This window comes from Ochotona curzoniae, unplaced genomic scaffold, assembly GCF_017591425.1.
Source record: "Ochotona curzoniae isolate NIBS_2020 unplaced genomic scaffold, NIBS_Ocur_1.0 contig_2210, whole genome shotgun sequence".
Classification (NCBI taxonomy): Eukaryota; Metazoa; Chordata; class Mammalia; order Lagomorpha; family Ochotonidae; genus Ochotona; species Ochotona curzoniae.
Genome location: NW_024465369.1, coordinates 40697367 through 40841545, shown reverse-complemented (window position 1 = coordinate 40841545; position 144179 = coordinate 40697367). Strand labels below are relative to the sequence as shown.

The 144179-nt window shown below is 40.3% G+C and overlaps 1 protein-coding gene across 1 annotated transcript; it reads right to left on the bottom strand.

The window, feature by feature from the left end:
- Positions 1 to 29811: 29811 nt before the first annotated feature.
- UBE2E3 (ubiquitin conjugating enzyme E2 E3) lies at positions 29812 to 104939 on the bottom strand. Its single transcript, XM_040971811.1, has 6 exons — positions 104771 to 104939; positions 103416 to 103634; positions 101573 to 101623; positions 36334 to 36466; positions 32178 to 32325; positions 29812 to 30443 (listed from the first exon to the last, which is right to left on the bottom strand). The coding sequence occupies exons 2-6, from the start codon at positions 103607 to 103609 to the stop codon at positions 30346 to 30348; spliced, it is 624 nt and encodes a 207-aa protein (XP_040827745.1). The 5' UTR covers positions 103610 to 103634; positions 104771 to 104939; the 3' UTR covers positions 29812 to 30345.
- Positions 104940 to 144179: the final 39240 nt, after the last annotated feature.

Sequence of the window (144179 nt, the reverse complement as noted above, 5' to 3'; positions counted from 1 at the left end):
TTGTGCAACTCTGTCTTCCAAGTAAAAACTAAAGTAAACTAAAGAAAAATTACAAATCAAAGGATTAGAAGTAGAAATCTCATATTAGAAATGTAGTGTAAAATCAGAAAGTCATAGCAAGCGAGCCTGTAGGGTCAGACAGGCCTGTGAAACTTCTTTCAAGCAGTGAAGGGCTGTTTTTCTTTAACTGAATGCTTGTGTCGATGTTATCTAAAAACAAATTTGAATATCTAAATAAAAACCCTGACAAGACATGCTGTTGACATTGGAACAATATGGAGTGAGACTAGTGAAAGATTAATTGCTCCCTTTCCTGCAGCCTAACAGGACACCCCCTTCCCAGTTATAAAGATTCTGGGGTATACACTTCAGGAATTATTCTTGAATTTCACAAGGGGGTGAGTGGGAGGGATTGAGGGTGGCAGTCAAGGAGAGAGGGAAGGAGAGAGAGCAAGAGAGAGAGAGAGAGAGAGAACACCAACCATCTGCTGGTTCCCTCTCCAGAAGCTTGTAGCAGCCAGGACTGGGTAAAGCTGAAGGCAAGATGAGACCAAGGAACTCAATGCAGGCCTTCCCCCAGCAGGTAGCAACACAAACACTGAGCCCTCCCCATGGCCTGCCAAGACCTTCACAGCAGGAAGCTACAATCTGGAGCCAGGAATTAAGACCAGGCTAACTTATGTGGGGTGCAGCAATTTTAATCACTGGCAAAACCCTTTCTCCCATCCCAGACAGTTCTCTCTGCACACACACGCACATTTAAGTAAAGCCACAGCTTAGTAGCATATTTGAGCCATTTACCCATGTTGATTTGATTAGACCATGATTTCCAGAAATTTGGTCAATCACTAAACATTTCTGTGGATATAGTTTTGGCTGGGAGTTTAACTCTGTAGACTTCGAGGAAAGTAGAGAATCCTGTAAAATCCAGATGAGCCTTATCCAAAGATTTGAAAATGTTTAAGAGAAAACCATCTGAAAATTCCCACAGTAGTGGAAATTTTGCCCCTAGAATGGATTTTCCAAGTTTTCCCAGATCTCTAATCCATTAGTACACTAAGCAAATTTTGGGTGTGGCAGCCCCCATAATCATGACAGTAAACCTTCCCATTTCCCAGTTTCTTCCCCCTTCTAAACACACACACACAAACACAGACACACACACACACACACACACACACAAGAACTTTTAAAAACATCGAAAGAGTGGGCATAAAGACCAAAGGGACTGATTCAGAACCAAATAATATAGAACATGCTCTAAGGAAAATCTTTATGACAAAGTACAGAAATCAACTAGTTAGGTGTTTTCCATGATTGGAAAAAGAGAAATGCAAACCTAAGCCAATTTTTAGGCATGCCTATGAAAGATTTAATTTAATAGAAATTTAAGAGACGGCTCATTGGTGGTCATCCTCACAGTAGTGTGGTTGCATGATTTCTCATTCAACCCAAAGATATTTTAGTGAGAAGCTGAAACAGTAGAAAACAGAAAGAAATAAAACTGTCTCTCAAATCCCTGGAGACAGAACTGGTTTTTGTCTTGAATTCTTGCATTGTCTTGAAGAGGCTATCACGTTGAGATTATATATATATATAATTTATATGTATATTATATATATATATAATCACTTTCATAATGGTCATCTAGAAGAGAATGTGTGTGAACGTAAAAGCCATGTCGTGGTTGGCTAGAAGCAACTGAACAGTAATGGGTATTAGTTGGTTGCTTCCGGGCAGCAGTGTAAAGGACACCATGTGACCCTGACAGGGGGCGTTTAGGATCATTCTCCTCACTACAGGAGAGGTAGAGGGAAGGCAAGTGGGGTGCAAAAGCCCTAAGCACCAATAAACACACCACTGTCACGTACAATGAGAATGTGAATGGAGCTTTCAAGCAGGTGAGACGGACGATTCCAGCTGCAGGAATTAAGAGAGATGAAACTGGGTAGCACTTTTTTCTTATTTAGTCACATGTCATTGTTTGCCTCATGAAGCTGCATCTTTAAGAGAAGTGCTAGCTGCCAGAACTTTTCAGAGGACCCTTAATTGGTGCAGGGAAAGGGAGTTCCTAGGAAACCCCAGAGAAAGGGAACCCATCCTTTTTCTTTGTCTGCTGCCCTTTTCTCTCTGCATCTAAGGGGCAAAATGAGCATATGTCAGAGAAAAGGGGAGAAGAGAGAGAAGCCAGCAAAATCTGGAAAAAACAGATAAACCAGAAATTTGGGGAGACCTGAAGAGTCAGTGAGCATTCCAGCGGTCGAGTAGCCAAGGAACCTAACTGTTGTTACAGATGATGGGGCTCTCTTGTTCTCAAATGTTCTCTGAAGACTCAGGAGAGCAACCTGAGCCAAGAACCCTGTTAGACGCCCTCTCCCTCAAAAAAAATTGCAGTTTTCAATGAAGTCACTTTTCTTAGCTTATTTTTATGCCTAGTCTCAGCCCTCCTCCACAGACAACTAGTTTGAGGTCTATCATCTACTAACTATACTTTTTTATTATATTAGAAATATTCCTATTGTACTATTATCTTCTCGATAACCTTCAAAATTAAGCCCAATGGTCCTCTTATGATTATTTTATTACCTAGACAGCCCTTTCCTCCCCCTACCACATGTTTAATTTCAAAAGACTTTCTGAAGCCTACTTGTAAATACGTCATTCACCCTGATGGTCTATCCTGATCTTTTCAGACATATGTATTTTATCTCCCAAAGGAACTCTACGCTACTTCAGGCAAGGACTTTCAGTAAAAGGAGTTGGTGACGTCAGAGTCATTGCTTGAAGAACAAACAAGAGTGTTGAGATGTCCAACTTTTCCACTGGACCTTTTAAGGAGAAACATTCATGACAATGTAAAGTCTGATTAATTCCAAATCCTCTGTGAGTTTATGCTAATTTCATGTGGTAATGCTCTGGCTAATGCTCACAGATTAATCTGTTTCCTAATTATGAGCAACAAACCATTTAATCTGTGGAAGATAAGGCTCCATCAGCAACTAAGCTTTGTTTATCATGCCTATGAAGAGATCAATCAAATATCTCCACAGAAAGCTTCCTTATTAGTTTCCTGGGCACAACATTATTTTGGATGAGGGTCTTCAATTAACATCACACACTTTAAAGACATATGACAAATCAAATTACTTTACTCATCTCTTTAGAAATACACAAAGGTAGGCCCTGGTATGGTGGCATAACAAGCTAATTTCCTAGCTGGGGCACCAGCATCCCATGTGGGCTCCATTTCATGAGCTCCACTTTCAATTCCTTTCCTTGCTAAAAGCCTTAGAAAGCAGAGGAAGAGAGCCTTAGCCTTGAGCCCCTGCAACCAAATGAGAGACCCAAAAGAAGCTCTTGCTTCTGGCTTCAGATCAGCTCAGCTCAAGCTGTTGCAGCCATTTGGGGAGAGAACCAGCGAATGGCAGATCTCTGCCTCTGCTTTTTCCTCTGTAAATTCTGCCTTTAAAATACAAGCAAATGAATCTTAAATAAAAGAAATGTGTAAGGAACAGAATTCCAGAGGCACAAGGTAGCAGCCAAAAACATTTTGATTTTTCTTAATCACTTCTTGTTTCCTATGATTAAGAACTCAGAAGACCATGACATGCCTTGATCCTTTTGGGATTTATTTTTGTTTCTGTTAGCATCAATTGAGCTTCGTGTTGAGGTGGCACTACACCGTACTGTAACACTGTACTACTTAGGAGAAAAATATTCTTAGCTAACTCCAGAGTTCACTGAATATTACCAGCACAGAAATTTGGTTTTAATGACTTCACTCTCCTCAAACACCAGAGTTCTCTGGCATACGGCATCCTCCTCTCATCAAAGCAAATGAATATTCAGGAAGCAGGAGGCATCTTTTTGAAAGAGTGACACCATAACATAGATATTGTTGTCTGCAACAATTACTATTAGCAAATGTGATTTTTTAGAAGGAAAATTAACAACAAACTGGCATAGAAAAACTATTAAGAGGCTGCACTTGCCTGCTGACCTGGAAGGGATAATCCTATGTTGACTCATTTTCAAATATGCTTGGATAAAATTACATTGGACGTTTATAAAAAATTAAGCTTCCTGGGCCACAGTGTAATAAGTTGTGTTAGAGTGGATTTGGAGTAGGGTCCAGATAGATGTGTATCAAACATGGACTCAAATGATGAGTAACAGACATACTGTAAGAACCACTGCTTTGGCTCCTGTACACACTGGTCCATCTGACAGAAAATGGGTACAATGTCTATGAGTCACCTCCCTACACTCTTGAATCTGAGCATCTCAGGGCTCCCAGGCCACCAGCCATGTCTGAAGCAGCATGTTGAGCCAGGTTAAGAAAGCTTCCCCTACAGAACTTTCCAGTAAGGAAGGTTTAATTTATGATGGACTGGCAACCGATGGCAGCAGGTTCAGCATAGCAAAGTTTGAGCTCTGGTGTCAAGGCTTGTAGACAAATGTATAATGATCAGCAAAATAGTGCAGTGTCCCGTTTTCAGTGATCTGCCTGTGTATCTGAACTGCTCTTACATATACAGTATTTGATAAAAATAGAAGAAGGATGACTGGACAGGTTGTTGCAGACATTAAGTCCCTACAACCATTTTTAATCTTTGTTGTAGAATTCTATTGAATAGACATGGTCGTATTTTAGAACTGTACAGGACCAACTTATTCATCAAGGAAGTGAGGCTCATGTCCCTTTTCACCATGACATTGCAACAAAAACACCCTTTGCTGTCAGTGTCTGCAGCCTGGATGCTGCATCTGTCATTTCAGCTTTGTAACCATGGCTAACCTAGTGTCAATAGCCTCTCTATTGGAGTTTCTAAAGGAACAAAGAAAATCATAAATGTAAAAGACCAGGTTCAGCAAAGTTAAGTTCTCTCCCTCTTCTGCTCTGCTCTGACAAATATTCCCTTTTTTGGTTGATTTAGGGATTCACTCAAACTAGTATGGTAAATGCTATTGAAAAAAAAAAATTCCTCTGCAAGCATGTTTCTTCCCCTCAGTGACCAAGTCTATCTAATGTGCTTCAAAACCACCTACTGACTGCCATCTGCCCGATCAGACCTGTATAGATTTTTAAAAGATATTTATTTATATGAAAGGCAAAGTAGTGGGGGGGGGAGGTAGAGGAGAAAGAATCTTTGATCTGATTCACTCACCCCATGGCAATACCCTCCAGGTGGAAGCCAGACTACAGAAGGACCTTGCAGCCCCATGCCAGACTCCCACATGAGTAGCAGGGTGCAAACTACTTACTTAAGCCATCTTTTGCAGTCTTTTGGGTGCATTACCAGGGAGCTGGACCAGGAATGGAATAGCCAGGCTCTAAGCAGCACTGATACGGAATGCTGATGTTACAAACAGTAGTTTAACTCACAGTGACGCAAGCCAAGCCCCCTGGGTCTATTTGATGCTTCCTTCAGCTTCACTGCCACTCCCTGTCCCCTGTCACCTCCTCTGTAGGTGGCAGTCATGTCTCCTGCCTTCACAGTTCATTGGTCAGCCTGCATGTACAGGTTTCCCTGAGATCACAGGGAGCGGAGAGCCACACAGCACTCTGCTCAGAGCATGACTGTGTGCATCCTAGTTACTCTCCATGGCCGTCTTCCTTCCTCAGCTGGACTCCAGCTACAGGAGTTAAGGAGACACCTTTCAAGAAGAGCAACAAGGGCCCGGCGCGGTGGCGCAGTGGTTAAGTTCCTCGCCTTGCACACCCAGGATCCCATATGGACGCCGGTTCTATCCTGGCAGCCCCGCTTCCCATCCAGCTCCCTGCCTGTGGCCTGGGAAAGCAGTCGAAGACAGCCCAAAGCTTTGGGACCCTGCATCTGCGTGGGAGACCCGGAAGAAGCTCCTGGCTTCGGATTGGCATAGCATCGGCCGTTGCGCTCACTTGGGGAGTGAATCGTCGGAGGGAAGATCTTCCTCTCTGTCTCCCCTCTCTGTATATCCACCTTTCCAATAAAAAAAAAAAAAATCTTTAAAAAAAAAAGAAGAGCAATAAGGCAAGCTCCAAAAGAGTTGCCACACTTGCTGTTACACAACCAACCCCTGCTCCTGGCCTCTCACACACACCTCGAAACCATGCCATACACTAAGACCATCTCTGCCCAATTAAAATTCTGAAAAGGCCCCTGGTAGCATAATCCTCAGGAAACATAATTGGGCCGGCATTGTGGCACAGTGAATTAAGTTGCTGTTCTATCAGAATCTTGTCTGAGCACTGTTTTGAGTCTCAGTTGCTCCATTTCAATCTACCTCCCATGTAATTCCCTTGGGAACATGGTAGACGATGTCCCACTTACTGGGGCCCCTCCCATAAGAGACATCTGGGTAGAATTTTTGGCTTTCTGTCCTGGCCCAGCTCTGGCTGCTGCCATTATTTGGTGAGTCAATCAGGGCACAGAAGATTCTCTTGCTCTCTCTGTAACACTGCCTTTCAAAAATTTTTAATCATCTTTTACAAATATTATAGGGCAGAAAAAGAAGGCATTGTTTCCACTTAACTAAAATGATTTTTCTATAAATGCAGGTTAACTAAGGGAATCAAGATACACAGATTATCTGAGGAAAAACTTTTCTGTAGAAGTGGAATTGAATGATGTACAAGCATTTAAGATTGTCAACATTTGAAATGAGTTATTTCATGCACACCCACCCTTGGCTTCTGATCCTGACTCCTCTAAATCGCATCTGAAAGATAAACAAGGATTACGTATTGGGAAACCAAGAAACATTTATGTCATGATTTGAAAAGTCCATGTAGGTTGCAAGTGACACACCTAGACATTAAAGAGTACAGTTACTCAAAGTAGAAACTGAGGATGAACAAGGAGAATTCTGATGCCCTCTCCTACTCACTGCCAATATCAAGGATTAGGTTTTGCAGGTTTAGCATCAATCACCGAAGCCAGCTGTGTCAACCCTAGAACTCACAAGAAAAGGAAACACACATCCATTTGCTTAGGATTCAAAAGTCTGTTCTCAGAAGCATTGACCACCTTGAAGACTTAATGGTGATCAACAAATTTACTCCAACATTTGCTAAATACAAGTAAGGTTCATGAGGTCATTATTTCAACATGTCTTGAGATTCAGAGACAAGACCCTTCTACCCCATGACTGGCTTCTCGTGAGTTACCTGCTTGAAATTTGCATCTTCCATGGAATCTCTTATGAATTTGATTTACGTTTGCAAATGCATGTCAAATAGAGACATAACTCAGATGTGATAAAGTGGAATAAAGAAAAAAAAATGAGATCAGCTAGGGAATTGTGATCCTTCCTGAGGATAAAGATGCCAAGTAGCTAAGACTGTACATGCTGTTTTTACAATCGTTATCTCACGTGATCCTAAGAGCAACTCTAACCAACACTATATTGCTACTTGCATTTGGCAGCTGAACATTTGAAGCCGCAGAGAGTCTAAGCAGTTTACCCAAGGTTAAACTGCTTGTTCAGCTTGCAGAGGTCAAGTTATTAACAGCCACCCTTTATAGCCAAGATTACTACCATCAGTTTAGCCTACTGTTTCTCATTAATTGGGAAAAAAACCCTGCATTTTCTCTCTTCTAGACATAAACATTTAACAAGTGGACTATATTGTAATACATATGCATATTATTTATAAACTATTTATTTTTGACAATGATGCCAAGAACACATTGGGTAAAGTACAATCTTTTCACTAAATGCTGCTGACAAACTGGATATACATATATAATGAAGTTAAATCTTTTATCTCCTTCCATACAAAAAAAAATCAACTCAAGATGGACCAATGACATAATTGTGAGACACAAAATTGTGAAATTATCAGAAAAAAAACCATAACAAATACTTCAAGAAATTGGTATAGACAATGACTTTTTTATTTGAAAGGCAGATTTATACAGAGAGAACCAGGTGTCCCCAAATGGCCACAATGGCCAGAGCTGAACTAACCTGAACCCAAGAGCCAAGAGTCTGGATCTCTCACGTGGGTGCAAGAGACCCAAGGACCTGATCCATTCTCTGCTGCTTTCCCAGGCCATAAGCAGGGAGCTGGATTGGAAGTGGAGCAACCAGCACACAAACTAGTGCCCATATGGAAATGCCAGTGCTGCATGGTAGAACATTAGCCTGTTGACCGACCATGCATATGGTCACTGGTTTGTGTTCTAGCTGCTCCACTTCTGATGCGGCACCCTGAAAAAGGCCTGAGGAAGCAATGCTTTGGCTCCTGCCACTAATAGGGGAGACCTGGATGATGCTCCTGCTTTTTGGCCTAGTCCACTCCTGGCCCTGTAGTCATTTGGGGAATGAACCAGCAGACAGAATCAGTATCTCTTTACCTCTCCCCTTTCCTCTCTCCCTTTCAACTAAATTAAAAGATCTTTTAAAAATAAGCAAATTCTTAACAAACAACTATCAAAAGAAGAAATACGAAAGGCAGGAAAATACAAACCAAAACCACAATGAAATGCCACCTCACCCCATCAGAATGGCTGTTATCCAAAGAGGAGTAGCACATCCAAAAGATATGAAATACATCATAGCTCTATCATGTTTATCACAATAAAACTCACAGTTGCCGGAACACAAGATCTACTGAGATGTTCACCATGAGTGGATAAATAAAATGTGCCATGTGCGTTTATAGACAACGGAATATTATTCATCCACAAAGAGTGAAATTCGATCATTGCAGTGAAATAAGCCAGACACAGAAAGATAAACCATGTTTGTTCCTCATCTACAGCAGCTGGCAACAAAGAGAACACAAATCAAACACAACTGACACAACAGAATGCTGATTGCTAGAGGCTGGTGGGGAGAGAAATTCAGACAAAATAAAGAGGGGCAGCTCAGTATGGTTCATTAATTTGACAAATATACTAATATGCAATGTTAATATGGGAAGTAGGATGAGGAGTATATGGGAACTATTTGCAAAACAAATATTGTGAAGTTATACAAACTATTTGAAATAAAATGCTTAAAAATCGTAAGAAATCCAACTTAAACTGTGGATAGAAATAAATTGTTACATTGTTCCAAACCTTAAGAACACTTAGTCACACATTTGGCTCAAGATATTATGAATGTAAAAACCGGTTAGCCTATCTTCTTTCAAACTCACAAAACTTTCAATGTCTCTTATGATCTTAAATACATACCACTAAATGTGGACTTAATTTTGATGTGTAACATCTGTTTCTATGTATTTCCTGATATCACATTTTAAGAAATGAGTGGGTACCTTGGAGCAAAACAACACCCTCTCGCAGAAAACCTTACCATGGGAAACACATGGCTGGTTTGACACAGCATCCAGAACAGCAGAAGAAGTAGTCCTTAGGCTGGGCCAAGTTGACTGCAGTGGAAACAACCCAAAGGACATCGTCAAGGACTCAGGACACAGTGTCACCTAGCAGCCCCTTTGGAGATGGGTTTTCAGGGGTTCAAGTCTCCCAAGAAAATGGACGAAATTCTAAGCCCAGAGTTCCTTGAGCAGAATTTGAAATATATCCCCCAGCTATGCTTTGTCAGTGAAAAATTTTAAGGACACACAAATGTGCCTGTCCTCATTAGCTATTGTAGACTGAAAACTGCAACCAAGGAGACTATTTCTGTTGAAAATCTTACAGATTCAAACAGTTCCTAGCCACCGTCACGGGAAACAGAGGCAATAGGTATGCCACGAAAAAGAAACCTGATGTTGCAAGTGTCTGACAGCTCTCAACTTGTGCAACATGAGAGCACCCAGGCTCCGGGTGGGAGGCCCAAAGCTACAGCAGCCCCAGCCACATGTCCCTAAGCTTGTGCCAGGAAGGAAGAGAAAGCCAGATCAGCCGTGCTATCAAGGAAGGGAGCAGCAGTTGGGCAATTTCTTAGTTATCATTTCTATACTACTGGACTAAGCAGGAGAAATGCTGAGTGAAGCACAACACAAAATTATGTAATGCACGCTCTCATTTATTTTTAATTAAGAGCCAGGCAGGATGGGAAGAGAAACATGGAATCAAGACAGAATTGTCACTATCTAGTGCATGTCCCAAGTACCTACCAGGAAGCCAGGAACACTCCAGCCTTCTGCATGATTGGCAGGAACAAGATCACCCAAGCCATCACTACCACTGCAGAGGGCATGCAGAAGGGGCTGCAGCCTGGAGCTAGAGCCAGCACTCAGCTGCAGGCACTTGAATGTGGGACACAGGTGCTTTGCTGGTACTCCTAGCCATATTAGCCATACACTCTGATCAGCTGGTGGCCTAGGGAAATAACCTTTCAGACATGCATATAATGGCTACTAAGAAACAGGTATTTACTAGGCTACTACCAAGCTGGACTCTGTGCCAGGCCCTGTGAGACTTCACCCTGTGCTCACCTGAGGGTTCAGACAAGGAAAATAAACAGCATCAGGAAGCCAGGCCCTGATAACAGAGTGATTTCAAGGGCCTTGTTACAACATACAATACAGGAGAAAGGCCAGAGAACTGGTGGGCTAGAGGAGGTTACCTATTTAAAACTCTGATTTAAAAAAAGATCTACTTATTTGAGAGGCAGACTTACTAGTAAGAGGTGAGAAAGAGAATCTTCCAACTGCTGCTTCACAAACCAAACGACCAGCACAGGGCTCAAACTCTAGCTTCATCTCCCACGTGGCGGGGACTTACGCACTTTGGCCACTTTCCCAGGTGTATTAACAGGGAGCTGGATCCAAAGTGAAGCAGCGGGGACTTGAACCAATACTCATAAGGGGTGCCAGCATCACAGGCAGGGGCTCGACCCAAAGCACCACTACAGCAATCCCTACAATCCTTTTATAATGACAGAACAGTAAGTAATGTGACTGAACTATTTATGAAAGCTATGAAATCCATCTACTATGTTAGATAACCTGGAGCTTTCCACAGTGTGAAAAGAAAGAAGCAATGGGCTTAGATCCGTTCAGAATAGCACTGCTAAGTAGGCCAGCCTCTGGTAAGCACTCTTTGGTGAATCCTATTATTGCTGTTTTCATAGGGGACATGTTACAAAACCCAGGCTGCTTAGCGATTCTGGTTTATAATACCCAGCTGAGGCATGGGGTGTTTTATACACTTACCAGTTCCCTCACAAGCCTCTCACAAGGGAAGCCAATGTTCTTAACTGCACTGAGACAAAGTTTACAAATCACAGTACACTAGAGCTCAACTAGGATGGCTACATAATCATGGGAGAAGGAAAACACACTTTAACACATTTTAAATGTATTTTGAAATGTAATAACTACTATTTAACCTATGAGGCAAATAAGATTTTGTTAATTCTTACAGTTTATCAAACATTGCTATGTGACAGTCAAGGAACTGTAACAGTATTTTATTATCATCTTAACAGCACAAAGAGATGGAACAAAAGAACTGATTGACAGAAATGGAATTGTGAGACAGAAACATCTGAGGACATTTTGTCTTCAAATATTACATAAAGACTGGAAGTTTCTTTTGAATTATCTTACAGTCAAAACACTTTGTTTAATTTCATTCTATCTTTTAACCAGAATAAACACTGATTTAAGGAGAAAAAAAAACCTTTTCTAACAGTTTCTAAAGTTTCTGGCAGTTGCTTACAGATATATTTTCAATACATTCACAAATTCTTAACCATACATCTAGAAAAGCTTTGAAAAGATTTTGCCAAGCATAGCCTGCAACATTTAAATCGTCAGAGAGCAGGCGTTAGAACTAGCAGTTGGATCGCTATTTCTTATTTTTCTAGGTCTGATTCCACCTCTAGCTTCTGACTTCAACTTTCTAATGCAGACCCTGGGAGCCCACAGCAGTAACTCAGGTACTTGGCTTCTGGTCACTCACATGGCAGACCTGCACTGAGTTCCTAGCTGCGACATGTCTCTCTCTCTCTCTGAAGTGAGAGCCCAGCGTCTCTCTCTCTCTCTCTCTCTCTCTCTCTCTGAGAGCCCAGTCTCTCTCTCACTCTCTCTGAAGAGCCCAGTCTCTCTCTCTCTCTCTCTGAAGTGAGAGCCCAGTGTCTCTCTCTCTCTAAAGTGAGAGCCCAGTGTCTCTCTCTCTCTAAAGTGAGAGCCCAGTCTCTCTCTCTCTAAAGTGAGAGCCCAGTCTCTCTCTCTCTCTCTCTCTCTGAAGTGAGAGCCCAGTGTCTCTCTGAAGTGAGAGCCTAGTGTCTCTCTCTCTCTCTGAAGTGAGAGCCCAGTGTGGTGTCTCTCTCTCACTCCCTGTCTAATAAAACAGTATCATTGTTACCATTTGCTCAATGTCTTTAACAAACTGAAGGCAATTCAACCCAACCCAACCCAAGCTATGACATAGATGATATTGGAGTTCAGCACCTACAAAATTTTTTTTCTGATATTAAGCATGACATCTGTACAAGATCTTGACCTTCCTCTGTGCGGTTACAATTAGAAACATAAAACTGAGTGTGAGTGCAAATAAAGAGTTCTACTGGCTGATTTTTTTTTTAAAGCAAAAAGGAAGAAGTTGTGCTCACCTTTGCAGTTTGTCAGGAGGCACCCACAATCTAAGTCGAGATACCAGTTGTTCCCCAGCGCTGGAGATAGGGCAGAGGACGTGTTACCTAAAGCAACACCCTAGCACAGCAGTTAGAAATACATTTTCACGGCCCCCACCTGCAAATCCGAATCTGAGCTGGGGCTTAATCATCCCTGCTTTAACACGCTCTCCACGTGATTCTGAGCCTCACCCAATTCTAGAACGTCTGATCTAAAGGACTCCCAGGTGCTGAGTTTACGACTTGCCGTAGACACGTTAGCAAAGATTAACTGTTTCTCCATTTGGCCTTATGGACTTCACCTGGGAGTTGGCTAGACATGCAGAGTCTCCTACCCCAGCCCTACAGAATTAGCTTCTACAGTTTCGAAAGACTTTTACGAAAATCCTTCACCTTCACATTGGACACTCGAAGACGCAGATCTCCTCTGTTCTGTGGTGGGGCAGAGGGATTATGGGGGACAGTGCGCCTGTCCTTTCAAACACTTCTCTGGTGCCCTGGGCAGCTCTTTTTTTCTCTATAAAAAACATTCACCCAGTAACTTCAGGCTGGTGATGGAAGGGAGAGTAATTTTGATGAGCTAATGAACTTTAGTAACTAGGCAATAACAATGCAAACCGAGATTTCAGGAGATGGCTGTGATTTTAACTAGAACAGACCTCGAATGGTGAATTCTAGGCATAGTGCAAAACTGTCAGAACAAATCAACATTTTGTGGAGGCTACCGTTTTTTACTTTTTATTATCATTATATGATACAGTTCCATAGGCCCTGGGATTTCTCTTATCCCCTCCCCAATTCCCTCCTCCCTCACTGAGCTCCGTTATTACTGTAGTATAGTTCTTTGTACACAGTCATGTCCATCACTGTGGGCATGGACAATGACAGAGTCCAGCACCCTATTGTCAAGATATAGTAAACAGTTCCACTGGGAGTCCATCTTTAAGTAGAGATAATACTGTATTGTATCCTCACATCTGGATATGATAATCTCCATTACACCATTACTATACATCCCCAAGGCTAACATTTTCAATATTCTACAATCAGGTCATGAAGTAGCTGTTCTGTTCTTGGGTCTTCCACCTGGATTTCTTTCATTTATATTTAAGTTAACTGAATCAAGAATTAAGCTCCACTGACTTATTACCCAGACTTGGTAACTTCAAAACCACCAGTGTGAGCCCAGTATGAAATAACTTCTAGCAAGTAAGTTTAGTGGCTCTAAGAGTAGAACACTTGATTCAGAAAAACACAAATGTAGTGTGTCTGTAAGGTTCTATGTTCATTAGAACTTTAAAGGATGCTAGAAAATTCTGGAATTGTACACTTATACTCATGGGTCAGAAAACCCACATTTACTTAGAGCATGAGAATGGTGGCAAGATAGCACACATAATTTTAGAAAGGTTTCCTTGTGAGTTTTAACAGACATACCCAGCTTCCCTAACTGATAATCACTGATGAGTTATGCATATTCTATTGGCTATGAAATTTTCACACTCACTTCAATGCTGGTCACACACACAATGTTGTATCTGACACATGCATAATTTGCTATATACAAGGTGTTAGTCAAAACCAACCAGGTTCAAGCATGCAAAATTAATTTTAGTTTTTTTTTAACGTTGAAACTGTTGAAATTAACTGGTAATTCTCCTTACCTTATATCCCATATAAGTAAAAAACATGAGTTAGAGCTACATTTTAAAACTTATTCACTAATATTCATTTAACACCAATATGCACTAAATACTACAGCGAATAGCCTGATAGGATTCAGGTAACCAATTGTCTTCACTTAAAATTTACACAAAATCTTTATCGTTTGCTTTTGCCAGTTTAACCACGATTTAACGGAACCACTGGTAAACAAACCAAATATTAAACCCATCTTGAATTACAATTGTTTCCATTGATGTTAATAAGCCCTTCTTAAGTTCGTGGCAAACTTTTACAACAATAAAGGAGGAAACATTCTTTTTATTATTAAACATCATTACCACATAAAGGGTGAATTAAGTTTATCCATAATCCCTCCATTCTAAGCTGTTTTCACTTTTACCCACAAATATAATTTTGACAGTTATAGTCTGTGCATATAATATACACAAAATCACTATTTTTAAGTCCTATTACACAGGATTAAATGTAGAACTGTCCTTAAGAAAACTGTGAAACCTACATCATGTACCACAATCCTCAAATATCATAAGTTTTCATTTTTCATACCAAAAAACTTCTTCCTTTCCTTTTTGCCTTTGAAAATGAACGTGAAACTCATGCTAGTCTGAGGTCACCATTCCAAAAATAGCATACATAAAAAATGAGACTTCAAAAACTTGTAAGAAATTGAATTAAGATAATGGATGGCTTTGCCATAAACTTTTTGAAGATCCTTGGTTTGTTTCCCCTCAATTGTTAAACATCTGCGCAATAATGTAGGTTTTTCTGGTACCAATAGCCCATACTAACTTAATTATCTTAATGGCTTTTAATTATTTCCTTCTGGTTGAGCTTGTTTTATAGGAAAGGGTGTTAACACACACGGGCGACTTTACCAAAGGGATTCTGCACCTAAATGCTGAAGCAGCAGCAGCGGCGTGGTGCAGGCGAGGATACCTGCCCAGCCTCCTCAGTGACCACTGAGACTCTGCCATAGCTGAAGACCATATTTGCATTCCTTTTAGCTATAATGGCAATGAGAATACAGGAGAAATTCTGATAAAAGTTCATGGGAAATGCATGTTATCTCCCAATTCCATTTAACCATAAACTTGTAGATAAACACTTTGTGAAAGCCTCAAAGAAATTTAATTCATAAAACAGACTGTTATCAGTTTTTGCTAGGAAAAATACCACTTCATTACTATCCATGTATCACAAAAACACCTCTAGAGCCATCATTATGATTGGAAATCACCAACAAGTTTAACATTGCCAACAGGTTGCAAGTAGTTTCATTTAGTGACACACTGACATCTAGTGGAGATTTACGCTCCGGGTTCTCTTAGACCCGGACAGCCACAAGAAGTGAAAGATTAAACAAACAAGAAAAGTATATTTCCTGCATATTGCTTTGCTTGTCCAGTTAGGCATACTGGCCAATTCAAAAGACATATGATGAAAAGCTGTGGCGTGGTGGTGGTGGTAACAGTGAGCTCCTTGATGCTGAGATCTGAGAGCCACAAATCTTCCTTTCATACACAACCCAAGGGAACACCTACATGTCAGTGCTCGCCGGCCTTTATTTCAACAGAGCATGCAAACAGGGTGCACGGAGGAGGAGATGGGACAGGCGTGCAGGGAGATAAAAGGGATGGGACAGTGTCTTCATGCTTTCCAACAGAGCTCTTGAATGAATTTCTTAGTATCTCATCATGGTTGGCATTTTATTAATTCCCAGAAGTAAAGCTCTGTCAAATACACATATAAGCTTTTAGGTATGTCACTAGGCATTTATCTAAACTTGCTCATTTAACACAATTACTGGTAATAAAAAATAGAAAACAAAATATTTTCCACTTCCTGTAACTTTCCAGAATGCCTAGCACAGTCAGCAAAAAAAAAAAAAAGCCTATTTCTGTCCCTTCCTCAGGCTGCAGAAAGAAATGCTGAGTGGCCCCAGGAGGAAGCTAATTTGATGCCTCCATGTTTTATTTAACATGTAATTATTTAAATTCAGTTACATGCCCAATCGATTGTTACAAGCCAACGTCGAGGTTGTGCCCCGTTCCCCATTAGGGAGCCTGGGAAGGGTGCAGAGTATGATGGTCTCTGTGAACCACACCAGCCTATTTCCTGGACTTCCACTGTGCTTCAACCACTGCACAGACCTTTACACCACTGTTTAATAGCTTCATTATTCCAACGAACAGGGAAGGCTGAGGAAAAGGAGGAACTCTGGAAGCTGGCATAAATAAGGTTTTTTTATACTGTTGTGTGCTTAGCCTCTGGTTCTGGCAGACCCTTCTACCACACCTCTTCTGGAAAAACTAAAAAAGAAAAATGAAAACATCTTACTGTTGGTCTACAGGAAATATGGAACTAAAAGAAATACTTAAAAACCAGAAAACGTGCGACTTTTCTCTTGAGAAGAATGTGCATTATTCCTATCATACCCAGAATGCTGTATAATTCATTAGTTCTTTCATTCTTGATGTTTGAGAATGTTCTAGAAAAGATTATGTCAAACTAGCTCTTAAGTGTAAAATACTAGAAGAATCTTAATGTACCTACAGTTTAATTATAACATCCTTACATAAATGTGTATCTATTGTTGGCACTGTTAAATTTTAACGAAAAAATACTCACTTATGTCCTTCTCAGCAATTAACAGTAAACTTCAATCTTCAGAGCCCAGAGACAAAAACAAACCAAAAACAAAGATGAAATACAACCTATTACTACAAGCAAAACAACATTCTAACAGTGACGCTTCATGCTGCCCTCAAACCTATAATTATCCATACTATTTAAAGTCATGGTACATTTTCCTGCGTTAAAAAAAACAAATAAACAAAACAAGATTGTTTGCACTGCTCAATGTTTCCAAACTATTTAGTTCTTCTCACTACATTTCTGCACGGTTGCTCATTGTTTTTAGTCCAATTATATAATTGAGTAAAATCAGGCCCAGAGATGTAAAGAAAAAAAAATTGTAGTGGCAACACATGATAGCGAATAAAACAGATTTGAAGGCTTTGTTACCAAATTATGGCCGTTCGTTAATTAAAGTATCTTCCCTCGAGTTCAGTATCCTAAAGACCCAAAAGTCAGAACTAAAGTATCTATTATTATTGGAGTGCTTTACCCACAAAGAAACCACTGTCATACATCAATGGGCCCTAACATTGTTGCGTAGGAAAATGGCTAAATTTTACAAGTTGTGATCCCCATTTCTTTCCAAAGTGTCAAACACAGGCTACACCATGGGTAGTTAGTCTTCACGGATGTATATTTTATTGGCATATGTTTTCATGTGACTTTAGAAGATTCCTGTGCAGGACTGTGGCTCTGGAAGTTCTTCCTCCGCGCAGTGCAAGCAGGTGCCACTGATGCTCAGCCAAGTCGCCTGTCATTTCAGGTGTGTGTACACGCCCCCATAAACTGATCTTGTATTTCATTCTCACAGGGTACATTACTTGGTTGTAAAAAGGAACTAGGTTTCCCAGGCATGTTCAGAGATTTAGGGTAAAGAAGTAGCTATGTAAAGATCAGGTATAATCATATGAAATGAACTTAGGAATGTGGTCAGATTGTCTATGTACAGTGTACTCAATCTCAGAGAGAAAAAAAACGGACATTCTAGAACCAGTACTAACAGTTTCACCACCAGAATCCACTGCTGTTTGTGATCTTGGCTCATCCTGAAGATGCTGAGAAAATGGAGTCAAGCAGGACTTGAAGAATTCAAGGAAGCTTTACTGATTCCTTTATCCTGCATCATGAAGACGGCAAACAGCATTTTCAACCCAAGTTAGAGCCTGTCCAAAGCTGCAGCAGGCCTGATGTTTCACAAACAGTACAGTATCCATCACTACACCAATGATCCCTCTCCATTTCCATCACACCCCACAGTGCAGAATTTCGCTGTTTCTCCTTGGAAGCACCTGCTTGACGGCTCTGTCTTCTTGTGGCTTTTGGCATTCCATGACATTTAACACCCACGCTCTTTTAACTAGACTTACATTAAACTTACTTTGAAAACACAAGTAGAGGAAAAAAATGAAATTCTTGCTAATCAATCATGCAGTTTCTAACAAGACACAAAAGGAACACAAAACAATTTCTATTTTTAGTTAATAAAATAGAGCATTCTAGATCGGCTAGTCTGTACACACTTTAGACACAGTCCTCAATGCAATCCTCCAGCCAGGCCTTGGAAAACAAAATCAATCCTATTTTAGCAAAGTGCCTAAGGAGAGGTCTTAACCAGGAAAATTAAAATGGAACATTTAAAGTGATCTGCTAGGGGCGGATGGTTGGCTTAGCTGTTATGATGCCAGTTAGGACTCCCACATCCCACAAACAAGTGCCTGGACAGAGGCCGGGCTCTGTTCCTGATTCCTGCTGCCTGCTAACGCACACCAGGGACACAGCAGGGGACAGCCCAGTCACTCAGCTCTCTGTAGGACACCTGGATCGAGTTTGGTCCCTAGCTTCAACTGGTCCAGCACGAGCCACTGTAGGCATCTACGGAATCAACCAGGAGCTGGAAGCTCTTGCTAGCTCTTTGTCTCCCAAATAATACACAGAAAGCCTGTATTTTAATTTAACCTTAATAGTGTTAGAAAACCCTCCCCTTTGAGTTTAGTAATAGCCTTACTAACAATTAACTTCAGAAATGGAAACTTTTGGACCTGGTGCAATTAGTGTCTAAATCCTTCTCTCGCGGGCACGGGGATCCCATATGGGTGCAGGTTAATGTCCTGGCTGCTCCCATCCAACTCCCTGTTTATGGAATGAAAAGGCAGTAGAGGACGTCCCAACAACTTGGGGCCTTGCACCCATGTGGGAGACCCAGAAGTAGCTCCTGGCTCCCAGCTTCAGGCCTGCTCAGCTTCAGCTGTTGTGATCACCTGGGGAATGAACCAGCAGATAAAATGTCTTTCTCTGTCTCCTTCTCTCTGTAAATCTGTTTCCAATAAAAATAAATAAATCTTTTTTAAAAATGGAAACTGGAAACTTTTGTACTGAGGTCTGTGTGGCTGCATATCTTTAAATCTCACTAGATATGTATCACTACAATGAAATCAAAACACGTGGTTCTATATACTAAAGTGACACTCAGACTATATGCTTGCCAATGCCTATAGTGTCATTTTATAAAGATACACAGATACAGTTAATGTGTGAATGAAAAGACTTTCAAAAACTCAAATTCAGCAAGGGGGAAAAAAAAGATAAAATTCTCAAAGTTGCCCACTCATCACATTATTTTGGACTGAACAGAAGGCTCAATTTCAGCACTACCAAATGCTCTTAGCAGACGCAAGGTACCATCTGCCTTGAAGCACGAGGAATATCAACGCACCTCTCCAACACTGGAGCACCTAGCAAACCATCGTCAGCAATTCATCCTCTGATGTTTGAAGCCTATCATGGCCAGCCACAAGGCTGCATGCATCAATACTCTGAACTGCTAGTGGTAAATCATTAAAATGTCAATGCACGCAGGTAGTCTTATGAGCAGAAGGCCTTGAAGAATCAGTGGATTCAACAGGTGTTCTCAGCAAGTCACAACTGCTACTTGGGAGGAAATCTGTCGGTGAAAAGTGCATTTTCTGCCACTGGCAAGAGTGACTGCAGTACCGCCCTGCAAGGCTTGGTCACCTGCAGCTGCTCCTGGCAGCAGGCCACAGCTGGCCTCCACAGGGTAAGCAATGCACACAGCAGTCTAAGGAGCAGGGAATGTGCTAGAAAAGTGCACACTTTGGAAAGATTAATGTGACAGTGGTGTGCAGAACGAATCAGTGTCTTTCATATGGACAGAAGGGCAACTTCTAAAAGGTTCCTGTAGATAAGACACAAATGGGATAGAGTAAGACAGCAGAAATGGAAAGGGAAAAATCTAGAATAAACAAGACACTGTCAGCCTCACACTACGTAAAATATTCTAAACAAAACTGCTATGACGGCTTTAACTTACAAAGTCACCCCATTTCTACTAGATGTTCAGTCAGGTCTAAATTTTGCAATAATCACCACAAAATGACCGTTCAGAAAGACACACTCGGGGGGGGGAAAAAAAAACATGCTTTGTTGACTTTCACAAGCAAAATTAAGTAACTGAGTCAACTAGAATTCAAGACTGTGTCCAGATTTTTGGAAAACAAGCCTGCTGCACTAGCTTTCACTGGAAGCAGGGAGTCTGGACAGAGGCAAGCAGGCAAAAACAGCAGAAATCATGAAACTTGATCATAAGCTTAGACTGTTCTATAGGTTTTCAAGAAATGAAACTCGATACTCAAATTCCTTACTTTCTGAATGAGAAACCATCCAAAGGAGAGAAGTCTCGGAAACAAAGTTCTATCATAGAGCCAGGGATGGGCGGTTGAATAAAAAGTTGGTGTTATTGTGTCTTCTGACTGATACATCCACAAAATAAGCCAGCAGTAAAGAATTCCTAAGTCTTTAGACTCATTTCTTCTAACTAGCTCCAAGAAGTCATCTGCCACATAATCCACCGAGACCTAACCCTAGCCCTCTCTGTATGTGAGCCAGACATCCTGCTTCCTGACTGATGGTCTCACTGGGAAACACAACAGAGCTGTCTTCCAGTTGGAGCATTTAAAGTACCATGAACTTTGAGCAAACACTCAGTTATCTACTTAAATCTATTATCAATGATTCAAGGAAAATACCTATGCACTTGAGGGTTCAACCAAGTAACAACTGCTAGCCACACTTGATGAAAACAAAGAGCCTTTCTGCTGTAGAAATTGCAAGTACTTGCTGATCATTAATGTTTAACTATGACAGAAAGGCTCATCCGGCTAAGACAACCCAATCCATTGATAAGCAACAAATAACTAGTTCCTCTGCAGGACACACAGGAATCATACAGACCCACAGGCTTCAGCCAGCAAAGTGTGGAAGCAATCTGCTTCCAACCCATCCCTCTCCTCTCCACTCAGGACCTAGGCCCTTCATTCAGCCTGCTTTCTTGCTAAATAAGGAAATAGCGTGAAACACCCAAGTTCCGCTTAGAAGCCAACCACTGTCTGATGCTAGCTCCTACTCCCTCTTGCCTACATGGGGAGATTCAAGAATCAGGTGAACATCAATACTGTTTCAAGTGGTGGATATCACATTTCCCAAAGAACTTTGGTCTGCTCAGGAAATGTTCAAAGCAGTCCCGAGAGCTCTGTGAACACCCTCAGTCTACAGTGTTGAGCTGTTTATCTAGAGGACAACTCTCTAAAGTTATTCATTCTCCTATTATGTTTTACATTAACACAATATAATTTTGCTACCTTTAAAAAGAAGAACTCCTGCCTAATCCTTATTTTTACATTGTGCTGCAACACGGTCAGGAGTCTCCAATTTCTCACTTAGCACCTTTTCCAATCAACTGTGAATCTGACTGCTCCAAGAAAACTGTGCTTCTAGAAGTCACCAAGGACTAGCTTTTATTAAGATGCAAAATAAAAACACATTCCAGCTCCATCCTCATTCCTCAGTAGCATCTGATGCAATCACCTCTACCTCCTAGACATTCTCATGTCCTCTTCTGGCCCATGCATTCCTGTATTTCCTTTCATCCTTCCTCGGTTCTTTCACTATTTCTCATCTGCGCAGCTTCCTAATACTGTACTGCCCATATTCCAAAAGGTTAGGGGTTTGGTGTGTATTTTTCCCTATTGCTGTTAAGCATTCAAAATGGTAATTGTCAGTGCTCATAACCAGCAACCCAATGAGTAAATGAAGTGAATAACTTATTTCTAGGGGATTCCTGGATAGAAGAAATTTTTTCATAAATGTTTCATTTTTAAAACTTGTAGAAGGCAATGTCTCATATCTCTGTTTAAAATAGCCTTTGTCATCAGAGAATCGTGTGGCTGGGGGATATGTCTAGAAGGGGATACAGTGTTCCCTAAGAGAGCTGGTGCTGTGGCATAGTGGGCAGTGGTTTTGAGTTCCAGTTGTTCCACTTTCAATGTAGCTCCTTACTAATGGCTGGGGAAAGCAGCTGAGAATGGTCCACGTCCTTGGGGCCCTGTGTGGGACCCACAGGAAGCCCCTGCCTTCTGGCTGTGGACTGGCGCAGCTATGGCTTTTGTGGCCACTTGGGCAAAGGACAGGCAAATGGAAATACCATCTCTCTTCCCCCTGTGTCTCTATGTAACTCCACCTCTCAAATCAGAAAACCTTTTTTAAAAATGGTCTCTAAAACTTAATAAAAAATTCAGAAAAGGGGAGCCAATGATACTCTTACCACCTAGCTCCTCAACTTTGTGTTTCCTACACGAGACTTCCTTTCATTCACTTTCTGGATGAAAGCATGGGACCTGACACTCACTCACCAAAGAATCCTTAACCTTCCTTACACACTCCTGTAATCGTTGGGACCTAGAGACCAACCCCTCTCAGCAAACCAGATATACTTCTCCACAGGCTTACTTTTCCCCTCTATGTGCTGAAGAGGACCTGCGAGCAGCCGACATGTGAGTTCGCCCATGTAACTTAAGAAATAGTCATGATGTGAGATACGGAATTAGGAAGTTCCGATCCAACCTCCTTTCACTTAAGATCTACTGAGGGAAAAAAGGTAGACAATTTTCCTTCTGCTGTTCTATTTCCCTTTCTCTCAGAAGCAAGAAGTTAGGAGTGGATCCAAAAAAAAAAAAAAAGAGCGAGAGAGAGAAAGACACTCGGACATTTCAACAATCAGCTTTCAACACGGAAGGATACCTTGCAAGCCACCATGCGACTTTCCTAAAAGAACACTCTAAGCAGACAGGCATGCATCACTTCAGCAAGGCTGGAACGATACACATTGCGAGGTCATTTTATCATTACATGAACACCAAAGCATGCACCCCCACAATTAAGATAACTGCAGGACCACTAGACAATATAATCTCATGGGATCACTGTGGTATATGTGGCCTACTCTGGATTAAAACGTTACGATGTGACAAGAAATATACATATACTGCTCCAAGTGATTTTTTTTTGACTAATAAAAGTAATAGTAATGAGAAAATACATACATTTCATAGGACAGAAAACACTGTGCAAAATTTCCCTTTAATTTAGGATTTATTCTTCCTTCTTAAACAATAATAGGTGGTTTATACAAATAATCTACTGTTTTATTCCCTTATTGGAGAGAAACAGGAATACAAATAGTACCTCTCGTGCTACAATAAAGAATTAAAAGCCCTGATGTGTTTACTATAATTTCTATATAACCTTAAGATGACTCATACTGATGATGCAAAGATCATCCATTCAGCAAACATATGTTAGAAACGGGACTCGGAAATAAGAATAGACAAGGAACCTCCCAAATTTGTCTTACAAGACGTATGAGGTATTAGGCTAAGTATAATTAAACACCAAAAATGCATGCTAGAAACAGTAAACTAAGAGTACTTTAAAAGACAGTAATACAGTATGCATTTGAAAAGCATCAGATAATATTAAACATGTTTAAAATACCTAGATTAGTCATAACTCAAACATTATACTAATATTTTCATTGATAATTCAGCAAGAACATCTGCACAATTTCTCAACAGGAAATAGCTACACATCAAGAAAGGTATGTTTCTCTTTTACATCTTGTATCTCCACTGTGATATATTCCTTAAATTCCTTGAATTCTTGTCTCTGCTTCTTTCCCTGGCCATAAGCAGGGAGCTTGATTGGAAATGGAACAGCTGCGACACAAACAAGGGTCCATATGGAATGTTGGCACCTCAGGCAGAGGTTTAGGTTACTATGCCATGGCACCAGTCCCACAAGTTTTTTGTCATTATATATGTATGTATGTATGTATGTATGTATGTATGTATTTGAAAGGCAGAGCCACAGACCAATAGGAGAGAATGAGGAAGAAAAATTTAAAAAGTATGTTCTCTTCCACAAGGGACAAATTTATCTGGAAATGAAAATCAACAACTATTTAAGGATGTGAAAATGTATTCATCTTTGTCTTTATTAGAGTGCCTAAATAAAAATTGTTCAGTTAGTAAGCAACTTGAAATTGTAAGACAAATAAATTCATAATGGAGATCAGTTAAGTGGTTATTTGGCATAAGCACTTTCCATCCCCTCTTCCAAAAGGGGGTGAGGGAGACGAAGGGCCAGGTGGTGGGGACGAGAGAAGGAAGGCTTCCTGGTTTCGGAGAGACAAGCTGAGTGGGCAGCCAGCCTGTTGCTGATGTGGCAAATAAGCATGCTTGGTTTTCTTCCCTCATTCTGATGTCCGTGCACGTGACATCAGAGAAGCTGACTGACAGGTTTGTCAAAGCAACAGAAAAGTTCTATCAAAGGAAATTAAGTTTGACTAATGGAATCATGACTCCTTCAGAAGGACTATACTATTGTAATAATATGGGGAAAATCAGTCAGGAGGGGGGAGCTGGGGAGGAGGGTGAGAATCCCAGACCCTATGGAATTGTACCATAAAATTCAAAATAAATTAAAAAAAAATTTTTTAATACGTTAAAAAAAAAAAAGCCTTGGGGATTCAAATGGCAAGTAAACTGCTTTTAGTAACCTAAGTACGGCTTCTTGATTGGCCTGAGCCTTGTCAGGTTTCAACAAGGTAACCTGAAGATACAAATTTTTTTAATTTCGTGGATAACACTTGTCAAACAATTTCTTTTCCACAAGGGACAAATGTATTTGGATATGAAAGTCAACAACTATTTCAGGATGTGAAAGCGCTTTCCTCTTTGTGTTTATTATCCCTTGAACAACTGGCACACGAAGCTGAGAGCACAGCCAGGGGCACACAGGAACCAGAAGGTGTGGAGTCCCAGGTCCCGCCCTGCACGAGTGCCCAGCTTCAACAGCGCAAGAGAACAGGAAGGCAAGGCCAGACATACACACACCTGAGGCACACACACAGTGTACAGAATCCCTCCCCAACAAGGCTTACTGCGACAATGACCAAGGCCTTCACACCAACCATGACTAATGAAGACACAGTTAAGAAACCACTCCCAGCAATTGCTATCAAAAACCGCTTTGACAGAATTAACGGCTTGCTGTACAAGTATCTCATTGCATACCTGGAAGACACACATTCAATCACTGAAGACTTTCATGATAAAAACCTTGACAAGCTAGTTTTTTAAAAATGCATTTTAAATAATGTATATCCACTGGACTGTAATTACAAATTATTTTTATTTTTTGGGCACTGCTTGAAGAAACAAAATAATGCATTTAAAAATTAAACAAAGGGATTTATTGGTATAATTTATTTATGTGAAATACAGACTACTACTGAAATAGAAGTAGGTTAATACAGTGTCATAGAAATACCATCTCAACTCTCGTAAGGCCACTTATAATGATTTGGGAAAGCATAAATCATGTCACAAGTACAATCAGAGACCACAATGTAAATGCTGACATGTTCATGCCCTGCACTGCCATGATCATATCTAAGGTTAGTATATGAAGTAAAAGAAGTGAAAAACTCCACCATATATACTTGAATGAATTGTAAGAATACTCTTGGTAAATTAGTAGGTTGAATCCAAGTGCTTAAGTACACATCATAACACATTTTAGGTATTAAGAGGGTGCTATATACCGAAGTCAAAATGCAAACATCAACTGAATTCTGTTTATCATTAAATAAATTTCCTCACTAAAAAGCAAAAGCAGCATCCTTTGTTTTCAGGTATTGAGACTTCATTTCGAAAAAGATATTCACCAAATGCTTCATTATGTAACATTATGATTATAACTTTATATAATGTATGATTAAATAAATTTACTTTTTAACTTTCATTGGAAAGTCAGATCTACAGAAGGAAGGAGAGGCAGAAAGAAAGATCTTCCATCTGCTGGGTTCACTCTCCCAGTGGCTGTAAAGGCCAGAGCTGAGCTGTTCTGAAGCCAGGAGCCCGGAGCTTCCCAATGGGTGCAGGTCATCCTCAACTGCCCTCCCAGCCACAGCAAGGAGCTGGATGGGAAGCAGAGCAACTGGGACGTGAACTAGCGCCCACACAGAATCATGGTGCATACAAGGCAAGCAACCCATCCACTAGGCGACCACACCAGGCCCAAAATTTATTTTAAAGGCAGAATTACAGGGTTGGGGATGGGGGCAGCAGTATTCCATCCACTTAGATATTGGAACTCAATCAGATCTCCCATGTGGGTGGCAGAAGCCCAAGCACTTGGGCCATTTTCTACTGCTTTTCCAGACACATCAGCAGGGAGCTACTTCCGAAGTGGAATAGTCAGGACACAAACCAGTGCCTGTATGAGATACTGACACCACAGGCTGTGGCTTCATCTGTGGCATCATTTCACTGGGCTCTTGGTAAATTTAACACAGCACCAATTATTTCTCAAGTTAAAACTAAGGAACAACAAACAGTATGGCATGGTGGGCAACTGCAGTGTGTGCTGGTTTGTGTCCTGGCTGCTCCACTTTTGATGTAACTGCCTGCTGATGGCCTGAGAAAAGTAGCAAAACATGGTACTAGTGTTAGGGCCCCTGCAATGCACATAGGAACCCAGAAAACTTTCCTGGTTCCTGGCTTCCGCCTGGCTCAGCCGGTTTCATAGGGAGCAATTATAACGTATATGTATGTCTTTGTTTTTAATATTAATTCTGGTTGATATTTATATAATTTTCCTCCATATTATAAACAATCCTAGCCTAGGGCATAGGGGCTGTTCCTCTACATTGTCCATGCAATATATAGCAAGTTAACTATCTGTTTATAGTTTAGTTTCAACTCTACATTCTGCATCCTCCTACAATTCTGTGAAGGTATTAAACGAGATGAAGCACACAGCCTACATGGTGCTTGGCATTTACTGGGGCACTACCCAACTCAGACACGACCCTAACGAGAGTACACCAAGCTCACTGAGCTGAATGATGCCACGGCCATTCTTATACATTTATAAAACTACATTTGGATCTGCGACTTGTACAATCTGCTTTTAATGGATGAGAAACAGGTTTTGTTTAAATATCATAATTTGCACCTAGAAGCAGTTTCTTGCGGGGAAAAATGAATCCCTAATGACAGGCCAACGGTACTTAAAAAGTTCTCAGAAAATGGAATTAAGATATGAAGGGTCTTGGAATACACGTCCTATAAAAACAAAACAAACAACAAAAAAAAACCTATACATGGTCAAATTTCTTTACATCAAAATAAATTCACTAGCGTGTGCATTTAACTTGGTGGCTAAGACACATGTTAGACACTCACATTTCATTATCGGAGGGCCTGGATTTGTTACCTGGCTCCATCTTCTGACGCCACCTTCCCACTCGTATAGACCCTAGGAGACGATGCTGACATGCCCCGGCTGGGCTTCTGCCATCCACACAGGAACCTGGACTGAGTTCCCCGCTCCTGGCTCGGGCCTGGCTCAGACCCAGCCACTAGGGGAGTGGACCAGTACGTGCAATCTTTCTGCCTCTCTCTTACAAAATTTGATTCAAAAATTATCTTTTAATTTTACTTTCCGCAAAACTTTCGAAGTATTTCAGTACATATGGGTGCAAAAAAATTCTGAAATCCATAGCTTTTTCATAAACCACTTTTTCGTAATTTTTAATACCCTTCATAGACATGGTTTTCAATTTTCTGCAACACAATAAACTTAATTTATAATTGTTTTCAATGCAACTTCTGAAGTAAACTGACCAACACCCATATTATTGTGAAGAGGACTGATAGTTTTTTCAGAAATAACAGAATGACATTCCAACTCCCTCTTCACGTTAACAAAAGTCTTAAGTTTAAGAGAACCAAAGAAAGGATTCCAAATTACTGCTACTTTTTAGAGCAAACCAGTTGAGTCTCTCCTCTAAAATTTTAACAGAGTGTAGCTTTCACTTTATGTGGATCCGTATGAGAACAGCAAGCTATTACTAGCTTATTTGAAAGTAAAGGCTGTTCCCTGCAAAGAAAGCAGTGCAAGCAGAACGAGGACGGACAAGGCTAGAGTCCCGGCGTTGGTTGACAAATAGAAAACACAGAAATACGCAAATTCCACTCTGGTGGTTCCCGTCTGACTGATTTGGAGACAATTCATTTATCTCATTTTGAGGTTACAGGGGTGATGTGCAGAAGAGTTCTAAGTATTTCAGGTAACCATCTCCTCTTCCGTTACTTGGACCCAGATCAATACAGAGCGCAGTGTCCACACTGGCAAAATCAGACGCAGGTAACAGTAACTTGAAGCAAGTCTATGTCCCCGAACATTGTGCCAGTCCCAAGAGAGAAGTTCATCACACAGGACGTGAAGGGTACAATCTCAGAAATGAAGCAAAGATCCTTCCTACAGCTAACAGCTCAAAAATGTCCTATCACTTCCATGAAAGGTGTATACTCCTAACACACTGACCTGGATTGATTACAGATTATTAGTTACTACTTAAAATAGTCACAACTCAGAGCGTCACAAACGCAAGCCAACAGCACTCTTGGACGTTCCTCGAAGAAGGATTCAGGGTAGGTGGGTGAAGATACTAAGTGCAAAATAAGCACTCACAATTATTAGTGCCACTAAATGCAACTACACTACTCTATTACTTGAAGCATGTTCATAATTTCACTCTATAGATTTGTAAAGATTTATTTTGTTTTTATTAGAAAATCTGATACACAGAGAGGAGGAGAGACAGGGAGGAAGATCTTCGGTCCAATGATTGACTCCTCAAGCAGCTTCATTGGCTGGAGCTGAGCCAATCTGAAGCCAGGAGCGAGGAGCCTCTGCCGGGTCTCCCAGGTGGGTGCAGGGTCCCAAGGCTTTGAGCTGTCTTTGACTGCTTTCCCAGGACACAAGCAGGGAGCTGGACAGGAAACAGGGCTGCAGGGATTAGAACCAGCAGCCATATGGGATCCTGGGTGCAAGGGTGAGAACTTTGGCCACTAGGCTACTGCACCAGGCCCCACTCTATAAATTTTAAGAGTATTCCGTTCTCATATTCAAGAGTAAAAAAGACAATGACACTTGCCCTGTAAACCACCTTGTTGGCCACTTGATCAGAGACAATGACCCAAAGTCACAAGTAATACATTCCATAACTCTAACAGCAAATCTAATAATAAACAGAATTTGACCCATAAAATCATTAGAGTTTCTGCATTCAACTCTGTCTCTAGTTGAATGACCAAGGGCCATACTAGGAATAACACATAACAAAAAAGTTCAAGACCAGGATTAACAGGAGACTGCACCACATAACTACCACCAGATCAAAGGGATAATCCAGTGCCAGACAGAAATCACCCAAGTTTTCCATAAGGTATTACCAACTCCTGTCCAAGTCCCAATTTTGTTTTCTTTTTTCCTCAAATATTATCACCAAATTAAAGCTTTATGTGTTTCTGAAACCAATTATTTAAGATCCAATTTCCATACTTAAGCTCATTGTATTCTCTAAGACTTAAAGGAAAAACTATGTAACACATTTAATACTTCTCAATGTTTTTAATTTAACAGTTTATTTTTACTAGTTCTTAGTAGTAAATCTTCATACCCACATTTTTATTTCAGCAACAATCGTCTCAGACACACCTTCTGACAAGGCTAACTAAACACATTACGACAGGAAGCCATGCCTTCAGGAGCATGTTTATTGTGTTGGAGATGATACATCAGGTGCTCTCTGAGCTACAAAGGGTCAAAGGAAATCCTCTCATTACAAACGGACAAAGGTCAAAGGTAAAACATTTTTTCACAACAGCATGAACCACATACTCAGAAATAGATCTGGGTTTAATACAAATGACATAATTTCTAGTCATCTACAGCTACTTTTTATAACTTCATACAGATAATGTATTAGGCTAAAATGCACTATAATATTTGGTAGACTTCAGGACCAATATCCTTAGTACATCACAAAATACATTTTGATATCCCAAAGAAGCAAGACTTGCAAGTAGGCATTTTAAACATAACTAATCTACAGCTACAAAGTTCTACTCTTGGTAGCATTTACCTTTTCGGGAGTCTCCCAGTCTCCAAGGATAAAAGCAGAGAGTAGAATCAGTATAACATATACACAGAAGTCCGTATCGTAAAGGCTATAAAGATTTGCAGCGCAGTGAGAAGATGCCTTCCGCTCCTTCACACTGCATACAAATATGTCAATTATGTGGCGTATCTCTTGGTCCACTGTCTGGCTATCCTGTCATGTTCTGCTCTGTTGGTCAAATACTGAGTGGCTATGCTTCCAACCAGAGGATCCGCTGGAAAAGTGGAAACAACATTAAAAAATATTATGTGATATCTTTAAGGTACAGTAATACTTCAATATTCTATTATCTAATATTTCAGCAGCACCTTGCATATAGTGCTTAAAGGAACATAACTTAGATAGTCTGTTACTCAAATTAGGAAGACTTCTTTGGTTAAAAGTTAGAAAGGTGTAAATCTTTAAAATACCCCAATTTCTTTGTAATCCTGGTATTTTATTCAACACAGTGTGCAGGATGATTGTAATTCTGTCTATATTTTAGAAATTAAAAATGATTTTAAAATGAAACAAGCCTCACAATGCTAAAGGTGCAGTGATATCACTGTCCACATCTCAACTTGAAAGCTCATTGTTTCATACAGACTTCTGAACCAGGCATTGAATTTGAAAAGTTTTATTTTGAACTTACTCTTCAAAAAGATAAAATATATACATGTAGTACAATATCTGAAATATACCATACATTAACCAATGAAAGTATGGTTCTCTTCCCTCCAAATTCCCTGGCAAATAAGTATCACTCATTCAATACACTTCCTTCACATATGCTATATGCATTAAAAGGCATTCAGAACTTTATATATGCTTTCTTCAGTATCTTGCTTTTATACTTCAAATATCTTAAGATCATTCCTATCATTTCACATAGAGCTGTTTCCTTTTTTGAATAGCTATATCTTCTTCTTACAGATATTTAGGTTATTTTCAATATTTTATTGAATAAATTAGTCACAATGAGTACCTATTGTATATGAGAACTGCTAAGCCTTAACAAACTTTACTATTAATTATTTTGATAAATCAATTTGTATAAAAAGGACCACATACTAAGATAACTTATGTGAAACCTCAGGTCTAAACATTAGTTTATGAAGTTAGCTACCTATGTTAAAGCTCTTATGTGGTTCTTAGCAATTTCTAAAGATTATAGACTGACATTTTATCTGAATTCATATAACCATAATCTGGTACAACCCTCATCAGCCATACGTTGAACAAACATTACTACTACATCTAATACACTCAGTTTTAATTAATAAAAAAAAAAAGCAAGGGAGAACAAGAAATTCTTCATTACATTTTGTCTTAAAGTGCATGGCTGCATGCAAGGAGCAAGAAACGGAGGCCCTGGAGCCAATGTTACGCTGCACAAGCTGGGACCAATGACCGGGATGCTGGTACCCCACAGGAACACGGGCTAAGACGGCCCACGTGCCTGGGCTGTGCTGTGCACGTGGAGATCCAGACGGAGCGCCAGGCTAATGGCTCCTGGCTTCAGCCTGGCATACCACCAACCCCTTCCACCATGTGCGGGTTCACTTAGCAGGTGAAAGTTCATCCCGTTTCTCTTCTCTCTGTAATTCTTTCAAATAATCAATCTTAAGAAGCAAAGAAAAAGGGTCAAAAATACTGTCTTACTCCTATCAAAAATGCAGATACATAATTCAAACAACAGAGTCCATGACTGGTGGTAAAAAAAAAAAAAAAAAAATTGCAGAGCAGCATGCTATTAATGAGCTAAATAAAGTTGCTGAAAAACTTATGGGCTAGCCTAACCAAAATGGGTTTAGTTAAGTCCTCACAAAATGTTTTATTCTGGTTTTTCCAGTAAGAGAATTTACTTTTCTATCCACATTTTTAGCTAACCAAGAATATATATTGGGAAAAAAAAAAAGAATATATATTGGCTTCTGCAGCCTTACTGTGTATGTTTACAGTTGCTTACCAGGGTTGCAGTCTGTCAAAAGGGAACAAATAGACAGCAAAACCTTTGAGATAGTCAAAGCAGGACTCCAGTTGTCCTTAAGGATGTCCAAACAGATGACGCCCTGACTGTTGATGTTGCAGTGATAGATTCTGGTTCGGAAAGTAACCTAAGTGCAATCACATTAAAAACAGAAGAAAGAAAATGAATGCTGCAGTACCAATCATAATGCTCACTAGGGAAGAAAAAGGAGTTGTACAATATCATGCACGATACTGAATAGCAACCAATTTAACTGAAGCTCATATTAAAAACAAGGATAAATGAGCCTATTTCAATTAGCTGAAAGAAAACTTTGTTTTTACCCACTAAAGAGAACCAGAAGGGAGAAGAAACTGTTTTAATTTTCAAGGTAAGAGAAACTGATAAAGAATTTAAACACAGAAGTTATACTGGGGGCATGCTGCAGTAACTTAGTGGCTGAAGTCCTTGCCTTGCATGTACCCAGGATCTCATATGAGCGCCGGTTCATGTACCAGCTGCCCTATTTTCCTTCTAGCTCCCTGCTTGCCACCTGGGGAAGCAGTAGAGGATGACCCAAAGACTTGGGACCCTGCACCAATGTGGGAAACCCAGACGAAGCTCCTGGCTCTTGGCTTCGGAAGAGCTCAGCCTCAGCCATCGCAACCACTTGGGCAGTGAACCAGTGGATGAAACAGTGGATGGAAAATCTTTCTGTATGTCTTCTCTCTCTAAAGCTTTCCAGTAAATAAATAAATAAATAAATCTAAAGAAAGGTTACACTGGTTTTTCAATAAAAAGGAATGGTTTCAACTGCACTAACTTTCTGGCACGGGTGAGAAAGTACTGGGCGAAGATTAGAGGAAAGGTTGGTGAAATTATCTATACCACCTGCCTTTCCTGTTCTCAGCTCCTCATCCCCACGGTAGGTACACTTTTAAGAGTAAAACATGAAAATAAGAAAAGTACGCAATACAAACCTGACATATGCATGTGAGAAAAGACAAATCATAGCAAAAAATACTAGTAAATTCCAAAACAAAGAAACACTGACGAGTTAATTCATAACTTGGAATTGCAGAGGGCAAAAAGTGCCATTCCTGAGTTCTGGGAATATGAACTAAGAGCTCCAAAATGGAATCTGACAAGAAAATACTAAAATATCTAAAAAGTGCCTGTCTGGAAAGGATGCAGGCGCTGAAAGGTGCGGACAGAAAGAAAAAGCCTACAGTTAAGCCGAGTGTGGGAAGACAAGGAGGTGAGACTGCTCTGTCCAACTCAAAACAATCTAACTACACCTCGTGAATTTAGAACTCTTGAACTGGAGATCAAAATATAAAATCAGGTTTCAAAAATTTTGCTCCAAACAGGATTTAAAGGTATGATTAATAACACCATATTTTATTATAGTAAAAACATCTTGACATATTAGGTTAAATACAACACATTACTAAATTGACTAGAGGGTGGTTCTTCAGCTTAGCAGTGAAAGCCCCACTCGGGAAACCTACAGCCAGTGTCACACTGCCTCGTCTGGAGTCCCAGCCCCTTCCCAGGTTCTAGTTTCTGCCATAGCATGCTCCAGGAGGCTGTACGCCATGGCATGGGTAGCTGTGTCCCTACCATCCACAGGGAGCCTCAGGTCTGAGTTCTCGGTTCCCAGGTTCAGTGTGGCCCAGCCCTGGTTATGGGCATTTGAGAGGGTCAGTTAGCAGATGGAAGCTTAACTTTATTATTTGGGTTTTTTTTTTTATTTTTTGCTGTGTTATCTTAACATTAAAATCTTTATCTACAGTCTACATTACAATTCTGCAAGTGCTGCTCTATAAAATGTAGCAGTATATATGCTCAGATAATTAACAATTCAGTAGAGATACAAATGATTTACAAATATGATTAATAGTAATACCTAGAACAGAAACAGTATTCTTAAACAGAAGAGGATTAAAGTTTTTATTATTCTTTACAAAGTAATAACATAAATTTCATTTGTTTCAATTGTCCAGTATTTTTATTTCACTACTGCTTATTAGTATATAAGATACTTTAGCAAGAGTAAACAAACACTAAATGATTAGAAAATAAAAATATCATAATTTCAAAAATCAATAATCTAGATTTGAAAATAACAATATTAAACAAAATTAACACACACAGAACCATCCATAACCATTCTTAGTACATTAATAGAGAATAGAGTGACTAAGAAAACTTAAATCTTTTATAATTTTGTACAAAATAAATCTTGCTTTTTCACCCCAGTTTTACTAGCATGTTGAAAACAATTACATGGAATACCAAGCAGACAAGAGTCACTATTTGCAAACATAACCATAAGGCATAAATTTTTCCATGTTTTTTTTTCCTGCAACACAGAAAATTGGGGCCGGCATGAAGGCTCAATTAACCAATCTTCTGACCAGCATCCTACATGTGCACTGCTTCTGTCCCGGTGGCTCCACCTGCCAACCAGCTCCCTGCTTGTGGCCTGGAAAAGCAGTCAAAGATGGCCCAAAGCCTTGAGACCCTGCACCCACGTGGGAGACCTGGAAGAAGCTCCTGGCTTTGGATCAGCTCAGCTTTGGCCATCTGAAGTCATTGGAGGAGTGAACCTGCTGATGGAAGTTCTGTCTCTGTAAACCTTCCTTTCCGATAAAATTAAATAAATCTCATAAAAAGACAAAAGAAATCTAATGTAAATCAAGCAGTTACCATTATAATAGCATTTAATTTATTCTACTTGAAATGTGAATATTAACTGAATTAACAATATTGGGGTTTTATCTTTTTATTTAATTCACAAAGACAATAAGCCTGTGAACAATAAAAAAAGCTATTAATTTCAAGATTCTTATGGACTACGAACAAAACACTCCAAAAATCACCTCTTAATTGTAGTTAACAGTAAATGTTTTTTTTCCAGGGAATTCAGGACTGTTGGCATCTGTAACTTAAGGTAAGTACCAGTAGGTGGCACTGTTGTTACCTTGTTAAAAAAAAGCTTTCTTCAAAGAGAGGACCAATTTTTCCTTAAGAAAATCTTTACACACACATACACTGCAATGAGATCCTTAAAAAAATGCATTCACATGAACGGCACAGATACACACACATATAGGTACAGAAAGATCTTCCATCCATTGGCTCACTGTCCAAATGCCTGGAACATCAGAGCTCGGTCAGTCTTACATCAGGAGTCCAGAACTCAGTCCACCCATCACCTGGGCCATCACCACCTTCTCTTTCCAAGGGTGTATGTCATCAGCAAAGCGGTGCTGGGACTCAAACCAGACACTCCTCTACAGATGGGAGCACACCAAGCTGTGCCAAATGCTGCTCCCCTTCATACAAATTTCAAATTGTACAGGGTACAAAAAACAACAACGCTAGAAAGAAGAGCAATTTATTGCAGGTTAAGGACCTTAAGTGTGCCAACATTACTGTCCACTTTTGCCCCTTGGAATTCTGAAAATCACTGTAATAAAATTACAATTATTTTTTTGGCTTTAGTTCTAGTGGGCTTTTGTTTCTTAAGTTTTTTGTTTTTTAATGTCTTGACAGATAAAAGGAAGGAAGCCATTTAAATTAAATGCTAAAGTTCTGTAAACCAAAAATGCTAAGTTTTGTAAACTAATGCAGTTACTATAAGGCACAACTTAATCCTACTTTCAGCCACGCAATCCATGCTTTAAGTGAACTAAGAATCTCACAGAGGCAGAAGTTACCTAGTCATCCTCAGTACCCAAACTATGCCACACCCACAGTGACATTACTAGTTTCCTGAATCTTTGTTATAGTTTCCCAAGTTTTTGCTTATCTATAAAGTATTGAGCATACAATTCACATTAAACCATCATCTCTGCAAGCTGTCAATCAAGTTTACTTCTTATCCCAGTGTGTTTCTTAAAGTTTACAGGGTATTTTCTGCAGGTTTAAGATCTGCCTCATTGATGTGCAAAGTAGTTTTTCCTTACAATTAACAATTCAACCCTCCTTCAGGAAGTCACAGAATTGTCTGCAAAAGAGTCAATTATTTCCAGTTTTAAATAAGTCTACATAAATTCATGAAAAACAATAAAACATACCATGAATACACGTAAGCTCTAGAATTAATGATTTTACAGAAAGATTAAAGAATGCACTTATAGCTTCTTACCTTTGGTGGTTTAAATGGATAATCTGATGAAAATGTGATATCCAGGAAAAACACACCACCTTCATATACAGAACCTGGTGGACCAAGTATAGTCGATCTCCACTCATAAATGTTATCTCCTTTAGGCCCAGCACTATTTAAAAGAAAGTAAAAAATCAATATACTCATCTGCAAATATACATGTTAACATCTTAAAATCAGTAAAGTATTAAAGGTAAATCAGTAACCTAGAACAACAAGCAACGAAATAAGTATAAACGAAATAATGTGCTCAGGCATGTGTATGAAAATTTGTTTTAATATATTTTAAATTCACATAACAATTACAAGGAAAATACAGAGAACACCTGGATAACTTGATCTGGAATCTCCTTCTGTTAGCACGTGGCCCCACCTGTTCGTCTTTCTTTGCCTTTCTCACACATGGGCACACACAGATGCACACACACGTGCATTTCTCAATCCTTCATGAGTATGTATGCATACATCCTGGCCCTTTCCTCATGAATACGTCAATGTTTATTTCCTAAGAACCGTCTCCAGCATTCACAATATACTTAGAATCTCAAGAAATGTGTTAATGTAATACTATCTGCCTAATATAACTGACTCAGGATCCAGTCTCAAGATCATATATCTCCTCTGCCTGTGGTCTCAATCGACAGGGTTCTGTCACCCGTCGCTGACATGTGCAACATTAGCATTTTTGCAGGACACAATCCTTTAAAATAAAAACATGTGCTCACCATTTTAAGCTGTTACACATAAGCAGTTTCAAGTCATACATTCCTAGCTGAAACAGCACAAAAAGGATGTGTCCTCTGAAGGGCGGCACATCCAGAAGCCCAAGGTGTCCACTTTCTTAGAAGTCATGTTAGCTTTCATCAACTAGACAAGAACTCTCTAATTTTCCTGCCACTTGGTTCTCCTTTGCTTGCAACCAATAAGCAATCTCAGTGTAAACACATAAAAAAGTATTATTCAAAACTTCTTCTTATCTAACACCTATTAGCAATTATATAACTTATTATGGTAGCACAATCATGATTTTCCAACTCCAGTGCCTCAAAACACAACACAACACAACACACACACCCAAGCTGCCCTTTGAGACATCTTTTCTCACTTAAGATGTGCACACATTTCTCCATCTTTTATGTGTTACTAATTTGCCTCATGAGTTCCTATTTTTTCCCCCAATGATTTAAATAATTCATTACAGCTTTCGGCCATTCCGATGCTCAAATTATCTGATGCTGGCCAACCGGAGCCCATCGAAAATGGCTCCAATCCTTGGGCTCTATCAACATCGCTTAAGCACCACCCTTTCTGGCACAACTGAAACGGTGGGCTTTTAGTGTGGTTTTCAGTTTTCTCTACGGAGCCCCAATTTATTTCAGTGATAACGTTACTAAAAACTAAGACCTGGGCACTAGATGCTAACAGGCTCCAGTTATATTCTGATAAGCTGTGCTAAGCATCTTACCTCATTTATAAAATTTAAGCAAATGATATAGTGTAAGAAAAATTTGAACTCCAATTACTTAGTGAGAAGACTAATATTCTTTAAACCCTTCTCAAATAAATCTGACAGACTTCTTTTTTTTTAACCTTTACATAAAACTTTCTAGTTTTCTGGAGACACATATCTACAAAGGTTTACTTCTGTTAAAATGAGCATCAGTTTAGAAATTCTCCCAGGGTCCTTTCTGAAACAGATGCAAACTAGTATGGATAAATAATTAACCAGCACTAATTAACAAAATTACACTAGTTAAAATAATTTAAGCATTTTTAATTCTTTATTTGTGAAAAAATTAATATTTCATGAAAGTATTAATAGCACTATCAATAACCAAATATATTCTGAAAAATAATTTATATACACAAGATACACAAAATTTGATGCTGTCTTTAAGGGAAATGCATCTGCACAATTACATTACAGTTAACTGTTAACATTTTAATGTTTAGGAAAAGCGATTTTTAGAGAAACAGTATTTCTTAAAATTTAAATATACTTAACAATTAAAGCCTATTATAATAAGGGCTTATTTTTCTGTCACCCTTTGAGAATTGGCTGAATATTACTATTCACTAAAACATATAAAATTAAGTTTCAATTGTATAAAACAAAGACCCTTAAATGTTTTTGGACCACACATTAAACACAGGAGTAATAGCAATAATCAAGCTGGCTACAATTTCCTCCAATTTGTACTATAAACCAGGAATTGTTTAAGGGACTATGATGCATTATAATTCATTTAATTTCAACCAACCAAGGAAGAGGAACAGTCCTATTTTTAGACATACATTTTCTAATGTATGTCTCAGAGCTGCAAAATGAGACAGATTTTGAATAAAGCATTGAAACTGGTATTTTCTCAGTGGTTTTACTCCTCTTAATTTCAGGACTGTTCCTTCTGATCTCCAAATTGGGCAAACATTTACTTGTAAATGAGCCCAAAAGGAGCTGTTCTTCAGACAAACCACACTGCCTCAAAGATTTTATTGCCTCTCCTGGATGAGTGGCTGTACAGAAGGTTAACTGTGGGGATTACTGTATCTTAATGGACATGAGGCCGGTGTCAACTCCCCACCCCCTTACAGTTGAAGACCAAGGCTCAGGAAGTTTGTCTCCAGGCTACATCTCTGAATGCCAGAAGTAGCTCAACGGCAAGCTTTTATTTTGAAATCTGATGTTCAACAGTATTCAACAGTATTCAACAGTAATTTTGTGAAGTGTCTCAAATTAAATTATTGAAATCAAGTCATCCTTCCTTTTTTAGCCAATGGCAACTTTTTCTAATTTCTCACAGCCAAAAGTCTCACCCCTGAACACCTTCTTTGTGTTCCATCCAGCAGAGAAGAAAATTATGTTGTTTATACCTTGAAAACATATTTAAAGTACTATTTCTCCCCACTGGCATTGGCCCAATCTTGATTCAAAACACCATCCTCTTTTACGTGGTTAATTACAACAGCCCCCTTGCTTCCACCTCTGACCAATGCCCTGAACACAACAGTCTGCTCTCAGTATGACAATCGGGAATAATGACAGCTAAAAAAGTAAAGACAGCACGCAACCGGTCAAAACCTTTCTATTTGTATTTTAGTCAATTTTATAACCTAAAAGACTCTCGAACTTCCCAGCTGGCTCTCCTCCTCTCTGCTGGACTGGCTGCAGCAATTCTCCCTAACAGACCATGTTCATTCGGACCTCAGTGCATCTACACACATTATCTGTGTGTCTCCAGGAAAACAACCACCTGTGGTTGATTTGTTGTTGTTGTTGTAGCAATATTTCCATAGATCCTAACTAAGTCACCTTCTCAGTAAGGCCTTTCCTAAAACATCACACATGATCTCCATTTATTTCATATTCTTCTATTTTCTTTCTCCATAGCATTTACCATTCTCTTATCTTGGAGCTCCTTATTTTACTTATTATCTGTAGTAACTCATGATGAATTTAAGCTCCGTGAAGATGCAAGATGGGCCTTTTATGACCAGAAAGTGAAGTGCACTTTTTGGCATTAATATTTTTCTTCTTGGCATAAAGTAACTGTATATATGCTTATGGAATACGGGGTTATAATGCATGCACACTGTGTAATGATCAAGTTGGAATATCAGCATTTCTATCTCATATCTTTGTACTTGATTCTTACTTCTTCATAAAATATCCAAAAAGCTATTTTAAACTAGCCACTCGACTGTGCTGTACAATACTACCTGTTATTTCTCTCATACAACTGTTTTACCTTCATATCCAACCTCTCAATCTTTCCCAGCCTTCACTAATTACTATTTTAGCCCCTTATTTATAATCCATTCTTTTAACTGTCCAAATGACAGAGAACAGGCAATGTTCATTTCTGGCTTATTTCACTTAACATAATGTCCTCTGGTTCCAACCACACTGCCATGACTGACACGATTTCTTTCTTTTATGGCTGGTAACTCCAAAGCATACACATAGCACATTTTCTTTGGCAATTCACCAGTTGGCGGGCACTTGTGTTGTTTCTATTGCTCAGCCACTGTTAAGAGTGCTGCACAAGGGATTTTATTAGACAGACACTTCCTTGGAATACACTCGCAAGGCCATACAGCAGACCCATTTGTGACTTGTGGGGAATCTCCATATCACTCTTCATGACTGCATTAATTTACATTCCCACCCAAAGCTTGTAAAAACTCACTTGTCTTTAACTCCTTATCAATGCTGTTTTCCTCTTCATTTTTCTGATTACAATCAGGACTGCAGTCAGATGATATATATCACTGTGGTTATAACTTGCATTTCACTGACTACCTATCTTCAACATCTTTCCTAATTTTTTTTACCTATTCAGACTGTTTCACTTTAAAAAAAAAAAAGGATTTTCTGAAAGGCAGAATGAGAGAGGGAGAAAGAGAATCTTCCATTCACTGGTTCACTTCCCAAATGGTTACAACAGCTGGGGCTGGGTCAGGCCAAAGCCAGGAGCCAGGAACTCCACGCAGTTCTCCCAAGTGGGCAGCAGAGGCCCAAGTATGCCACTTTCCTCTAATTTTCCAGATGCACAGCCAGGCTCAAATGAAATTCTGGTGTTACAGCTTGAGGTTTAACTCAAATACTGGCAACACAACCATTCACTTGCTGAACGGTTCATACGCAAAACAGTGACAATATCAAACGTTAGAAATCACCAGTTCAGGTCTTAATTCCTAAACTTTCTATCCGGATTCCTGTTTATATGCATGGGAAGGCACTAGGAGACCATCCAAGTACCTGGGGCATTGCCTCCCTTGTTGGGAATGGGGATAGAGTTCCTGGCTTCAGCTTGGTCTAGCCCAAACCTTTGACAATCATTTGGGAGCTGAACTAAGGAATAAAAGACTTTTTCCACCAACTCCTATCTTTTCTTCTCTCTGTTCTATATTAAAAAATCTTTTTAAAAAATAATTTTAAGAAGCAAAGTTTAGAATAAGTAAATACTTGTATATTAAACAAAAAGTAAATGTTTCTCTAAGTGTTAGCTTACAAAAATAGCTTTCAACTTAGAGAGGGATGTGCTCTAAAATCAGCTATTTCAGACTTGGAACACACTTTAACCACAGTAATACTTGTATAAATATTGGTTTCAATGCAGCACACAAAAGTTAATCTAAACCATTTTATCCATAACATTAAATACCAAGTAAGTAACCACACTACCCTCAGACTGACCAGCCTGGCCTCAAGTTCATTATTGGCAGCAAAGGTATACACTCTGGTCTTTGGCCTTTCTCTACTCTTGCAAACAGACCCTTACAATACCAAAGGAAAAAAGAAAATTCTGTCAGAGAAAATTAATGGCAGAGAAAAAAATGCTATTCACAAACAATTATGGTGTTGAAACCACTGAAAATGTGGAGGGCAGAAGGATTAAGACTGGGATTTGACGGAGAGGAGTGCTATGCCATGACAGGAGGAAAATAAGGGTAAAGGGGCAAAGCAAGGTATGAAAAGGACCAACAGACACAGAAGGGGCCAGCACAGAGAACAAAGAAAGGAATCTACACCTGGTCCTAACAGCAAGCAGGCTCTTCAGCAACAACAACAGGAACACATCTTCTGGAAACGAATGAAGCAAGACAGGAAATTTTTCCGACTATCAGATTAGCAGACCAAAAACCAGGACAAACCAATGTGGTGACTGTTAAAATAAAACTCCCTAAGTTTCTAAAAGCAACTAGGGTATATCCCAAACATTTAAAAGACTGAGAAGTATTCTAACTAGTTACTGGTTTTACGAAGACCAGCACTAATTAGGTGTTATGTTAAAAAAAATCAATGAGGCAACTACCCTTTGGCCTACTCTAAGATGAAGACTGGGAAACTGGGACACCTGTAGCAGATACCAGAGGAGCTCTGGGTAAGTCCCTGCTCAGCTCCCAATATTAACGCACATTTTTGGAGGCAGCAAAGCATGGTTCTAATAACTGGGTTCCTACCACCTGTATGAGACAACTGGATTAGTCAGTAGCCAGGACAAAAACTGAGGCCAAATGGGATGCTAGAATCACAGGAGGAGGCCTAACCTACTATACCACTGTGCCAGTCAGTCACCCAGTCCTTTTCGAAAATATGAGGAAAGAAAACATGATTTTTGAGACCTGGTCTCCTTTTTTACACATTGAGAGTATGGCAAATCAACAGATATCCTGTTTCCCGTACAACCTTAGCACATAAACTACTATTGGCTTTTATCATTCTTTTTTTTTTTTGGTGAGTGTAAGTAGATTAATGAATGCATGTTCGAAATAAGGCACATAAGTAAACTCATGGTGTGCAAAATCATACTGATGAAAAGTTATTTATAAAAATAATAATGAACTCTGAAATTCATCATCCAAATACAGTCAGGTCTGGGACCAGTGATATGGTGGCCGGAGCCACAACCTGCAAGGCTTATGAGTGCAAGTTCCAGTCCTGGGTGGTCTACTTCCCATCCAGCTCCCTGCTAATGTGCCTTGAAAAGGAGAGGAATGCAGACCACATACATGGGGCCCTGCACCCATGTGGGAGACAGGATGGAGTTTCCGGGTTGCTGGCTTCCGCCTGGCCTAGCCCTAGCTGTTGCAGGAACCTAACGAATAAACCAGTGGATGGAAAATTTCGCTTTCTCTCACTGCCTCCCCCTGTAACTCTTTAAAAAATAATAATAAAGAGACATCTAAAAAAGATTTTGACTCAAAAACAAAAACAAGTATATCAACTAGACTGGAAACCTAAGCAGACTTTGTTAACATATTTTTTTCTAAAAAAGAAAAACCATCTCTAATTCTTAACACATTTAAAGCACCGTTTATACATAAGCACCTGGAATTCCTAAGTATTCTCAAAAAAGTCATAGTTGTCTAGGTTGAAAATAATCAGGAGTTCATGATTTATTAAAGATAATCAAAGGGAGGGAGATGAATAAGCAAACAATGTAAGAAAATAATGTCAGTAGAGCTATAGAGTAGTTGTAATTCCCAATTGGTTTTATCTTCCTACTTCCTCCCTCAGAATGACTTCTGATAAACCTGAGAACTCTGATGAACAATAAGTTAACCTGTACTACAACTAAGCAGGAAACTGTATTGCTAATGAACTTAAATCATATTTTCAGAACATACAAATTTACCTTGAATGGAAAAATGTACTTGAGTATTTACAATATGCAAAGTAAATAGATTCAATGGAGAAAACAGAAATTAATTCACTCATTATAACCTTCCTGAGGGGCAGGTGCTCTGGAGTAGCAGTAAAGGTGAGATGAGGGAACTGGCTTGTATCCTGCAAGTCTCACCTCTGACCCCACTCCCTGTTGGTGGACACGGCTGGCTCAAATGCTCAGGCCCTGGGGATCTGGATGAAGCTCCTGGCTTTGGCCTGGCTCAGCCCTGATCACTGTGGACACCTGAGAAACGAAAGACCCAATCAATGGAAAACTTCTGTCTTCTTAAACTTTTTAAAAATGTATTCATTTTAAAAAACTGACTCATTTGAAAAAGATTTGTGAAGCATCTATTATTTTGTAATGAGGACCTGTGCAAGAAACTATTGACACCATAGCCACTGCCTTCAGCGAGATTACAGCCTAAACAGGGATAAAGATGTTAATTAAACCAAAAGAATTTATAAAACAGAAAATGCGGGGCCTGGTGTGATAGTGTAATGGTAAGGCCCTCGCCTTGAACACCAGGCCTCCCATATGGGCGCCAGTTCTAATTCCGGCAGCTCCACTTCCCATCCAGCTCCCTCCTTGTGGCCTGGGAAAGCAGCTGAGGACGGCCCAAAGCTTTGGGACCCTGCACCCACGTGGAAGACCCGAAAGAGTTTCCTGGTGTCCAGCTTCGGATCGGCCCATCACCGGCCACTGCACTCACTTGCGGAGTGAGTCATCAGATGGAATATCTTCCTCTGTGTTTCTCCTCCTCTCTGTATATTTGACTTCGTAATGAAAATAAAATAAATCTTTTAAAAAAAAAAAAGTGTTTAAGGTACCAACAGATAGATTGGTCAAAGAGGCACCCACATATATATAGCTATGATTAGGTATGTGTATCTGGGTATAGATTTGAGACTTTGGTAATAGGTGATAATTAAAGTCCTGCTGATGCATATGTTAGGCTAAGCAGGGTGTATAGAATGAGAAGGGAATACCTAAAATGAGAGATCCACACATCATATAAACCATACCAACACGACACATCTCTGACAGATGTGTTACAGAAAAAACAACCAGCACATGAAAACAAAGCAGGGAGAGATGAGTTACATCAAGAGATGCTGGAAGACACTGGGTGTGAACAGAGTATCAGAACTAAGGAAGACTTCATTTGGTAATACCGAGAGCATGCCAACTCACAGGACAAGAAAACAGTACTGGGCAACCATATGAAATTACTCTGAAGACATACTAAATGGGTGGGGGAAGTACAGAGCAGGGGACAGAAATGCTCCCATTATCAGAGGTATCATCGTTGAGAGTCATCTGTAAATAAATCCTGGAAACAGAAGCTCTTTCTAGCAACAAACACAGGGAAATGCTACTGGCAGGATACGAAGCTCTACAATAGAAAGGCCATCTGTCTTTTATAGTATATTCTTTCTGCTCTGAATTGCTTTCTGTGACACAGACACAACACACACACACACACACACACACACACACACACACACACACACACTGCAATTTAAAAAAATAAAAGTTGTGGAGCTAACATACTAAGTAAAAACTGTAAAGGGACTGACTGACTGCAGAGACCACCTAAATCCTAAAAAATTTTACATAGGGTTAGTGGATTCCCATAATTTGCTTTCTTACTATTAATCCTAAACTGGCAAAGTAGAGACAGTACAGATTACCCTAATTATAGAAAGATACAGACTGGTAAAATTCAGATATCTTGGATAAAACTACTTATATCTTCACAAGCAACTTTCTTTCCCCTCTCTTTTGCCTACTACAAAATTTTAAAGGTGCACTCAAGATGTAAGCCACTTTGCCATATTTTGAATCTAAAGTACAAATCAACAACAAATCATAAATATTCTCATTTTCATTGTTACCTCTTCTATGTCAACATGGGCCATATCAGGTAAAATACAACTTTAAAAGTTGATAAACATGACAATTTTTTATCCAACTTGTCACGAACCTTAAACTAAACAAATTATAACTTATCTATTTAATCTATTATATTTATTGTTATGTTTTGTCTTGGAGTTTGATGATCTAGGCCAGGTATGGAAATGTAGTTTCTACAAGAAATGTTCATTTTTTTTGCTCAAAATTTAATGTCTATATAACCTCTTACATGCACATAGGATTTTCAAAATTCAATAAACTGAGCATAGCTTGATGGCTCAGTGGCTAAATCCTCACTTTGCATGTGCCAAAATCTCATATGGGTACCAGTATCTGCTGTACAAATACAAAATTTAGTTACTTCAAAACTCATTTCCATTTTTGGGTTACAATAAGTTAATTAACATAATACTGTTCCACCTATTAGCCTGAAATACATCACCTTCCTTGGAAAACTTCCCTATTATAGCGTCAAAAAGTTTGGAAAAAGAAAAAACAGTGAATATGTTTCTTGAAATTCATCAATTGGGAAAATGTCAACAATATTCTTACTCATAGAACACGTAAGTAATTTGTCTTTATATTTGTCTTTTAAACTAAATGCTACAACACCAAGATCTTGTTCTTCCTGCTACAAGCTTTCTTGTCATTTCTTTCAGCTTATCACGCAGAAGCAGGCAGCTATTAGAGATAGGTAAGATTTTACCTTAGAATACTACTGAATGTTAACACTTACAAAGTTTCACATAAGGAGAAATGTAAGTGTAATTACATATAATTATTAATTCAAAGAAATAACCAATATTGGGCATGGGCTTAACAGTCATATCATACAGTGGGTGTAACTGCTTGAGACTTGTAACTCTGAGCGAGTCCAGCAAAATTAACCAGACACAAGTAGGTAACAACCTTTTAATCATGATAGTTAAAAATAATTTAGGGACATTAACGGTGTGCTATCAGCTATAAGTACCAAATATAAAATAGCAAAGTGTTTACTAAGATCAAGAAATTTCTATAACATAAAGCAAGCCTCAGTCTTATTTGTATAATAGATTCGTTAGAAATTTTGATATTGTGACAGGTAAAACTTGCATATTCTTTAGGTTAAGGCTTCACAGAAAACACAATCCCGTATTAGTTTAAATTTCAGTGTCGTCACCTCCAGTATTCTCTACCACAACTCAAGACTACTTTTATTTCACACTAGCCCTTTAAAGCTGTGGTGCCTTCAAATCAATCTTGACCATTCTGATTCTGGTTATACAGAAGTATCAGGACATACATACCTTTAAATACATTATATATAGCTACTGCGTAAAGATTTCATTCTCTTTTGGGGAAACTACACAGCACAGCAGACTTCTAAGTCTTCAGCTGTGGCACTGTGCATTTTCCATTATTCACATTTCTTTCATTAGTTCTTTGCTGCCGTTTATACCTATCTGACCAACTATTGCTCAAAATCAAAATAACCTTTAAAACAAAACTTGGTCCTGCCAAAGATTAAAACTTGAGGGACTTCATAGTCAATGAAAAGGCAGTCGTGCTCAAACACTGCTAGTGGTAAGAGAAAGGAGCACAGCTTCTTAAAGATTCCTGCTTGCATGCATCAAGGTCTTCTTGATTAACAAATCCAACTTGCAATGGCCTATCCAAGAATGCACAAAGACACGCACAAAGGTTTTGTATAGGGAAGCTCAAAGCAATGTAGCGATAAAAAAAAAAATCAAAATAACTTAAACATGCAGAAAATTACCCTCAAAAATCAACATTTTTGTGGACTATTTAGTGAGATGGGGAAAAACAGGTCACAAAATTGTATGCCGTAGTAAATAAGATGTACAATGTATATTGCAAACAGGATATACAGCAATATCAAGTTATACCTACCCTGATGTGCTGTTTCTATGTCTTACCAATATCCTACAATAATTATACTTTTATAAGAATATTATTTTAAAAATAAGACTTTGGTTTACTGTTCTAGTCATGTAGGCACAAAGCCTGAGTTTTCAGCCTCCTTTCTCATCAGTTCCTGTATTTAACCATCCTGCAAGTCCTTACGAACGCTTCTTAGTAGTGAAAAAATAAAAGTAATAAACCATGGGAAAGGCTTAGAAATCACACAAAATGTAAAATCTGGTTGCCTTTACCAGATGTGTGATATCAGGCAATAATCACTTTTTTTTTTCCCTGTATCTTATGGCTCCTATCTTTGGGATTATGGTGATGAAGAGACAGCTGTTACAGTGTTCTTTAACACTATTTCAAACCCAAGTACTTCGGGTGAAAGCACCTGCCAGAATCAAAAGATGCAAGGTTGGGAATACACCCTGTAGGGAAACTTCGGGAACTTCCCGGATAGGCTGCAGCTCCTACTGGCGAGCTTGAAAGCCAGTGCTGGGGGTAGAACAGACTGGGTAAGGCTGTAGCACCTGTGGGCAAGCATGTGGGCTGGGTCTGGAAGCAGGCCAGACTGTGCTGGCTGTGCAACCAGCCAGACTAGGTAGGCCACAGTATCCAGTGAGTACCAGGACTGGGAGCAGACAATGTCAGACTGGGCCACAGCACCCAAAGGCACACACGATCCAAAGCTGAAAGTAGGTCTGGTAGGTGAACTTCGTGAACTTCCTTGCTGAGCTGCTGCTTCCAGGAGAGTCGGAACTGTGCCAGCCCAGGCAGGGGTGCCACACCCACTGGCATGCAACAGAGCCAAAATGGGTGCAGCTCAGCCAGATTAGGTCACAACACCCACTGGCAAGTGCCAGGACTAGGTGAAAGCCACTTCAGGCTGGACTGCAATACTTCTGGGCTTGGGAATGGGCCTACTATGAAAACTGTGGGCACTTCCCTGCTTTGTGCAGCTCCTGAGCTGCACAAGAGCTGCACAAGAGCTAGGGCTAAGGGTGGGCCTGAATGGACAAGGTCGCAGCACCCATCAGCAATGTGCGGGCTGGGTCAGAAGGCAGGTTTGGCTGAGCCAAACTGCAGCATCCACAGGTATCCAAAAGAGCTGGATGGGATGAAGAATGTGCTGGGTTAAGCTGAAACATTTGCTGGACACATACAAAACCCAGGGCTGGGAGTGGGTCTGATTGTTGGGTGTTGTCCCAAATAGGCCAGGGAATCTGCTGGTGGGCTTGGCTGGAATGGGCTAGGCCACAGAACCCTTAGGTTTGCCTGAGAGATGGGGCTAGTGGCAGAACTGACCAGGTAGCTATATCCAACAGTATGTGCATTGCTGTTGCAGGTGATGGATCAAACCTGACCCCACTCTAGCTGTCACACACAGTCAAGTCTGGGGTCACCTCAGATGAGGTTTCTTCGGGGACTGCTCAACTAGATCACTGGACTCAAGAGGAAATTACAATATAAGTAGTGCACAAATTAGGCCTATGCTGCCGATACCTGTGCAGTAGACAGCATGCCCTGATGCACAGAAGGAACATGACAGACAGCCCCTCTAGTCTAGAGGTGATGTCCACTGCCTCGTCAGAGGATGGAAATTAGAACAGGTTGGACCAACAGTTTGGACCTGGCCAAACTTCACAGCATGTCCCTGGGCCTGTGGATGCACTAAGGTGGATTTGGTCAGCCAAGAGACCTGGGAAAGAGATTTTTGACCCTGGTGCAATAAGACAACATCTCAAAACTATCAAAGCCACTCAGGTAACACCCATCCACATTATCAGCGTCTCTAAGGTGTCAACACATGATTGATCCTTCCATACTTCAAGCTCTCTACAGCATCATCTAATGACCATCGCTTCCACATGTCAGAGTCCCTAGGGCGTCATCAAATGACTCCCTCATCCTTGGGTGCTAATGTAGTTTGACAACATCCGCTCCCTCCCGCCCCCTACCCTTCCCCCCTTCCCCAAGAATACAGGAAGGGGGAAAAAAAGAAACATCTGTCCCACCCACCATCCTCCAAACCCTTGACCCTCCCCATCCTAAGTGGACACCCAATGTACATGCATCCTCCTCTTCAACTATGCAAACAATATTAAAATAAATTTTTTAAAAAACTTTAAAATTTCTCCAAAAAAATGTACTTGGCACCTGCAACTGCAAGTTGAATGTGGATGAATAGAATCAAAAAGCTTTGACATACTTCAGCATGAGTTCCTTATTTAACAAAAGAGGAAAGAGAGGTTAGGTACCTCCTTAAAGTTACAAAATTACCATATGGCAGAACCTGAACACCAGCCTATTTCTTGATTCCAGGGTCATGACAGTTTTGGCAACATCCTTGGAATACTCCTTATGTCTCTGATCACACTTCCTTCCTCCCTCATCACCCCAGCCTGTTAGAATTTTTTTCACTTGAATTCAACTAATTAAATAGGACCTCTCCCCAAACCCAACGTCAAAACTGACCTTACCCCTGTTCTTGAGTTTATCCACATTGGTTTGGCTTTTTGCTTACACTACTTTGTTGCAGGGCCAACCAGAGAGGACAATAGCTACAGCTCAGGTCAGAAAACATGAAACACATGGACAGCTCTGAAGGACAAGACAGTGACATGTTTCATAACTGGTTTGAGTTAACAAGACTGTGTAATACATATTGTTTCCAAAGTCAAGCAAGCAGATTGATTTTGAAATATCTGGACAGCTTAAAATGAAACTGAAAAATGGTACATCAGACTAAAGACGTGTGACAACTAAATGCAATGTGGTGTCCTGTAATAAGGTATTAGCAAAAAATTGGTAAAATCTGGTCAAAGTTCAGAGTTTATTTAGTGGCAATTTACCAACATTATTTTCTAATTTTGACAAATGTGGCAGAAGGCTCTTTTGCACTTGCATTCTGTAGTATAAGTACTGAAACCTGGATCTGAGAGTAGATTCCACAGTCTGTACAACAGATCCCATAGCTGTGCAATAAATGGGGTAGTGGGAATAAGGTTTTCTAAAATTCCAATGCTTGGGCCCGGCGCGGTGGCGCAACTGGTTAAAGGTCCTCGCCTTGCACGCCCGGGATCCCATATGGGCGCCGGTTCTAATCCAGGCAGCCCCGCTTCCCTTCCAGCTCCCTGCCTGTGGCCTGGGAAAGCAGTCGAGGACGGCCCAAAGCTTTGGGACCCTGCACCCGCGTGGGAGACCCGGAAGAGGCTCCTGGCTTCAGATCGACCCATCACCGGCCACTATACTCACTTGGGGAGTGAATCATCGGACGGAAGATCTTCCTCTCTGTCTCTCCTCTCTGTATATCCGCCTTTCCAATGAAAAAATAATAAAAATAAATCTCTAAAAAAAAAAAAAAATTCCAATGCTCTCCCAAATCACAGTGCTCTTGCCAGAGCCTTGGCTGTCATTCAGTTCACCAAGGGAAAGCATCAGTCACAGATTACAACCTAGTTGACAGACTCTTACTGTAAGCTATGCTGTTCACAATCCTCATGTTGCACAGCACTCAAAGAAAAGTCCTGACACCCATCTTAAGCATTACCACAGAGCTACACTGATCATCTACATCAACTGTTCAACTTGCCCATGAGGACAGCTAAAGCATTATCTGCCACTCTGTGAGGGCTAAAATGTGCCTTAAAGAGAGGGGAAAAAAGCCAGTGAATCTTTGAAGTATTACTCTTCACTGTGAAAAGGAAAATGTGCTCAAGGAACCTCTCAGAGCCTATTTATGAAAATTCAAGTCTGCTCTTTTAAGGCAGAGTGCCTCATTTACTGCAGTCTCTTTTGTTCAATCTAAAAATATGACAAGAGCAATGATTTTACAAATGACCCCCAAAAACTTTTATTAGAAGACATTTTAAACGATGACGGTTTTGAATGGCACTAAAAAGTGAGTTTCTTTTGCCATCATACTAACTGCTTTTCCAATACTATTAACCTACACTCCACCTGAAGGCTCTAGTGAGTATGCACATTCACCCTTTATATTACGCTTTACACTAAATAGAAATCGCATTTTGCTCTAAACTTAGTTTAGATGTCAGAGCAGTTTTATATATCCCAAAGCAGCCAGTATAACATTTTCCACATAACAGGAACTCAATCAATGTTTGCTGAATAAATGTCAAGCATGATAAAAATGCATCATGGCAAAATCTGATAATTTAAAAAATCTTTCCTTTCTATCTCAGGTACATCATAAGTCAGTCATTGTAGCCACAGAAGGATAAAAGAAATAAAAATATGCCATCTCACTGAATTTTAACATGTAAAAAAAATGGCTAACACCTACAGTATTAACAAGCACAAGCATGCTATATGAAAGGATAAAGGAGACATCCTTGCTTAACTGAGCATATCAGAAAGCTCTAAAAATACCCAAGTGTAAGGCCATTCTCCAGTTGAGCATATAAATTGTTAGAGATAACAAGGAAATGGTGCAATAACCTTTTGAAATTCTTATTAGTTTATAGGTGTGGCTGGGCTGTAGCAGCCAATAGTAAGAACTTGCTGGCTGGGCAAGGCCACTGTTGCTGTCAGGACAGAATGTGGACTAAGTAGGCCCAGGCCAAGAACCACCAGTGTGCATGAGACCACCACTGCAAAGAGACCCAAAAAGGAACTTGCAGAACTCCTTTGTCAGGATACAGTCCCTGCAGGTAAGCACAAAAACCAAAGCAAGGAGCAGCCCAGACTAGATCAGACCAGGTTATAGTACCTGCTGGCAAATGTACAGCTCAGGTCTGGGGGCGTGCCAGGGTGTACCAGCTCATAACACCCACTAACAGATTTGAAAACCAGGATGGGGTGCAGGGAAAGCTGGGTATGTCCACATCACCAGTCAGTTCACATTAGGGCCGGGACTGAAGGCTGAATGTGCTGGGTTAGGTGGCAGCACGGGCCAGCACAAGCTGGAACAGGGACAGACTGCCAGGCTACAGCACCCGCCAACAAATGCTGAAGTGAGACGGGCCATATCAGACAGGCCATGCCAGACTGGGCTACAGTACCCACCAGCAGACGCGAGACGTAGGCAGATGTGCAAGTAGAGGAGCAGTGAGGACTCCAATGCTGGGCCACTGCTGCTACTGGTGAGCGTGAGAGCTGGCAGACCAGACTGGGCAGGGCTACAATACCTTTTAGCTTACATGTAAACTAAGGTAAGGGGAGAGCCAGGCTGGGCTAACCAATTGTATCCACTAAGGCAGGCATGGCAAATTTAAGTCCCGTGGAGCTAGACTACAAAACCATTTTGAGTGTGCAAGATTCAGACAGGGAGGGACCCATTGGGGGAACTGTGGGCACCTCCCTGAGGGGCTGCAACTCTCACTGGTCAGCCGGAGAACCTGGACTGGGGCAGGCCTAGCTAGGCAGGAGGTGGTACCTACTAGTACAAGTTGGGCTAAAGGAAGGAGTCAGTTTGGTTGAATCAGGCTTCAACGCCCACTTGATGTGTACAAGAGCTGAATAGGATGTGAGACAGACCAGCCAGTACACTGCACATGCTAGCAGGCACAGGAAGCAGGACAGAGTGCTGATCCGGTGGGAGTTATTGGGGGTCACTGTGACTGGGCTGTAGTTCCCACTGATACGCGTGAGGGCCGAGCATGAGGTGGGCAGGGTTGAGCTGGACTACAACACCTACTGATTTGCAGAGGAAGAAGAGCATAACAAATCCATCAACCACCCCAGTGAAACTCGACAGCAAACTTTTGGGCAAATGGAGACTCTAAGGTGAACTTTGTCAGCCAATTAACCTTGAAAGGATTTTCTCATCCCTGGAACAGCAATATATCAACAGCATCTCAGAGCTACTGGAACTCTCAGAACATGTTCCATAACGGGGACACTGGGATGCCACTGGGTACTGGGGAGGCTAGACATGGTCTCTCCCGTTGTATCCTCCCCTCCCCCAGACACAGGAAGAAGAAAAAGAACACGTGTAAATAATGGTCTTGCCCACTTTCCCCTGATCTTTGACCCTTCCCACCCTGATCAATAATGTAAACATCATCGAAAATAAAATAATACTAAAAAAATTCTTATTAGTTAAGTTAGACCTTTAAAATCATTCCATAAGATACTAACTTGTATTTACTTTCTATACACTTAAATTTCACTAAAATTTTATTCAACTCTGATATCAGTGTCTTTTTTTTTTTTTACCATTACTGTAACTGATATGCTGCATTACTGACACTCCATGTAGCAGGCACTGAAAATTTTCTAACCATCCTTTTACTTCATCTAAAAATTCATTTCTTTTATCTTCAAGGTAAACATTTATTGCACTGACAGAGTAATCTGGCAGCCACTGTTTTCTCTTCAGATTGTTGCAACATCAGAGTTGGACCAAGCCCAAAGCCAAGAGCTTCAACTTGGTTTCCCACGTGGGTGGCAGGCACCCAAACACTTGACCATCATCTGCTGCTTTCCCCCAGGCAGTAGCAGAATTCTAGATTGGAAATGGAGCAGCCAGGACACAAAGTGGAGCACAAAGAGAATACCTGTTGCCTGCACAACAGGTGCTAGCTTTACTAGCTATAATGCTGGTGCACTGGTCCCATTCTTAGTTATTTAAGTTGTTCCTAATCCTTGGCAGTCCTTGACATGCAGCTGCATAATTCCCATCTCATCTTTCATTACTTGGTGACATTCTCCTTTTAAGTCTCTGTCTTCCTAAGACAATCTCCGCCTCTTTGACTCTTCTTGAGAAAACACAAGTCAGACTGGATTAAAAACTCTCTACTCCAACATGTCCTCTATACTAATTGTAAATGCAATGTGGCCATATTCTAATAATGAGTTACAAAATGGTTATCTTGGGACTTGGGCCTGGGGGGCTGGACTTCCAGCCGCCACATGGCAGCTGGGGGGCCCCCCTGGGACGGTGGCGTCTCATGCCTGGATCTCACATGGCAGCTACCATGCGCATGTGGGGAGCTGCCACAGGGCCTGCCAGAGCCCCGTGGACTACCCTTCTTTGGGGTGGGTCTCGGAGCTTTGTTAAGCGGGTCTGGGCCGTCCCACTGCTCGCATAGGGGCTTGAGCTGGGGACAGGACTAGGAAGGGGCGGGACTTGGGCCTGAGAGTTGGACTTTCAGCTGCCGCATGGCAGCTGGGGGGCCCCAGGATGGTGGAGTCTCATGCTTGGATCTCACACGGCAGCTACCACATGCCCAGCCAGGGAGCTCTGGGATTTTGGTTCTTTGATTGCTTAGATAGCTACATGCTGAACCCTCAGTGCTTTGGGGACGTGACTCAATCCTGAAGATTCCCAATGACAGTAAATCTTCCTCAGATGAACCTGTAATTAATACGGTCTCAACCCATGTATTTTGAAAAATTGTAAAACCTAATATACTTTTAAAACCTTGTCCTACTTAGAAATGGGGCGGGAGAGCAAAGAAATCTTCCATTTCCTTTGAATGTGTGAGGTAGCCATGCAGTGTAACTTATCAGGAACATAATAGGTAACTTATAGACAATAGATTAAAAACAGCATTAGACAATAGTTAAACTACAAAGACATACAGGGGGAATCAAGAGCGATCCTAACAACCTATCAACAGGAGGTCATATGCACAGAGCAGGGGGGCCCCCAGAGTAGAGCAGGGGGTACCCCCAGAGTGGAGCAGGGGGACAGGAGGAGGCTTGTATCCCAACCCTGGAGACTCCCGGATCCTCACCAAGAACTATCAGTACGGGCACCAAAAACTACATCCCAACTGCCAAAGAGACCACAGGGAACTGGAATGCCTTCAGAGGCTGATAACTCAAAGGACATTCCCCCCACCCCCTTTGGACCTACCACACGGGATGAAAGAAGCCCAAATCCTTCCTAGTAGGATCCAAGGTCATCGGAACAACAGCCAGGAACCCTGAGCGGTCCTCAGAAACAGAAGAACAGTAAACTTCCTTTGGGACAAGGGAGAGGAGCTTTCTCTGGTCCTTACTTAGTTCCAACTTTGGCACCTTACCCTCTCTGCAATGACCATCAGGGTAGCTCCAGAGCCCCCTGCCCCCAAACACACACACTCACAAATTAGAATAGATAGGCAGAGAACAACAAGGAAAGCATGGTCAGCATGGACTCACACACATACGTTACTAGGTAGGACACAAAGATTAAGTACTCCTCACCAAGGCATTGAAGAATTCTTTGCATACCCCTCCCTCTTAAAACTGTTTTGCACCTCAATTGTTGAAATGTCATTGAAGTAGTCACAGGACGTTGTTAAGAAGTTGCACTTAATTTTAACATATTGTTTACTCAATACTATGTCAAGTAATTCCATAACGTTATATATAGTTGCTGATGTTATGTTGGGGCTTTGGCTCTACCTTCAGACCAGAGAAGGTCTCCCCAAGAAGCCATTCAACTTATCTGGACAATAAAATGCTCTACTCTATGCTTGGTATATGCTTGCAATGAAGGAATCTCAACTGAACTTGAACTTTGGTTACACAACAAGGGGGAGGAATCCACCATGGGGGGGAGGGTTAGGAGAGGGGTGGGAGGAATCCCATTACCTATAAAACTGTGTCACATAATACAATGTAATTAATAATAAAAAAAAAAAATGGTTATCTTCTTCATGGTAACCATGTTTCAATTGTTCTATGTCTTCCCCGATACTTAGTACGATCTAGGTTTGGGATGTTTTGCTGTTGTTGTTGCTTCCTTGCTCGTTTTGTTTTCAACTCTTCTGGTCAGTATGTAGCTGTTTTTCATTGCATTTGTAAAGCTGCATTTCCCAAGGGACTAATGATGCTAAGCCTTGTTGCCCTTCACAAACTCTAGTTAACGTGACTATCTAAATCTCTCATCCATTTGGAAGTGTTTTCCTTACTACTATTATGAAAGAGTGCTTTGTATGTTCTATATACAAGTCTTACATCAGACATAGCTTTTACAAGCTGCTTCTGTGTTTTGTCTTCTCATTTTTTTCAAGTGTTTTTTGCTTAGAATTCAATTTGTTTTGTCTTTTACTTTTTTTTGTACTAAGAAATCTATTTAATCCTAGAGCACAAAAACTTGTTTTATTCTATAAACTGCATAGCTTTATCTCTTACATTTCAACTTAAGCTAATTTGTATATATGACATGATGTAATAACTAAGGTTTACTATTTTACGTATCAATATTCGGTCATTCTAGCATCTTGTTTTAAGTCCTTCCCCTCCTGAAATTACCTTGGCACTGCTGTCAGAAACCAGTTGATAATTTACATGTAGGTCTATCTGTGGGCTCTCTGGTATGTTTCATTGAACTACATGGCCATGCTTATGCTAATACTAGTCTGTTTCAATTATTGCTATCTTAGGAACAGGTAGTTTGAGCCTTCCTATTTTGTTGCTTTTTTTAATATCCAAAATTGTTCATTTCAACGAGATATCTTGAATTTCAAAGATAACAACCCAGAAAGTCAGAATTACAGCTCTACTGTCTGAAGAATGGTCTAACACGTTGGAGGCTTACATTTACCTACTTACATTCAAAATCACGTAAAATCAACTTCAACCTCAAGACAGCTAGCTGCTGAGGATGAGAAGAATTTCATCACATGCTTTTATCACTTATAATGTGACCCTCCTGCTGTCTCCATGGCAAAACCCTGGAGACATATAAAGTAACACTCATCACTACTACAAACAGTGATAGAAACCCATACATATTGTCGCTGACCTGCAGCAACACTACCTTCGAGGCACACTCCTGAAGGTCTGGGAAAACAAGAAGCACAACCGGATCCCTTATTGCCAAAAGCAGCTGCATTTATACCCTTCTCTCCACTGCCTTTTTCCCATTGGTCTTAGCATTTCTCCCTGCTTTTCTAGCCCTCTCTCCACTACTTTTTTCCCGTTCTTCTCGTAAGTCTATATTGCTTTTGTACCCCTCTTTGCTGCCCGGTTCTTCTTCCCATAGGTCTTATTGCTTTTGTACCCATCTCTTTCTTCCCATACACCTTAGCTTTTCTCCCCGCCGATCTGAGATTTTCTAGCCCTCTCTGCTGCCCCGTTTTTCTCATTCTGTCTTATTGCTTTTAGCAGCTGATTTTATACCACTCTCCACCAATCACTTCTCCCCATGGGTCCACTTGGTGCTACCTGATAGGCCAGTAGCAATGACATAATCGCAGCGAGGGCATCAGCCTATCCCCGTGACTTCCTGTTTCCCTGCTGGCAAGACCAACCCCGCCCCCCGCCTCTTGGCCCTGGGCCAGCTGCTATCCTGGGACGGCCTTTCCTATTCCTAGGAGTGGCTTCAGCACCCTGCTCCCCACAACATATTATCTAATTTAAGTTAACACATTAGCATATCATATTTAAATAAAAACATTTTTGAAAAATACTAATAATTAGCAATCATTTGGGGAGTGGTATCATAGTACAGGAGTTTAACCCACCACCGGTGATATGTGCATCCCATTTGTGTTTAGGTCTGTGTACAGTTTCCTGCTAATGCACATCAGAAAGCAGCGGAACATGGCCCAAATGCTTGAGCTCTTGGAACCATGTGGGAGACCTAAAGGAAGCTCCCAGCTTCTGGTTTGGGCCTGGCCAACCCAACTTTCACAGTCATTTGAGGAGTCAATCATTGACTGGAAGATCTTTCTCTAAATTTAAACACTGGAGAAACACTTCAGCCACCAACAATTGAGTGCAGCAAGACGAATTATGTAATGCAACTGTATCACATACATCAGTATAATGATCAGAAAACACTGTATTGCTAGGTTTTACTTTTTACCATGTAAAATGTTTTTATTCCTTAAATAGAATGAATACAAATACAGATAAGTTCTTCTGCTATAATAAATATTAATTCAAAACTATGAATGCTAACCATAAAACAATTAAATGACACGAAACAAGAGTTATGTATCATGTATGTTATGAAGCTTTTTTAGAAAGATGATTTAGCCATTTATCTAAAATGCATAATCTAACACACCAATTGTCTAGCTTTTCTCCCACCTTCAACCTTTTCTACATTACAAATCTCAACCCAAATCCTCCTCAGAAATACAAATCTATGTGCTTTTCTAACTTGCTAAGTTTAAGATTTTTCCATGACAATGATAAAGGTGTGGCTAACTTCAAATTGAACACTTCTGTAGTACCCAAACCACTCACGTACTGAAAGGTAAATTTTATTATCTTAACTTCTCTTTTGAAACTTCAAGATAAATAGTAATTAAGCAAAATTTAACGCACAAACTGAATTGAGTTGGGGACAGGACAGTAATATGGCACACATATTACCGGAAATAATTACAGGAAATTTCACAGTATTTGATAATCCTAAAATTAAATCAAATAATTGCCCATAAACTTCAATGGTTCTGAACAAATTGGGAGTAATTAGGCACTAGCTAAAATTGTATTTTCTAACCTCAATGTCTCTGACTTTCCAAACTGCACTAAACTTTTCAATTTTCATTTTACAAAGAGACTATAAATTTTTCGTAAATAGAAAAACAAAGAGCAGAATGAGTTAACAATATAAAAGGCACAAATGTGAAATTCCTAAGATATAAAGATATTCAAAACCAAATAATGACTCATTTCATCCAAATTTTATTTTCTTATCCAACCTATTTATTGTGGCGGCTCCCTTCAAAAGCAGTCATTTGAATAAGTCAAATAATTTTTCTTTGGTCATATGCATGAAATTATATTTTTTTAATCTTAAAGGTGACACTCCAGAGAAATGTCACACTCAAGAATTAATGATGACTATATATTATTTCATACAATTACTACCAGATGAATAAGGTCATACTCTATTTTCACTTTCCTTTGAAATAATGATATTCACTTCAGCTGCTTAAGATACTGCTTCAACTCAACAGGTGGTCTTGTCAGAACCATCTCCTGGAACTGAAATTCATTTTGCAGGAAATAATTTTTGAGCAATCAGAACAGGCTACATAACTTTTCCAAAAATGTCATTTGCAAGTTTGGCTAACAGTGAGTTAAACAGAAACAACAGCTTTTTTTTTTAATATGAATAATATGGAAACATTTCCAATCAGGAAAGTAACTATTATAACTTGTTATAAGAAATGGAGTTAGAAGTTACTGATTCGAGGCGTCTCTGAGGCACTGTAAAATCCCAAGGGAATTACAAACAAGTACACATGCATGCAGCAAAACTGGCTGAAGAGGAAGAACGGGATTTTTAAGACACCAACACTAACACAAAAAAAACATAGACCTATCAAGAAAAAAAAATAGGTATTAACGATAGTAAAAAATAATCTATTAAAATATAAATAATCCAAAAGCCTTCAGAGATCATCAATTATCAAAATGAATAAACACAACACAGTAAATGATATTTTTTAAAAAGCAGTTACAGTGAATATTTCAACTTATTCTAAACATGTTAAGCTTCCTTTAACTAACAAAATAGCCCACAGACACACTGCTGCAGCCAAAAGCAGACACATGAACACAATTCTACACCGCTTTTTTTCCCAGTAAGGATAGAGGGGCAGCAAGGAGGAGGAACAGATAAAGATATGAAGTCTCTGAACCACAAACTTGAATTAATGAAGATTTTTTAAATGAAGACATTTGTAGAATCCTGTAACCAAGCACACTAGAAATGTTTACAAACCCTAATATCACACCAGGTAAGAAAGAAGTCCTAACAATTTTTTTTTTTCTTTCGTTACTACCAGAGAAACCACAAAGAGAGTTGTGTCGAGTTTAGAAGTCAAAACTAATAATACACAATCTCAAAACCTCTGACAAAACTGAGAAGGCACAAAAAATAGACAAAAAAAGTCCTATTACTCAAACACATGCCAAAAGAACAGACTAACCAAATACTCCTATCACCATTGAATAAATATATTAGAAAATAATTTTTACCTTTTCCCCACCCATCCCAAATCAGGTCCAGATAGTTCTGCAAGAATTACATCAAACTTCAAGTTTGACCCATGAATTCTTAAACCTCTTCTGAGAGCTAAACAGGTTTTTCTGAGGCCCATATAATCTTAACGTTACCAACATGCTGGGGCAGGCATTTGGCAGAGTCCCAAGCCCCAGTTCCAGCATCCCGAGAACGCACCTTCTAGGAGGGGCAGGTGATGGCTCAAGTATGTGAGTCTGCCACCAGTGTGGGAAACCTCCAGAGTTCCAGCTTACTGGCTTCAACCTGGTCCAGCCCTGGCCACTGTGGGTTTTGGGGGAGTGGAACCAGAAGATGATGAAATCTCTTTCTCTCTCACACACACAGAGAAATGTTTAGAGCAAACAAAAATAAGCACTTAGCATCCATATTTTTACTTACTAAAGCAGTGTAAACTATAAAAATTAAAGTTAAAATATTTTTCACAGCTATCTGCACAAGTCTTTTCATTTATAAATAACTAGTTTCATGGGGGATATTTCTGACTGTTCAGTAAAATCCCAATCAAAAACCCTAAAATGCAGACTGCCAGAATAATTACTCATATCTTACATTAGCCATCAGAACTACCAAAAATGAAAACCTTAAAAACCAACCTCCCTGTGTGTTTTGTATCCCTTCTTTTTTCTGCAACAGTTAGTTGGTGAGTCTTCAGAATTATTAAAAGTTGCTGATAATTCTGACAGAAAATGCACACAGCACACAGAGGAATTTCCACTCCAGACAGAGCAGCCTGGAGGAATCAAAATGCCAGTGAGGGGAAGGTGTTTCCACACAGCACACCAAGCTCTCCTTGTGAAGTAAGAACCCCACAGCAGAGTTCAGCTGCTTTGCTTCAGATCCAACTCCCTGCTAACACACCTGTGGGGCAGCAAAGAGAAAACAGTGCTTGGGTCCCTACCATGCTCCTAGGAGACCAGGATGGCCTAGGCCCAGCAGCTGCAGCCCTTTAGAGAGTGAATTTGTTTCTCTACCCACGCCCAACCCCATTTTTGCAATAAGTAAGCAAAACATCACAACAGAACACCACAAATTGGTTAGTGACAGACTGGCAGTTGTCTTCTACGGTAGCAAACCCGAGGGGTTACCTAGGATTTGCTCTGTTCTTTTTTAAGATTACTTTTAATTATTTTTTAATTCACTGCTTCTTAAATATAAAAGAGCTAATAGAGTAAATATCCTAATAATACACAGAATGTATTATCTATATTTGCTATACTAAAAAGCCTATCTGTCTTTTTCTATGAAGATGTCTAAAGTATTAGTCTGAGTCTTCTAAATTTCGACTAAATCTCTTGAACAGTTTGCAAATGGTCTGTCCGTATTTCTTGCTATTTTACCAACATATTTGCTTCTATAATGAAAGTCTCTCAGTTCTATCATCTTATTAACTACTCTACTAACCATGTAAAATGAAGTCAAATTGCTTGTTGGTATTATTAAAACTGTAACTTTTTAAACATGAGGAAAAAATGTTTACATGTTTATGCGCACACTTCCCTAGATCCATTCTCCTAGTTGTTCTGAAAACTGTTTCCAAATAAAGTTAAACTATCTTAGGACCATTGAGAGAGAGAGAGAGAGAGAGAGAGAGAGAGAGAGAGAGAGAGAGGCGCTGAGCATTTTGGTGCAGTGCATCAAGTTTCATCAATGATACTGGAACCCCATATGAGCACCATTTCCTGTACCACTTTTCAAACCAGCTCCCTGCTAATACTGTACGTGGGAAAACAGAGGATGCTCCAAGTGCTTGGGCCTCTGTCGCTCATATAGGAGATGAAGGTGAAGCTCCTGGCTTAGCCTGGCCCACTAATGGCCATTAAAGCCATTTGGAGAGTGAACAAATAGATCGAAGAGATGTGTCTGTCTCTCTCTCGATCCAACTCTAATAAACAAACAAAAAACAAAGAGATCTTTAAATACACACACAGAGGGGCTACTTTTTCTTAAAAATTACTGCATTTGAGTTACTACATAATAAGAAATATTTTTCTTTTTATTTGAAATATTCTGGAGGACACCTTTTTTTTTTAACTTATTTTTATTTGAAAGGTAGATTTTACAAGAGGAGACATACAGAGAGAATGTCTCCATCTGTTGGTTCACTCCCCCAAATGGCTGTAATGTCCAGAGCTGAGCTGATCCAAAACTTGGCACCAGGCGCTTCTTCAGCTCTCCCACATGGGTGCAGGTCCCAAGAAGCTGGGTCATCCTCCACCACTTTCCCAGACCATAAGCGTAGACCTGAATCAGAAGCATAGCAGCCAGGAGACAAATTGGGGCCCACGGAGCAGAGGATTAGCCAGTTGCACCACCATGCCAGTTCCATCCTATTTCTTTTTGTTTAAAAAACAGATTTATTTATTTTTATTGCAAAGTCAGATATACAGAGAGGAGGAGAGACAAAGATCTTCCGTCCGATGATTTACCCCCCCAAGAGACCACAACGACCAGTACTGCACTGATCCACTGATCCGAAGCCAGGAGCCAGGAGCTCTTCCAGGTCTCCCACACGGGTGCAGGGTCCCAAGGGTTTGGGCCATCCTCGACTGCTTTCCCAGGTTACAACCAGGGAGCTGGATGGGAAGCGGGGTAGCCAGGATTAGAACCGGCAACCACATGGGATCCCGGCACATTCAAGGTTAGGACTTTAGCAGCTAGGCCACCACGCCTGGCCCCATCCTAGTTCCTTTTAAGAGCACAATTTTTTTTTTTTTTAATTGGTACATTACATTTTGTATGATATAGGCTGTGACACTAGCATGCTTTATGGGCATTAGTTCAAGTCCCAATTACCACACTTCCATTTTTTATTTTCCTGCTAATATGCCTGGGAATGTAGAGGAGGATGGCTCAAAAGCATGGATGAATCAGAAGAAGCTCCTGGATTCTGACTTTAGCCTGGCCCAGATACCTGAGATTACACAGCAAACAGTGGATGGAATAGAAAACCTTTCTCTCTCTCTCTCTTTCTCTGTGTATCCCCCTCTTTCTATCTATGCCTTTCAAATAGAGAAACCCAAACAAACAACACTGTCTAGGTAATGGACATGTCTTGGCTTTGCTGTATTTTTATAAGTATTACCATAATACAATGTGAAAGAAAAACAGAACACTAATAATGATACATACACACATATGGCAGCAAATCACTGCTATTACTTTCTAATATCATCATATACATTAACAGCTAGGTTTTTGCAAATAAATTTAGAAAAAATTTGGTCTAACTTATAGCTCTGTTGTAACTGCGCGTCATGAAGGCTTTCCTGAGAAGACTTTTGCTTGTTTACTACATTATGCAAGGAATTTAGTACCAAGAACACTTCAATTTTCCTCCCTAATGAACACCTTTTCATACAAATTGAGTGGATGACTGAACAGTATGATAGAATCTTAAAAACATTTCTAAAAAGTAGCTTGAGGGGCCCAGTGCAGTAGTCTGGTGGCTAAAGTCCTTGCTTTGCACACTCTGGGATCCCACATAGGCACATCTTGTGTCCCAATTGCTCCACTTCCCATCCAGCTCCCTGTTTGTGGCCTGGGAAAGCAGTTGAGGATGGCCCAAAGCCTTGGAACCCTCTACCCATTGGGGAGACCGAGAAGAAGCCCCTCACTATTGGCTTTGGATTGGCTCAACTCTGGCCATTGCGGTCACTTGGGGAGTAAATCATCAGATGGAAGATTTTTCTCTCTGTCTCTATGCCTCTCTGTATATCTGACTTTCCAATAAAAATAAATTAATTAAAAAAAAATAGCTTGAGCATAATCTACAACACTCCTCAGGAGTGACTCATACCTACTGTCAATCATTTCCTGAGATCAGTCTACAGAGTAACCTTAGACTATATCTTTAAAAAGCACTTGACTTCTTAATTAATTCTGAATAACCAAAAATTGTTCATGTGCAATGTGACCCATTGCTCAATCTCCACCTTAACCTCTAGCTCACACATGTCTACCTCCTCCCCTGCTGACCTTCCTAGGACAGTAACAGGTTGATAACAAACAAAGATAACAAACCCAAGTGCTAGGAGATGTTACAAATAAGAGAAATGCCACAAGTGGCACCGCTTCTCAATGGCTTCATCATCCCTGACAGGAAAGGGCAGGGAAAAATTAGAGCCCACTTCACTCTAAGAATGACAGCAATAAAAGAGATGGCTAACTTTCGCTGAACAACAAGCTCAGTTACAGGCACCTTTTAAAACATTTGTTACCTATCACTTTAATTTTCATACAAAAATCATGAGGTAGATATTATTATTATCCTCAGTATATAAAAGAAATTTAGGTACAAAGAACTTAAGTAACCAATACAAAAACCACACACTTAAGAAGATGAAAACAAATTCCTTTGCCATGTTAAATATTCCTGATCTTATGTCCAGAAATATCTAGAGATGTTCTATAGAGCAACTTAAAAGAGAATGCCCTTTACTGAGTCAGGAAGCGGAAACAGAGGTAAGGGATGCTGCACAACAGCTCAAATCCTTTATTTTCTAGTGCTACTAAGCAATTCATGATTCCTTTACAGAGCAGACACCTGACCATCCAATCATAGGGCAAGACACAACATTCATTTTATTACTTTTATAAACATTTATTTTCCAGGCCTGGTGCAGTAGCCTAGTGGCTAAAGTCCTCGCTTTGCACAAGTCATGATCCCATATGGTCGCCATTTCCTGTCACAGCAACACCACTTCCCATCCAGCTCCTTGCTGTGTCCTGGGAAAGCAGTGGAGGACAGGACCCTGCATCCATGTGGGAGACTCGGAAGAAGCTCCTGGCTTTATATTGGCGCAGATTCAGCTGTTGCAGCCAGCTGGGGAGTGAATCAGCGGATGGAAATCTTCCTCTCTGCCTCTCCTTTCTGTCGATCTAACTTCCCAATAATATAAATCAATCTTTAAAAATTAAAAAAATTAAAATAAGCAAACATTTATTTTTCCTGAAAGGGTAATGAGGAGAAACACACACACACACACATACACACACAGTAGTGAAAGAGACAAGCAAATTAAGGTATCAACATCCCCTAGTTCGGTCCCCAAATGGTCACAATGACCACACTTCAGCCAAGAGTCTCAACTCCACCCAAGTCTTCCATGTGGGAGGCAGTGTTCAAGTACCTGGCCAATATTCCTCTGCTTGCCAAAGCACACTAGCAGTGAGCAGGATCAGAAACGGAGCAGCTGGGCTTTGACTTGAAACAGTACTCATAAGGGATGATGGCGTCATAGGCAGTGGCTTGCCCCAATGCACTATGATGCCAGTCCCATAAGATTCATTTTATTTGTAATGAATATTGATAATAGGGATTTATGTGGCAACATACATTGTAAGATGAGGCCCTGGCACCAGGGCATAGCATGCTAATCCTCCTGTGGTGCTGGCATCTCATGGGCACCCATTTGAGTGCCAGCTGATCTACTCCTGACCCACCTCCCTGCTCGGCCTGGGAGAGCAGCAGTGCATGGCCCAAGCTCTCGAGCCTCAGCACCCATTTAGGAAAACTGGAGGAACCTCTTAGCGCCCTGCTTTGGACTTGCCCAGCCCAGGCTGTTGTGGTCATTTGAAGGGTGAGCCTGATTAGAACTGTCTCTCTGTGTCCCCCTCTCTTTAATGCTTTTAAGAAAAAAAAAAAGTAAGTTTTTAAAAAACAAGATAAAAAAATGTATCTGTAAAAACTTAATAACAACTCATCTTTCAATATACAGTACACAGTCAATCCTCATATGCAAAGAGGTCACATTTGTTCATTCAATTACCCCTAAAATATGCCTGTAAACTCAAAATAGCAATGGGGCTTCTTTGTGGATATGATGCAAAGCAGGGAAAAATTTAAGACCCAGCTGAGGTTGAATAAGGCAACACTGCACTCCTGTTTCAGTTCTCACACCACAAACAAGTGTCCTTTCTGAGGCCTATTTACTGCTATATTGCTTGTATTTTATGCTTTTTGTTGCTTTGTGCTCACTGTCAGAAACAACCTCCCCAAACGGTGCTAAGCTGATGTCCACAGTCTCTAAGACCAAGAAGATCGCGATATACCTCACTCAGAAAATACTTGTTAGAGCTCTGTTCAGCTTGAGTTACAGTGCTGCAGGTCATGAGTTCAATGTTAACGAACTGGCAGTATTTACTAAGACGCCTTTAAACAGCAAAGATGCAGCTAGCATATGCTAGTGAAACATTACAAAGGAAGGCTCCAATGAACCCTAGCTTACATTCCCTCTAGCTGGAGTAATTCAGTATTTACTACTTCAGTCTTTGCAACAAGCCCATGGAACACAACCACTGAGAATTAACAAAAATCAATTGTATTTATTTTTTCAACCATCTGATAAATCTTTCTGAAATGGATGGAGCTAAGTTACAGAGGCACAGTGTTGAAAACAGTACTGTAAAAGGAGGACAATAATTGTAGGATGAGAACATTAATACTTACGATGAAAACCTTTCTCATCAATTCTTACAAACTGAATTATGTTCCTCTAAAAATGTTACCCTGTAATCAAAGCATGAGTGCATTTGGAAACAAGTCATTGCTGATGGACTCAGTGAAGGTAAGGCCAGCATGGAACAGCATATGCCCTTAACCCAAGTCCTCATAAGGAGAGACATTCAGTGACCATCACAGGACAACGGAAGTAGATGTTACAGGTGAAATCTGTAAGTAAGAATTACCAGTCTAAGACTGAAGGACAGGGCCTGCCCTGAGCTCATGGGGGTTTGGGGGACGCTGCCTGGAGGAGTATGGGGAGATCTGGGCCCTCGTGCCCAGGCAGGCGGAGAGAGCCTGGGATTCTCCCCATGTGCATGGTCCATGAATTAATCAGGGAAGGGGCAAGGAGATGTGTGGGAGGAAGAACTGCTGAGGGAATATGTTGCAGACGAGGGACAACTTCTAAAGGACTCCCATCCACAAGGCTGTACTTGCAGGTAAGCAAGAGGGCTGAGCCCGAGCAGTCTGGAGGGTGGAAGCCACAGGACTTACAATGGTCAAACAGATGCACTAACACACGTGGAAGATCTGAGCTGGGCTACTTAGCATGGATCAGAGCCGACCAACATTCACTGGTGCACACTAAAGCTAGGGTTGGGGGCCTACCTGGCAAGGCTAGATCACAATACACACTATTAAGAGCAGGAACAGGAGACAGGTAATGTTGGGCCACGACACTAACCAGCATGAGACAACAGGTCTGGGGGCAGATTCTGTGAGGGATAAGTGGGCCTACCCCTACAGAACTGCAATTTCCACTGGTTTGCCTAAGAGCTGGGTGTGGTGACAGGCTAAGCTAGGTCTGACCATGGAACCCTCCAACACTCACATGTGCTGGGGTTGGAAACTGGCCAGGCAGATCCACGTTGTAGCACTCAAAAGCACATCCGAGACAGGATGTGGGGCAGGCCAGTCCACTACATCCACCATTTCATACAAAGGCTGGGATGCAGGGGGTAGACAAAGGTAACAGCACCACTGTCACATGTGAGACTTGGGTCTGGGAGTGGGCCAGGAGGGGGAACTTGGGAAATTTCCCTGGCTGGCAGTAACTCCCACATGGTTAACATGTGACTCAGGCCTGGGAGTTGGCTGGGCCAAGCAAATAGCATCGACAAGTGTGTGAGTTGGTTCTGGAGAGGAGCAGACAAGGCAAGGCCAGACTAACCTTAACCTTTTGGCATGTGCAGAAACCAGGCTGGAGTGAGGGTCATGCCAGGCTAGGCCATCACATCTACCCATTTGCATGAGCCAGTGATGAGAACAGTATGGGCAGGGACAGGCTGTAACATCCACCAAAGAAAACTGGGACCTGGGGTGGGCTAGGACAGATCAGGCCCACAGGATCTGATAGCAAAGACCAACACGCAGAATACTATGGCGAGCTGGGTCAGAGCAACCACTGGTGCACACAAGTTCTGTAGCTGGGAAAAAGCCTGGTTGAGGAGCTAAGCGGACGCCCAGGCTGGCTGTGGTTCCCCCTGGTAAGCATGAGACCTGAATTGGGGTGGCTTTCTGGGTTGGACAGGACTTCAGCATCCCTTAGCATAGGTGTGGCCTGAGTCTGGCATTTGCCACACTGGGTAGACTCCAGCAACAACTGTGCTTGTGAGAGTCAGTGTGGGTTAGGATGCACTGGGTTAGGTCTCGGCTCCCACAAACCACATGAAAACTATATCTGGGTATGGACCATGTGTGGCTGGGCTGTAACATCCAACAGTAAGAACTGGAATAGGGGTACCCAGTGCAAGTAGCCTAGTGGGTAAAGTTCTCACTTTGCACAAGTCAAGATTCCATATGATCCTAGCAGCCCCACTTCCCATCCAGCTCCCTGCTTGTGGCCTGGGAAAGCAGTCGAGGACAGCCCAAAGCCCTGAGACCTTGTACCCATGTGGGAGACCCAGAAGTTCCTGGCTCCTGGCTTCAGATCAGTGCAGCTCCGGCCATCGTGGCTACTTGGGGAGTGACTCAGCGGATGGAAGATCTTCCTCTCTGTCTCTCCTTCTCTATGTATATCTGCCTTTCCAACAAAAATAAAATAAAATCTTAAAAAAAAAAAAAAAAACAGAATAGGTGTGGGCCAGTTCAGCAAGGCCACTGTTCCTGCCAGGACAGGAAGTGGACTAGGTCAGTCTGGGCAAAGGACCCAGCATTGCATGTGATATCTGCTACGAGGGGGCCTGATAGAGGAACTTGGAGAACTCCTCTGTCATGATGCAGTCCCTGCAGTTAAGTGCAAGAACCAAGGCTGGGAGCAACCTAGACCAGGCCAGGTTACAGCACCTGCAGGAATACGTGTGGGTCAAGCCAGGTGGGACCAGTCCGTAACATCCACTGGCAGATCTGAGCACCAGGACAGGGTGCAGCATAGGTCGAGTCTGGCTACAACACCAGCCAGCCCATATTAGGATCATTACTGGGAGCTAGTCTAGATGATGACACCCACAGGCAGGAACTGGAACTAGGGACAGGCTGGGCAGGCTAATGTCGAGGAGCGGTGGGCCATGCCAGACTGGGCCACAGTCCCCACAAGCGCACATGAGGCCTGGGGCAGGGGAGGGCAGTGTAAGCTCAATTGGGGGTGGGGGGTGGAGGAGAGACCAGGACAGGCAGGGCTACATACATGTTGGCCTGCATTTGCGCTGTGTTAGGGAGAGAGAGTCAGGCTAGGCTAACCAACTATATCTACTGGGGCAAGCATGAACCAGAGTAACTGCAGGTTAGTTGGGCTTTGCCCCAGTATCCGCTGACTAGTGCTGGGGCTGGGGGCAAGTCCTATCAGGCAATTCTACAGAACCACCTGATGAATGGAAAAGCTGAGACTAGAGGGTGGGCCTGTTAAGGAAATTGCGGGCACCTCTCTGGCTGCAACCCCCACTGGTGAGCACAAGAATCAGAGCTAAGGCGGGTCTGGCCAGACAGACGGTTACGCCCGCCAACATGAGTATGCGCTGCACAGTGGGGTCAGTTAGGTTGAGCTAGGAATTAATGTCCACTGATATATAAGAGAGTTGAGCGAAATGTTGAGACAAACTGGGCCACTCTGCTGCACATACTGGCAAGTGCAGGGACCAGGGCTGGGAGCGGGCATGGCAGATGTTATGGGGGTCATCCCGACTAGGCTGCAGTTCCTTCTGGTAAAGGAGGGCCGAGTGTGTGGTGGGCAGGGTTGGGTTGGGCTGCCGCATCTATTGGTTTACATAAGAGAGAGTGCAGGAGACAGAACTGACCGAGCAATTGAAACTACCAGTGTGTGTGTAGGCTGATGTGGGTGACAGACTGAGCTGAAATCCTTGGAGGCAAACACATGCAAGAGCCAGATCTAGGATCACCTCAGATGAGGTTTCTGTTGGGATTCTCCGAAATGAACCACCAGACTCAGAACTCCAACCGTAGGATCCAATCACAGGATCTGTAGTTTGACAGTGGAGAGCATGTGTCTGAACTGGGCCTTCTCAGTGGAAGAGACAGAGTAGTGAACGGCATGCCCAGATGAACATGGAGAATATGGCCGTCCACTGGGGCCTGCAGAAGACAGCCGATACCATAGTAGAGGAAGGAGAACAAAACAAATTGGTTAACTGCCCCAGCCAAGTGTTGACAGCAAATATCTGGACAAATGGAAACACTGAGGTGGACTGTGTCAGCAGATGGGCCTTGAAAGGATTTCCTCATCCTTGGATCGGTGAGCTAAACAACATTTCAGAACTACCAAAACCACTCACTAGTGGAGCAGGCCCCACACTGGGCACTCAGGGATGACATCGGGTGACTGTTCCCCATTTCTAGGTACTGGGGCGGCAGGGAGGCTGAGGTACAGCCTCTCCCCTAATTTCTCCCTTTCCCCCAGATGCAGGAGGAAGAGAAGGACTCAACGGTCTCATCCACATTCCTAGTCTTCAGCCCTCTTCACCCTGGCCAACTGCATAAACATCATCAAAAATTAAAAAAAAAAAAATTAAAGGAATTACAAAGAACGGACTGCACAGATCACAAACTAGCAAAAGCAAAGAATTCTCCCCTACCAGCTCCAGATGGAGCACGGTCCTGTCATCAGAGCACTGCAGAAAACATGTCATCTCCAGATACGACAGGATAGATTTACATTCCACGCTACGCAGTAAGTGGCACTCTGGCAATCACAGGAAACTAACACATCAACAATCCCACAGAAAGCCAACAGCTGCACCGACTGCTAAAAAAAATGCTGCTAGTAAAAAGACCCTTCCAATGAAGTCAATTTTTGATACAGTTAGATATGAACCCTCCAGATCCTGAGAGTCCTACAGTTTCTATTATTCCCATCAAAATGTGAAATAAAATTAAAATCTGTACTTTCCAAGTAATAACCTGAAAACCAAAGCCAGTTTAAAAAGACATGGAATACTCTACATGTATAGCAGAAGGAGAAAAATTAACGCAAAGTTTGTTTTTCAATGACATTAATGGCAGCAAATTCTGAACATGGGCTGAAAAAGTATTGATGATTTAATATGCACCTTTATCTTCATTTTCAGCTTCCTTATTCTACAATGAGAAATTTGGGACTGAAGAACCTACATTTCTACTGACTTGTAGTCAAGTAATTACTTGGAAAATCATGAGCTTTTCCAGGTGCTCCAGACAATGAAGGAAGCAATTATGTGTATTTATTATTAAACTACTGTCTTTCAATGAGATGTTACTAAAACTAACAGAGTCATGAAGATCAGAAAATCATAATGGCAAAACCTTAACTCTTGGAATTCAAATTCTTTCTCTCTTCAAGCACTTCAGAACCTGCTTAGCATAAGATTTAATAAAAGAGACAAACATTAGAAATTGTCCATTCCCCTCCTCACCCAGTTTAATAGGAAAATAAAGCAGCCCTCTCAAATCAATCAGTCACAGGAGCAGACATTTTGCCTAGCAGTTAAGAAAGCCGGTTAAATCCTAGCTCCTCCGCTTCTCATTCAAGTACCTACTCATGGGCATCGGTTCTAGTCCTGGAAAAGCAGCAATGGATGGCTGGAGTCCTTGGGCCCCACACCTAGCTGCAGACACACAAAAGCCACCAATAAACTAAAGCCTGTATTGTTAAAATTGCCCAATGTAGCTATATATGTAAGTGAGTTAACACATGGAGCCTTATTTCCATTTTTAAATGTATTCTTGCACATCCTGACTTTTACACTAACCTAGCAACACATACAGGGTTCTGGAGTAACTGCTCTCACTCAGTCCTTATATGAATATGTAAGGTGTTGAGATCCTTTTGTCTAAAAGGAAAAAAAAAAGAAAATTAAACAAAAAAAAATGTCCTCTGCAGCAAAAGGCTTCAGTCTATCTTCTGCTATAGAATCATTTTAAATGGTTGTCTCAGCAAGCACCTTCGCTTTCTTCCCACAATCTTTTGTGGACACTCTGACTTGAATTCACCTCCTCTTAAAAAACAATTTTGTTAAAGTCACTTTTCACAAGGCCAATTTCAAGACATTATTCAGTCCTCAACTTAGTAAACTGCAATAATCCTCCACACACAGCCCATGACAGCTTTGCCCTCATTGCTAACAGTCCTTTCTCAGCCTAGTCGGCAGATACAGTCCCTTCTCATCGACCATTCAATGTATGCACACTTCCCAAAGCTTTTTGTTTTTTCATCTTCTCAGATGCATTCAGCTGAGTGAATTTTATTACTACGCACTGTCATTTCTACACTGAGCATTCTTGAAGAATTTAGGACAAACGCTGTTTCTCTATGTTAATCTAGCACCATGCCATTACCAAACGTCCACTAAGTAACTCACACACACTTCAGAAACTAACTACAACCTTCCTACCCAACCTACCAGAGGCATAACCACTGAAAAGAAAAACAGAAACATCTATTTCTACATGCTCTATGATTTCCTATCCCAGATCATAGAATCAAAATTCCCTAGTCAAAAACTAGGCAATCATCTCCAACATCTCATCTGTCTGCTTCATCATCCAAATCTTTTCAATCAACAGATGCTAGCCACATTTTGGATTCTCTTGTATTTATCCCTATCTCTTTATCCCCACTTTTACCACCTTCATCCATCCCCTTGCTGAATCGCCAAAGAAGCAGGTTAATATTCTCTCAGCATCCTTTCCTGCTTTTCATTTTACAGCAGATTAAATTTTCTGATACTGATCACATGGCTACTTTCAGCTCAAGCGCTTTCTAGAATCACATCATTCCCATTAATATGCATGGGCTTTTCCCCTTCCTTTGAACTGGGGCAGAACTTAGCAACCACCTTGATGAACAGAATGCAATCTAGGGGATATCTGATTTTCAAGGTGTACAAATAATTTTTCCCTCATTTTTCCTTTTTGAAACACAGAAGTCAGACATAAGGAAGTGCAGGCAAAATAGAGATGTCATCCACATTTCCTTCAGATCACGCAGTCTGGCAAAAGTTAGCTGCCACATTACTCGGATGTGTAAAGCCCAAATGGCTTATGAGCTATCTTGAAATGGACCTTGCAATCTAAGTGTACCTATAACAACTTGCTGAGGTGCTGTAACTTTCCTCCGGCCATCTCTCTGCTACGGGAACTCACACTGGCACCTTGATACTGAACTTACCAACCTCCCTCTCAGTTTAATTGTCCCACCAGGAAGCTTTCTTTTGTCTTGGAAGCACAATATGCACTACGAGGAAATAAAACAGAGCCTCACTACCTGAACTACTTTTCTGGCTCAAAAGGAAGGGAGGGTCAACGGCCTTGTTGTATTTAACACATGTTGAAACCTCCTGGTAAGTTTACTTACAAAAGGCTTCTATCAGGTAAGCTGTTAAGGGTCTTCCCTGTTGTATGGTGTAAAGCCAAAACTAGCAACTCTTTAGTTGGAATTTTTAACTCTGGACATCCACCAGCGAAAACAAAAATATTTCCTAAGTTCATTTTTGCAAAGAGGTACTCAAAGCACACACCAAAGTCTCAGGCAGAGTTGAAGGCCTCCAAATACAAAGAAGAAAAGGATGTAACAGAAGCAGCCAGCACGGGTCAATATATTTAATACTCCATTACATCGTATCTTTTTATAGCAAAAAGGATTTCCCCCTAAATTAGTTTTATCAGTTACCAGCTGTTTTAATAAGAAGTCCCACTAGAAAATATCTTCACACAAACTCAGAAAAAGAAAATCATACAAATATTTTAAAAAACTCTACTAGTTGCTATTTTCTTTCATACCTAATTGAAAAACAGAGTTTCTATGTAACTTCTGAATCCCCTTTTTTGGTGGTCACAAAAACACCAAAATCTGTAACTAAAACAGTATCAATTCTAATCCTGCTGGAATGTTTTACATCAGGGCAACTTTTCAATCTGATACACACATACTGAAAGTCTACATGGTTTCTACAGACCACTTTCTTTACTGAAAGAGCACATAGCAAAGGCTAAATCTTCAATTTACAAGTTCCAGGATCCCACATGGGTGCCCAGTTCATATCCCAGCAGCCAGCAGCTCCACTTCCCATCCAGCTCCCTGCTTGTGGCCTGGGAAAGCAGTCGTGCATGGCCCAAAGACTTGGGACTCTGCACCCGCATGGGAGATTCAGAAGAAGTTCCTGTGTCCTGATCAGGTCAGCTCAGCTCTGGCCATTGTGGCCATTTGGGGAGTGAACAACAAATACAAGATCTTGCTGTCTCTCCTACTCTGTGTAAATCTGATCTGCCTTTCCAATAAAAATAAATGGTTCTTAGAAAAAAGAACAACAACAAACGAACGAACTAACGAGAGCTTCTTCTACACAGAGGATGTACTGGCAAATTCTAGAAACACGCAAATATCCCTTGGATTTATTCTACCTTGAGACTATCAACCACTCACACTGATCAAAAGTGAAGAAAGCTACATGTAACCATCTCACAAAGGATCCCTTTAATACAACATGAGATCAACAGGAAATAGAAGTGTACAGCTAACAGGTTTATTAATCCTCTAATTAGCTCTGACACACCTGAAATTAAACCTTCCACTGATTTCTCTGAAGAAAAAAAAAGACTAACATAAGCACTACTAAAAACACAAACCAATACAGCCTAATACAAATGTGTATCTTCCAATTATCCCACTAGTTTTATAGAAGAAATCAAACCATGCTAAGTGTTCATCTTAAAATGCATGCTTCTGGATGGTAAAACTATAATCTAGAAATAGATGTCACAGGTTCTGATTTTACTTGGAATCACATTTATATATATATATATTTTGCATTCTCTCTGCTAGCATGAACAGATAGCATCTGCATGAAAGTTAAAAAACAAGGGAAATAACTGGGGTCAGTGTGCTGGTACCAATTCAAGCCCATTCCACCCCCCTTCCAATCCAGCTCCCTGCTAATGCAACTGGGCCCCTGTCACATGGGCTCCTGGCTTCAACCTGGCCCATTAGCAGGCCTGCAGCAATCTGCCAAGTAAACCATCAAATAGAAGATGTTTTCTCTCTATAATAAAAATAAACACACACACACACACACACACACACACACTCTGAAAGGCAGTTCAGAGACAGGGGAGGTGAGGTAGAAATCTTCCTTTTATTGGTCCATTCCACAAATGGCCAACACAGCCAGGGCCGTGCACAGCAAAAGCAAGAAACCTGGGAACTTCTCTTGGATCTCCCACATGAGTATGGAGGCCCAAGACTTGGACCATCCGTGGCTGCCTTCCCAGGTACAGCAGGAGGAAGGTGGATAAGAAATGGAGCCGTTGGGATAGAATGTTAGCACTTGGGAGGGTGCAGTTTAACCTAGTAAGCCACAGAACTGGACCAAAAGTAAGTACGCTTTTTAAAAAAGGAAACACTTAGAAAAAAATAAATGCCATCTGAAATCTCAAACTATAAATACATCTAAAAAGAATAATGAAGAGTATGTGTAAAAAACTAGGAAAGCTAGTTTACTGAAATATAGGTTATACATTAATGATAAGAAAGCAGTTATGAAATAGCTAAGTGTCAACGTGCTTTATTAAAACTACCTTGCAATTCCAGGCAGCAATAAATTCTTAGAATAGTATCTTTAGCACTTCCTAAAGAATAAGGCTTAGCTTGCACTTTAGAACATAGGATTCAGGAAAAAAAAAAAAACCCATGAACACTTAGGAGAAAAATAAATACTGAAAGAAGAAATTCATATTCCTTCTTTGATTTTAAGCAACCACATACACTTAAACAAGAACCATAACTCAGTAATTCAAAGTTGTAAAAAGGATTGCTTTCCAATTACATTATTTTCTAACTTCATACACCTAGAAGAAACATCTCACCAGCATTCAAGGAATGATTACTAAGGAAGAAAACGCAGTGCTCGGTGCCACTGAGAGGACATTCTAGAGGAGCTGGGCAGGGGACAGGCGCTGAAAGAACTGACCCAGGAATCAGTGCTTCTCTTATCTTTACACTAATTCATAACAATGCTGTTTAAAGGTTGTAGAATCTTTAAAACTGCTATAATAGTTAAAGTATCAACATCCAATATTGTTCCATTCAACTATCTTTATATCTTCACTGAAAAAACTCAAGTTAATTTTAGTGTGAGAAGTACTGTGAAATTAAAATGACTCTGCCCAGGATTACAAGGACAGTTACGACTCTAATCTACGAACTCAGTTGAAATTTAACTTTAAGGAAGGTAAGCCATCACCTCTCTTAGTGACTGTTTAATATTTGCCTGTAAGAAGCAGACTTGATGTAAGCTTGCCGAGTATTCTGCTCTGCTTTAATTATGCCCACTGACAGTCCCTTCTCTCAGTCCAAAGTTCCTAAAGAACTTCCCCAGAAACCCCACTGCGCTGGAACCTGCTGCCTTTAGGAGGCAGGAATGGGAAACTGCCCTCACACTCAGGGCTGCAGTGTAAATCCAGCGGGAACTGAGACTGTGATTCCCCCCGCAGCCCACCTCTACGTATAGAGATGTAGTCTCAGGCCACTGACTGAGACGAGATGATGACAGCTTGAGTGCAAGAGCTTGATTAAGAGCACGAACCCTGGAGCCAGACTGCCTAATTTCAGGAATTCTCTCATGTTTGGCCTAATGTGTGATCTAAAGCTAGTCTTTCCTTCCTCTGTATCTATTTTGTCATCCTAAAGCGACTACAATATTCATAAGCCTGCTTTGATATGAGAATAATATCTGACACATAATAATCACCTAATTAATATTATCAGTATTGTACAAAGCTTTCAGCCAAGCCTCATGCAAAAAAAAAAAGAGAAACCATTTGTAAAATAATTGCCTGATTAGCATACCCATCATTTTTGTCTATAATCCCCAAAACGTTACAACTGGTAACTTTACCACCAGGGCCAAACTCTTACAACTGACCTGAACTCCAGAACTACTTGTAGAAAGTCAGACTGAAGAAATGATTTTGGATACAACATACTGAATGTGAATGGGAAAACCAGATAAAATGACTTTTCTTTTCTATAGAAACCTTGATAAAGGTTCAAAATATCATAGATTATGTTAGTTACTAGCTAGCTAGGCTTCATGTGGTTATTTAAAACTAAAATAATAAAAATTATAAATTCAGTTCCTCTTTCATGCACATGTAGAAAGCTTCCTCCTGTACAAAGTTCTTCTCTGAAGTACTGGTGTAGAAAGAAGCCTGCAGCAGCACATCCAGCTGTGCCAGCCCCCTTCACTGATGCAGTGCTCCTCCGGCGGCAACTGAAGACCAAAGTTTATATACTCAAAGGTCAAACGTACAAATTACCTCCAGCTCCAATCTAATCTCCCCATTACAAATCAATGTTATATTTCTAAACCTATAAAGTAAAAAAGAAAAACAGAATGTCAGTTTTACTTACTGCAATTCCACTTCCTCTCTCCACCCCCTACGAGTGTCCTGGAAAAGCAGGGGAGAATGGCCCAAGTCCTTGGGCCCCTGCACCCACGCGGGAGACCCAGAGGAAGTTCCTGGATCCCAGCTTCAGCTAAGCTCAGCTCCAGACATTGCGGCCATTCAAAGAGTGAACCAGCAAACAGAAAATCTCTCTCTACCTCTTTGTAACTCTTTCAAGTAAAATAAATAAATCTTTAAAAAATGAAGAAGATAAGGGCCACGCACGGTGGCGCAAGTGGTTAAAGGTCCTCGCCTTGCACGCCCAGGATCCCATATGGGCGCCGGTTCTATCCCGGCAGCCCCGCTTCCCTTCCAGCTCCCTGCCTGTGGCCTGGGAAAGCAGTCGAGGATGGCCCAAAGCTTTGGGAACCTGCACCTGCGTGGGAGACCCGGAAGAGGCTCCTGGCTTCGGATGGGCATAGCATCGGTCATTGTGGTCACTTGGGGAGTGAATCATGGGATGGAAGATCTTCCTCTCTGTCTCTCCTCTCTGTATATCCGCCTTTCCAATAAAAAAAAAATAAAAATAAATCTTTAAAAAAAAAACGAAGAAGATAAAGGGAGGAGGGGGACAAAGAAAAAGAGGAAAAAGGAGAGAGCAAGCAACTCTAGACTTACTAACTCTGAAAACTTGAAGGGTCAGTTCTCCTTTCCATATTCACAGAAGCAATGAACATACAGGACTTGACTTTTTTACGCTATAATTTCACAACTATGAAAAAATTAACAAAGTCACCATTGAATACTGGAAAAGATGGTATTATATCCATCTTGCCAAATCTGGGTCAAGGGCACTAGAGAAAACTCAGAGGAACTGAGGAGTAAAGTAAGTACCCAACCACCTGGCTCAAACAGCTACCCCAAGGTTCCTCAAGCTCAATCACAGCACAGGATGTGTCGGCACGTCCAGTAAACATCTTGACAGGAAGACACTACATCACTCATCTAAAATCTGTGTGGTTTTTAAAGCAGTTTTATTCTGAAATTTTTAAAATGGTGGAGTAATTTCAAAAGTATCTTACTTCCAATATTCTTCTTTCAAAAATTACTCACCTAAAATATGTGTTTTGGCACCAAAAGTTTTTTAACTATATGTATTTGTGAAATGCAGAGGTTTACCTATAGGAAAGTAATGGAACTGCAAACTTTAGCAAATAAAAACAAGAGAAAATCTCTCTGAATTATGAGCCTACAGCTACCTCAAAAAGACAGACTAAAACAGTTAAATTTGAATCTCAGATAATTTCAGTATTTAGTGTGTCACTAATACTTAGTACACATTTAAGTACACCCATGTGGACCTGGAACCTACTTACACCAAAAAATTATTGCATGTCTGACATTTAATTTTAATTAGGTGTCTTGTATTTTATCTGGCTACCCTAAACACAAAACTATTAACCTAAATGGATTCTGAAAAAGCTATGGGCAAAGTGCAACAAAATCTGAAATCAGAAATAAAGATAGACTAGGCACCGGGCAAAAAATGCACCTTAAAAACAAGTAAAGGCATGTGTATGTCAGCAAACCCCAGCCCTGCAGTTCTGGCTTGCTGACGGGTAAGAGCCGAGGGAAATACCCTCCAACTCTGCTGCCACTAAAGACCAGTCAGGATCTCCTTCATTCCGTGTTGGACAACCTCCTAGGCCTCACCATTCACTGGTTCATGTAGCTAAAATTATACACATGAGCCAAATATTGGCTGCACACTCGTCTAAGAACCCATATGAGGTTTAATTAATAAGTTGTTTTAACATGGTCATCTGAAAAAAAGGCAACTCTTTATAAACACTCTTTGTCATCACAACCAAGGCAAATATAATTTCATATTCATAAAATATTTAAAACATAGATTGCCAAATGATTAAAGCTTTAAGATCCATGAAACGGAATAGGAGGAAATACAATTATATAATCAGAACAAATTCTTCAATTCCCATTATTATCATGAGAAGTTAGTTATAAACCAGGAGAATCAAATTCAGATGTCTCTAAGGTATCAAATAAGTAATGCAAATTAGCTAAGTCAGAGAGGATAACAGGGAGTGGTGAAGAATACAGTAACAGAATGCCTGTCATCCCAAAAGGGATACATATTAACTTTTATACTCAGTTTCTTTCACTTAACTTGCCATAACCCATTTCACATTTTTACCCTTTCCCACAACCTAGACGCCCCTGGTAGAGTTAGTATCACTTCAATCTGAGGTATTGAGTAACAGCCAAGATAGAAACCATATACACATATTTAACACCCCACCCTCTCACCATTGTAACTGGCTCAATAATGAATCCAATTAGTCTTAATAAAATGCAATTCAACTTCTCAAGGAAAAACTAGAGTCAGGATTCAGTATTTCATACTTAATCTCAGCACAAAAGATCTAACAGGAGGGTATCAGCAGTTATCTTACGACCCGCCCCCCAGGAGCAAGTCTGGAGTTAGTTAAGAAGGAGACCTAACAAAAGAAAAGTCAAACAAGGGTGATACGCAAACACCAAACTGACTCTAAGCTTGTCAGTTATGTGAGCCAGTTTTGTCTGAGTTTTTGCAATAGCAACCAAGTAGATTCTTGGAAAGTCTCTCAAAATCAATCTCGAAAAGTATTGTAAAAAAATACAGTGCTGCACTTGCCTAATAACCTGCCAGCATGCAACTAAAGACAAATGTAAAGTTTCCAGTTTTATCAAATTTTTTCAAGACATTTTTGAAGATATATTCTGCCTTAAGATGTAATGGACAAATACCAGCCTCAAAACTACATATGGCAGAAGGCCAAAAACAATGGCCTTGTTCATCACTCACTATATGTATAGATGCATTTCAAAATATAATGGGCTACCACATTTTAGTCTTTAGAAAGAAAAAAAGCCCTAATCATAGGCACACAACACTTTAGCATTTAACCAATTTTAAGCTTCAAGTCAAGTTACTTAACATAATTATATCTTAAGCAACAGTTAATTATGCAAACTTTTATATACAAATATGAGACTTAAGACACTAGCATTATATTACCAAGTTTTAGAACTATTACATACCACCAGGATGTTTGTTTAAAAAAACAAATCCTACAGAGACTGGTGGATGGCCAGGTAAAGCTACCGCATGGATGCCTGTATCCCAGATGAATGCCAGTCTGAGTCCGGGCTATTCTACTGCCAATCCAGCCCCCTGCAAATGCGCCTGAGAACACGGCAGAGGATGGCTTTGCACCCATGAAGCAGACTGGGATGAAGTTCCTGGCAGCAGAATGGCCCAGTCTTGATGATCAACGCCATCTGAGGTGTGAATCCACCCCCATCACAAGTCTATTTGAAATAAACAAATCCTTACTCTTCCATATAAAAAATTACCTAGAATAGTACCTACCATACTCCACACTACGCTTGAAACTACATTCAAATGGGTATGCAGAACTGAAACTAAATGATACTTGTCAAAATACACCACTTAAGAACAAAAAAGGAAACGGCAGCACAATGCACAGGTCTAGGATTAGAAGTCTTGGAAGAAACTGAATGGCTCTATGGTACACTCCTCAACAAGTTTTGCAATATTCAAGTTTAGCATTCAAAAGTAGCCAGCTGACTTACAACATTATGATGATAAATAAAATCACAGTCCAAAAAACTGGAACCTAATCAAATCTTTTAAAGGTTGCACCAAATAAAGTACAATAATAACTGTATTATCAACCTGACATCTTGAGTCAGTATCATGCCACTTCAAAGTTCTTAGAAAGTAACAGACAAATAATTGAATTTGAACTAATTTACAAAATGCTTCTAGAAATGCTCAGACTGGAAATTTATATTCTCATTCGAAGTTGTCTGAAACATGACTACTGCTACTGGCCCAATTATCTTACCAGACAATAAGAAAAAGTCACAAGTATATTATGAGCTCACCTTTGCGTAAATGCTGTTAGCACACATACACACACACACACACACACAAAACAAACTCACAGCAAATGGCATTTCAGCTTAACATGGTAATGAAACATATTACTTCAGTCAAATATAAGTTCCTTGTAGGAATCTTCAACAAGCCAAATGTACTTCCTTCTGTCACAGAACGGATGCTTAGGACCCTATTCCCAAAATGAAGTCTCAAAGAGAATGCATTTATGACCCAGACATCAATGAACTAAGACTCAGGGGCAGACAGCCATGTTGCAAAGCAAAATCCTTTGGAAAGAAGCCTGAGTTTTGGTCCTGGGTCCATCCCTTCCCACCAGATATGTGAAACCTAGTTACCTATACAAGCAAAAAGAGTCATTAATCTTCCATTTACAAACCGGAGTGTCCCCTAGGTCTTGAGATCTATAAAGCAAAGAGAAGAGAGAACAAAAACCAATCCAGGATATGCAGAACACAGGACCAACAGTCCAATTTTCTGCCATCCAATATAATAACCACTAAACTACTTGTGGTTAAATCTATACTAGACTTTAGAGAATTATATAAAATAGTAAATATATCTGCCCAATAGCATTTACATTATTTACATATTGAAATTATTAGTATTTCAGTATTGTGCTTTAAAAACACTGAAACTGGGACTGGCATTGAGGCACAGCAAGCAAGTTAAGCTGCCACCTGTGATACCAGTGTCCCGTATGAGCCCTGGTTCAGGTGGGTATTCCACTTCTATTGGGCACAAGTACCCATGTAGGAGACTCAGGTAGAGTTTCAGGGTTTCAAATCTTTTCTAAAAAACATGAAAATTTTTGGGCCCGGCGGCATGGCCTAGTGGCTAAAAGCCCTTGCCTTGAACACACCAGGATCCCATATGGGTGCCAGTTCTAATCCCGGCTGCTTCACTTCCCATCCAGCTCCCTGCCTGTGGCCTGGGAAAGCAGTCCAGGATGGCCCAAAGCCTTGGGACCCTGCACCCAAATGGGAGACCTGGAAGAGCTCCTAGCTCCTGGCTTCTAATTGGCATAGCGCCAGCCATTTCGGTCACTTGGGGAGTGAATCATCAGATGGAAGATCTTCCTCTCTGTCTCTCCTCGTCTCTGTATATCTGACTTTCCAATAAATAAACAAATCTTAAAAAAAAAAAAAAAAGAAAATTTTTAGAAATACTAAAATGTCATCTATCCCCAAAGGCAATTTTTAAGTAGTAGAAAATTGTCCCTTTGTTTGGTTTACATTATATTTTTATTGGCAAGCACCCTTCTAAATCTAGGAATTTAGACAGTTTCCATGTGTAATCATTCATAAATAAACCTCTTGAAAAGAAAAGAAAGGTTTTTTTAAAAAAATTTAAAGTCAGAGTTTCAGAAAGAGGAAGAGAAGAGATAAGAGAGACATCTTCCACTCACTGGCTCACTCCCCAGATGGTGGCGACAGCAAGCACCAAGCAAGGCCAGTGCAGGAGAGAGAAGTTTCATTGAGGCCGCTCTCAGACGGCAGGGGCCCCAACCCTGGGAATACCTTCCATTGCTTTCCCTAGACAATTAGCAGGGAGCTGGAGCAGAGGTGGAGCAGAGATTACAACTGTACTCATATGGGATGTCTTTTACTCCACACCAGTTCCTCCGCACCTTTTCATAGGTCTTAGGACCTATTCCTAAGGGCAGCGACATAGAACAGATACTTTCACAAATAATACAGATGACACTTGAAAGCACAGCAGTGGTTGTAAAGATAATCAGAGGCATCTTGATGTTCTGGATGCTTCTGATGAATGCACAGCTAGGGCAGTGCTCAATTTTAAAATGGGAAAACAAGAACAGAAAGGGTTTTGGGGAGGAGTCACAGGATCCCAGCACAGGTGAGAATATTCAGAGTTCTTACTAAGCCTCAGGCACTTATCATTTTCATCATACCACGGAACAGCTACAATGCTCATGCTGCCGGCTCTGGAGCCCCCAGCATAGAGCTAGGAATTCACGCCCCACCTGCCGGAAGCCTGTTCCTCCAGTCCTGAGACCTTCAGGAACACTTTGACCACAGTGTTGACCAATATGGAGTTTCCTAGCCACCTCCCTATGTGCAATGCTGTTCCCTGTGGTCTCTGATGTGGGACGCTGTGTCCTGAGGGCACTCAGAGCTGTGATAAAGCTGCATTCCCTGTAGATGAGAGAGCACAGGCAGCTCCTTTAGTCATATTAGAACGACTCCTCTGCAAGCTTTCCCAGGACGCCTGCTTCTGGATATTTCTTGGGGTTGTTTTTTCGTTTTGTTTTGTTTTAATCCATCCTTTCAGTTTGAATCACAAGGATTTTTAAAAAAACATTTCCCATACAGAAGTGTAAGTACAATGGTTAATCTGACTGATTCTGGGACCCGCAAGAGGGGACATTCAAACTGCTCCGTGCACCCTGGCAACAGAGTCTGCTTGCCCTCTCGGTGTGCTGAGCTCATCCCCAGGACTTCAAGGAGTGGGTGCCCTGCAACAGGGTCACCAGCATTCCTGTTTTAGACGCTGAACTGTTACTAACAGGGACAAAAGAGGGCCAACTCAACCTGTACTGATTTTCGTACCTGAGATGTGCAGCTAGCTGAGGCAGTTAGACTACAAAGAGAAATTACTCTTCGCCTTGAAACATTCAGATAAGTGAGTTAACTTGGGAGCCAGATGCTGTACGGTTGCCGAAAATGCAAGTGATTTTTTATTATTATATGCTTTTCATTGTCACCACATTTTGAAAGTAGGCAATTTCTAGATCAAAAAACAATAAATCTCAACCATAAACATCATACAGATACACAGAAACACACACACACAAATAGATCAGAAGTTAATCCTGTCACTTAATCTAATATACTAACTAGTTTCTTAATCATGTGTCCAAAAGATAACACATGTTTTCTTTAAGACAGAAATCTTTCAAAACAAATCCATTTCAAGGCAACAGCTGCAGTGCAGAGGCTAAGCTGCTTCCTGGGGTGCTAGCATGCCATGTGAGCATGAGCCCAAGTCCTGACTGGTCTACTTCCAAAGCAGCTCCCTGCTAATGTACCCAGGCAGGCAGCTGGAGAGGGCCCAGTGCTGGAGCCTCTGCCATCCCCAAGGGAGATCCAAATGCAGTTCCAAGTTTCAGGCTTTGACCTTGCCCAGCCCCAGCCCGTGGCCCATTTGGGGAGTAAATCAGAGGCTGGAGGAAGATCTCTATCTCTGTAACACTGCCTTTCAAACAAAGGCAGTGTTTTATATATATACACACACACACACACACTCCCAACCGGGCTTCTATGCTATCATATTGTTTGCTGTTTGTAATATTCAAGCCCTTAAATATCCAAATGCAACACTGGAAAAGTAAACATCATCACTAAAACAACTTCTAAACTTTATTATCAAAATATAAAGATGTAGACAAACACATTTTTCTTAGTCACCAAATATTTAATAGTGAGGCTAGCATTGTATTATAAGATTAAAAATAAAATTTTAAAAGACCCTCATCCATATTTAATAACACTGTATTAGCAGACTTGAAAGATGAATTGCATCCAGATTTTCTCTGCTCCACCATCATCCATTTGTTAGGCACCCCAGTCTCTGCACCCACAACTCAAATTACAGGTGAATGTGTCGCCTTCGCAACCTGAACCTATTGATTTATTAATAAACCACTTCTACTGTTTTTCTCCACTTCTCTACCTGTTTCTTTCTTAGGCTTGAGCACACCGACATATCTGGCACTATGAATCCAACCAGCACCTTCTTGCAAATGTCTTTATTCCTGTATATCCACATTACCAACCCACCCTACACACATAAAGTGATGACGGGGAGAGAACTTCCCAGACATTAACTCTGAATGGTCCGGCATACTAAACCAGGATCTCTGCTTTGAGTAATTGTTGATTATGCAAATCTCTTAATTGACCAAGCTGAACCAGAATACTGCCCATTTAAAGCATTACAGTACCTTGATCCTGTAATTTATCACATAAACTGAAAGTGAAGGGCATTTCTGAAAGTGAAAGGAAAAGCTCCTGACATTGCTGCCAGGACAACAGGTGTAAACTATGTTGTACTAACAAAGCAAGATAGCTTGTTTTAGGACCAGTTTCAGAACAAGTTTCAACCTAGTTAGTTAAAGTAATTCTCACATTTCTTACAGGGCATAATATGAGAAGTTGATAATATAAACAAGTTTAAAATCTGTACACAGTCCTAAGGCCCAGTCTGGTTGGAAAGAAAGGGAACATGAGGAGCAGCAAGACCAGGAGATGAAACAAAAACATGTGCAGAAGAGGGCCCAGGCTGATGCAGACTCTGAACGCTATGGATCAGCTCTGGAGGAAGGAGGCCTCCCAGGCAGAGAGCAGGTGAACACATGCAGAAGCTGGAAAGCCCAAGTTTTACTCTCAGGTGGACAACAGATACTTGCACTAGCACATGGGACTTTCACACAACAGGAGAGAAACTCATCGCAAGTTAGGCATCAAACACAGAGTCTGGACAGACAACCACCAAGATAGTGAGTCCATTCAATATCAGAAAGCACCCGCCGGGCAGACTGCATCTGTGAAGCCACGGGGCCTGAGGCCTAGGGGATGTGAGAGGAGGTGAAGGCAGCAGGAATGAGAAAAAAACAAACACCAACAAGTCATCAGGACAAAGAAATCCATCTCGGGGATATCAGAAAAGCTGAAACTACAGATAACTAAGGAGGGAGGCACCTAAGTCAAATGAAGAAGATAATGAAAGATTACCAAACTATCTTCTGAGATAAATGAAGGAGGAAAGCCAAATTACAGAAAGAAAAGACAAGAAAAGACAAGACAGAAAACTGAACTGGTTCCATGTGCTCACACACACTCATACACAAACCAGACAGTAAACATGCAAAGAAAAGACGAAAGGATTAAACATGCCTATAAAAATTCCTAGAAAAAGGAAAGGCTAATAATAGCAGAGAATTTTTCAAAAAGGAAAGAAATAGGAAAAGTAGTTTGAGGCAAAGGACTAACAGAAAAATTATCCTTAACGTATACAGACTTCCCTGCAAAATAAAATACAATAAACCTTTTGGAATAAAGATCCAAGAGACATAAACACCATACATTAAAAAGATTGTGTGTATATGTACATATTGAGCTCATGTGCAAATTTCAAATTTTTAAGATTTCCGAGTTGACATATAAAAGGTAAAATGGTAGGGCCAGCATTCACAGCTCAACAGGTTAAGCCACTACCTGCCACTCCAACATCCCAAGGACACCAGTTCAAGTCTTAGCTGCTCTACTCCCAATCCAGCTCCTTAACAGTGTGCTGAAAAAGCAGCAAAATATGTCCTAAGTATTGGGGCCCCTACCAATCATGTGGGAGACACAGACAAGAGTTCCAGGCCCTTGGTTTCAGCTTGGCTCAGAAGCTAAAAGATCTCTATCCTGACCTGATATAACTACTTTTTAGGCAAACAAATGATAAGTTTCTTCAAAACAAAAAAGTAACATCCTAGAGGAAGAGAGTATTTTTAGCATAATAGAAAATTACATATAAAGCAAAAATCATATAAATTTGATGACAGATTTAACATAAGAAATCTTAGAAAATCACTATACCTTCTCAAAGCAAAATTATACAAAGGTACTTTATAAGAACACAGTAATGTGAAATCTAGACTAGCACTTTGCAAACCAGTGATCATCCCTCTTCCCATACCAAGACACATGAGAATGAAAACAAAAATGGATTTCAGGTATTATAACAACGGGAGGCATCCTACCAGCATTCATTTAATTGGCCGAGTCCAAAAATGTTCATTGTCTTCCAAGGAAGAGCTCCATCAGCCCCGCATGCCTAAGCAAAAGCAGGCTGCTTGTGCTGTACACCCAGATTATCAGCAAGACTAGTCCTTACATTCAACATCAAGATAAATTATTTTGATTCTAATAAAGGTTTGTCTTCCACCATAATCTACCATCTGAGTTTAGTTTAAAAACTTACAACAGGGCCCGGCACGAAGGCCTGGCAGCTAAAACCCTCACATTGAACACACCAGGATCCTACATGGGCGTCAGCTCTAATCCCGTCAGCTCCACTTCCCCATCCAGCTCCCTGCCTGTGGCCTGGGGAAGCAGTTGAGGACGGCCCAAAGCCTTGGGACCCTGCACCCATGTGGGAGACCTGGAGGAGGTTCCTGGCTCCTGGCTTCAGACAGCCGCAGCACTGGCCATTGTGCTCACTTGGGGAGTGAATCATCAGATGGAAGATCTTCCTCTCTGTCTCTCCTCCTCTCTGTATATCTGACTTTCCAATAAAAATAAATAAATCTTAAAAAAAAAAAAACTTACTACAGGCCTATAGTTTATACACATATATATATAAACATACTACATACAGACACACACACACAACTATTTAATGTTAAGGGTTTAATTATATCTTGACAACTGACAAAGAACTTGTTTGAAAAATGTCACATGTTTAAGATAACATTTTCACTAACGTTTTCAAAATAAATCCTAGTAAAATGCTTAGACTGTATGCGTCTACATTACCACCAAATATTTCCATGTGAAGTCTACATTTACAGTTTCCTAAAGCAAAGCAAATAACTTCTAGATTATTTAAAATTAACAGGTTCTGGGCCTGGTGCGGTGGCCTAGCAGCTGAAGTCCTCGCCTTGAATGTGCCGGGATCCCATATGGGCGCCGGTTCTAATCCCAGCAGCTCCACTTCTCATCCAGCTCCCTGCTTGTGGCTTGCAAAAGCAGATGAGGACGGCCCAAAGCCTTGGGACCCTGCACCCACATGGGAGACCTGGAAGTTCCTGAAGTTCCTGGAGCTCCTGGAGCTCCTGGCTCCTGGCTTTGGATTGGTGCAGCTCCAGCCCTTGCAGCCGCTTGGGGAGTGAACCATCAGATCAAAGATCTTCCTGTCTCTCCTACTCTCTGTATTTCTGACTTTGCAATAAAAATAAATAAATCTTAAATAAATAAATAAATAAAATTCACAAGTTCTACTAAGGATAATAATGGGAATATACTGAAGTGCTGCCAAGGACTGAAACACAATAAATACAAATAATAATTCTTGAAAAGACACTCTACTATTTTTTTAAAATATTTATTTTACTATTTTATTGGAAAGGCAGACATACAGAGAGAAGGAGAGACAGAGAGGAAGATCTTCCATCTGATGATTCACTCCCCAAGTGAGCACAATGGCCAGTGCTGCGGCTGTCTGAAGCCAGGAGCCAGGAATCTCCTCCAGGTCTCCCACGCGGGTGCAGGGTCCCAAGGCTTTGGGCCGTCCTCAACTGCCTTCCCAGGCCACAAGGAGGGAGCTGGATGGGAAAGTGGAACTGCTAGGATTAGAACCGGCATCCATATGGGATCCTGGCGTGTTGAAGGTGAGGACTTCGATCACTATGCTATCACACCGGGCCCCATTTTACTATTTTGAAAGAGAAAACAAAACTAGTAAACTAGGCAAAGATTTATGCATTTATGCTGCCTCTATTGTCTATCTTCCAAGACCGAAGATAGAGTAGGTTTCTCTTCAGAGATACAGTGCAACAGCTGCTGCTTAGGATCTCCTAATGGAAAAGACCACTAACTCCTAAGATGTTTTGACAAAATTTAAAAAAAAAAAACATAAAAATTCATGCTGAATTTCATCAAGCCTCTTTTCCTCCTAAATTACGAGAAATACTAAGTATGGAAAAATATTAAACTATAACATAGGAAGCTAATAAGTAAATTATATATTCTAGGAAACTCAGCCTAGCTTCAATACACTACAATATAATAATAATAATTATGGGGTAGGCATTTAATGTAGAGGCTGACATTCTGTTAGAGACATGGACTGCATTCATATCTGTTCCTAACACCAGTTTCCTGTGAATGCAGATGCTGGAAAGACAGTGGGAATAGTTCAAATAATTCAGTTCCTGCCTCTCACTTGGGAGCCCTCAGTGAGTGCCCAGCTCCTAGCTAGCGCCTGTCACAACTCCACCCATCCTATCCCATCTCAGGCTACTGTAAGCATCAGCAGGTAAACTGGCGCTCACTCTGCCTCTCTCTGTCTCCACGTGTCTGTTTCGATCTCTGTCAAAGAAATGCTAATTTAAAAAAAAGAGAGAACACACTTTCAGTTTAGAAGATATCAAAGATTTATCTATCAATAACAATGTACACTTCATTTAGATTCTCATTCAAACAAACATGAAGAAAGCGATGCAACTCCTGAAAACACCTGCCAACTGAATGGCTAAGGACCTTGTGCACATTTTCAGGTATGCTAAAGGCACTGTGGCAGAGCAGGTGTGGTGGTAAAGCTGGTTAAGCTTTGGGGTATCAGTATCCCAGGATTCAACCTTCCATTAACAAGCACCGTGGGAGGCAGGAAATGATAGTGCATGTACTTGAGTCCCTGCCACTCATGTAGAAGACCAAGATGGATGGAGTTCCTGGCTTTGGCCTAGTACAGCTCCAACTACTTACTGCAGGTATGTGGGGGCAAACTTGTGCATGGAGGATTTCTAACTCCATCTACCCTCTCAACTAAATAAAAACAACAAAAAGGGAGTCTTTCATCCTTTGAAATGAATACTAGAAGACACTCATCTTTACAAAGCATGTGTGCTGGGGCCAGCACCATGGCACAGTCTGTTGAACCTGTGCTTGTGGTTCTGGCATCCCATATGGGCAACAGTTCAAATTCTGACTGTCCCATTTCCCATCCAGGTCCCTGCTAATGTTCCTGAAAAAGCAGCAAAAAATGGCCCCTGCACCTACATGGGAGCCCCAGAAGCTCTGGGATCCTGGCTGTGGACTGGCCCACCAGCAGATGTAAGATCTCTTGCCTCTCCTTCTCTCTATATAAATCTACCTTTCAAAGAAAAATAAATAAATTTTTAAAATAGGTAAGAAAATTTTTTCAATTTTACAAATTTTCCATAAGTACATGCATTTTATTGGTTTCAATGAAATCTAAGAGAGTGAAGTAGATGAGGTAAGGATGAAACGCAATTAACCAAGCACTGGTAACTACTGAAATTCAATTATGACTGTGTACGGGGGATGATCATCAAACCCGTTTATTTACTTTCGTATGTTACAAGTTCTACATAATGTAAAATGAAAAAGTTAAACCTCAGTACAACACAAAAATGATTATATACAATATATGTGCTTAAGCACTTAAAAAAATAATAATAAAAAGTCCTCTAGTAGAAATGGGGCACCTATGAGGCAAACGAGAAGATAAAACAAAAGCATCTTTGAAAAAAATGTAAAAGGCACTATGTTAAAATAAAGAAAAACTAAGAGGACACCAGTTAAAAAAATGCTACTGAATTTCATACAGACCACACACCACTAATTTGTGTTCTAAATCGTGTTCTAAATCTTCAAAATCTTGATCACTTTTCCTCATGGTGAAGCTAGGTAACTTTAGCACAAACATACACATCATAAATCTAATACTTCCAGTATCTTTAGAAACAGCCTGAAACATTATCGTTAGCCACTTCTTTATGGTGCCTGCTGTACTTTGTGTATGATTGCTTAGATTCAGAAGACTACAGAAAGTAACATTAAGTCATAAAAAAATATGAAGCCACAATCTTCTCAAATCAGTTCTCTTGGGGATCCTGAGGAGACGGATGCCTGTCCTACTAAAATTTAATGTGAAAAAACTAATCCATTTGTAAAAACCACTGCAAGATTTTAAACCCCTACAAATAATCACCTAAAACAGGAATGAATGGTGTTTTAAAGAGACCTGCCCATGTCTGAAAGCACAATAATTCATGTTCATTTATAAGTAAAAAACAAAAAACAAAAGAAAAAGAAAACAAAATTCATGTTTCCTCAGGTCTTTCAGTGACTGAAGATATGGAGCTATACTACCAAAAGCAATTTCAAAAAGAGATACCTTTATTTTCCCCCAGACAAGCTGGAAGCTAAACAATGACAAAGTCTATTAGGTTCTTGGACACTGAAGAATCAAACAAACTTTTTCAGAATGGTCCAAATTCTTCCCATACAGGCAGCCTAAATCTCACAGAATGAGCATAAAAGCTATAAATTCACTCAAAGTTTTAATTGTTGCAAATAACCATAAAACTAGGACAATTAGTACACACACTGAAGACTGAATACTTGTAGAAGGGCTGGATTTTTTTTTTTAATCTAATAACCCTAAATCTGACCCTCTCAGGTCGCTACTCTATATGTTAACCGCCACATTCTAAGTAAGTGCCAAAACAAGGTTATGCAGTTTGCCATCATCCTTAAAAAACACAAAATGTAAGCAGAAACAAACCTTTAGGACTTAATGTCAATTATTGCATTTAGATAAGCCACTAGGCACAAATCTGAGTGATAACCCTTCTCAGCCTCTTCAACCCCCCAATCCAGGAGTTTCTGTGCTTGCCACGTGACCATGAGAACACTGGGCTTGTTTAGCTAAGGCCCAAGCTCCTCTTTCAAAAAGACTCATAAAGGGAGGAAAAAAGCAAAGCCCCATTATCAGAATTGACCAAAAGCTTCACAGAGGAATCTAATGCAGAACCAGAGTTCCACAAAAAGCATAATGTGGAACACCACCCCCCCTCGCCCCCGAAGTCCTGCAAGAGTAGAATCTTGCCCTCCTGGAGCACATTCTTATCCAGGGCAGAGGGTTTTTTTCAACTTCAAGATATCTGAATTTTTTTTTCAACTACTTTATAACATCCCATAGAAAAAAGAAGGGGTAGATTTAGAAGTTACTTCTCTGCCCACCAAAAGGCCAAGCAAGCACTACAAGACAGCAATGATATGGTTTTTCTATAACATCATTTTCAATCCCTGGCCTCCTTCCTTACAAGGAAAGAGAACAAGGTATGAGAACTGGCAACTTGGAGGATGTTCTTGAGAAGAAATTGCTCCTGCAAGATACTGCTTAAAGAAAAACCTAAGAAGTGTTAAGAAAACTCCAAAAAGAAAAAACCCAAGGAGAAAGAAACCCAGAGAAAGAAACGCTCCTCCCCCTAACTCAGAGTGGAGCTCAGGAGCCGTCCAGATAGCAAACCGCTGCAGCAGGGCTTCAGACCCCTGAAGAGGGGAGCGACGAAATGGGGTACTGCCACACTAAGCATGAACCTACGGGTTCAATCAACTCTGAATGTTCTCATCAGGTTTTTCAGACAGTGTTAAGTAAAAGCAAAAACATTTCCTTTCATGTCTAAAGCAAGCTTGGAATGACTTTGGACAGTTGACAAACTTCTAAATTCTCACATTCAGTTTGGAAGCCTAAGGATAATGACATGAATTTCATAAGGATGTTTTGCTACTAAATAAATAATGAAATATTAGTGTGCTATTCTGGGGAACCTCGTACAGTGTCAGGCTAATAGTACTCAATTATTTCCCCTGTACTCCTTTGAAGTGAAAATCAGCCAACCAAGCGAATATACAGCCTGTGTGGCAAAGAAATGCATTTCTCAAAGGAATACCCTACACCTCACACATTTCTTAGTCAAGGCCACATGACTGATCCACATCTATTTCCAGAACAAAGCACTGAACACCTTGCACATGATCCTCCAACTTTTGTTCCAGAACACATGGCCCAAACAGCAGAGTTGTAAGATGCAAGCCCTGAATCAACACGTGAGGAACTTCCAAAGAGATTCCTTGGACCACAATGCTTTTCCCATGAAGTAGAAATAAATCTTTACATGTTGAATTTTAAGTTTGGTTAATATTATACTTAATTGCACTTAAGTGCAAGATAAAATACATATAATAAAAGCAGCAGTCTATATTGAAAGCTATATTCCTTTTTTAAGCAGAATAAACAAGTTTAAAACAATATTTGGAAGCACAGTGGAAAAGTTATCCAATACACACACAGGAACTTAAAAAGAAACTCATACTGTTTCACCTGAGCAGAAACTATATCCAATTTTTATACTTTCTCTACCTACTTATAAATATGGCTTCATTAAATACCATATGCATCACAATACACCCTTTTTTCTCACACCATATTATAAATTTCTTACTTTGTGATATCAGTAAACTTTCCAAAATAAAGTACATATGTACATGTATATAATGTGTACATATAAAGTAAATGTGAAAAAGTGCTAAAATTGTTAAACTTTAAAACTAAAAAAGAAAAGAAAAAAGGAGAAGGAATTCTAACACGAAGAGTCTAAACTTAGGTAGGGCTGGCACTGCGATACAGCGGACCAAGCTGCTGTCTGTGAAGCTGGCATAGCCCTGTATCAGCACAGGTTCAAGTCTCAGCTAGTTCACTTCTGAGCTAGCTCCCTGCTAACACGCCTGGCCAGGCAGCAGGACATGGCCCCAGTCCCAGGCCCCTGCCACCCACATGGGAAACCCAGATGGAGTTTTAGGCTCCTGACATCTGCCTGGCCCAGTTCTAATCACTGTAGCCATTTGGGAACTGAATCAGCAGGTGAAAGGTATCTGTCTCTCCCACTCTGCCTTTTAAAGAAAAAAGCACATCTTGACTAAAAAAAGTCTTAAAAAAACTTTTTTTTTTGGTTAGGCACAACAGCTGTGAAACAAAAGAGAGAAAGACTGAAAAGTAACAACTGAACTTAGGAAAACAGGTAAAACGAAACAGCAAAGCAACTCATAAACACCCCTTCCGCATGAGTAGTAGTTGTAGCTATGGTCAAAGTCTTAACTGTCTCCCCACAATGCTAGAATTTCAAAAGCTCTAAAAAATAAACAAAAATAAAGAAAAACAAGATTTTTTTTTTAGTAAGGCTGATAAAAATAATTTGTTAACAACACCAAATTTAACCCAATCTGAAATATCTGTAGTTTATCCCACTTAGAATGCACATCAACAAGCTTTATTACGGAGTGCTGTCGCCATAACATAAAATATAACACATCATCACTACCTTACCAAAACCTAAAACTCCTTGCCTACTGGAACAATTTAAGCAAAGGGACTGGAATAAGGGATTGTGCATTTGGGACAACGTAAGTAATTTCTGTAACTGGTCTAACGATTAAAGCACAGCTTTCAGACCTGTGTAAGAGTCAATCAATGGAAAATAGAATGCTGATTTCTCTAGACGTGACTTCAATCCCACTGGAACGGCAGGTACAGCCAGCCTAAGGCTAGGTCACATAAGGGTTATAATTAATTGGCAGAAGACCTAAAAGAAATAAAAATACAGCTGTATGCATTTTGGGCCTCAAAAGACCTTAATCTAGCAAATATTTAAAGTAACCATTCCTATGGTTTCGCTTAAGAAAGAAGAAAACAACCAAAAGCAAACTATCAAAAAAAAATCAATCTGCAAACTCCTGACATTTTGGTCTGCGTAACCATCGCCTGAGGGTCACTGCTCATGCACTGTAGGGTATTTAACATCTATGGCTAACGGTGTTCCCTTTCTCCCCTCGTTATAAAAAAGCAAAAGACCATCCAGGCATTGCCAAGTTCCCTGTGCCGGTGGTAGTGTGGGAGGAAAACTGCCCCCACTGAGATGCAAAAAATGGTATATTAAAGATAGACACAAAAGAGGAGAAGTTTGAATATGTTTCATCTTATAGCATGTAAAAAAATGCCTAAGTATACTTCCCTCTCACAAAAGTATGGAAAGTAAAAAAATCACCTTCTATTTCTCTAAATCTGTTTTTATTATGTGTTTTATCTCATATTTGTAGCAAAGAAGATCAAGTTCTCCATTCTCAACCTGAATGCCCTTGCACTCTAAACAAGACTAGCTGATTTTCCTGATAACTAAACATTTCCCTTTGTTGTTAAAGCAACTCATTCAAGGAGGGAAAAGGGTATCAACCACTTACCTAGAGAAAGGGAAGCGGGTAATTTGCAGCAGGTAGCTGCAGAACAAGCGTGTAACCATTTTACAAGCACACACTATTTTCCCCCACATAATAATTATATTATCTGCACCGAACTTAATAGGTCCCTAATAAGAATGTGACCTTTCTGAGGTTTAGGATATTGTTTTCAATTAGTCATTCCTTTGAAAAATGTTTTTTGTTACAAAAATCTACCCAGTGTCTCTGCTGTACTACATATGGCAAACAGTAATTGGGAAAATCATGATTATCAATTTCTTTCATAAGTAAATAAAAATGTTGATAGCCTTTGAATAATCATATTAAGTATTCTAGTTATGAAAAAAAAATAATACAGGGCAAGGTATTTCACAGGATTAAGACGTGCCCGGGGATGGCAGCATCCCCTATCGGCAGGCCTGAGTCTCAGCTCTCCCCCAGATGCCAGCCGCCACCAAGGCGCATGCTACGATGCAGTAAGCGGTGGATCCCACCACTATGCAGGAAACCAGTCAGAGAGAAAAAAAAACTGAAGAATAGACTGAATATTTAATAATTTTTCCAAAGTAATTGCTTTACTTGAAATTTGCTTATGTCAATTTCTGACAGCTTTAAATTATTTATCAATTTAACGAATTTTCACATGAAAAGCAGCAAGCGAAGACACAAAATAAATATGAAAATCTCTCCCTTCAAAGCACACTCATCCTGGAGAAGGTACACAAATAATTAGCAACAGACTTTTACAGCTGCTGAAATGTCTTTTAGCTTACTGCAAGGTAAATTATCAGGGCCTGGTGCTGTGACATGGTGCATCAGGCCACCTGCAATGGCAACAAGTCCTGTGGGCGTGGGGTGCCATCCTGACCGCCCCACTTCCTACCCAGCTACCCGCGAAGGGCTGGGCACAGCCCTGGAGGAGGGCCCAGGTGTCTGGGGCCCTGCCAGCCCTGAGGGAGCTCCTGGCTGTCAGCCTCCAGCTGGCCCCGCACTGGCAGCTGTCTCCATTTGGGAAGTCAACCAGCAAATGGATGCTCTCTATCTCCACCTCACCTTCTTTCTGTCACCCTTTCAAAATAAATAAATCTTTAAGAAAAAAAAAATCATTTTGTTTTAAGCATTCACAACTTAAAATTATTAGCAATGCCTAAGTAACCCAGAAAAATTTCAAAATTTTTCAAGTTTAAGATAAAATTAAATTTAATAATAAATACATTAATAAAACTAATAAAACCCATCTATCTGTATATAATCACAGCACCATGGGATTAAAAACTTTCAATCTCAGTAATTCTGTATCTGTTTTACAATTCAAGCTTCTAATAAATATTTTGATTTTATGGAAAGAGGACTCTAGATTTTCCTGAAGAGTTGAACATAAAAGCACTACATAATTAAGGATAGACAACTTTGCTTTACAAAATAAGGTGCCTTCACACACATTATATGCTCTTCAATGTAAGTAAAATAATAAAATAAATAGTCAAATGTATAAGCAAGCTAGCTGCATGCTGGGAGAATGTAAAATCAGGTACCATGTAAACAATCAACAAAAGTAAGGAGATACCACATGCTAAATTCTGTTACCAGCGTTCATAAACCAGTTAGAAAGAAATCTTCCAAAATCTGAGGCAGGAATTTGGCCCAGCAGTTCAAATACTGTTTGGAACACCCACATCTCCGATTGAACCCTCTGCACACAACTTGCGCTTCCTCTACAGCACAACCTTGCAGGCAGCAGGTGGTGGGTCAGACACCTGGATCCCTGCCATCCCAAGACCAGACCTGAGATCTAGGCTCCTGGCTTCACCTTGGCAGGCCGACTGCTGTGAAAACCTGGGCAATGAATCAATGGATGAAAAACTGCCTTCTGTCTTTATGCCTTTCAGCTAAAGGAAAAAAAAAAAACTTAGAAATCCTTGGATCACAGACAAAATGCTCCTTTTAAGCAATTGTAAGCTATGTCATTTGGATTGGAATATGAATTTTACAAACATTTACATAATTCCATTCTGAGTCAATTCATAAATTCCTATAGAATATCTAAAAAGGGGGAAAGAATAGCCACATATCACCTAAAAAGATTTTATTATGCTTTACTGTATAGTCATAACATTCTTTATTGAATTAAGTATCATTACCTCCTTCAAAAAAGATACAGTATTTCGTATTACAGTATTTCCTGCCATAACCCATCTTTTTAGGTTAATTTTCTTTTTCCCTCAAGTTCCAGAAAACAGCCTTTACCAACACATTAAAAAATGAACTGCTTGATACATACTCAATAATTAGGTGCTGAATTGATTAAGATGAAATTATTCCTGTAATAGGAGGTTGATGCACTGGAGAAAATGCCAGTAAGAGTGATGGCACACTGCTAAACAGATTCCTCCACTGTTACATACTGTGGCCACTTACCAACCCAATTTACACCATTATAAAACTTGAAACATAGTAATTCATTTAACCCTCACAACAACCCTACTAAGGGAGAGCAGGACTAATCTGAATCCCCATTTTATACAGCTAAAGGAACTGTTAGGTGAAAACATTCTAGCTATCTAACGCAACGTGGTAGCAGCCCATGAAACTGATCCCAGGCGGCCCTGTTCCACTGCCATCCACAGTAGGAAGCTGACAATCTTGTTAAAATCAGGTTCTGACTCAGTACTTCTGCAAGAGGGAGGCAACATCCTGCACGCCTAACAATCTCATCCACAATTCACAAGCTGCTGAGCTGTAGGTCACCCCTTAACCAGCAAAATCCAAGCCCACCCCAGAAATGACAGGAGCTACGGCAACCCACAGGAGGAAACAGCTAATCCTCAGACAACCTGTGTGTGAGCTACTTGGAGTGTAAACCTTCAGTTAGTGACTCCTTCTTTCTTGATTTTTTTAAAAGAAGCTAGTGAAATGTGCAAATATCAGACCTTATTTCAGGTCTTGCTAGTCAACATATTACTGTTAGCTCATATGTCAATAAGGCCTTTTCCACACTTAAAATTATGGACAAATATCCATAGATATCTACATTAACATAAATTCAATCCAAACATACGAACAGTTCAAGAGTGATTTGCACTTTCTCATATATGAAAAGAAATCTGGGGTGAAGTTAGAAACCCAGAACCTTTCTAAACTGCACTGTTTGTACAAGTGGTAATTATGACAGCACCAGGACACCCTGTGCGAAACACATGGAATGTCAATGTCCTGATAACAAATAAGCAAGTCTATTCAACAAAGTTCTCTCAGAGCAGGGAAATGCTGCCTGCAACACAACTCCCCTTCACTCTCACTGTTATTATTTTATCCTAATATAAAATACAGTAGGCAGAGTATAAATTTAAACTGAAAAAAAAAATTATATCCCTATAGCCAGGATGTTCTGACATGCTCCCCACCCCCCATAACTAAAACATGAAATCCTAACAGATCACTGGAAACATCTTCTTCATCTCTTACACGATGAGGGGAGAAAAATCAGTTATCAAATATGCTCCATTATGTTTAAAGTCATATACCCAATTCAACAATTAAATCTATCCTGAGATCACACTGTGGAGGCTCTGTATGTTAGGACTGTAAGAACTAAAAAACATTCTTGCATTTCAAGAAAGCTGTTCATTCCACTCTTCCTGAATGGACACAGGTACACTTTACATTTCTTCCCCAAGGACGAATTAAAGCTACCATCTACTTTAACAAGCTTGTAAAAGTCATATTCCAAATCATGATGGAATTCTGATTAAATAACTGTACAAAGAAAGCTGTAAGTATCAAGTTTCACAGAGCTGAGACAATTTGAATTTGGATGTTTCAGGATTTATGAATACAGAATCACATTTTTTATTTCAACATAATTAATGAAACCATACAATAAGCTGGAAACCTTATCCACGCGCCTGTGAAGTTAAAAGAACACCAGTACTTCCACCAGCCAGAGAACTAACACAGAGGCGAAACTGTAACACAAAGTCAGGCTATCTGTCAATATCCAGAAAGGCCCCTGGTGACCACTCAAGGACGGCGCCTTCTTCCACCAGGAAGAACCACAAGGCAGAGTTTCTGGTCTTCAATGCATGAGGCATATGGAAGTAGTAACCAAACAACAGTCCTTATTTTCTACCAAGATTTACTCATATAATAGAAGAACCTCAGAGTGAAATGAAAAACATCCCCTCTAACAACTGACACTCCAGGTTTGTGACCAGCAAAAGCGGAAAAGAGGTATTCCATGTCACTCCGCCCAAGCAAGCCCAAAGTTTTGCTATTTTACTGGTCTCATCCCTAAACGGGAAGCATTCTCTCACCCGGTATACACAAAGAAAACTGAGACAGAATTCCTCGCTTGCAGACTCTTAGTTCTAACATAACCTCCAGTGACCTTGTGGAACCATCTGTGGGCTATTGGTGGGACGCAGGCAACTTCAGGCACGGCAGCAAGGCTGCTGGGAGGGCATTCCACTGGGTCAATTCCCGGAGCCCACCCACCAGAGACACAATGTGCACACCTACACATGATCTGCAGAAAATTCACAGAAATCGCTACAAACGAGCGACCCTGCGTGAAATTTTAAAGCATTTAAGAGTTTTTAATTGATCTATCTCTCATAATGGGAAATATCAGAATACACTGTACAAGTTAAGTGTTTCTTCCGAGGAGCAAACTTAACATGACCTCCCTAAATGGCTGCAGATTTGACATACCACTTAGAAGGGTAAAAGGAAGTACTTTGGTTTACTTATTCTCTAAATCCACACCATTCAACAGAAATACAATGCAAGCCACACATGCAATTTTTAATTTTCTAATAACCGTATTAAAACTGTAAAAAAAAAAAAGCTACATAAAACTTAAGATAGCCAATTGTATCAAAGTAACACCATCTAAGCATGTAATATTTTTCAAAAACTATTTTATGGTTTTATTTGTACTAAATTTTAAAATCTGATGTGTATTACACACTTACAGCATATCTCCATTTACACTAGCCAGACTAAAATGGTCACCAACCAGTTGTGGCTAGGACAATATTATGCAACAGCACAACGCAAAAAGTAATCCTTCGAAATCTGACACATCATTTTCTGAGTGGTTTACATTTTTCTTTTTAGAAATCAAATTGTTGTGATTATAAATATAAGCAAAGCTGTTAATTTAGCATATAAATCAGGATATTACCTTATCTACAGATCTACCTAACACAGCAGGAAGCAACTGAATTACACCCTGTTCTCTCTACAGTAGACTTCACAGAGAGATCTAATTGTCACACGTGAATACAACCAGCAGCAGAAACACAGGGTGGATACCAAAACATTTTTATGCTGAACCAATAATACTGTCTTATTTCTAGCAGCCACTCTCACTCGTGGGCACATCTCCCTATGCAAATCACCTACAACACTGTTTTCCAAATTTGATTAATTGCTTAAAAGACACAAACAGAGCACTATGTAACATGAAATTAAAAAAAAAAGGTTATGTAGGGAAAAAATTACCAATCAATTACTTTAAATGCATCTAACACCAACAAACAATCTAAATTATCTCTTGAGTTTCACTGAGATGAATTTTTCCAGTAATTCCAATTCATTTACTGCTAAGAATTTTCCCAATCAGAACATTTGCTTAAATCATAAATAATTGCAGTAATGCATTCTCAAGAAACAACAACTAAAACCATTGGCACATGAAATTTGTACTTAAGGTAAGTTACAGAACAAATCAAACTGAAACAACTACCACATTTACATCTCGCAAACCACATTCAGCAATTTCTAAATTTAGGAGGTCAGTTCGGATTGCATACAAGCAGTAACTTTAAAGTAAAATCTTACAAGTTTCTGCAATATACTTCTGATTCTGAATAAACACTCTGCAGAAACAGAACAGATTCAAAATCTGCACCAACAGCTCATACCAACACCATCCTAAGTCCCCAACACAGGGCACAAACCTAAAAGCATTTTTTCCCCTGCAATGTATTTAATTCACCTTAAATAGTTTTTGTTTAATGCACTTGGAAAGCTGTAAAGAAGCAAACTGTAGCTTCAGCTGCTGCACACACATCCAAGGTATATTCATCTCTTGCTATTTTTTCATAATTTGAAATCAGAACAACAAAATTCCTTTCTTACCTACAGTTTGGAGGAGGATCGAGGGTTATTTCAGCTAGCTCCTTCTGAATTCTGTTAGTGAAATGAGAACAGACAAAAAGGATTTGAGATAGTCTAGAGAATAACCGGGGATCACACTGCCCTCTACCACCAGGCAGTTAAATGCAAGGCAGGCTTTGCCTTCAGTAATGCTAACATGGCTGCTTCCTCTTTGTTCTCAGAGGCATAACCCAAATCCCTGAGCAGAAACTTTGCAGCTTTTCTTCTCACTTGCTACTGTAAAGAAGTCAGTCATTTGCACCTGATTTGGGAAATAGTCCTCCACTAGTAGTCAGAAAAGGATATAAAATCCATTTTAAAACACTTTTTACCAAAGAAATTCTCTCTTTAAGCTTATATGCAAATGAGACAAAAAGGGAGGAGGGAAAGCTCTAGAATATTTGACAATGACTTCAAGTCACTTTTACTGAGGGAAAAAAATGAACAAGCTATTGTGAGGACACATTAATAGTTCTGACAATAGTCTATCTGTCCAAAAGAAAAGTTTAAAATTTACAAATATCTTTTGACAGTGAAAAACTTCCAAACACCATTTGGCACGCTTATTTAACCATGTGATTCCCCTGATCCTAGATACAGCACTGAAATATAATATATTTGTGGGCAGTGAGGAAATGATAAGCGATGCAGCCTTGAGCTAAAAACAGTGAAAACAAATCTATGATCTTTTCCAAATATAAGATGCTTTCAAAACTCAAGATGTGCTTCCTACGTTTCACAAGACTACAACAAACTGAGCGATTTAACTTACACACAAAATTGAGATGACAAGTATCCTCAAAGGATTAATACTTGGTTGCTGACATGATAAAGGTATAAACCCACAAAGCAGTTTTCTGAATCCCTACAAAAGGCAATCATCTGATCAGTTTTTATAGCATTGTCTTTAGTTGTAGTCACCAACAACAAAAAACTCAAAATGCCACTGCTGGATAATCCTGCAGAGACACTTCACGTGTAATTCCAGGTCACGAGGCACTGCCACTGCTGCAGATGGAGCCCCACGGACAGAATTCAGTTTCTGATCCTCACAGAAAATAGAAATCCACCAGAAACGAAAGATCTTTCACTAGCAGCCAACAAAACCTGCCTCTCCCACAGCTGAGCACTCGCGTGTCCTGCACACCCCGGGAGTTTTCAGGAGGCTGAGAGTCACAAGCACTAGGAAAGTTTCCTACTGTCAACTGCCACCTGAAATGGAAATGCCTACTTCTCAAGTGCATTTGTCTTCCCAAGAATAAGGGGGGAGGATAACCACCACTTAGCTACAAAAAGTCACACCCTTGACGTAGGAGGAGTCAAAGTCCTGCTTGGAAAAGTGCAAGCAGATTCAGAGCAGAACTCCAGTTTGCTTGCTTGCAAGAACCAAGGCCTGGGACACACAAGTTTCCCATCCACCTTGATCAGATCAGGAAGGGAAGCATGGCTGATCAATTTCACCCTCCAAGGTGTAACTCCTAAAAGGAAACACTGCAACAGGCCACTTCATCTGGGCCTAGCCAATTGTCCTGGACAATTCCTGAATCGGTCAGAATGTTAGTCCAATCTCTATTCAAGGACACTCTGGGGGAGGTTACCCAAGTGCAGGATAAGTTTGCTTCAAAGCAGAGTTTTAGCAAGGTGGCGCTTATCCATCCAACCCTCTTCAGGGAGGATAGGGTGCAGGTACAGAAGGAACCTCTCTGAAGCATCTCTGCACTGTTAGGGGGTGTCAAACCCACAGGTGCATGCAACCATCAGCAAACCCACCTGCGGGGGCCGCACCCCACACACCCACACCCACACACCCACACACACACACTACCTTTTAGCACTAGTGGATAACTTAGCAGTGGTTTTGCTGGAGAGTTTGGTGTTCTTCTTCTGCTGGGTGGCAGAAGGTTTTCTTTCTTCTTGCTCCTCGGGCTCTGGGGCGGCTGGGTCTCGCTGGTCCGCATCGGAACTGCCACTGCTGGTGCTGGGGCTCTCATCGTCGGACCTCTGCCTATCACTGGACATTTTGGTGAACTGACCTCTTGGAAAACTTTTAAAGAGACAAGAGGGGAGAGAATTGTTAGATCTAGGCAATAAACAGGCATTTTCTTCTCCTTACGGAAGGGGGGAGGAGGGATAGCCTGAAAGGGCATTTTAACGAAAAAGCTTGGGGAGGCTTCGTGCTCCTCTCCCCGTGCACCAAGGTTAGCCAGGAGGTAATGTGGCTCACGCCAGTGCTCAGCGATTTACCCAACACAAGTTAGCAAACCCACTCGCATTTTTCTTTTCCCAACCCCTTTGGACAATCTATCAATTGTCTACTTTCTCAGAAGGCATGAGACAGGTCTGCCAGGGAACTTAGGCAACGAGCATTAATAACATATGACACCCTGTAAATAACAGATCTCGCGGAAAAACGTTAAAAAGTCACTAATAACGTCTAAATATTTACACACTGACATTGGTCAAAGCCACCAAATGCCCCTCCCGAGAAAAACAGCTTGTAAATCGCCCATATGCTGATTTAAGGTAGCTGTCCCCCCTTCTGGGCACGGAAAGCCTTTAAACACAACACTTCAAAAATCGGGTGAAAAAAAAAAAAAATGAAGTAACGAGCTGCTCCGGCCGTCTCCACGGCCAGCAGCGAAGGTTCAGCCGGCCAAGACCGAGCTGCCACCCTGGAAACAGCAGAATCCAAACTGCACCTTCTGCAAAGCTCCCAATGCCACCGAGGTCCCTTGCTCAATTTTTACATCACGGACCGACATTTTGTCCAAAAGAACAAGGAGGAGGAGGAGGAGGAGGAAAAAAAAAAAAAAGACAGAAAAGAGCCCAGAGGCAAAAACAAACAAACAAACAAAGCCTCAAGAAGTGCAACAAATTTCCGCGCCCGCCAAGGCGAGTCGCGGCCGGCGGCGGCCACGCAGCTCCGCAGCCCTTTGTGGGGAGGGCCGCGCGGGGGCCGCGGGCAGCGCTCGCCGCGCCGGGCGCCAAGTGATGCGAGCGGCCCGGCCGGCCCCGCCGCGGCTCGCGGACCCCGGCGGACCCCGGCGGACCCCGGCGGACCCCGGCCGCGGCCGCGCGGGTGCCCGGCGCGAACAAAGATGCCCGCCCCCGCCCCCTCCCCCACCGCCGCCGCCCCGGCCGCCCCCCCCCACGCGGCCCCCCAAAGCCCCGCCGCCTTACCTCGGCCGCCCGCCCGGCCCGCTCGCGCGCCGCTACGGTGTGGGGGAGGGCGAGAGAAAAAAACCCTTCCTTAAGGAAATGGAGGCAGCTGGGGGGGGGAAAGGGGGGGGAGGGAAAAAAAAGAAGCCGAGGAGGCTCTGGCCGGGGAGTGTGGAACATTGAAAGTCGGAGGGGGTTGTGCAGTGCCGGGCTCCGGCCGGAGGGTGGCGCCGCCCAGCGCCTTCGAGAACAAGTGTGGGGGGGCGGGGGTGGGGGGGTGTCGGTGGGAGCTCGCCTGGGCGAGGGCGCGAGCTCCCGGCGAGGCGGAGGGGACGCGGGAGACCCCCGCGCGCTGTGGCCTCCCGCCGCCGCCGCCGCCGCCCGGCTCGGCTCCTCCCGGCCGCGCAGTCAGCAAGTTCCGAGGCGAGCGCGGCGGGGGAGGGGCGCGCGTGCTCGCGCCTCGCCTGGCGGATGGGGCGACGGGCGCGCGCCGGGCCCGCGCGCCCCCGCGTGCGCGCGCGTGCGCTCTCCCGCGCCTGCCCGGCTTTTCCCCCCGGGGTGGGGGCGGGGTGGGGAGGCGCACGCGTCCGCCCGCCGCGCGCGGCCAGGACAAAGAGCGCGGCGGGGACCCGGCGGGCTTGGCCCCTGGCCCGCCCTGGGCCGGCCGAGTCCGCCGACGACGACGACGAGGAGCAGGAGGAGGAGGAGGCGGCGGGGGCGCGGGCGCCGTCTCGCGGGGCCGCTGTGCCGCGCGGGGTGGCTTCCGGCCTGGGCCCGCCTCCCGGGCGAAGCTGCCCATTGGGCTACCCGGGCTGCCCTGCATCCCCTTTCGACCGAGCGCGGGAGCTCTGCTTGCACCTCCCGGCCCTCGGTACGTGGGACGAGCCCCCCTCGCCCCCCGCTGCCCTGGGAGCCCGGAGACGGATGGGTGTGGACGAGCCCACCCGCGCGGGCAGAGGGGAGCTGCTGCTTGCCCCTCAGGTGGGGCCAGCTGGGGTCCTGGGCGTCGAAGGAGGTAGAGAAGCTTTGGGCTGGGGAAGCCACCTTCTGATGCTCTTTGGCACTCAGCCTGCAACTGTCATTGCCCAAGGGGACTGCCCTTCGGATGCTTTGAAAACTTAAAATAATAATAATAATAAAATTTAGTGCAACTCTTGAAATGTCCCACTCAAGATTTTAAGAAGTAGAGGTTACAGGACTGTTCTGCCAGCCCTGGAAAGAGAAGCTTTGAGTGCTCCTGAATCAGAATATCTGCATAGAAGAGTGTTGAGCTTGAGGGTAACAAGATTACTGTGTGTGTATGTGTGCGTGTGGACTGCAGGTGGACATGGCAGGTTTTGCACCAAGCGCCAAGTAGCCAGAAGTACAGACACTTCCTGTTTGCAGCCCCAACCTTTTCCAGCTTACTGAGGGCTTGTTTTTTCCAGTGATGGAGCCTCAAAGGAATTTGTGGATTCCTCTCCCACTATTGTCCAAGGGCAGGGGCGCGGGGACAAGAACGTGGAGTTCTCAGAGACAGCAAGAATGGCAACAGTGGGAGCAGGTGAAGGAACAACAGCTAGCAAGAAGAAAGGGCTGGGGGAGCCTGTTAGGCACTCATCTTCGCTCCACGCAGAAGTTTTGGCAAAGGACTGCTCGCAATCCTAAACATTTCTTGCATAGTCCTGTTTTCCGAAGACACGGCCACTCAGGGAATTGTTTGTAGGACTACATAGCTGCCACTGGCTGGACACAGAAGCTTCCCGAAGCCAGTCTCCCTGTTTGTGCCAAGACCTCCCCACCCCGAAGTGGAACAGATCATTAAAGTTCACCAGGTTGAGAAGGAGAGAGGCTGTTCCCGTCGGAATGAGCCGAAACAGTGGCTTGCCTGTTTCCAGAAAGAACACAGAGTGTGTGTGGAAAAGTATTTTGACTTGGCCAGATCAAAGGGTGCTTGTAGAAAGGACTTGTTAGTGAGAATAGGAGCAGATTCTCCCAAATTTATACCTGATGATGCCACAGGGGAAGCCAGGCAGTTTGTGCTTCAGGCTTTGCTTCGTGTGGAAATGAGAAGCTGTGAGAGGAGACTGGATGCTCAACAAAAAGAAGTTCCTTTAGGGAAATGTCTTCTCACAGAAATAGGCCGGAGACCCGGAGGCCAGTTGCTGACAGGTCTTTGGTTGTGTTGGGAGACTAAGAAATAGAAATACTTGCTTGTGTTTCAGTAGTATCATCTTCAGAAGAAATAGTCCAGAAGCAGCAGCTGGGAAAGCAAGCACACTGAATTCTAATCCTCGTTTCACCAAGTTTATGTGACCCCAGGCAAGTGATGTGTTCCAACTTCCTTTCACTCCTGTGTAGCAGAGATGGTATCGAAGATTCTAGAAACCCTCCCTTGCTCAAAAGTGCTGTGATTCTCTGGTGAGTTTGAAAGTCTGGAGTTCCACTTTACATTCACTCAGTGGAATGGTCGCATGAAACATAGGTTGTGCTCCTCCCAAGCTTAGGGTTTAGTGAGACAGCCAGAAAAGCCGGCTGCAGGACAACAGGCATTGCATTAAGGGAGTCAACAGAGTGGAGCATTACTAATGATCAATTAATTAGGAATGGAAGTAGTAATTCAACTTGACTTTGGGATCAAGAGAAGTAACACTGCAGAGGACCAGGAGGGACCCGCAGGCCCGATGACACTACAGGTAAAACAGTTAATTCCCTGGGCCGAATACCTGCAGCTTATCAGGTGTTCGACAAATAATACATTCCATATTAGTGAGGTCATGGTCCTGAGCCTGAATGGCTCTGTTAAGTTAGGGTGCCTGGCTCACCAAGGGGGTTTCTCTTTCCCTGAATACAGCTCTACAGCTCACACCCCTCCAAAACAACGTGATATCAACACCCAGACCGGAAATAACTGTAAGTTCCAAATCCTTTCTGAAGTGAGGCTCAATCCCACAGCATAGGCTGGTTTCAACTGTTTTTACTTTTCTCTCCTTGAAATTAGGGATCATGCTTTACAAGCACTCCTGGAAGTGTACAAATTTGACCTAATGCAAATTATTTCATAAAACAGGTAATACCCAGATGTCCCCTAAGGTCCCTCACGAGAGCACCCTAGCACAGACAGCAGCTACTGTCCCCACGAGAAGACTATTTGCTCTCTGTCTCTTTTGGATCTTTTTTCCTGCCCTTTTTGGTTTCGCACCTTGCCAACCTCTCCTGCACAATTCTCACAGGGACAGAGGCACAAGCAAACACAGGGCTGCGTGCAATACGTGTTACCACCACCATTCACTCCTCTCCCCCCGCTGACCACATGTGACCCAACACTTTTGGCAGCCGAGGCAGTTCTCCGAATCCTTGACCTCTGCACGGTCTGGCAGATGCTTTTCTCCTGAGCTCCTCAGCAGGGCTCAGCAGTCCCTAAGCATGTGTACATAGCCAAGAATGACACAGAAATATACACTTGAGTTGCCCAAGAAGCATCTGAATTGAGGGATTGTAGACATTGAGCTGAGGCTGCATACTTCACACATAACAGAAAGTAGGAAAAAAAAATACCTATTAATTTATTTTGTTGATTTTAGAATGCTGTAGTTCCCTTCCCACAGGAACTTCTGCCCTCATTCCTTTCTTTCACTCTGGCTGTTTCGGATGCTTTCCTGCTTCCTTGTACTGTTTTGTCCTCTGACTGTAAGGTTGTGTCTTTCTACCCATTAAAAGGAGATTGCGTTGCTAGCAGGCATTCTGTGGCCCAGCTTCCGTTTACAAAGCTGTGTTTGCTGTGGTCTCTGTGCCTGGACCACAGCGTTCACTGGTGGACACCTGCCTCCATGGAGATTTGCAGGGAGAACTTGCAGCACGCCAGAGCAGCGGCTGCACCTTAGGTGGGGAAACGCATAAACCTGGTTCTCACTTCAAGGACTTCATTGCCTGCTCTTCTCCTTTCAGATAATTCTGTAGGAGAGCAAATACCAACAGTCTGTCTTCATTCTGCAAAGAACTTACACTCTTGACACAAGAACATGAGCACCTGAACAGCATGAAGGACATAAACAAAACATTTAGAAAGAAATATTTGTTTAGCATTATTTTTAAAATGCCAGCCTCCAGGTTATCAAAAAAGGAATAAAATGAGATACCTAACAAGGTATGAAAACTCAGTTTTAGTGATTATAGCCATTGCTCACAAAGTAGCTTTAAAATTTCCTTTTGGGAAAAGTGAAATTGGTAGGAACGATGGGTTTGAAAAGCAACTTGGAAATTTTATCAAAGACCTTGATGTGGCCATCCACTTTGCCAAATTTCTTCAGAACAGAAAATAGGTGTTAAAACATTCTAAATATGAGAAAAAATAGCATTGAAAAGTTGGAAATAGGTGAGAAAATTACTCCAAACACTGGTTCATGTACACAGTACAATTTGCATCAATCCAAACAATAGCTCTGAGAAGCAGACAAAAAAATACAAAAACAGATTACAATAACGTGTTCAAGAGGGAAAGAGTCAGTTTATTCATTCTGAATTCAGATCCAAGCAGGGTATCAAGGACAAGGCAAGGCCTCAAGAAAAGTGTATCAGAGCAGCATGCATCATAGTCTTAAACGAGCAAGATAAATATTGTGAAAGGAAACTACTCTGGAAAGTTAGTCTATACTTTGAGTGTTATCAATAACCTTTATATTTTATCATATAGATTAGTTTTATGATCAAACTCACATAAATAAGATCTTACATAGTTGATACAGTATAAAAAAGTTAAGCTTGATATTTCTGGACCAATATGGCATTTGTTTCTGTACAATGCCAACTCAACAAAAGTGATAAACTGCGATACTTTTCTCAGAGCTAACAGCACAGCTAATGTTTCCAAAAATTCTGTTATTTATATGTATATATTTACATTAAAAGACAAGTAATGGGGCCTGGCACAGTAGCCTCGTGTCTAAAGTCCTTGCTTTACATGTGCCAAGACCCCATATGGGCACCAGTTCTAATACTAGCTGCCCCACTTCCCATCAAGCTCCCTGCTTGTAGCCTGGGAAAGAAGTAGAGGCCGGCCCAAAGCCTTGGGACCCTGTACACGTACTGTACACGTGTGGGAGACCTGAAAGAGGCTCCCAGCTCCATTACTTCGGATTAGCTCAGCTCTGGCCATTGTGGCCACTTGGGGAATGAATCATCAGACAGTAGATCTTCCTCTCTGTCTCTCCTCCCTGTATATCTGACTTTCCACCACTTCTCAGCCTTTTGACTAAGATCAAGTGTGTGTGTGTGTGTGTGTGTGTGTGTATCTGACTTACAATTAAAAACAAAAATATTTTTTAAAAGACCAATAATACTATATATCCATGGCAGTAACAGCTTTTCCAGATTCTAGTCTTTTTCTTTATGATTTTTTTCTAGTTTTCTATAATGAGCAAGTACTAGTTTTTATAATGACAGAAGAAAATATATGAATGAAAGCATAGGCATGGATTTGATTACACTGTGGTTATAACAAGTTTTTAAAATTAAGACCTGTAAATTAAAAGAAACGGTGAAAGTTCAAGCAAAATGTCAAAATATTAAAGTTGATGTCAGAAAAAAATCAGGAAAACCATTTTTGAAAAACTGAAACAAGTATCTGAGGAGTCTGTACATTCAATGAAACAGTAAATAATTTGGTTCAAGGACAAATAAAACACTGAATGAGAAATAACCAAGAATAAGATAATTTAATATACGACGAATGAGACTTCAGTTACAACATAGAAAAGAGGATTCTGCAGTTAATGATGCCTAATGATGTTACTAACACAGGGAGGATTAGTTAGTACCATATCTCACGGCACGTGAGGCTAGGTGAACTTTCTGTAGTTCCCTGGTACAGCGGAGTACTTCATAGATGGGGTGGAGGCCGCTTGTGGCGTCTGCCTCCCGTGTGGCAGTCCAGCTTCTTGCTGGAGCACACCCAGGAGGCAGCAGGTGATGGCTAAAGTGTTTGCACCCCTTTCTCCCAGCGACCTAGACGTGGGCCCCTGCCTCCTGGCTTCCACCTCCAGGGCTGGGTGGTAACAGACATTTGGGGAGTGAACCAATGGCTGGAAGCTCTCTGTTGCTCTGCCTTTCAAAACAATAAAGCTTAAAAAAAAAAAACACTCAAATAGCTTTCAGTAAATTACAGATGAATTTAACTGTGAAGTTTTTAAAAATTTATTTATTTCTATTTGAAAGAAAGGTGATATCTCATGAAGTCTTGGAATTGCATTTACAGAGAGACAGAGAAATCTTTCATCCACTGGATCACTTCCCAAACAGCTGTACAAGTGGAGCTGAGCTGATCCAAGCTAAAGCCAGGAGACTCCTCTAAACCTCCCACGTGGATGCAGGGGTTCAAGAACCTGAGCCATCCTCTGCTGCTTTCCCCAGGCTACATGAAGGAAGCTGGATCAAAAGTGGAGTAGGTGGGATGCTGGCATCACAGACAAGGACAAGCGTGCTACGCCACCCATGCTGGTCTCTCAACTGTTAACTTTTTAAAAAGCCACTCCTTAGAAAAGCCAAAAGCATTTAAGTAACTAATGTACATACACATAAGTTTTAATATACTATGCTTAAAATTAGCATTAATAAAACAAAATTGCAGGAGTGAAAATGTATTCGGGTACAAAAATCAAATCCTCACATGCACACATCAAATGGAAACAACAGACAAGACTAAATTATTTGCACTCTGAAAAGGGATTAGTGTATGTCAGGAATTTGTATAGGCTTATAAAAAATATCAAACATAATAGATAAAGGACACACTAGAAATTTAAGGGTATCAAACTAAATATGAATACTTATTTTTTTGCTTTAAAAATTGGAGAAATATATATTAAAATAAGGTAGGACATTCTTAATTACAAGATTTACAAATTCCAAAATTGCACAATGCCTAATACTTACGATAGTATTGTGAGAAGGCCAGTCATGTGTTATGGTGATGGCATTATAAATTGATGTAACCTTCTTGGAAACTTACTTGGCAGTGTGTTTCAAGAGTGATAAAAATGTTCATGCCCTCTAACTTAGTAATTTCACTTTTGGGAATCTATCCTAAGGAAATAATCCAAAATATTTTAAAATGCCATATGTCTGACAATGTTTATCCCAGTGTCATTTATACTATATAAAAATGAATTGCACTCAAGCTGTCCAACAACAGAGCTACGCTTTAGTAAATCATAGTTCATTCACTTGACAGAACATGACACATGAATAAAAGAGTGTTATAATCATCATTTTTACCATCAGTTCCTACTTGCTGGAAACTCCTTTTTCATGAGATCAGCTCATGTCCTGCTTAGTTAATAAAGCTTACAAAAGGTATTGTACAGCATTTTTTAGTTGATAGTTTTACTTAACATTGTCACTTAAATTTTTCTGAGATGTTTGACAGTATCTCATGCGTAAAATCAGGCTAAATGTATGTTTCTGCTTCAGAAAACAAAATTGTATGCACAATGATTGGGAAGATGTATAAATGTGATTCAGAGGCAATATGTGAACAATCGTTTTGGATTAAGGAGCCTCTTTACCCAGGATTCTGGCTACCTCTTTTGTATTGCACCAGTGATTATCTAGTTGGAAAAACTCAGGAAGGAGCAATATTTTTTATTTGAAGCTACAAATAGAATAATTTGATTTGACATGAATAGCAAGTTCAAATTCCAGTTGAATATCTTTATAACTAAAGAAAAGCAATATTTTTAAATGACAATGATTCTATGTCATATGTAAAAGTTCAGTTTTTTTTTTTTCAGTCCCATTCTAGGGACTTGTCATAATTTATAAAACATCTCAGAGGTGTGTCTTGCTGATTATCCAAGTACCTATGAGCTTGGCCTCTTCGAATTATGATGTCCCCCAAATAGCTTATATACATTGAACATCATAGAGTGAGGTGAGGTGAGTGGATATTCTAAACTGCTAGTCTTCAACAAGAATATACATTCAGTTTGTGTGCAAGGAGGTAAAGAGCTCTTCTCCCTTATGCTTGTACAATAGTCATCACGTGTTACAGGTTCATATAGTCCAAGAATTGATGTACTGATTTTTTTTTTTTGACCAGAGAAACTATACATCAGGGATGCTGAATGATTCCCATGAATTCTTTATTAAAGGTAATTCTTGACAGAACTGTACTCAGAATGTCGAAATTCTTTCTCCATTCTGCTCTCCTGTCATAGCCACCAGGCATCCAGCCAGCCTCCCTAGCCCACAGTGCTGTAAGGATGGGGAGAAGATGTCCTCAGAAAGTGCTTGTTAGTGGAACAGCCCTTTCTCACCCTTCGTTACAGGTACGAGTCAGATGCAGAAGACCCTGTTACAATCATTCATAACATCTTACATATATCTTAATTCAAATTATTAATGAGCACATATTTAAAATCTTACATATATTTTAATTCTAACCTTAATTAGTATTTTGAAAGATTCAATGTGATTTGTTGATACAATTCTAAGAACACAAGTGAAATTCTCTTTCTCCCAGCAGACCCCTCCCTTCCATACTTCCTGCTTCTATCTTTTTTAACTTTGGGGACCAAAGTTTTTAGATTTACACTACAATGAAAGACTTAATAGTTCATCAAAAAAGAAGGTCATCAAGTAAAAAGCAAAAATATGGGAACATAACAAACAACTACAAACAATAATTGAATAGAATTATTCAATCATTGCCCCAGATACAGTAAACTTAAATAAGTAATCAGATCATTAAAATTATAGTAGTGTTGTTTCCTTAACTATTGTTATGACAAAGGTGTAAAATAAAGTTTTACAAAACTATATTTGCAGCAAAAACAGTACATACTTAATACTTATCCCACTTTATAGATGAATATTTGTGTGATTGTTTACTTCTGTCCCCTTACTAGAATGTAGGTGGTACCCCTGTTTATTTTCTAGTTTAGTGCTTGGCATTTAGTTATTAGTAAATAATTCCTGAATGATGGCCAAGTTACCCTCACACCCAAAGCCAATTGAAGGAAGTGTTGCATAATAAAAACAAGAAGAAAAAGGATCTTTTCATACTGCTAAGACATTTATGGAACCAGTTTTCACGAAAGGAAGCACAGGCCTCGCAAGTGGCAGTCCAAAAGTATTTGAGAAATTAAGAGACAATAGATTGTGCATTAAAATAAATTGTGTTTGGCACACGACCCTAACTTTCCAAATAAACACCAAGGAGAACAGTGACCACATGTTCTCCCCACAATCCTAACACGATCACACACTGCAGGCTTATTGGGTTCTTTTCTAAAAGCACTGCAGGAAACAGTTTTCTAACTTACCTAGTAAACATCTACTCTGAAGCGATCAAAGTGTGTGTTTCAGAAATTAAAATATTGGCTTTTAAGATAAGATTGACCAGCACAAATCTTTGGGCTCACTGGCAGAGAAGTTTAAGGGTTGGTGGAAAATGAAAGTGTGATATAATTGGTCCACCTTTTCTCCTCCTGCTCATCAGGATAGCCAGAGGTTGACCCAGAAACTCAGCTTCCTGGCACCTTGTTCTGCTTGTGTTGCTTCAGCCTTGAAGGTGCTGGCTTCCTCAGTCTCTCAGGGCCCTTTCCAATTCTGGAATCCTATGATTTATGTTCTTGTTTAAATAAATGATGTCGAACAAACAGAACTGACTCACGTGGGTGGAGGCTTAAAAAACCCCACTAAAGCACTTAAAGCAACATTTATACCAGTAATGATTCAAATCCATATGTACCAGCATGAGTTGATTAATTGCTAAAATTCTATTTGGCTTTTAAAAATTTGGAAATCTTCCTGATGTAAAGGATATCATAGCCAGTGGTCCCTTCCTGACATCCCTTGTTGCTTTGAATGTTTAAATGTATGTGCGTTCCAACCAGCTGTTAATTTAACTCAGGAAAAATATTGTACTAATTCTAGTTTTTTTGAATTTTGTAAAGAAAGCAATTGATGTCATTTAAAAAAAATTTTTTTTGTAAAGATTTATTTTATTTTTATTGGAAAGGCGGATATACAGAGAGGAGAGACAGAGAGGAAGATCCTCCATCCGATGATTCACTTCCCAAGTGACTGCAACGGCTGACGCCATGCCCGTCCGAAGCCAGGAGCCTCTTCCGGGTCTCCCACGCAGGTGCAGGGTCCCAAAGCTTTGGGCCGTCCTCGACTGCTCTCCCAGGCCACAGGCAGGGAGCTGGAAGGGAAGTGGGGCCGCCGGGACCAGAACCGGCACCCACATGGGATCCCGGGCGTGCAAGGCGAGGACCTTTAACCACTGTGCCACGGCGCCGGGCCCCCATTTTTAAAATTTTTAACAAGGTTATTTCTATTAGGTGAGATATCTGTTTCCTAGGCAAATTAACTCTTAACTTGATATTTGCATCTTTTCCATAGAATAACTTCTTTAAAATGAGAGAGATGTGAGCCAATGGTACGATAGCAGATAGACCCACCTGCAACACTGGCATTGCATCATGGCATCAATTCATGTCCAGGCTGCTCCGTTTCTTTTCCAGCTCCCTGCTGATGGTCTGGGAAAAGCAGCAAACGGTGGCCCAAGTATCTGGATCCATGCCACCCATATGGGAAACCAGAATGTGGCTCCTGGCTCTTGTTTGGCTCAGCCCTAGCAAACTGCAGACATTTGGGAGTGGCCCAGCAGATGGTCTAACTCTCTTTCTACATGTGTCTGTGTGTGTGTGTGTGTGTGTGTGTGTGTATGTCTTGTTCTTTCTCGGTAACTCTCTTTCAAATAAATGTATGAATCTTAGGAAATAAATTTTCTGCATATCTGAGGCTGTAATAATTTGACAAATGGCACAGATATTTAAATGGCAAAGCACAGTGTTATAGGCTATATGAGATACAATCTGTGCTCGAAAAGGTTTGCTATCAAAGAGAATGGCTTAAGAGGGAGGGCCTCAAGCTCCATGAAAAGATATTTCCTGCCCTACACCAGTGCAGGATTTCATTTTCCTATTTTCTGTATAATTTACAACCCCTATAGAACTACACTTTACGGATTTCAAATATGAGAAATCTTCAGAAAACAAAGTTAAAAGCTATGTAAATTTTGGCCCAAAATATTTAAAAACATGAACTGCTTTCATAAAATGCATTTTCCATAAACTTCTGTAAGTCTCCCTGCATGCATCGATAAACTTACCTCTTATTTCTATTTTTCCATGAACTTTTTAAAGTGCTTCTGTACAATACAGGAGTGGCCAGAGGACATAAAAACCTTATTTAAATGTTAATTCAACAAGCATCAAGAAAAAAATGCAGAGGACATGCCCTCTTAGCATACACACAGATGTGCACACATGTGGAGCAGTTCATGGAGAAGCAGGCAGTGCTTGACTAAATGGAAAACAACTTCTGTCTTAGGATGATAATTATATGGTTCAATAACAGCAGTTGAATTATTTTTCATGTTGTGTTATCTTTTTTTTTTAAAGGAAAACAGATTTCTGAAATCAGCCTTCCCGCTGAGCTACTTCAGATTTCAGGTTCTCCCACCTACTTCCAGCCCGCCATCACAATTGTGTCCCAGTGCCAAGCATTCTGTTGAAACTCACTAAATATTTGTAATATTTACTGCCTGTAGCCCATCTTCTATGTACGTTGACTCACATAATTCTCCCAATGATCTTAATACAACAGCTACTACTGTTATATGTTATGATATATATGATATACCATAGTCTTATATTTGCATATTGATATTATGCCTTACATGTGAAGAAACTGAGGTACAGAAAAACAGAGTAACTTACCAACGCTGCATGGCTATGAAATAATGAACTTTAGCCCCAGAACTCACTCTTGACTGCTGTGCTCTGCTCCTTCTGAGGTAGGGGACGGGCGAGGGCGGGGAGACAGTCGGCAGGCAAAAGATTAGGATTTCTGGGCCAGACTAGAAATTTTAACACCCAGTGAAGGACAGAGAAATGCTAAGCTTTTGGGCATCATGAAGGGGCTGCTTTTGGAGAGGGCTGGAAAAGAGGGTTTCACAGATTGTTCAATGAGAAGGAGACAAATAAGGAAGCTCTTGTATACAAACAAAAGTAACTATTTGTGGTCTTTCTCTTCTATATTCCTTCCACCATTTGCTCTTTACTTCATTCTAGTACTTTCTGCCTTTCTCTACCTTTGTCCCTTTTCTCTGCTATTACTTTTGGGCCATTATGATGTTGATCTAAATTTTAAATGATTGTATTTATCAAATCCAATGTACAATATTTCATCCCATGCAATCTCCCTTCTTTCACTAAAAGACAACTGTTTTTTTTCCAGAAATATTCCTTATTGACATGAAACATATGCTCTAGTGTCTCTTAATACCAAATTTCCTAAAGTAAATAAATCCTTAAAAACTAAGAAATTATGAAGGATAAATCTTGTTACTCTATCATTTCTATATTATAAGAGACTGACGTGTCTTCAGCACAAAGCATCTCCTAGTTGAACAACATTTCCTTTTGAATTTGACATATTGAGCAATTCAGGTTTAACAATGTTTTAGCACTGCTGAGACTATCCCTTGTAATAAAAACATGGTTTGTTCATGCCTAACATAGGCTGATGCATAGTTTATACAATATTTAGATTTCTAGGTTTCAAAAAAACCCACAAAAACATTGATAAATTATATATGTGCATTTTAAATATGTGAATGTATTACACTAATAGTCATTTACAGGAATTGTTTAGGAAAAAAAATCCCGGGATCACCAATCTGTATCAAGTTAAATACAAATAGCATTTGGACAAATGACTCAATTGGATTATTTGTGGCTTAATTAGTAAAACAGAGTCTAAATATACATGTATATATGTATGTATGTTTATATTAATGTACTCAAATACATACATAGAATCTTGAACAAATTCACAGCGAGATGAGACTGAAAAATAATGCAGGGGCAGGCATTAGCCTATTGATTAAGAAAGCCCAATCCCATGCTGGATTTCCTGAGTCAGCATCTCATCCTGGTTCCTGACTCGTTCTCTGCTAGTGTAGACACTGGGAGGTAGTGATGATCCTTCCACCCAAGTGAGAGACTCAGACTTAATTCCCATTTCCAAATTTCAGAGTTCCCATCACCAAGTGTTGTGGGCATTTGAGGAATGAATTTCTCTTTTTATGTATGCCTCTCAAGTAAATAAAAAGATAATGTAAAATTTCTACGAACTTTCTGAAGCCCCTGTATGATATACATGTATGTGTGCAGAGACGGTTAATTTGCAACAAGAACAAGACTACCAATGCTGCAAGTGACGGTCAACGCTGCAGCTTCCACAAGGACATCACTTGATAGACCCACAGAACCTGGGTACTGCTAATGTGAAATAAGTAAAAACCAGTATCAAGGTCTGACATCATGGTCAAATGCAAAGGCTGTGGGTCACCTAAGCTAAGTAGCATCCTGTAGTTTGCTGAGTTATGTGTGATGGGTAGTCCAAACAAGGAATTCCATTTTAAAGAGATTTATTTGGGGTGAGGGAAGTAGATATGATAGTCATCTCTGTACAGTTTCTTAAAACTGATTTATTGCCGTGGCTTGTGGAAGTAGCAGATGTTTATATGGATGAATATTCTTTGACCAACATCATGTCCCAATAGATGACACTTTCTTCTTAAGAGGTCACATTTCCCCCTTGCAGAGTGTTTGTGACTATGGCTGCCAATTGTCTGTTTAGAAGACATAACATTAAAGAGCTATGTAAAGTGGAGTATTGATAGATAATGATGTAAAATCTGAAGCAGAGATAAATACATCAATTAGAAATAGCAATAATGCAGATATAAATGTCATAGTCACTTACCTTATCTCTCTAACATAATGATGGCTTCTCATCGGCCCATCATGAATTTTCCTTCAAATTACCTTATTAGCACACTGCTGGAGCTATAAAACATTTATTTAATAAAGAACATTACCAAGAAAAAGTGTGCTGACTTTAAATCACCATACAGACCAAATAAATAATTGCATCACAAAGCAGCTTTAAAAATTATAAAATTTTGTATGAATTGAAAGTTTTAGCATTTGAAGTGCTAACCAGATCTCTGACTTGCTACAGAAAATCTTGCTTTTATGTATATATTTATATATTTTTTTTCAGGAAAACAGTAATATCAGGAGTATAGATGGACTGTGACAATTGTTTGTTTCTCAAGTTCATGCATTGAGGCCAGATTATCATACTGAAAGTTACTTTGGCTCTGTAAAAGATTATCTTGGCAGAAGTTTTATTACTGTGTCAAATTGACTTTAAGAAACTTGGTCAGGGTTACTGACCATGATAGCAAGTTATAAATTTTAAATCTTATTATTACACATTCCACTCCCCTCCCCAAAAACAGTAGTACTATTGAATTTTCTGCTTCTATTATCCAAACACAAATCTGCTGCAGAATTTCAGAAACAAATAAGATAATTTTAGGAACAGAGTTACAGTGAGATAATGATCTGGTAATATTCTTTTGATCTGTGAAATGCCTGATGTGTTTGGCAGCATAACTACATTTCCATTATCTATGGTGCGTGCAACAAGAGCACACAAAACATATACAGAGAACTCTGTAGCTAATTCAAAAATATTGCTGTTCAGCAATTGGAGTCAGCCCTTTTTCTCAAATACACACAGATGTGTTTTATATTATCTAACTCTTTATCCTAGTATTTCTCCACTTTGGCTGCACATTAGAATCATATGGGGATGATTGGAGAGCTTTTAAAAATTCTGAGGCACAGGCCATTGATGCACTCCAAATCAATTAAATCATGGGCTGTGGGGTGACACTCAGACATAAGTACTGTTTTCAATTTCCCCAGGTGATTCCAATATTCAGTCAAGGTTGGGACCACTGTTTTATGCAATTTTGGAATAAAGTTACTGAGAATTAGTGAGTGGAGAAACAGAAATAATGTCTATTTACTAAGTTAAATAGCAACCACTATTGATTGTTCAAATTGCTGTAGATCAATGGTATGTACAAAGAGATTATTAATTTCTGATTCATTTGAAAAGCCTAACTTCAGTTGTATCTGAGAGTGTACATTTTCAGAATAGAGAAATATATATTTATTAAGACTGATTACATAAGTTACACTTATAATCTGATCTATAATCATTATTTTTAACTTACAAGTTTTTCCCCCCCAAAGATCTGAGATATAAGCTTAAAAGAAGTTAGTGGAAAGGAAAGTTAAAATATGTTTGTTTTGTGCAAAAATTGGAAGTTTTTTCTTAATACATTTTTTTGCATGAACTGCTTGAAGCCCACTACTGGGGGGGGGGAGGGAGTGTGTTAAAATGTTCATGGAGAATTTATATTTCTTAGCACTTTTAAATGAATTTTTTTGAAGTTCTCTCATATACGTAATACACACTGTACTGTGTAGTCACAAGACAGAATGAGTGGCATTTAAATGATAGTTGGAGGTGGCAGGTGTTACTGGGGAGTGGGTTTTATCCATTTTTTAGCATGGGAAAAAGATAAGTCTACAAGCCATAAATTACATTCATTTTGCTAAGCTAGACTTCTTGAGAAGTCATAAAACATATTAACCTATAGGAAATGAAGTTTGGTTTAGACAGCAAAATTTCCCAAATTTTGTTTCGGTAAATTCAGAGTAGATTTTTTGTTTCTTTAGATTTAATCAATGAGACAGAAGACAGTATACACAGTGACTGGATTCAATGTATAGCCCTGATCCCACCCCTATTCCCTGAGCATATCCCTTACCCGTCCAGGAATGTACCTTATTCTTCCATAAACAGAGTGTATTTATATCTTCTGTGCAAGGCTCCAGAGCTGCAGGAGATTAAATGGGGAAACGTTGACAGAGTGCTTACCATAGGGCCCAGCACACAGTAATCCCTGAATAATGACAGCCATTTGTAAGTATTCAGGCAGGTTTTTAAAAAATCTATTCTCCTCTGGGTAATACATACCTGTTTTTTATAATCACCCATGACAGACCATTGCCACTCATGAAGGCTACAGGAAGTCTTGCATATTTTAAAAATTTGGACATAGAATGGCAAGAAGAGTGTGAATTTTTTTGCAGGTTCATTCAAGGCTGTGTGAGCTGAGCCTATAACGCAACAAGCTCATTCACTAACTGAGGAGTCTTGTCCTGTGTACTAGACAGGAAACATACAATGTGTGTCTTAGCCAAGCTAAAATCACCTCTTATCACAAATCATGTCAATTACTACTGAAGAGTGAAAGTCAAGAATCATCATATATTAAGGGTTATAATTTATTATAAGTGAGTTATAATTTATTATAATGATTCTATCATTTATGGATATTATATATATATCATTTCATTGATTGGAACATGTACATTTCAGTATCGTTGAAATAACAATAAAATGTACTTTTCAATCAATGTTGAATATTTAAGCAAAACAACACTTGTTGTAATGGCCTGAGATAGCATCAACTTGGCCATAGCTCTTCTTTTTTTTTTTTTAAAGATTTATTTTTATTATTTTTTCATTGGAAAGGCGGATATACAAAGAGGAGAGACAGAGAGGAAGATCTTCCGTCCGATGATTCACTCCCCAAGTGAGCGCAACGGGCCGATACTATGCCGATCCAAAGCCGATCCGAAGCCAGGAGCCTCTTCCGGGTCTCCCACACGGGTGCAGGGTCCCAGGCAGGGAGCTGGAAGGGAAGTGGGGCTGCTGGGATTAGAACCGGCGCCCATATGGGATCCCGGGCGTGCAAGGCAAGGACCTTTAACCACTTGCGCCACCGCGCCGGGCCCGGCCATAGCTCTTCTAACTGTAGTGATTTAGCATAAACATCCAAACTCAAGTAAGCTTAGGAAGATTTTTTCAAGAGGTTGGCGCTGTGGCATAGCATACAAAGCTGCTGCCTGGGATAGCGACATTTCATAATGCTGCCTTGTGTCTGGCTACCCCACTCTGATGCAACTTCTTGTTAAAGGCCTGGCAAAAGCAGTGGAAGATGGCCCAAGGATTTGGGCCCCTGCTACTTACATGTGAAGACCAGATGAAGTTGCTGGCTTTGGCCTGGCACAGTGTTAGTCATTATAGCCATGTGGGGAGTGAGCCAGCAGATGGAATAACTCTCTCTGTGTCTCTCCCTTTTCGTGAGTAACTCAGACTTTCAAATAAAGTAAGTAAATCTCCAAAAATTTATTTCATTTGGAGAGTGAACCAGCAGATGGAATATCTTTCTCTTTGCATCTCCTTCTCTCTATAAATTTGTGTTTCTGAAAAAAAAATAAAATATTTAAAAAAATTATTTAAATAAATATAAAATAAAAGTTCTGGGTAATGAAAATATTAGCAGTATTTTCTTTCATAGTGATGCATAAAATATGATGTGTCAGAATCAAAATTTTTATTTGATGTGATAGTTTGTGCCGCTATTTAGCTAATGATATTATTTTCCTAAGGTTCATAAAATAATGCTGTATTTTAGAACCAGATTTTCAATTTCATGAAATATGACAAATCACATACCAAGCGTTACTGTTAGTCATATTACCAATTGAATATGATTGATTATGATTACTAAATAAATCAGAATTATTGATATTCTAGTTTTGTTTGCCTATTAAGCTAAAAGCCATTTAATGTGTCAGATACTATACTTACATTTGCAAAATACCATGTGCTAAACACTAGACTAGAAAGATGTTACAGCTAATCGCTATGAAGCACTACTCCCTTTCTTAATATGTCCTGAACCCTGATCTTCATGCAGACCTACAGGGTGGCTGCCACAATGCCTATGGTTTTACAGTTTAGAGAAGCAAGGCACAAGGAGGTGAAGACATGCTGGGACATGTAAGTGTAGAGCAGCAGGCAGACCCACGTGATAGATTCCAGAGTCCTGTAGTGACAGATAACTGTCTCTTGTCCTCACGTAACTAGTCATTTAGGGAAAAGAAATACAAATATGCAGGCAATACAGGTTGTAATGGAGTTAGAAACAAAGTACCCTGAGCATGGAAGAGAGTCCTCTTAACAGATCTGTGGGAATTACCTAATGAATGTGCGGGGACCAGTCCATTCAATCATTGAGAGGCAGTAGTCTGTGGGGTCATTGTGCATACCAGAGTATGTAGCCTTCAGAAGCTGCTTTCATGTTGCCTCAAGGAATATGGAAGATGAAAGGCTTTAAAGCAATTGACAAATTGTTTTGTAAAAGCCATGCAGCAAAATTCTTGCATGAGTGCCCGTTCAAATATTACTTGTCTTTAGCCTGGGGATTTTGATTTCCCCATTTTTTTTATTGCCATGCATTCAAAACATGTTGTATTCCTTACCTATTACTGCTGCTAGCATCACAAATTTGGTATCTTAAAACAGTAAACATTTGTTCCCTTGCAGTTCTGCAGATCAAAAGACTAAACTCAGTTTCATTAGACCCAAATCACGGTGTGTCAGAACCACACTCTCTCCATGGTAAACAGTTTTCTTTCTTTCTGCACCTTCTGGAATTGCAGTCCTTACATTCCTTGATTCATGACTCCTTTCTTCTCTCTCTTTCTTTAAAGCCATCAGCATAATATCTTTTTTTCCACTCTTTGAGAGACAGAGAGAGAGAAACAAACTGAAAGAGAGAGAGATACCACCCACCAGCTCACTCCTCAAATGCCTGCATTACTTAGGACTAGGTCAGTCTGAATCCAGGAGCTCAAGCCAGATCTTTCACATAGATGGCAGGATTCCAGTTACCTGAGGCTTCCCTGCTGGATCCCGGGATCTGCATGAAATCAGGGGTCTGAGCCAGGAGTCAAACCCAAAATAGGATGTGGACATCTTACCCAGCATCTTAACCTTTAGGGCAAACACCTGTCCTGCATAATAGCTTTAAATCTTTTTCTCTTCTGAGATAGTCACATGACTTTCTCATGTTTATGTCAAATGAGTCAAATCTGTTTCTTCAATTTTAAGAACACACCTGATTCGATGTAGTTAAGAACCCACATTTTCTTATTAACATAGTTAATCAATACCATGTCAATTAATGCCATAATGTTGTAAATTGTTGTTGATGTTATGTCGGGGCTTTTAATTGATTGGGATGATACTTTGCCGGCTTTACCTTCAGACCAGAGATGGCCTCACCAAGAAATCGTTGAATTCACTAGGTTAATAAGATGCTGGACTTTATGCTTGGTAAATAGTTCCAATGAAAGAACCTCAACTGAATTTGAACTGTAGTAATGCAACAAGGTGGAGAAATCCATCATGGAGAGAGGGTTCGAGGAGGGGTGGGGGGAATCCCAGTGCCCATAACACTGTGTCAAATAATGCAATGCAATTAATAATAATAAAAAAAGAATACACCTGGTTCACACATCATGTAAAATAACCTCATGATTCTTAATTTATTCATGGTCATGAGTACATTTTTGCCTTATGTTGCCATTTCAAAAAGTTTGTGCAAGAAAAAGTTAACAGATAATTTATTTTGCAGAAAATTTTTGAAATATTTATTTACATATATAAAATATTTACATATTTATATATGTACACTCATAAAGCATGTGAAGATCTCCTACATGGATGGATTTCAAAAGTTTTGTACCAAAAGAAATATCTTTTAATTCTATTTTCCATGAACATGCTCAAATGCTGTCAGATAAATAGCATTTCCAGGTTCTGGGGATTAGGCTACACTTTTTTGGGTATGATTATTTAACCTAACCCCCTTGCTTGCTTTATATTCAAATTGCATAGAGGTCCTTTTATGTTACATTCAAGTAAAGAAATTTTCTTTGCCAAAATCCCTAGTCACCCGTTAAAGTGGTAACACACTAATATTTCACTGTGTCTAAATCTTATGAGTCTGTGCCTATGGCTATCCAAAAAGAGCATTATAACACAATTAAGCAGTTGCCATTAATGTAGTAACTGCTTTCTGTTGTACAGAGTTTTCTAGACAGCTATCCTTTAGGCAGAAAGTGTTAAATAGTTTTGGATGTTCCACATTCCTCTGGAACATTCTCTGAAATTCCTGGTGCAGAGGGGACACTCAGGCTGCTGCTGCTGCAAAGTAGCAGCTGAGAATCTCTTAACAGATGCTCAGGCAACCCTCCCCCAGCCCCTTCAGCAGCCCACATCTGAGATCAGCTGTTGCCTAGGCAAATAACAACGTAATTTAAGAGAGTCCTTCTTCCCTTCAACTGAATTGCTATCAGGCAACTGGAGGATCAGTTGTACTGTGCAGAAAAAACATCATAACAAAACAAGCTGGCAAACCCAATCCTGTGGCTGATACTTGCTGTCCTGTTTCAGACCAGTGAAACAAGTGCAGTAAAAAGCATCAGAAAGATGCTGACCTAACCAATGCCCCAAAAACTGCCCAAGAAGAATTCTAGCATAGGGAAGCTTTGTCTCTGTAAACGTATGTACCTAATAGTAAGCACAAGGTAAACATGTAAGTGTGGGAAAGGGGAAATTCCAGATCAGTGGCTTCAGATCCTGTTCCAAATACTACAGGTTCCTCACTACCTCAATGGGGACTCCAACTGAACCCCAAGCTATGTCACTGTCCACCTCCTCCAGATTTATCCAGAGCAATCTCACTCTAATCTGTTTTAATTTTTGGGACTCTGTATAGGCTTTGGTTATTAAGGATAAAACTACTTTTCTAAAGGTTAAAAAGTAATTGTAAGTGAATGAATTATTTTAGCTCTTGCTTTTGTAAATGTATACACACATGCATGCAACAAAAGCTCATCAGGAAGACAGTGATTACGAAGACGGACTTTTGTAGTCCATAGACCTAATTCAGCTCTCTGGTCTAAAACACGGGTTCTGCAATGCTAAGCCTGTTTATTTCAGCCCACAAATACAGTCCGATTCTTGCCCCTACACAATGGAAATAGCACCAACTGCCTGCTTTCTCATAGAGATATTGTCAAGATTGAAAGAAGTCTGATCTGTATGAAGTTGTTCCTTCTAAAATAAGGAAGATGACGGGCCACCACTATCATAGTTTGGCTTCAGTGTCAAGCTGGATACCATAACAGTATAGGGTAAAGAAATACATTGTATAAGGGAAAGAACGGGAGAAAACATTGTCGTTCATCATAGGTAATATAAAAATGCCAGGAAGCCCATGAAGTATGACGACTTAGTAATCAATAGCATAGGTTCTTAAGTCTCAGCTCAAGTTCAACTATTGACTCTACCGCTTGATACCTGTTAGACATTGGACACATTTCTTCTATTTCCTATGCCTTGTTTTTCACATGTCAGAAGAGAATACATTAGCCTCATTTATACTTATGGGAATTTGAAAAAAAGATTTATTTTTGCTTATTTGAAAGGCACAGTTACACACACACACAGAGGAAGAGAGAGAGAGAGAGAGAGAGCACTTCTATCCACTGGTTCACTCCCCAAATACCTGCACTGGAAGGGCCTGCGTGAAACAGAAGCCAGGAGCTTGCAGCTTCTTCTGGGGTTCCCACATGAATGCAGGGTCCCATGCACTTGGACCATCCTTTGCTGCTTTCCCATGTGCATTAGCAGCGAGTTGGACCAGAAGTAGAGCAACTGGAAGTTGAACCAGTACTCAAGTGGGATGTAAGCATTCCTACAGTTGCTTTACTTAATAAATTGCAACCCCAATGCGAGCTATGGGGAAATTTTAATTGTCTCAGCACTGGCACATAATGTCATAATGTTTGCGTCTATTATTATTTCAATTAAATTATTAGATTTAAGAAGAAAAGTCAACATCAAAACAAATTGTGATACATATATGCAAATGTATCTGTATCAGCAAGAAATAATTTTTAAAAATACTAAAAAGGATTGGTTTATAATTATAATGAATATTAGTTATAAATATTCAACAAACTGCTAAGATTTTAGAAATGATAAATGAAATCTAAATAAAATAAATAAATTACCATATTATTTATGAATGTATAGCTTCAATTGCATGAAAATATTAGTTTACCTCAAATTATCCCATAAATGTTTTGCAAAGGCAATTAAAATTCTGACTTTAAAGTATCTATATAAAAAGCAAGAATGTTAAGCTATCTTTGGGCAGTGTGCCATCAACACAGGAATAGGCCACTTGGACATAAGTAGAGCTAAGCATGAACAAGCTATCTGTTTACATCAGTAAGGACGAAGTGCACTTCAAGAAATAGGTTCAGGGGCTGGCACTGTAGCCTAAAGGTATTTAAAGCTGCTGCCTCAATCCTGCCATCCATATGGGTACTCATTTTGAGTCTTGGCTGCTCTACGTCCAATCCAGCTCTCTGCTAATGTACCTGGGGAAACACCAGAAAATGGACCATGTGCTTGTGTTCCTGCCAACATGTGGAAGACCTGGATGAAGCTCCAGGCTCCCAGGAAGTGAACCACTGGATGGAAGAGTTCTACCTCTGTGCCTTTCTGGCACTCTCTCTGGAAATTTGCCTTTCAGAAAAACAAAACAAATATATACTTTTTAAATATAGAACAAATATATCCAGATCCTACTCAGTAGGTAGGTCTATACACTAAGGGTGACACCAAGGACCCTTTTACTGCAAAATAGCAGTTTCTCAACTTAGGGATTTCTTACAAGGGGGCAAATTGAATTCTTTCTTAAGCACATAATTGAACTCTGAGTATATTAAATACTTGCGCATCACAAAGAAAAATTTAAATTTTGATGATATTTTGTAAGTTCAATTAAAGTAAGTACTTCTGTTATCAAAAGATGTCATGAACATTGAACAGATAAATCCATAGTCAGAAAATGAATAGTATCTATCTAGATCTCTCTGAAATCTATTTAAAAAAGTGACAAAACAATAGAAAAATAGTCAAAAGTGAAAATCAGGCAATTCATGAGAAACAAAATTGGTTTTTCAATTAATAAATCCTTAATCTCACTAATAACTACATCCTACCTTATAAAGCTAGAAAATTATTAACTCCAAAGCTCGTGTAACAAAATATATGTATAAAAAAGCACAACACACCTTCAGGAAATGGACTGAAGGCATAATATTACCTAGTTTGCCTGTTTCACAGGGTGATCCTGAATAAAGAATGAGCTCATTGGTGTGAAAGCATTTTAAAGCCTTCAACGTGCTGAATAAATCGTTTAATGGAATCCACATCATAACAGAAGTGACATGAATTTGTGACTCTGACCTCCGTCAGTGTGTCTTACGGCAAACTCAGAAGTTCCTAGCTCAGTCATGACAGGCAGGGAGTTCCAGAGAAGCAGATGATAATGTAAAACAACAGAAATCTTTTTCAGGTCAGGCATTGATGATTGTTCATAGGACTAATACTCTGAAAATAAACTAGCCTGTGAAAAGGTAGTTAATTTAATGTTTAGACACAATCCAGCTTAAGTGTGCTCTATTTAAAATACTTGAGACCAGAGTGTTTTGAATTTCAGATTTTTTTCCACGTTTTGAAATGTTTATAAAATGACATATCTCGGAGAGGTCATACGTTTAAACATGAAATTCATTTAGGATGGGGCAGGAGCTGTGGCATAGTGATTAAACCTTGTCGCCTGCAGTGCCAGCATCCCGTACAGGTGCCAGATTATGTCCCATTTTTCTTCACTTCCATTCTAACCCCTTGCTAATGACTTGGGAAAGTAGCAGAAGATAACTCAAGCACTTGGGCAGCTACCATCCATGTTGGAGACTCAGATGAGATTCCTGGCTCCTGGCTTCTGCTGGACCAGCAACCAGCACTATGACCATCTGAGGAGAGTATCAGCATACAGAAGCTTGTTTCTGTCTCTTTTTCTCTCTTTTCCACCCTCTCTATAACTCTGACTTCCAAAACTTTAAAATATCCTTTGTGTTTCATGTACACCTGACATGCCTTGAAGGTAATTTTGTACCTGTGATAATTTAATTTAAGCATACCTGTGTTTTGACTGTGATATTTCACTTTCCAGTGATGGCATCACGTTAGCACTTAAAGTTTTAAATTTGGGAACAGTTTCAATTTTGGATTTTCAGATAAGGGAAGTTGAACCTATATAACAATAGATCAGATACAAACTATTATTTCTATTTCTAAAAAGAGAGAAGGAGGATAACACCTAATTCTCTCCTGGTTAACATTTCCAGAAAGAAATATTCATATATTGTCTGCTGCACTCTAAGCTCTTGTTTGTTTAATTCCTTCCTTTTGCAGCTTAAACATTTTCTAGTCGACTATACTTTAAATTATAAATATACTATATGCCCAGTATGAAACTGATTAACTAAAATAAAATAATGCGATAAACACTTTTCTGCTTGTTTCTTGCGAAACAAGCATTTGCTATTATAATTACTAACCACTATTACAGCCATCCATGGGGATCCTCACTGAAACAATGATAAGAATATTCAAGGCACTCCATTCTCCATTGTTTTGTATGGCTACTTACAACATGTCACAAGTTTTGCTCTTATCTTCTCATGGGTTTTTCACTATGCATGTACAAGGCTGGTCACCATTTCATAGAGAAGCAAGCTGACATGAATGACTTGTAAGTAACTAACGGATGGTCACACAATAAGCATGGAATCTGCATTGAGAGCCAGGACACCATCACAGCTGCCAGGCTCGGTTTTATACACTGCACATGGAATGCCTGAAAGCACAAGGTCCTCCATTAGTAACAATTTTTGTAGTTATTAATATTATAATTTAATGAGAAGCTTTATAAACCCCATACTAATGTAAAAATGTAACAGATTCTCGGAAGAAAATTAATCAGGATTGAGGCTTTGAAAATCAATCTGAAAGAGGACTGATTGAAATAATTGAAACTTTAATGACCCCAGATATTTTCACTTGGCTTTTTTAATGGAGATCTGTGGCTTTAACTAACACTAATGCAGGAATGAATCCTGAACCTTTAACTTCAATCCCAGCTTCTGAATTCTGTTATTTATATACAACTCTATTGGAGCTTTCCTAAGGTCACATCCTAACATACTTAAGAAAAAAAGCAAAAGGAAAATAATTTCCCTTTAAAATACCATTACATAGAAAGTCTCTGTATCTTAGTACTCTGCTTCCTCTAATTTGTTTTTTTCAGTTTGTGATAAAATAGTCATTTGCACAGGTATTTTTCTCTATCACTCAAGTGTTATTACTAAGAGGGCAGAGATGAAGTTTCTTTTGTTCACACAATGTTTTCAGCCCATAGGACACTGTGAGATTTACAGCTAAGTTTTTTAAAAAGGTATTTATTAAGTGAATGAATGAAAGAGTAGATGATATCAACAGCTCTTCAGTGACACTGATAAGCAATTAGACTATCCACATCCCTCTTATCAAGCCATAAATGTAAATCCACTTTGATATCTTTCTTTCCATTTTTCTCTCAGGAACTGGGCCCAGGTTCCTGCCTCTCCGCTTTGTGTGGGTGTGCAGCATTAGGACTGGACGCCCTTTCTGCTAACCACTCCATCTTCATGCATCTTGAAACAGTCCTTTCAGCATGGTCTTTTAAAAGTGGTGTTTGCCACACTTATTCATCCAATACTTCTAAGGTATTTTCTGCTTTTACCTTTGTGTAGTTCTGAAAAGAACTATCAAACTATACTTTCTCCTGTCTTTGGAGCCCCCTAAATAAGAGATACATTAAGGCAATTTAAAAAAATTCCAAAAGATTAGGGTATAGCCCACCCACTTAAAGAAATAACAGGCTCTCTGATTTTGAGAATATTGTACTTAACAACCTTAAAAATTCTTTGATATTTAAAATGTCTAGCCCTGATTTCAAACCCAGTGTGTTTTACTATTACCTTAAAAGTTTGTGTCCAACTGCAGTTCTCATTTTCTCATAAATTCCCATCCAGCTCCCTACTTGCAGCCTGGAAAAGCAGTAAGGATGGCACAAAGCCTTGGGACCTCATACCTGCATGGGAGACCCAGAAGCAGCACCTGGCTCGTGGCTTCAGATTGGCTTAGTTTTGGCCTTTGCATCCATGTGGGGAGTGAACCAATGGATGGAAGATCTTTCTCCCGCTGTCTCTCCTTCTCTCTGTAAGTCTGCCTTTCCAGTAAAAACCGAATAAATCTTTTTAAAACAATGCCACCCTTTGTGTTGAGGGCTAATGATCAAAAAAGCAATACAAAATAATCTGCTGTCTTCCTTTGCACAAGGTTGTAATAAAGGCTGTACATTCTAGGATACCTTGCATCTAAACATGGCCATAAAATTTCATTGAAAGTGACATGAATAACCTCTACAAAGTGTCCTTTGCATGTGAAAGTATGAATGTAACATCAAACCTGTTGCTAGAGTGGCAACCTTCTTAATTGAACTATTTAATCTTGTTTTGAGCCATTTAGGCAAAGCAAAAAGTTAATGTATGAGAAGTCTGAATTCCCGGTGCTGTGTGGATAGTATCGAGTCAGTATTACTTTTTCAGACCTTTTGAAAAAATGGTTATTTATTTATTTATTGGAAAGGCAGGGTTTCAATGGGAGAGGAAGAAAAATCTTCCATCTGCTCATTCATTTCCCAAATGACAACAGCCAGGGCTATGCCAGACTGAAGTCAGGAGCAGGAATTCCAACGAGACCACTCACATGAGTGTCAAGGGCCCAAGGACATGGGCCACCTTCTACTGCTTTCTCAGGTGCCTTAGCAGGGAGCTGGATCAGAAGTGGAGTTGCTGGGACTCAAACTGGCACCCCTATGGATGCCAGCATTGTAGTCAGTGGCTTAATCCAATGTGGTACTACATTATTGTCCCTTTCCAGACTCAAAAGAAAGTGTGAGGCATACATTTGGTTTAAATTAGTTTATTATATCCTTCACTTACAAATACATTTAACTCCAGCATGTATATGGACTAAATACTCCAAAAGTTGTTAAGTGAAGCTTAAGAAGCACCAAGAAAGGCTCTGCAAACTAGAGTTCTCAGTACAAAAATTGATCATCATATGACAGTCATGTTGGCATGACAGACTGCCAGTAAGGCACTGCAGCTGCATGTACAGTCACATTGGCTATGGGAGTGACAACTGGGCTCAGCAAATGATATCAGCTATAATTTTAAACAGATGCTGCTAGTTCTTAGCTTGAGTAGTGTCTCTCAGATTATTTGAAAGACAGCGTTACAGAGAGAGAAAGGAAAAGACAGATCTTTCAACTGTGTGTTTATTGTCCAAATGACTGCAGCAGCCAGGGCTAGGCCAGACTGAAGCCAGCAAGCAGGAGGCAGGAGCTTCTTCTAGGTCGTGTGTGTGTGTGTGTGTGTCCGTGTGTGCCCAAGCATTTGGGCCATCTTCTGGTGCATTCGCAGGGAGCTGATTCAGAAGTGAAACATTTAGTACATTAACCACCAACCACATAGGATTTGGAATCACAGTTGGTGGTTTTACTTGCTTTGCTACAACACCAGCCCCTATTTATATTTGATTTAAAAGTATTACTATACAGTTACAACTTGGTTTTCTCATTAAAAAATTAGTTTGTTAGCACATTTTGGAAACATTGATCAGGAAAGCTTATTTGAATGCTTAGTTCCAGTTTCCTAATCTGATTCAACAGATTTCTAGTAAATTTTCCAGGTAATTCTAACACAGCTGGCTTTCAGGGAACAAATTGATATATTTGAATTCCTACGTTGGCTCACAAATCCTTCTAAAGTCTGCTGCTGCTGGCTTCTCTTGCTTCACTTATCACGGCCTCACCATCACTACACCCCGTACAATCTTTTTTACCCATACAGCATCATAAACAAATTGGGATGCCTCCAAAATTCTAAATTAAAACTAAATTTTATTTCTCCTCTGTACTTTGACACATGTCTCTCTTCTACTGGAAAATACTTCCCTTGTGCCTTCCTTTATTTGATTAAATCCTCTTTACCCTTCAAAATCAAGCATGACTTCTTAAGGAGGCTTTCTCGTCCCCTCATAAGCTCCTTCTCGGTGCTTACAACCCAGGGCCAACTGCTATTTTTGTCAATTATCATTCTCTGTTGCAATTGTTATTGATTCGTCTATCCTATTAGGCTTTAAGTTTCTGGAGGGCAGAATTAGTAATATTCTACTTGGTTTTCTCATTGCCTAGCAAAACGCCTGGTAATAATGAGGGCTCAACAGAGACTTTTAAAATGGATTAATGAGACATTGAGTGAATGAACCACACAATGTATTCCAATCATCAGGGTGTCCTTGATATTTTAAGATATATGCATGTAAGCATAGTGGCATGGTAATTATACCTATTAAATACTAAGGTACTGAAGTTTTTACTTGTTCTTGCTCATTTTATTTACTAGTGTTATTATTTTTTTGCCTTATCAGGAATTTTGGGTCCGTTTTAATTCATTTTTAATACCAGATCTAGACCTATAATAAGAAAGGCATATATTCATTCGCTGCATTGTATCTCATCTTAAATTACGGGCTTCTAAATTGAACACTCTTTAATGAATTCATCTCAGGTCCAAATTTCATATTGCTTTCAATATGTAGTTTTAGAAACCGTGAGCCCCTTGGGAAGGAGATATTGTGACCAAGAGAGGAATATAGAAGGGCAAACAGGTGTTACAGGTCTTTCTCCCAGCTTCCCGTAGAGCCTTAGCTTGCAGCAGCCTAACTGCATTCTTCACACTGATTTCTCCCTATGTGTGTGTCTATTTCAAACACTTTCTTTTAATGTGAACACTCTAAGTGTTCGATTATCTGTCCACATTACACCAATATGAGTTCAACTTAACTAACTATTTACAACTGCAGTATTCCCTAACATTACATGATGAGATACCAAGGGGTGGGATTTTTAGCATGTATAAATGGGAAAGGCACAATTCAATCCGTATCAAATTTCAATCCCAAAGAGTCCTACCTGAGTCTACAGGCTGCAGTCAGACACTACTTTTAGCTGCTACATCTCTCTACCTTCTTAGTGTTGCTGATATGCTTTATCTATTTATATAATCTTCCATGGTATGGTTTTATAGATATAGGGATTTCCTCCTGTTACCTCTCCTTCCTCCTTTCCCATTTCCTCTTCTACCGTGCTTTCCCCCCAGTATTACAACAGTGTAATCCTTCAGTGGAAGTCACAAGTCCAACATTCTATTTAAGTGTATCACAGCACTTAGGTATAGGCAATGGTGGACAGTGTAGTACCCTATGGTCAAGATATATTTAACTATTTCATTGGAAGTCCTCCTTTGATTCAGGAATAGAGAAGCACATTGTAATATATCTTCACTCCCTGATATGCTAGTCTTCATACAGTTCATCTGAGAATATACATGTTTACCTCTATATCCATTTATCTTGTATTTTACACAAATGTTGCCTAATGTCAGACAGAACATATGTTATTTGTCCTTTTGAGATTGACTTATTTCATTGCGCATAATGGTCTCCAGTTGGGACTATTTCATTGCAAATGGATTTTATTTGTATTTCCCTAACAGCTAGGAAGAGCATTTTTCGTATGTTTATTAGCCGTTTGAATTTGTTCTTTTGAAAAATGTCTGCTCATTTCTTTGCCCATTTCTTAATAGGATTATTTGTTTTGTTCTTGTTGTTGAGTTTGTGAAGCTCTTTGTAAATCCTGGAAATTAGTCCTGTATCTGTTTTGTGGTTTTCAAAGATTTTTTCCCCCCAATCTTTTGGTTGCTTCTTCTCTTATTGATCATTTCTTGTGCTGTGCAGAAGCTTCTTAGTTTGATGTAGGCCCATTTGTTTATTTGGACTTTGACTGCCTGTGCTTTTGGTGATTTTTCTAAGAAGTCTTTCCCAATGCTTCTGTCATGTAGAGTAATTTTACTGTGTTTCTGTACCAGCACCAGACTTATGAATACCACTGCCCTAAAGCATGTCTTGAGATCGGGAATTGTAATTCCTCCAGCTTTATTCTTCAGGCTGGCTTCGGCTGCTTGTGGACTCTTATATTTCCAAAATAAGTTCTGAATCATCTTTTCTAACTGTGAGAAGTAGATTGAGATTTTGATTGTGATCACATTGAATCTGTATATCTCTTCCGGTTATATGGACATTTTGATGGTATTGGTTCTACCAATTCAGGAACATGTAAAATTTCTCCATATTTTGATGTCTTCTTATTTTTTTTTTAAAGTTTTGTGTTTTTCATCATAGAGATCTTTCACATATTTCTTAGCTTTATTCCAAGGTATTTAAGGTTCTTCTTTGCTAATTTTTTTTAAAGATTTATTTTTATTATGTTTTTATTGGAAAGGCGGATATACAGAGAGGAGAGACAGAGAGGAAGATCTTCCGTCCGATGATTCACTCCCCAAGTGAGCGCAATGGCCGATGCTACGCCGGTCCGAAGCCAGGAGACTCTTCCTGGTCTCCCACGCAGATGCAGGGTCCCAAAGCTTTGGGCCGTCCTTGACTGCTTTCCAGGGCCACAGGCAGGGAGCTGGAAGGGAAGCGGGGCTGCCAGGATAGAACCGGCGCCCATATGGGATTCCGGGGCGTGCAAGGCAAGCACCCCAACCACTTGCGCCACCACGCCGGGCCCTCTTCTTTGCTAATTTGAGGGAGACTGTACTTATAAAAAGTTTTTACTCAGCCATGGAGTGTTAAACTATCCCTGCATGCCAGGAATAAATCCCACCTGTCTGGGTGAATGATCTGCTTAATGTACTGCTGGATTCTGCTGGTTGGTATTTCTTGAAGATTTTTGTGTCTGTGTTGACCAGGGATATCAGTCTGTAGTTCTTTCTCTCAGTTTTGTTGCTAGCTGACCTTGGTATTAAGGTGATACTTGCTTCATTGGAAAGAGGATTGCTTTCCCTTCTATTGTTTTGAATAGGTTGTGGAAGATTGGGATAAACTCTGCTTGGTGTGCTTGGTAGAATTCTGCAGTGAAGCCATGCAGTCTAGGGTTTTTCTTTGTTGGGAGGCATTTAAATACTGATTCAACCTCTGTCCAGGTAGTAGGTCTATTTAGATTATTAATTATCTCATCATTTAGTTTGGTAAATTGTATGTATCCAGAAATCTATCCATTTCCATTTCTTTCATGTCTTCTGATTTGTTGACATATAGTTGCTTTTAACAGTTTTTGAGTAATATAAATATATAAATATATATATATATATTAGTATATATATATTAACCCAAAGTATCTGTAGTGTGGGGTCTCCCCCACAGGGGGTGAGCCTGCTGCCCGCCATCCAGCCTCCTGGTGCGTGAGAATCAAACTGATGCGAGACAGGGGTTCTGTCTCAGCAGTTCTGGTTTATTTGGGAAATTCAGTTTTTTGTATAGAACAGGGAATAGCCTCAGGCCAGGAATCCCAGGAATTCCAGGAGGGGAGAAACAAGGAGCCAATTGTTGACACCACCCATAGGCCAAAGGGCAGGTGAGTGAAATGGCGCTGGCCAATCAGTCTTTTTTTGAAACAACATGACACCTGCCCTGGTTCACACCCAGGGCTCTGTCCTTGACTGCCATCTTGCTCGCCACACGTAACCCATTGACTTTGACTGTTACTCGCCATCTTGTTGACTTAGTGACATCTTCGTCCCTGAACCCTGCACTGTTCTTACATTTATTTTTTTTTTTTATCTGATTCTATTGATTTGTATCTCCTCCCTAATTTTTAAAAAATTAATTGGACTGGTAGGGAATCTATTTTGTTGATAGTCTCAAAAAACACAGCTATTTGAGTCCTTGATCTTATATATTTTTATTTTGGTCTCTATTTGGTTTATTTCCTCCCATATTTTGATTCTTTCTTTTTATTTTTCATGTCAAGCTAGAGGTTATTTTGCTGTTGCTTTTCTAGCTCTTTCAGTTACATGGTTAGCTCATTTACCTTGTATCTTTGTAGATTCTTGACACAGGCATTAACCATAATGAATTTTCCTCTTAACACTGCCATGACTGTGTCCCACAAATTTTGATATGTTATGTCGATGCCTTCATTTGTTTCAAGCATTTTAAAAAATTTCCTCTTTGATCTTTCTTCTATAATCCATTCTTTATTTAGCAGCATGTTGTTCAGTCTTCAAGTGTTTGCATATTTTCACTCCATGATGATTTGAGAAGCTATATGGTATGATTTTGATTTTTAAAAATTTGTCTTGTTTTATTCAAATGGCTAATAGACATGGAAATATGCTCAGGCTCCCTAGCTATTAGGGAAATACAAATGAAAACCACATTGAGGTTCCACCTAACTCCAGTGAGGTTGGCTTACATTCAGAACTCTACTAACAGCAGCTGCCGGCATGGTTGTGGGGAGGAAGGCACCCTCATTCTCTGCTAGTGGAGTGTAGGCTAGTACAACCTTTATGGAAGTCAGTATGGAGAGTGCTTGGAGAATTGCAAATAAATCTGCCGTATGACCCAGCTAACTTGCTCCTAGGAATACATCCAAAGGAAATGAAAACTGCATGTGGAAAGGGGATCTGTAATACTATATTTATAGCAGCATGATCTACAATAGCAAATACATGGAAACAACCCAGATGTCCATACAAAGAGGAGTGGTTAAAGAAACTGTGGCACATCTACGCCATGGAATATTACTCAGCTATTAAGAAGAATGAAATTATACTATTTAGAACTAGATGGTCCCAACTAGAGACCATTATGCTCAGTGAAATGAGTCAGTCACAAAGGAACAAATACCATATGTTTTCTCTGATATATGGCAGCCTTCATGGAAATTTTAAGATCAGTAACCCTTTCCATACTGTTTTTGCTGTAACCTATGTGTTTTGATGCTTTTGTTTTTATTATCATTTCTTCCAAATAGTTTCTTTTCTCTTGTCAAAAGCATTGCTAGCTCATGGATCGCACAGTAACATTATTTTACCCAAGAGGCATTTGTGTTTTTTTCATTTCTTTCCATGCATTAGTTATTCAGTGGCACCTTTTTCCACTCCATGGTGCTGTACATTTTTTTGTTTTAACTTTATACCTGTTGTTGACTTTATTTATTTGGTGGTTCCTCGAAGTCTTCCTCAGTTAACTCTGGGTTTGATTGACAATATTTGGTTCTTTTGCAGAAAAAGTACTGAAATGCCTTTTCTATTGCCCTTGACTATTGCAACTCTGATTCCTGAATTTTCCTCCTTGGCCCAATTTTTAAGTGGTGTCCACAGGTCCATTGGTCCACTTTACTGGTCCTGTTCAGTGCCTGGTTCTCCATTTGCTGTCACTCATGCTACTCCCTCCAGCTAGTTCAATCCTTGGCTCCTGTGTAAGGCCTCTGCCATGGCCTTCATGGCCATGGCTCCTGGGTTACCACTCTCTGCCCTTGTGATCACATGTTGTGGCTGTACCAGTGTTTACTCAGGCTTTCTCCTGCTTACAGTTTCAGCAGTACCATGGTGAGGAAGATACAAGCTATCACTTTAAAGAGATCACAGAGCTGTCAGTGTCTTCCACTGAATGGATATTTTTTTCTTTCCTCTTCTTGCCCCAGCTGGCTGGAAGCTAGGTCTAAGGACAATCTGAACTTAATTTGAAGGAACTCGTGGGATGTCAAGTTGGTATTTTCTCAATGACACTAATGCAATGAGGCGAAAAATGAGTACTTCCCTAGCTTAACACATGTGCAGGTTGCTGTTGCCACCCCACCCCCCGCAGCCATTGCCACCAAACTTAAAATGGTGCCTGATGTGGTACTTGTGAGGGATCTGGGCCATGATATCCACCCTGTTGCCACATTCATCTGCCCTGGGCTATACCATTCTGCTTCTGTTATGATTGGATTAAAAATCTTTTGGATCAACAGCCTGTGGCTGGGTTCGCTTTGTGAGTTTCCGGTGATCTCTCCTTCCCACGTGCCCACCAGTGGAGCTCCGGTCTGCACTGGTGTATCTATTCACTGTAGCACCAGTCCACGGCTCTGCTGCTTCCCTGTTTCTATGGGTCTGCAGGTGTCCATCTGCCATCAGCCTCTTTCCTCCTTTCGCCAAGGATCATGCCCTCTCTGCTTCTATGTCCTCACCCTATGCCACCATACATTCTCTTTAGCCAGTAGATGGATGTGCTCTAAAGGTCTTTCAGCAATAAACGGCTGGTTATAGTTGGTAGTTATGACTGAAGGAGCTATAACTCTTGACTTTAATCTAGAGAAGCTAATTTTAGAACTCTTGGGGGCTCTATTTTTAAAAATATACTTACATTTACCACCATACAGTTTTGAAGGCTATTGTAAGGGTTCTTCTTCACACCTTCATCTCTTCCCATTCTCCTCTTTCCTGCCATTATTCCTAGAATTATCACAATAATATAGTCCCTTAGTAACAGATACAAGATTATCTTTCTGCTATTTAAATGTATTATAATAGGGTTAGTTTAGTTAGTTAGTTTAGTTTAAAAGGTAGAAAATCTACTATCATGTTTTATGGGTATACTTACATGTTTCAAATAGAGGATTCTTTTATTTGGGAGTAGAGATATGTACTGCAACATAACTTTAGGTAGTCAACAAGAGGCTACTCATCCTGACCATATTATTTTGCTAATCTCAGGACAGATTTTTGTCCTTCTCTTTGCCCTATATTCAAACTGACCTTGTCCCACAATCCTAAATGCTGTAGGCCTTTTCCTCCTGAGTAGGTGTGAATACAACTCATTCTGCAATTACGGTGTTCTCTGTTTCACTTAAGTGAATGCCTCTGCTTCTACAGCTCAAGGTAAATGGCACTTCTTCATGAAATCTTTGCTTGAGCTCTCCAGACTGGATTTGTCTCTCCAGTTATTCTTAATACTTTCAGTCCTCTTTCTGTGAAACATCATGATGTTTATAGCTAGCTGATTAATCGTAGGATCCATCCAGTTACTGCATGCTTTTCTAGGCTATACGAGTTATGGTAATGGAAAAGAAAGAACAGAGTACAGGTTCAGGATCCTTTATGATTTGGTAACTAGATATGGTAAATCATGGAAGCAGAAGTCAAAGGTAGCAGAAGTTTCAATTGTGACAGCCAATAACACTGATAATAAATGAAGACGTGAGTGAGTTTTGTAGGCTCAGTATTTGGGACTTTTAATGTGAGATGGATGACTAGACATGCAAGTAAAAGACCTATAAATTAAAGAGAGGAAGATAGACAGATAGTTGATGTGTGGGTCTCATTCTGCTTGTAAAAAACCCCGAACACTGCCTTTGAAAGAGGAGAGTTAGTTTTATTTAGTCTTCATTTGCAATAGTATATAGGCAGTCATGTTTATATGTATGTTTTACATTTTAAAAATTCACATTTAACATAGGTAATCTGTATGACAAAAAAGTATAAACAAGGCCGGCCCATGGCAAGTTAATCCTGCACCTGTGGGCTGGTATCCCAAATGGACATATGGACATATGTTCAGTTTGTGTCCTGGCTGCTCCCATCTAGTTCCCTGCTTGTGGCCTGGAAAGCAGTGGAGGGTGGTCCAAAGCTTTGGGATCCTGCACCTGTGTGCAAGACCTGGAAGATGCTCCTGTCTCCCTCCTGGCTTCAGATCAGCTCAATTCCAGCCATTGTGGGCATTTGGGGAATGAACCAATGGATGGAATATTTTTCTGTAAATATTAAGAGATATTAATAAATAAATAAATAAATATTAAGAGAGAAAGGGAGACAGAGAGAGAGAGACAAAGAGAGAGGGATCTCCAAAAACCAAAACCTTGCTGCAGTGGAACCTTGCCTTCCAGATAGGGCTTGCCTATGCCTTGATTTTGCTAAACACTTTCAATGTCCCCAATGAAACAGCACTTTTATATAAAGACAGCATCAGTAATACCTTATATGGCTCAGGCTGTATTAACACATTGTATATTTAATGCTTATTTGCTTCTTTTTATCAGAGAAAACTTTTCTAGTTTCCCTCCTTTAGAGTTTTGAACAGATACTCCTGAATTCATTTTCTGTTTTGGCTGATACTCTGAAAAACAAGGATCTTTTGTCCAGTTATTTATCCATCAAGGCCTTTCTTGTTCTCTGAGTCCAAGTTTACACAATCCTGTGCTCTGCCAACTGGAACGTTGATCAGGCGTCCTCATCTCCTCTGTTTTACACCCTTACTGGACCAGGGAAGAAATTGGATACTTGTACTGGAAAAGCCTTAACTCATCTGCATTTAATACATACACCATGATAAAGCACCACTCTCTTTCCAAATATTCAGTTTTATAAGGTCTCAGCACTTTCTATGATAACTTTCGGCCAAAGAACATGTGTTGGCTTCCTTCCTTTGCTCTGACAGATGTGACTGGAAGGCAATCCCCAAATCTGCACTCTCTCCCCCTCCTTGACTTCCTCCATCCCTGCCCCCTTTAATCCTTCCAGATACAAACCTTTAATTCTTTTTACTATATAACAGAAACAAAGTTCACATATATCACATATACAATTTTAAGCACATAAAGACACTTCACATTCACCCTTACTCCCTCCTTCTTTTTTTCTTTTACATTTTTGTAATAACATAATTTAAAAGTTTACTTTATAATCAAAGGTTTAGCCTTTCACTAAATAAAGAATTCAACAAGCAGAAAGTAGAAAGACCATTATTCTCTGGGAGTATGTGAGTATCATGAACCATAATCAAATTTCAAGATGTCAGTTTCTTTTTTATGAGAAAGATTTATTTATTTGAAATGCCAGGTTATGGTGATGAAGGGAGAGAAAGAAAGAGAGAGAGAGAGAGAGAGAGAGAGAAAGAGATTGATCTTGCATCTACGGGTTCAGTCTTTAAATGGCTACATTAGCTGAGGCAGGACCAGACCAAAGCAAAGAGATTCATCTAGGTTTCCCATGTGCATGTAGTAGTGTAAGGGCTTGGGACATGTTCCACTGCTTTCCCAGCCACATTAGCAAGAAGTTGGATTGGAAGCAGAGCCACTAAGGCAGAAACTGGTGCCCATTTGGCATAGCAGTTTAACCTATTCTGCCAACTACACAACATGCTTGGTTCATTTTTTATACATTACAATATAAAGTTCTATATATTCACTCCCACAAATTGAAGTAAGCATGGTATTTTTCTTTTGAGGTCTGGTATATTTGCTTTTCTTTATGTTTTTTATTTTTTAAACTTCACATGTTTATAGTGGAAAAGAATAGAATAAAGGCCTAATTTTTTACTTTCTACCTATTTCCTTTCAAGTCTTATTGTTCCTGATTGTATCCAATGGGAGGACCTCATTAACATTTTAGGAACAAAATTCTCACAGGTACATACAGACACATACACATGAGGAATTCATGGTTGGATAGAATTAGTAAGAGCTTACCAAAATCACTGGGCTGCTCTGTAATGCATATGTGCTAAAGGAAAGTTTTTATTTTGTAAAAATAAAATAATGCCTCTCATACAACATACATATACAAGCTTTATATGAATTCTTACAAATGAAGACATAAGAAGATTTTATTTAGCTCATATTAATTATGGAACCACTAGATGTTCCATCCAACTCTGAAGACCACTGATAATCATGACTTCTTGGTTATAACCCTGGGAGCTGTGTGCATGGCCTTTGCCAGGAAGAGGAGATGAAGTGAGGATGGAAGAGAGATGAGAGGGAGGACTGTTTTAAATGGCAACTTGAAGGAACAGTAAGAGTGAAACTAATTGTCCATTCCCACTTCAGTTTGAGGTAGTGTTAACAGCTCATGACACAGAGCTGTAGCACAATGGTTCAAATACCATTTTTGTCACATATGTGATGCCTACTAGACAGGCTGCTTATTCCTTTTAAGTGTCAGTTTCTTGATCTATAATGAGGTCATTAGCATTAGTTGATGAGTTTGTTAAACGCTGTCAAATGAAATGACTGACCTAAGTGAAAATGCTTAGACTAATAATTGGCTTGCCAAATTGCCAATTAAATATTAGTTGTCATTGAGATTTTTGTCAATATTATAAATGTCTTTTAAGTGAAACTGACATGTTCAAGTCAAAGCAGTTCAGAAGTACATAAAACATCAGTTAATTTTTACAAACAGTTTTACTGAAGCATTACTGACATGTACTAAACTAGATAGATTTATTTAAAGTGTACCATTTGGTAAATTTTCACATATTTGTAGTGAAGCCTTGCGTATAACCAACATATCCATCACCCCTAAAAAGATCCTCATGACCATTTATAGCCACATGCCTCCCTTCCCTATTTCCCGTTTCCATACCCAGATAACAATTCACCTACATCTGTCTCCATAGTTTGCATTTCTTGAAATATTTATAAAGAGAATTACATGTGTGTATTTTTGTCTGTTTTGCCACTGAGTATAATTATTTCAAGATTCACCAGGGTATACTGTTTACTAATAATAGTTCATTCCTGGTGTACTGGCCCAGAAGTTGAGGCACTAGGTAAGACACCTACAGCCCACATCAGTGTCTGCACTCCCTACTCAGCCACATGCCCGGCTCCAGCTTCCTGCCATAGTAGACCTGGGAGGCAACACCGATTGCTCTCATGACTGAATTTCTGCCATCTGTGTGCGAATCCCAGACTAAGATCCTGGTTTTGACTTTGGCACCAGGTCAAGTCTTAGAGGTTAGGGTGTATTTAAAGGGTGAACCAGCAAATGAAGTGTACTTTCTCGTTTTGTGCCTCTCAAATACAGATTTTTAAAAAAGAAATATATAGTTAGTTCCTTCTTATAGTCTTACAACATTCCATTATAAATACAAATTAATTTTATCTTTTTAAAATGAATAGTTATAATTTTTTTAAAAAAGATTTGTTTCTATTGGAAAGGTAGATTTACAGAGAGAAGGAGAAACAGAGAGAAAGATCTTTAATCCGCTGGTTCACTCCCCACGTGGCTGCAAAAGCCAGATCTGAGCTGATCTGAAGCCACGAGTCTGGAGCTTCTTCAGGATCTCCCATGCAAGTGCAAGTTTCCCAAGGCTTTGGGCCATCTTCTGTTGCTTTTACAGGCTTCAAAGAGGGAGCTGGATGGGAAGTGGATTAGCTTGGACACAAACCAACTCCCTTACAAGATCACAGCACTTCCAAGATGAGTATTTAACCACTGAGCCGTTGCACCAGAACCTAAGCCAATTTCATCTTTGATGGATGCTTCTGTTGTTTTCCGTTTATGGCTATTATAAACAAAGCTATCCTAAACACTTGTTTATAATGTTTATTTTTGTGAGTGCACTAACTTCATCTGTGTAAATATCTAAGGATGGAATGAATGAATTAAAAGGTAGTCATAAGTTTGTTTCAAACAACTGCCAAGTTTTTTTTGGAAATTTGTTGCACAATTTTCTCTTTCCACTAGAAGCCTATGAGCATTCCTTTTGCTTTCCATCTTTGCTAACACTTGGCAGGATTGTTTTAAAACTTGACCTATCCTATTATCTGTATAGTATTATCTTGTAATTTCAATTATCTTTTTCTAATGAGTCATGATTTTGAGCATTTTGGGGGGAAGAGAACTTCTTTATACCAATGAACATTAGGGCTATAGAAAGAGAAAGCTGGAGA

Excerpts from the sequence above, each read along its gene's own strand:
- UBE2E3 (XM_040971811.1), bottom strand. The coding sequence starts at position 103,609 with ATGTCCAGTGATAGGCAGAGGTCCGACGATGAGAGCCCCAGCACCAGC. Across the intron at positions 36,467-101,572 it reads GATCCTCCTCCAAACTGTAG|TGCTGGGCCTAAAGGAGATA; the intron begins GTAAGAAAGGAA and ends TCTTTTAAATAG. Across the intron at positions 32,326-36,333 it reads ATCCATTTAAACCACCAAAG|GTTACTTTCCGAACCAGAAT; the intron begins GTAAGAAGCTAT and ends GATTGCACTTAG.